Here is a 121,896-nt window from a genome sequence, read left to right on the forward strand (position 1 = left end):
GGTGGGAGATTCAAGACAGATTGCAAGGAAACCCTTCTTCACACAGCGCATAGTTAAACTATGGAATTCACTACCACAAGATGGCCACCAATTAGGATAGCTTTAAAAGGGTGGTGGTGGATAAATTCCTGGAGGAGAAGGCTATCAATGGCTACTAGCTCTGATGGTTGTGTGCTACCGCCAGTATTATAGCTTCATCCCACGTACCTGTTTCCCTCGAATTATCCCCTACAGTGCTAAGCTGTCATTGTTGTTGTTGCTAGCTAAATAACACCCCAGGCGACAGCACTCCTAAGATCCTTTGCATACCAGGAAAAGGGTTTAAGGGGGGAAATGTAAAAGAATCATAAAAAATCAACGGATGACCCAATCCGATTCAAATTTGGTATGCTTAAAACTCTCTTTAATATCTATTACTGTGCCAATTTTCATGTCTTTATCTTTAAAACTTACGCAGATGTAAGCATTTGTTTAATTTGAAGTTTAAAAGTATCAAATCCTGCTCCTGTGCCCCCAGTGGCCGCTTGGAAAACAACAAATGATTCGCTCCAAAACTAGTAGCAAAATAGGTCGGGTCTTTTGGCTTTATAGCACAATTAACGCTGGATGCATGGGAGTACTTCACAGTCAAAGCAGATTATAAACTGGAAAACTTCGGAGTCCTTTGCATGCAATTCACAGTGATTGCACAGTATAACGCTGGTGTGATAAAGCTTTCAGAGGCACCAAGTTGCTGGGGAACATGGGTGGGAGGGTGCCATTGCACCATGTCCTGCTTGTGAGTCCTTGGTTAACAGCTGGTTGGCTACTGTTGGAACAGAGTGAACTGGACTAGATGGACCTTTGGAGTGGTCCAGCATGGCTCTTCTTATGATCTTAAGAATTACAAGATTGCCTATCACATTTAGCTTGGCTCTCAGTCTCTCATTAAAGGGGTACTACCTTTCCCATCATGTTCCTATGACATCATGAGAATTGCCAAACTTGCCCTGCTTGCCCTTCAGGGGACAGGCTGAGGCTCTTCATAGTTAGTAAGTCAGTTGATAAGTAAAACAGACCGGGGGGGGGGGATCTACACTACTGCTTTTAAAGCACTTTAAAGCACTTTGAAAACGTTTTGAAACCTGTATATGCAGTGTGTCCTGGGCCCCAACAGTTGTCAAAACTGTTATAAAGCGCTTTAAAGTGCTTTAAAGCAGTAGTGTAGATCCCCCCCAGCTAGACACGCAAATACCCTGTGCCTGTTTGGTGCATTCTCTTCCCCTCCTTATTGTTTTATTATGATTTTATTAGAATGTAAGCCTATGCGGCAGGGTCTTGTTATTTACTGTTTTACTCTGTACAGCACCATGTACATTGATGGTGCTATATAAATAAATAATAATAATAATAATACCTGCAGATCTACTCACAAAGAGGCATCCTAGGTAGCCATTCCCCCCCCCCAAAAAAAATGCCTCTTGTCCATTATTTATTCCTGTGCTAGATCTGGGAATGCACAAAGAGCAGCACAGGAACAAAGAAAGGACAAATCAAAATTAAACGAGGCAAGGGGCAAACGGTGAAGACACAGCCTGAGACACATACAGACCCGCTGGGTGACTCTTCATCGCACGGGTGACTGTTTGTCATTACGTAATGGAGCTGCTGTGTTGATGTTTAGTGATATATTTTTTAAATATTGCACAGAGAGCACTCAGCAGGGATTCAGTTAAACATTCAAAGCATCAAAATTAAAGGAATTATTTAAAAATATTAAAATGGGAGTATTTTGATGGTCTTCCAAGGCCTTCAGGCTTATTAATAGAACATAGCCCGGGTGTGTGAAATAAAGAAAATCTTGGCCCATTTTCCAATTTACCACAAGAAACTTGGTAATTTCTCAGTAAGGAGACCACGAAGCAGAGGCTTACTCTAAAAAATATATATGGTATGGCGATATGCTTTCCCACATCTCGTCTCCCAACATGTTTCAGCAGCACCCTCTTGTGTTCAGCTGTGGAAAATGGGTTTCCTCTCTTCTTCAGTTGCCCCAACACCTCCTTCTGCTTGGACATGACTTTTCCTTAAGTACGCTAGTAGGAAAGGACACGAGAAAACCAAGATGAATACACTTGTCTCTGTAACATCTGAATGACCACACCCAAACTGAAATGTGGAACTTGAAGGCCGTCTGAGTTATGCCCAAATCTAATCTGCTTGTCAAGAAGGTATATTAGATGGGAGAGGCTCTTAGAGCACGGAGCAGCATCTTGCAAGGAGTTGCAGAGGTGTATGTAGGACAGGGAGTGAGCCTGAAAACTGGGACCCTGCATAGCTGCTTTTAAGGCTGGTAGTAACCATGCAGTATCAGTAAATTATTTTTTGTTGCTCGCTGTGATTGGGTTCTCTGCTAAGTAAGACCCTAATGATAGGTTAACTGAGAATGGGTTCACCCCACCCCACCTTAGACAGGCTACATCTCAAGACTAAAAAGAGCCCATGGTTGCAATATCAGGGTGATTGCAGGCAGAAACTTGTAGACATACCGCTGGGAGGATAACATGGAGAATGCAGATCCAATGCAGATATCAGCAGCCCAAAGTCAGTATAGCAGGAGACTGTGGGCTCTGAGTGAGTGGAATCACAATAGCAACTGAGAGGTTATGTTGGGAACTAGGAAATTTTGGTCTGGAACAACTGCCAGTGTTCAGAGCACTACACATGCAAATACCCACATAGGGAAAAGAGATAGGGAAGGGATTGAACCAATCATTTATATCTACCTTCCTCAAACTGGTGCTCTCCAGATGTTTTGGGCTACAACTCCCAGGATTCCCGACCATTGGTAAAACTTGCCTTGGCTGATGGGAGCTGAAGTCCAAAGGTTTGGAGGGCACCAGGTTGTGGAAAGCTGGTTTACATGTAATTCTATTTCCAGCTTTAGTGGGGAACCAGTTCTAGCAGCTTACCTTGCTTCCAGACTAGGTTTTTATTGTGCAAATACTCCCAGATTTAGATATGCCATCATACTTCCCTTCCCCCTATATATTATCTCTGTCAATTAGCAACATTGCAGGCTCATTAATATCCCCCCTCCCACCATGCCAACCACCTCCTTTACTGATGATTCCAAAATGGCTCCAAATTGACATAATTCCAGGCTATTAGTGATGCCAGCAACAATCTGATTGTTTCAATGCTTCAGCAAATTATACCACACATCGGGGCAGCTGCCAAGGTATGGGGGAAGGCATGTGTATGTCTGTGCATGCACTTCTGAGAAAGAACAAGAATGGACTGCAGTCTGGGAAGTGCTGGGATATAGATTTGATTGTTTCATTTCATGGGCACTTCTGCGGTGTTTCAAATTAATCCATGTCTGGCAATTAAGCCAATTCTTTGCAAATTGTAACAGACATATATTTCTCATAACTCCAAAGTGCTTGGAACCCTGAAGCAATACACCTCTCTCCCTTTCTCTTTCAGCAGCCCTGTTCAGAAGACACCTTAAACTATGGTGGTTAAGGCTTTTTTGTTTACAAAGAAGCCATAACCACCATGGTTTAAGGTGTCTTCTGAACTGGGCCAGTGTTTCCTTGTCATATTGCCCACGTCTTGCCATTTGTAGGGATTGTGGATCAATTAATCTGCACCTGGTGAGAGCCTGTCTTAAATTTGCATATTAAACTACAATGTGATAGTGATCTACACTAATGGGGGGCACCTCCAAGGTCTATGATAATCCATTGTATCTGGTTTTGATTATTCTTCCCAAGGACTTTTATTGCTGTTTTTCTTGTTTATCCAAGTGACTGAGAATTTCTGTTGCTTGCTTCCAGGAGAGCTGTGAATTCTACAAAACATGGCTTGTCTTCCACTTAGGCACAATATTTTATTTTGATTTTGTTTTCGCAGAGTGGATGCTTCCCTGTCAACCCTCTCCGGGTCCCTCTCATGTTAGGTTGTCACTTTCTCAATCCCCTCCATTAGTTCCTTTTCCCCATCTTTCTTTCCCTTTCTGAAGTCTCCAGCACTATAAGGGGATATTGCTAAGGAAGCCTGACCTTCACCAGGCAGTATCTATGGCCCACGCAGGCAGATACATACCCCAAAATGGAAGTTATGGGATGCCACTAGCTGGATCACTCAGGCCATAATAGAGCACAGCTTTCAGTGGGCTTCAACACTCAGCTCTGTGCTGGATTATATCTTCAGCCTTCAAGATGCTTTTGTTGTTTAAAGTGTGTTGGGATGGGAATGTTTTATGTAGCTGTGTGATACTGGGCATTTGGGAGAACGCATGAATGCCTAGCAGCTTCTTCACATGTTACTCTCTTGTTTGTGGTTAGATATTAATTGGTCCATACCATCTGCTCTCTAACCACTTACCTGCAGACATTACAAGCCTGTGGTTTCTCTCTCTTGAACGGCTTTTAGCCACAAGCAGCTTTGCAGGGCTGTAACAGATTTGAACCATATGTCTCATCACATACTATCACTTTTATTAAAATGGATTTTAAAAATAGATTTCTAATGTGGCCTTATTATATTCTATTGTTGAATTTTTATGTTAAGCTCCCCAGGCACCAATTGGCATAGGTGGGGGCTATATAAATAATATAACAATTATGATCATTACTACCAGAAACACTACAGAGAAATCTCAAGGTTCCTCTGGAAATAAGCAAGATTATTTCTACCATTAACATAATAGCAACACACCACAGGAGGATGCAAATGTCTCTGTGTGAGAAAGGGGAGTGTGCATAGGGGAGGCATATTTGCATGCTGGAGCCTGTGGGCATGCATGTGTAAAACTGTGTATGAACACACTGCTGAAAGCATCTGGTGGGTTATCTAGTGGAAAAGGTACTTCCATGTGTTGTCTATATTTTCCTATGTCCAGGCAAATACATGCTTGTGTGTGCAAACAAAGGTGTGTGCATGAATATCAGACAGAGCTGGTACCAAGAGGGAACCTCTAGAAATCTTTCCACTGTCCTGCCCCCTAGCCAAGCCCCAGCTTAGATTCTTTCTCCACACAAAGCACTGCAGCCCAGATAAGGACTTCTCCTGCTCTCTGCTGGTGAGACCATGATACTGACATTATATTGCCATTCCAGCCAGCCAGAGAATGGGAGCCAGAGCAGTAAGACCCATTGGCTCTGATGGATTTGACAGCCGAGATGCATCAAGTGTTTAACTTATCGCAGAGCCAAGGAGTCATGTATGGTGAACAGAATCCCTAAGCATATTAATGTGCAAGTAAATCTAAATGAAAACAATGGGACTTATTTCTGAGTAAACATGAGTAGGATTGGGTTGAGATTTGCAAGAGTCATTGATCTGAGCCTTTCACTCTTACGCCCCTGCACTAAGATTTGGGAGCAGGGGGTGGAAGGACACAACAAATACCACCTCACCAAACCATGGCTGGTGCTTGACAATTCATCCTTCCCACACCTTTGTAGTTGAAAAGCCTACCTAGGATTGGCCTTGATTCCAACCCAATGAGTTTATTTTGAATGCCTGAGGATGGAGCACTATAGTAAAATAACTAGTGAAGTTACAGTGAGCTGACAGGCAGGGATTAAGGTGTAGAGCGCCTCAATACAAGGTCATTTACAGCTGCTGGTCTACCTAAACCTGAGCTTCTGGTTCTGTAGGGCTGAATCCCATACAAATAGACATATGTAAGGCCAGTGAAATCAGTGGACTTAAATACACCCAACACTGCAAGCAGTAAGAAGGCCCCAGCAGTAAAAAGTTTATCCCCATATGCCCCTTAGCCCTTTATCTACATATTTATCCCTTTCCAAATGTCCTAGCAAAACTACATTATTATATTGTACTGCATGCTCACAGGGAGAAACACAACTGCTAGTGCAGAGAAGGGGTAGAAGAGTCATAGTATACAGATCAGTTTAAATACTGATCCAGCTGTTTAAGAAGCAGGTAATAAACATTCATCACACAAATGTACCTCATCTTATGTTGAGGTACAATTACTTTTTGTGGCAAAACCGCTCCTTTTTTAGACCTGATTTAAAACTGAATTTGGACATATAAAAGAAACCTACCTTTGTAGAGTTGTAGCAGGTGGCTGTATTGTTACCTTTAAATTGGGTATCAGTTCTACTTTTGCACTGTTAGCACAGCTGCATGGTGTGCGTCCAACTCACGGATTATTGGTGTGCCAATGTTGCCTGTGCAGGAACCAGCAACCCAATTAAATATGATGCTGACCATGTTTAATTCCACATCAGCAGGTTTCTTTTCAAAACATATCACTTTTAAATGGGACCTAAAGATCTTTCATACAGTGCTGAAATGCGTAACCAGCTTTTACATAAAATACTGAAGAGCGTCCCAAGATTTATTCCACATCAGGATTAGCTATAGCAACAAGAATAGTGACATTCCTATGCTTTTGTGCAGGACAGTTGGCAAGCCAGGTGGATAAAATAGAATTTTTTAAAAAGAATAATAATTCAGATATTTAAAATTTGTAATCACCTTTTTAAAAAACAACTGAACAGCAGCATGCTAGCTGTACAGTTAATCCCTAAACTGAGTCAATGCCTCTACAAGATATTAAAGGAGGTTTTTCCATGTACATAAAGAACCAATCTGATAATTTCTCAGATATGAATATTTAGTCACTCTACCTACCAAAGACATAAACATTTCATTTTCACCTTATGAATATAAACTGCTCTAGCCTACCCAGTAATTATGAGACCTTACTGTGCCCCATTAGTCATGGGTATTTCATTTCTGTTTTCTACTTTGTTTTTGTTAGGATGGTTCTGGGCCAAGGCAATATCAGGCAGAAAGGAGCAACACTGAAAAGAAGGGAAGACAAAATTGTCCACTGTGCATGTTTCTATATTCCTATATTTAACATCACAAACCGTCATGGCTACTGGTCATAAGAAAGACCCCATGTAGAAATGTTTTCAAGACAGGTAAACAAAGAAAACCCTGAAAAATATATACAAAATGAAAACAAATATATAGGCTATCAACAGTTGGTATTTGTGTTGTCTGTCAGGCAAAAACCACCCCATGGTTGAGTTTTCGTCAAAAAAAAAACCCCACTGGAGAAACACAAGCGGCTGCAGAGTTGACTAATTGCTCAGCTAGTTTTTTTTGTGTGTTGTCCAAACTGAACCAATGGAGTTTGCGACCTATTGAGTGAATTTTTTAACCTGGCTACAGAGTTCCGCGGCAAGAGTGGCCAAAACCAAGCTGGCTGCTTTGCTACAGCTGGCACAACTTGCAGGGGCTGCTGGGATAGCACCAGGAGGACTGAGGGAGGGCAAGGAGAGGGGAGAAGGCTGTGTCAATCAAATGCTGGGTTGACTGTGAATCCCCTCAATGTGAGCATCATGTCGTGTGGGGAGTACCTGCAACCATGAGTTGACTGCTCCACCCACCATTAACTAAAGTGTTGATCGAATGCAGCCTCCGTAGGTTATCCTGCCACCATATGCGATGGATCTTGTGAGTTATGTTCCTTTAAAAAAAGATTTGGTTGTATGGAACTAACTGCAGTAGCTTTTAATATAGTACCTAATTAAATCTCACCATTAGGAAATGCTGCCTCCAACTGCTACCATGGAAATAAATTCTCTTTACGTAAAAGAAACTCAGAAGCCTTGTTCCTGTAGCATAAGTATGGGATTGACATCACCATCAGAGACAACTTTTCAAAGTAAACAAAACTTAAGATGTTCGGTAGGGGAAAATATTTACAAAAGGCAATAAAAAGTCACTCTTCAAATAGATTGAGATTGCTCAAAGGTTCTTAAAGTAAATATGCTTGATTGCCATTCCTAATAGGTAAGAGAAGCTTCCCTAGCTAAACAGCTCTCAAAAGCTTTTCCTTCAGGCCAGATTTCCCTAAACTCCACCCAACCAATTTCTCACAAATAGGTGTTGTTTACTAGTCTTCCTCTGCCTCTAGCTCTTTTGGCTTCTAGGATGATTCTGATGCTACAGGGACTACTTGCTGTAGTTCTCTGGTCAAAAACAAAAGGAAGAGAACATCCAAGAAAGGAGAAATGTGTTCTCAGGATGCAAATAATTTATTTTCACAAAGCGTGTTGGACTTCATGAAAATAAATTATTTGCATCCTGAGAACACATTTCTCTTTTTTCAGTTCACTCTGGTCAGACATAAAATAGGGCCCTAAAAAGAATTACATATAACTTGGTTTCCTCACAAAATTATCAGATGAGGTATATTGCATTTCAAAGTACATATATAATTCAGAAAATTATTAAAATTTACTGTTTACTTTTGAATATTTTTAATTTTATGAGCAAACTAATGTATATAATACATTTAATGTTCCTAAAGTAATTAAGTTACTTTAGATCTGTAAAGAGCACTGTGAAAAAAATAAGTCCTGCATATTTTTCAATTCTCCGCCCCCAAATTTCCATGTCTTCAAAATTTCCAGAACTTTTGCATTTCTAAGTCCAATGTATTTGAAGAGCACCCGATGGCAGAAGGCTGGTATAGACCGGCAGCAGCTCTTGCAATATGTCTTACAGAAAGACTGAACGTGGGACATTTGGCATGCAAAGCACATGCTATACCACAGGGGGTCCAGTCTGTCCATAAAGGCAATATGGAAAGTTGAGTAGCAGTCACTCCAGAATATTTTGTCACAGCCAGGAGTCTCACATCACGTCCACCTAGCACCTCAGAGCCAGACGGCTACTGAGGGAGCCAAAACTGTTTTTGTTCTTGTTTTTACTTCAGCATTGCTGTTTTGCCCTGGCGTTATTTTGCTTATTAGCATGTAGGCTCTGGCTGTGGCCTACACAATACTGCTGCTTCTTGCTTAGTTTCCTGTGCAGCTCTGTGCTACAGAGCCAATCCTTATCTTTTTTGTTTACCCACTGAATTCACTACTCCTAATGAAAACCCCAAAGAGGCTTAGGCTTACATAAAGAAAAAAGAAAAGGTGGGGGGAGAAAAAAGTGGTTACATTTGGACCCCTTCTACTCCCTGACAGCAGCACCCACATTAAGATGCATAGAACCTAAAGCCAGCCAAGTTATTACAGCACACGAGGCAAAAAAAATCCCATAGGCATCTCTCCTCATCCTTGGCAGTAAAAATACTATATATGATACCTCAAAACTGCTGCCTGAGGCAACTGCCTCATTTTGCCAATGGTTGGATCAGCCCTGCCTTACACTTTGATTTGCTCTGGGATAGAAGACACACACAACTTCATACTCCCCAGTTCTTCTGAGCCTTGGTAGATGGATAGCCCAGGAGTAGGTAACCTTTTAGCGTTGCAGGCATATTTTGCCATTTGAGAAACTCCCCTGGAAACCATCACAAAATGGCACCCATGGGAGATACAGCAAAGGACAAGTAACCTGCCCAGGGGAACAGACTTTTCAATTTGGGGGGGGGGGGCATGGGGCTAAACTTGGGCAACGGGGCTGTGCTTACTTGTTTACATTTATGTATGCATATATTTATATTTCTGGAAACCATCCTTCATCAGTGGATCCTAGAGTGTTTAAAGCCACATTAAAATGGCAAGTACCAACAAAAATATTACATTTTGATTATATTATGATAGTTTACACACTACCCCACCATCCAAAGGCCCATACAACATCCCATCCAAGTTGAAGCCCAAGATAAAAATCAACAAACTCATTTTATGGATTTAAATAAATTTATTATAACTAACCAAAGGGTAGATAACTAAACAAAGCACCAAGCAGAAGAAGTACATTCAGGATATGCACTTCTAGGATTCTTCCACACTGAATGTATTTCTTCTGATTGGAGCTGCCTGGATGAACTCATTACCTATAATGTTCAGATCCATCTCCAAACTGATCTCTTTATGTCCATGTAGAACAGCCTTGTGATTGAGCCTGGCTTGCCCTATGCTTGACCGCAGAAAGGTCTTTATTCTACGAAGGCATGAGAACGACCTTTCTGATGAACATAATGAAACCGGTATTGTAAGGGTAGTTTTGATCAGCTTTGTCAATTCTGGTAGTAGGTGCCACATATATTTGTCCCACTCAGAAGATCAACCACATCCTGAAGAGCTGAAACTTTAACTTTCCTCTCCATTGCAATATCCAACAGCATATCACAATGAAGCTATAATCTAGAAGAATCCATGTCAGTTGTATAAAAACCTGCAATGGATGTGCTATCAATCTCTCCAAGACAAACTTCTCAATTTTGCTCATATGTTTGCACACATCTGAGGAAAAGCGATTGTGTAAACTACTGCTGACATTATCAATAACATCATAAAATATTTTCCTGTAGAATCCCACAGGAGACTCAAACTGGTGAGGCTCACACCCAGGATCAACGTGTTGTGGAGGCTTTCTGCGCCTAGGGAGAGTAGGGCTTCCTAAATCTAAGTCTTTTGCTGTCATTGTGGTCTTTGTCCAGAACTCTTCAAAGTTGTTCCTCAGCTGTTTTATATTCTCCTTGGCAGACACTAAAAGAAGTTCTGCTTGATGGAACTGTAGGTTACTTTTTTGAAGTGCTGTATTTAGTGTGTCCAAACAGCCAAACACAAGCATCAAGAGCAGCAGCATGAAGAAGGAAGCAAACCTCTGCAAGCTTTGCGCATATCCATCTGCTTTTGCCCCAGCATCTCCCTTTTCCTCAGATGCCACATCCTCAAAGAAATCAATGAGCTGTCTGTAATGAAGAGCAACTGACTCTAAGGAAGCTGCTCTAACAGTCCATCTTGTGGGGCAAAATTGGTTCAGATGTATGTTCTCCTTTCCCCCTTGAAAGTTTTTAAACCAGGCAAGACGTTTGGGTGAACTTCTGACAAAAGTAATAAGGTTAGCTACTTCACTCAAAAAGTTTCTACACATGGCAACATTTCCTGATACATCCTGCACCATTAATTTCACAGCATGGGCCACACAGTGCACAAACAATGCTCTTGGTTCTTCTTCCTTCACAAGAGCCTGCAGCCCACTAATGCGTACAGCTACATTTGATGCTCCATCATAGCATTGGCCACAATACCTATCAAGAGGAAGGTTAAAGCGGCAGACTACATCTTTCAAAATAGCAAAAAGCCTTTTAGAAATTATAGCATCAGTCTCATAAAAACCAAAAAAGAATTCTTCCACAGATTTCCTCTGTGACAACGCAAAAGGAAAATGAAACCTGCTCTTTTGTGGTGATATCTGTACTCTCATCCACAATTATACTGTAGTAAACAGCTGCTTCAATCTCTCTCACTAATGTACGTAGAACATTGTGAGTCATGATCTTAAGAAACTCATTCACAATAGCTGGTGAAATCCTTTTGTAATTTGTATGATCCAGCCATGATCTCAGCTGGGGAACATCATCAGCACAAAGCAGCAAGAGTTGACTAAGATTTGATCCTTCATCAACCTGGCCACAAACTACAAGGCCTTGGCAGGCAAGATATCTTACAGAGGATAAAATTTTCAGCATTACCTTTGTAGCTTCTTGCATTTGCTTCTGAGCAAGTGACATGAACATTTATGCCACCTTCAACAGCAGCCATAACTTGAACAGCTGCACAGTGAAAATTTGAGTTTTGATGGCTATGGAATCTTTCTAGAGCTTTCTTCCAATTTGAGAAGCCTTTCTTAACAAAAGCTTCATATGCATCCCTGTCTTTTGAGGTTTTGGGAAGAGGAGCACTCATTTCACTTGCTGTGCGACAGACGTTGCAATATGCTTTGCCCATTTCATAAGAGAGCCAATCAAAGGGTCTTTTCCAGTTCCAAGTGTCCTTGTACTAGTGTCCTGATGGCTTTCTTTTCACACCAGGAACACTGGTACCTGAGTGCATGTCTTCACAAGGTAATGCTTCCTCAACCTTGGTCCTGGAACTTATCTTCTGTATTAACTCCAGAGGAGCTGCCAGTGGAACTTTCACCACCAGTGCCAACCATAGCACGTATTTTTTTTCTTTTTCACAAGAAATTTCTCCATGATGGTGATTGTGGCCAGTAGTTCAACAAAGGAAACAGGATTCTGCAGGATAGAAAACATGTTATATATTCATTCATTCAGAATGAATATATAAATATTCCCTTTGCTTACTTCTCCACCACCCCAACATACACACTCAAATGGGTAGTTACACACACACACATTCTCCCACAAGGCTAAATATAAAATGGAGATGGGATGGAAATGTTTGTTTCCTTAAAACAGGGCCCAGGGAGAACAGAATTCCCCTTCTTTTTTGCAATAATATTGGAATTACTTCCAGTCAGAGCTGCAAGGTCTTTTCAGTGTCTTAAGACCAGAGAGGAAGGAACCAAGTACCGAATCTGTGCCTCAGGTGAACTGCTGAGCGATGGTACATAGCTGTTTTGTTGTTTGATTTTTTTATTTATTTGATATAAATTTAGAATGTTTTTAGGATGTTTTAAAGATGTTTTAATCATGTATGGTAGGTTTTTAATGTGTATTTTATATCATGTTTTTATACTGTTTGTTTTATACTTTGAATGGTTTTAGTTTTTGTGAACTGCCCAGGGAGCTTCGGCTATTGGGCGGTATAAAAATGCAATAAATAAATAAAATATACACCCTCCTTCCCCCACCCCGCTAAAAAAGGAGCACAATGAGGCAGTCCTCCGAATCTATGCAGTAATACTGTTGATGAAACCAGAAAGGTTTAAAACTGCCCCACCTACCAACCGGGATTTTTAAGAGTTGCATCTACTGCCAGTCCTACTTAGTTAGAGTAGACCCATTGAAATGAATCGGACAAGTTAAACTAGCACTGGATACTAACCTTGCAAACAGGAATTCCCTCGCTGCTGTTTCAACTTCTCCTGTGGGTGGGTCTCTCGCCGGAAAACGCTGATTCGCTGATTGCGTTTTGGCGCGCAGAACTAGAGAGGCATAGCGCGCGCTCATTGGCGGGCAGGCGTGTAAGGAAGGGGAGGAGCTGTATAGGAGGAGGAACGCGGAGGTGTATGTTGATTGTGTAGATTCAGCTCCCGCCAGGGACAGGACTAGAAAGACCGATTGGTAGAGGAAGGGATGGGCGGGGCTCCGCGCGAGGAGTAGGCGGACGAGCTCAGGCGCGAAGCACGGGGATTGGCTGCAGCGCGTCGGCTGCCGCGTGGCCATTGGCTGTGCTGCGGTTCTGTCGTTAAGCCGGTGGCGCGCGGAGGGGACCGGGGAAGTTTTAGACTGGGAGTAAGTAAACCAGTGGTGGCGGGGAAATAGACTATCATGGCGCGGGTGTCGGTCCTAGGAGTTTCGTTGCTGGAGAACCCGAGCCCCTTCGGCCACCCGCTCCGCTTCCAGGTGCAGTTCGAGTGCGGAGAGTCGTTGCCTCACGGTGAGTCTGGGGAGCTGGACCCACACGCGAACTTCTCTTCCCTACCTTCCCAGAGCCTCCCTTCGCCATGCCAGGAGAGCTCTAACCAGCCACCTCACTGCGCCAACTCGTAATAGCGCGTCCACAAAAAATGGCACGGTGCTGTCATCTTGCCAAACTAGAGCCTATGGACCGGGGGGGGGGTGTCGTTACCTCTTCAGACTTCCCTTTCTTGATCTTAATTTAACACCCCAAACTCAGGGCACAGATTCTTGGTCTGGTCTAAGCAGCTTTCCTAGCTCCTAGTCTTTATACGGAGCTTGGGGGTGGGTGGGTTGTGTCTGACTACCTCTGAGGAGGCCGTGGTTCAAATTCTCACTCCGCCCTGAAGCTTACTTCAAGCTAATCCCAACCTACTTCACAGGGTTGTTGTGAGGACAAAAATGGGTGAGGCAGAACTTTGTATAACTTCTTGAACTCTTCTTGGATGTGAGGAGGGGTAATTGGCAGAAAGCCCCAAGATAGGGCACTTCTTGGCCTCAGTGGCCAGGTTCAGACAACACGCTAAACCATGCTGCTTAACCACAAAATGGTTAAGGGAATGCATTAACCATTTTGTGGTTAAGCAGCATGGTTTAGCGTGTTGTCTGAACCAGGCCAGTGTCAGCAACTGTGCAAAGAAACGTGTACTTTCTTGATGAGGCCAGTAGAGCTCCATGGTGCCAGTTCTGGATCATCATGCTGTGTCTTCCCAAAGATAATCGTAAATGCCCCTTTCCTTCAAGAAATAGTTCCGATCTCCATTGCTGTTGCAAGAGATTATTTGCTTAACTTTGGTGGGGTGGAGGTATGTTAGCTATATTAACCAGTAGTAAGTTCGTAGTTGGTTAACAGCTATGCCTTCCTGGTGCAGGCATTGATTTCCAATGATACAGCAAACCAAATCAGCATTTCTGGCTATATGCTATGTAACTTGTGTGGGATGGGCTTGCATTTCAAAGCTGGCATTCTGAGTTCCTTCAAATCTCAGTTGGATGTTGTTTGAAGTTTGTTCTGGTGTTTAATAATTTTTCACTGGTCACTGCAGAGATCCAGTGAGTGAATACTTACACAACACTTGAAAAGGCAGAAATTTTGTTCCATTTCCTGCTTGATCATTTTGTAAGGCTCACAAATATTTTTGCCACTTGATTATGATAAGTAATTCCATGTTAATTCCTCCAATGTTGACCACAATAGTGGTCTCAATTCATACTAAGCAAAAAACACCTCTGTGCTATGGATTGCCAAAGCTATGTGCTTGTTACCCTGGAATGAACCCATCATTTCAAAATATTCCCCTACATATTCTCTTCTCTTCCATACACATTCTGATGAGGCTCAGCTTTTACCTCCTTAGCTTCAGGGGGTACAAATTCATAGGAGAATGAACTAGGAAATCATTTCATATAGGGCATGTGGTTGCTACTGTTGTGTTGTCAGTGCCAAGAACATACATGGTGCTTTATATAGTAACATAAAGAAAAAGATGAGCCCATCTTTTTCCTTGGTTCAGGGCTGTCTTGATGGAAAGCTGCTGCTCTTGTTTTTCTAAATACTTGTTATTATGAAGGCTTTCAAGGCATATTCCTCAACCTTAAATTTATGCTACTGATTTTCTTATGAACAGCAAGCACAAATGCAAATCAAGAGCTTACTAAATTATGCCTCTTTTCAGAGAGAGAAATTGTGGGACAGGCTTTTAAAATAGAGTAGCTTATACAAACAGCTTTCTTCATATGAACATGCTTGGAGAACATCATGGGCAGTGGAAACTGTCACAGGATGCTGGTGAGGATATTCCATCTCTGCTTCACATTGTACTGTGTCTTGATTCCAGTTTCACCTCATAACCATTGGGTGTGGTATTGGGTGTTGTTGGCAACATCTAGTGAAATCTCTGAAGCTGGGAGTCAAGCTGAGCACAGCAGGATTGGGGGTGGGGCATATTTTAATGTTATGACTATATTGGGGATGGTTTGGCTCCAGGCTCCTTCTCTAAACATTTATAAATTACACATGGCTTATACATGGCGCAGAATATAGGGTGTTGGTGCAGAGTTTTGGCTTTTATTGCTCTTTTTAAAAGCTCATGGCATATCTACAGATATTCTTAAGACTAGATTTTTGTTAGAGTTGAGACTGGTGAGAACTGGAGCTATAGAGGAGCAAGATCTACCCTTTGTCAACAGAGTGCTCTGAGTCTACTCTTTGTATGGCATCTGCAGCTTGGCTTCTGCTGCAAGTTCTATAAATTCAATTATTTATTTATTTATTTATTACATTTCTATACCGCCCAATAGCCGGAGCTCTCTGGGCGGTTCACAAAAACTAAAACCATTCAAAATATAAAACAACAGTATAAAACCATAATATAAAATACAATATAAAAGCTCAACCAGATAAAAACAAAACAGCAGCAATGCAAAATTAAAAATTTAAAACCATGTTATTTAAAATTTATAGATTGTTAAAATATTGGGAGAATAAAAAGGTCTTCACCTGGCGTCTAAAAGCATATAATGTAGGTGCCAAGCGAACCTCCTTAGGGAGCTCATTCCACAGCCGGGGTGCCACAGCAGAGAAGGCCCTCCTCCTGGTAGCCACCTGCCTCACCTCCTTTGGCAGGGGCTCACAGAGAAGGACCCCTGAAGATGACCTTAGGGTCCGGGCAGGTACATATGGGAGGAGGCGTTCCTTCAGATAACCTGGCCCCAAGCCGTTTAGGGCTTTAAATGTTAATACCAGCACTTTGAATCAGGCCCGGACCTGGACTGGCAGCCAATGAAGCTGGAAAAGGACTGGCGTAATGTGGTCTCATCGGCCAGTCCCTGTTAGTAAGCGTGCTGCCCTGTTTTGCACCAGTTGAAGTTTCCGGACCGTTTTCAAAGGCAGCCCCACGTATAACGCATTGCAGTAATCCAAATGAGAGGTTATCAGAGCATGGATAACTGTAGCTAAGCTATCTCTGTCCAGATAAGGGCGCAGCTGGTATATCAGCCTGAGCTGATAAAAGGTGCTCTTTGCCAAACCGTTTTTGGCATCTGTCTTTGCAAACCATTTACCTGCAAAGTAATAAAAGTTCATAGAAGTCAACTCATGAGAGTGAGCTGTAGCATCGTATCAACTTCCTTTTGAATGTAAGCCTATGCGGCAGGGTCTTGCTATTTACTGTTTTACTCTGTACAGCACCATGTACATTGATGGTGCTATATAAATAAATAATAATAATAATAATCTAACTCTAATTTCCCAACAGGAAAAAAATCCTTTCTACACAAAAAGCCAGGATGAGGTGGTTCTAATTAACAACTGTGAATTCCACACAACTTCCTATCTTTCCTTGTTGCTACTAGTCATTGCTCCCTTTTCAAGCAATGTGCTAATGTAGACAGATGTGTTAAAACAGGCTGTGGGTTCTTACCAATCAACCCTAGCAATCTTACCCTGGCCAGGGTTGCATATAAGGACAAGCAACAGTGAGCCCCTGCTCCAGCTTGTATTTTAAAAATGGTGGCCAGTGCCACAATGACAAGCCCTGTGGGGAAATTAACCTGGTTCATTACGTGTGAACCAGGTCAGCGTATTGGCTTCCTGCAGGCGTGGGGGAGTACTATCCCACAGTGATCTAAGATTGTGGTTTTCTACACTTTCTAATTTCACCCCTGTTGTCTTTATCTTTCAGACTTGGAATGGAAGATCATTTATGTGGGCTCTGCAGAAAGTGAGGAATATGACCAAATTCTTGACTCAGTGCTGGTGGGACCTGTTCCAGCTGGGAGACATATGTTTGTATTTGAAGTAAGCTTTCACCTACTTCTTTATAGCAAGGTTTTCAGTATCTGAAATTGGTCCCTCTTACATTCTTCTTCAGTTGTAACTTAGCCAATTCATCAGCCTTTTCACATATGTCATCTTTATCATCTTTATTGCTCTCCTCTGACCCTTCTATAGTGGTAATGCTATACACAGTATTCCAGCAGAGGATCAGCTGTTGTCATTTGAATCTTATTGTGTCTCCCATGTCTTGTCTGCAGTTACGCTGTTAACACAGCTCAGAATGAGATATTTTGAAGTGTTTTATTTTGTTCAAATTTCTAACTATACTAGAGGGCTTGGGTCAAATGACAAGAGGTAATTTTTTCTAGTAATTCATAAATGGAAAAGCGCAGAGACCTGGTTCGTAATATAGTATTGACACATAGTTTATTTAACCCAGGGGTTGTTGTGATGTGTGACCCAGCCGCATTAACAAACCATGGTTTGTTAACCACAGAAAGGGACGGTTTGTACATCACGATAAGCAACTTTATTCACCTGCAGGCTCTGAAACATGCAGTGGCCACCGTTTTGAATATGCAAACTGGCGGGTGAACCTGGGCATTGTGGGCTATTTAAGGATTAAACAAACCTCGGATAACTCTAGAACCACCAGGATTATGAAGGGGTGTGTTTGTGTGGCAGGGGTGGAACTGGCAGCAGGAAACAAGATTTATGACAGTAGGGGGAAAGGAAAAGTTCAGTATCACAAGCCAAAGTCCAGGAGTGAGTCCATAGCACAGCTGAAGCATTGTTGACACAAATGTAAAATCTACAATTAATACAGCAGATAATGGAGAAGCTGTGTGGCTGCACTTTGTGGGATTTATATCCCCTAGCAGCATGGATGGGAGCAATTTTGTTAAAATATGGGCTGAGATGGAGGCTGATGAAATTTAGGGGCCCAGTCCATTGGCTTCAAATGGACACTCTGCTGCATAACTTGCCTGCAGTTTGTGTTCAACTATAAGCTCATCCTTTGCTTTGACCCCAGTTTGTTAATTAAGTTCTATTATGAAACTTTTATACTCATGGTGGATTGATATGAGTATAATTGCCTGTATCTGTTGTTTGATTTCTTGAGGTTGCACTTGTTTTCGTTATGTCATAACATTAAGATAAATAAAAACATGGTGATGAACTCCAATCTGCTGGCATCTCATTTATCACTTTGTTTCTTCAGTGTAAACCTGTCACAGGTTCTGTATTCATTCAAAAATGAACGAGTGAACAAAGGGCTGTGGCTCAGTGGTAGAGTACATGCTTTACATGCACAAGGCCTCAGGTTCAATCCACAGCATCTCCAGCTTGGGATGGGAAAACTATTGTCTGAAATCCAGGAGAGCCGCTGACAGTCAGAGCTAGATGGACCAATGGGATAAGGCTTGGGATAAGGAAGTAAAGCAGGTGGCTACCAGGAGGAGGGCCTCCTCTGCTGTGGCACCCCGGCTGTGGAATGAGCTCGCTCAGGAGGTTCTCCTGGCATCTGCACTATATTCTTTCAGACGCCAGGTGAAGACCTTTTTATTCTCAGCATTTTAATAGTCTATAAATGTAATTTTCACTTCGCTATTTTAAATTTGTATTTCTGCACTGCTGCTGATTTTATCCTGGTTGTGCTTTTATATTATGTTTTTATACTGCTTGTTTTATACTTTGAATGGTTTTAATTTTTGTAAACCGCCCAGGGAGAAAATGCAATAAATAAATAAGGCAGATTCCTATGTTATAAGATCCAATGAAGTGCTGTGAATAGTGTGTTGAGCTTGGGTCAGGTAGACCCAGGCTCATATCCAGCTCTGCCTAGAAGGTGCTCAGGAGGAGTCAGTGGGTAACTATGAACTAGTCAATATGACCTAACATACATCACAGAATTGCTGTGAGGATCAAATGGGGGAAAGCTTGTGTGTGCTGGCCTGAATTCTTTGGAAGAAGGGCAGTATGCAAATATAATTAACCTTGTTCTGTTGTCCCTTTCCTCTGCAGGCCAATGCCCCCAACCCTGATCTCATCCCTGAGAGTGATGCTGTGGGAGTTACAGTGATACTCATTACCTGCACCTACTTGGGTCAGGAGTTCATCCGCATTGGGTACTACGTCAACAATGAATATATGGATCCGGAGTTAAGGGAGAACCCACCCCTCAAGCCAGATTTTTCCCAGGTGAGACACTGATAAGATAAGAGCAGGTGCAGCCTGTCATCCCCTTAGCCTTCAGGAGACTCATGTCCTTGCCTTGGGAATTTTAATTGGGGACTCCTAGTGTTTTATGAACTGTGCTTTAAGCTGTAGCTGAAATCAAAATATCTGGTTTATATGTACAGTGTCTACTTCCTTGAGGCAGGATAAGGAGAGAACGCCCTAAGGCAGTGTTTCTGAAAAACGGGGTGAGGTCAGGGGGAAGGTTTCAAATAACTTTCCTTTCCTTAATGGAAATAGCTTAATATACAGTTGAAGCTCAGTTTTGTGGAGAAACAATAGCATTCAGAAAATTCCTGAAAGATAATAGTGGGATTGCCAGCCCCTGTCCGTTATTTTATGACTCTCACAAGTTGTATATGAACTGAGGGGAGGGGAGAGTGCAGGTGCACAAGAGGAGAGTCAAGCAGGGAAGAAACAGCACAGACATTATCATTGCTGGGTAGTATATTCAGTGGGCTTCAACTTGGGTGCAGGAAAGATCTAGTAAAAGGTGTACAATTTCAAAAAGCTTAAGGAACACTTCTACAAAGAATGTGGCTCTATGCTCTTTTAGGGAAGGACGAGTATACACCATAGGAGCAGGGAAGAGATGGTCCACCTGCTTTTTATATTTAGGGAAACATTGCTATCTGTGGCTATTTTTTGTAGAAATATAGTAACTCCTTGTCCTTATTAAATATAGTACAAAATCCTGACAAGGTCTCCAAATAGCAGACAATGCAGAATCCTTGAGACCCAGCCACTATGCAGGAATAGGGAAAGGAGCAGTGGAGTGTACAGCCTTTGTGATACGGAATGGAGTTTTGATTTTCCAGGAGCTAAGGCACAACTTAAATACATTTTTGGAGAATAGAGGCTGGAGTGGTGATAATGGATGGTTACAACTGCATATAGACAACAAAGCCTTGTTTACAATTGCACCTTGATGTGAATAAATGATTGATTCAGCTGTTGCAGAGCGGACTGCAAAAGAGCTTTAAATATCGAAGGGTAGGTTAGCATGTTTAGTGAGGTGTCTACTCAACTCCATGTTGAGAGGCCATTGATGGTTTACTTCTGGATGGGTCCTGCTCTGCCAAAGGGGACTTATGGTTTAATGCAAATTGGAGTTGATGGGTTATAGCAGCAGACTTTTATAGCAGCTAGCTCCTTGTGTACTCAAAGACGTAGTCTGAGATTCAAAATGGCACTTAAGATTTGAACCAGTATGTGCAAGGTTAGCACATCTCATGATCAGGGATGACCCTGATGTAATAGAATAGGAAGGATTACCCAGAGGATCAATTTCCTCTTAGTTATCATAAAGTAGTGGGGTGTGTTTTTTTTTAAAAAAAAATCCATTGTCCCCATTTATGGGGATACTGCAGGAATTGAGTGGCTTTTAGCCTAAGAAGCTGATTCCAATATAAATCCATGTAACGTTAACTGCTCTTGTTACTTCCAGCTACAGAGGAATATCCTGGCCTCCAACCCCCGAGTCACTCGTTTCCACATCAATTGGGATGGTCCTAGAGACCAGATGGACAATATTGAAAATGTAGACCCAGAGCCCGATGGCTTCCTGTCTCCTAGCTGTGCCTACATCAAAGGGACGCTCCCTTCTATGGGTCTGCAGCCTGAGAATTCCATGGACTGTATGTGATCCAAGTACAAGAATCTAAGAAACCTTGCAAGGAGAAGGCCAACTGACACATTTTTGTGGGAAATTTGGGAAGGATTTGAGTATCTGCGGCCAGTGAGACATCTGAAATCCTAAATGGTGTGTCTATATAGACAGACATTTCAGACCTCTTTTCCCTTTGTATTTTGTGGCAGATTAGCCTTCCAGTCTATAGGTCTAGTTCTGCCGTAGTATTTCTTGGTTGAGACCTGGACTCTCCTGCCACTTGACAGTCATCTTGTCTAGGTGGCAGAGTAAAAAAGAATCCTCTGCCATATCTTCTGACATCTGAGTCCAGTAAGGGCTGCCTTGTTACTGGAAGCACCCATCTTCTGAGAGTCTAATGTAGTAGCCACCTTCATTTCAGGATACCCTCAACCTCTCTGCTCTTTCTATTCCAATAGAGAGATAAGCTTTGAGGAGCTGCTGCTGACAAAATGGCAAGGTGTTGCAGCCAGGTCTTGATTCCTCCCTCTTAGGAGTTGATGATCCTGTCCCAGTTTTACAATCCTTGTTCTGCTGTTGTGCTCAGCATGAAAGGTGCTGGAATATAAGTTAAAAGCAGTATAGGCTTCTTACTATGTGAGAGTCCTCTAACACTGCTTTTGAGAGCCCCCTCGTCTAGCTTGCACTAGCTGCCCGTCTTTCTACCACTATCCCAAAAGCTGCCCTCTCCATGGCTAGAGTCAATAGAAATAATATCAACTCTTTTAGGCAGTAGCTAAGTTTACAAATCTCTACAGATGCCCTTGGCTGTGGGAGTATTGAATATGCCTTTGTCATAAGGTCTGCACTTGAGGCTGTCTTAATACTGGTTAGTACATATTCTTTCCACCCCTACCAAGAGCCTGTAAAAGCTCTTTGCTCCCACTAGGATGGCTTTTCTGATAGAGCAGGATTTGCATGTGCATGATAGGGTGGTAGTTGTTTTTGGCCTGCTTCCAATCCTGCGTCCTTATTTTCAGAGATTATATGCCCTAGCACTTAGCCTGTCTATTTCTCTCCCTGGTATTGTAGAGATATATGCTGCATATAGGACTTTTAATCATTTTCACATTGTGGAATGGATGTTCAACCAATAAAACTTTTGGAAGAAGCTCTTTTGTGAATTCTGAGTAATAAATGTAGCTGCATACATGATGAAACATCTGCATAAATCTTGTGAATCGCAACATTTGGCAAGGTTAAAGGAGTGGTGTGGGTAGAACTTGCTTCTTTAAAGCAAGAATAGTGTAACATTTGAATCGCTGTGTACATTGTTACTCTAGATCTATGAGACGTAACCTGGTAAAGTAACATTGGTTTAGATCACGTAAAGCTTTCCCTTTGAGGAATGCAAGTTTCTATGGCAGCCTGATCCAAGCTATTCCTAGATTTCCAGGTGTTCGTCATGACTAGAGTATTGTTTTCCACCTGCAGTTTAGTATGGTATGGCTCAGATCAGACATAATAAATGCCAAGCCAAATTTTGTGTTGTGCAAAGTGGCCCTTTCTGCCCAAGGAACTTCAAAGCAATGAAAACCAACATTAAAATCTTAGTAGAAAATGAAAAACCAATCTTAAACCAAACAAAGAACAGCAGTACAAAGATGAAAAAAAGCATTACTCTAGAAGAAAAGCCCCCAAAATAGAATGCCTGAACCAATAAATGTTTTAATCACATACTTAGCAAAGAAGTTTCACTATGGAAAGCCATGTCCTGTGCACTACTAGATCTTACTTCCCACCCACCCAAGAAGTAACTAGAATAAAATGCTTCTTTCAAGATAGCTTGAAATATAAATATTCATTAAACTTGAGATACTTTTGTGTGTCATACAATAGTAGACTTGGAAGGGGCCTATAAGGCCATCGAGTCTAACTCCCTGCTCATAGGAATCCTCTTTAAAGCATCCATGACAGATGGCTGTCCAGCTGCCTCTTGAATGCCTCTAGCATGGGAGAGCCCACTACCTCCCTAGGTAATTGGTTCTATTGCCTTACTGTTCTAACAGTCAAGACATTTTTCCTGATGTCCATCCAGAATCTGGCTTCCTGTAACTTGAGCCCATTATTCCGTGTCCTGCATTCTGAAGAGAAGAGTCAAGAAGAGATCCTAGTCCTCGTCTGTGTGAAAACCTTTCAAGTATTTGAAGAGTGCTATCATGTCTCCCCTCAGTCTGCTCTTCTCAAGGCTAAACATGCCCAGTTCTTTCAGTCTCTCCTCACAAGGCTTTGTTTCCAGACCCCTGATCATCCTTGTTGCCCTCCTCTGAACCCCCTCCAACTTCTCTGCATCCTTCTTGAAAAGTGATGCCCAGAACTGGACACAATACTCAAGAGGAGACCTAAGCAGTGCCAAATAGAGGGGTTTATACCTCATGCGATTTGGAAGTTATGCTTCTATTAATGCATCCCAAAATAGCAATTGCTTTTTTTGCAGCCACATCACACTGTTGGCTCCTATTCAACTTGTGATCTATAACAATCCCAAGATCCTTCTCATTTGTAGTATCGCTAGCCAAGTATCCCCCATCTTGTAACTGTGTCAGGTATAACATACTTTTAATTTCCCTGACCTGAAGTCTGGAAACATCAAAGTAGCAAACATTCATACTCATGACTTCTCCTTAGGACATTTAAGGAGACTGAACTTAGAACTTAAGGTTGGTCCATGCATCCATTTCTCACCACTGAAAGTTTTCTACCTGATCATGCACACAATAATCATCTTTGTGAAAACCTGGCAGAAAATAATTGTCCCACTTCGTCTTTTTCTGCTTATCGCCATAATATCATTCCTTAGTTGTCCACCAGAATGTCCTCTTCTGTAGCCTGTGTATGTGAATTTGTCATATCTGATATTTGTGGGCCAAATGTAGTGAGAAAGGGACTGACTGCATAGACTTAGGTATTTCTCTCACATTTGCCACAATTGTTCAGGACTTCATAACCTCAAAATGTGAGCTACTCTTAGCTGATTTTCAAGCTTCAGCTAACCCAGAAAGCAACTTGCTCAACGATACTAGCTATAGGGAGCCCATTATACTTGTGCTTGGCGGCGTGTGGTGACTTCAGTTTGCTTTCAGGTGCAGTTCAAGGTGAGTACAATGTACAAAGCTCTGTAAATCTGGAGTCTAATTACTTTAGAACAGGTGTTTATGCTTCATAACAGCAAGGTTTTCTCTATGAAGGACAAAACTGGCTCAACCTCCTCACATATAATTATGGCCAAAAATGATATTTACTGGTGTATCTTGATAAGCCAGGGGCTGATGAACCAGCGTAACCCTTTAAGGTCCTTTCGAGGCATGAGATCCAAGAAAGAAAGCTGAAGTAGGGTGGGGGACTTGCACACGGATCTCCCCCTCAGTCAGTACACATGGATGTCCATGAAGCTTTTTCTGTGCGCTCATGCCGGTTAACATTCTTTCTGCCCAATGCAAATGGAGGAAAACAGTGAGAACGTGTTTTTTGCTAAAAGACCACAAATGACATCTTTCATCCTCCAAAAAAGTTACACTTCCACAACATTCCATATTGGGGCAGTTCCTATCTGAAAGAGGGGGTGCAGCCCCCATGAAGGGAACATAACTTCCTATTGAAGAATATATGAATTGGGGCAGATGAGGACTAACCTCTTACCTTAATTCCACCCCCACCCCCAGGTTTTCTTTAGCCTTCTACTAAACAATAAGGGTTGCTGATTTGCACTATTTGCAGCTCTAATATTCTATGCCAGCACAACTCAAATGCTGTGCTCAGTACTGGAATGGGGGGGGGGATGCAGAATGAGTGTGACTTTGCTAATAGTCTTGACAATGCAAACTGCCTGGACTTTCCTCATATTTGTGTTCTGATGGATAAGAACCCCAGCAAGGAAGACTCTTATCAAACCTTCTTTTCTTGTCAGAGAAAAAGCAAAGTATATTTAAAATCCTTTTCAAGGTCACCTTCTCTTGGCACAAGAGGATTTGGAAACTATAAATGAAATAAATAAATGAGCCACTCCAGTCATGGTGAGAAAGGGAAGACGTGAAGGGAAGCACTGAGAGTGCTTATGGAAAAGGATCTAATTTTTGCATTCTTATTCTCCAGTCTGCTAATGTCAGACTGGACATAATGTTTTTATGCCCCTTTGCATTAAAAAATGGGGTTGACTGTCCAGTAACAACAACACTGCTATAGCTCATCTTACATATAAGACTGCAAAAGTAAATTTCTCACATCAACTTTTACTAGTCCACACAAAACCTGCCTTAGTGATTTGTGGCCTAAAATAAATCAACTTTTGCAGAGCTTCCCTTTTTGGTAACCCCCAGGTGACCCTTATTTGCCACAGGCAACCAGCTGAGTGGCTATGTACATGGTTACTATAATCATTGCTTCCCATATGGATGATATTTTTCAGCTGTGACTCCCTTTCTGACCTGTGTAGGAGGGTTATGTGATCCCTCCTACACAGGGAGGGACTGAAGCACGGGGCTAGTTTGCTGTGGTGCTGTTAGACCTGATACTTGTGTACCTTTGTTGTCAATTCCCCAGGCTAGCCTGGTGAGTCTTTCTGTCCTAAGTAAACAGAAAAGGACTGTGGATCCCATACACAGAGCTTATGTAATAGTGCCCACATTGCTCTTGAACATCCCAGTTTTGTTGCATTCATTCAGACTAGGACCTTTTATGGGGCAGGGATGCTAACAGTCTTCCCTTCATATAGCCCTGATCTTTGCTGAGTTTTCTAATTCCTTTTGGAATTGTAATAATGCAGGAGTGTAAGCACATAACTCATTTCAGCTTTGGTTGCTTTTGCTAGTAAAAGGGAAGCTGGTTGGAATAGCCCTTACTGACATTTTCATATGCCTTAAGCTGCATCAGAATGTCTTTCTAGAGTTAAGCAGCAGGCATTAACAAGAGCTGTTCTGCTGTACTGTCCCAGTTTGAGGCTGGAAGTTTCCCTAAGTGCTCCAGACAGAGACTCCTCACTTCCTAGCACCCACTGCTTATGTAACATATGCACTACTTCAAAAATTCTGATATTTTACATCAACAGAAGGGAACCTTACAGCTGCACAATAGCTGTCTTTGTTGTATTTTGTTTAATCTCACCTCCACAGGGAAAGAAGACTGATGGCACCAATCCAATTTTCATAGTCTGTGGGCAGGAAGTACATCCTTCTCCCTTTAATCAGATGCTTATTTACTACATTGATGCACAGCCTCACTACTGCAATTTGCTTTGTCTATTCCTTGGCAGCACTTACTGCAGGAGCCACATTTTCTTCCAGATAAATTCTGTCTTGTATCTGGTATCATTTCACAAGGAGGAATCACCATGCTGGCTCAAAGCAGAGATCTAGCCAGAAATTCACCTTGGCAAGACTGGAGCCAAATGGTAACAAATAAACTTGGAACACAGTTCACTCACTAGAAGATTTTTGGCCTTAAGATTCTACTACAACTCATGCTTGAAATAGGTGGATCCAATGGGAAACTGGCAGAGTGAAGCAAAGGTTAACTTAGGCTACTGCTTCTACAACTTGTTGAGATCTCTGGAATATCAAAGTGATAAGGATTGAGTAAGTGTTGTGTATCTTGCAAAGCTGCAAAGGCACTCTGGGTGCATCTACACACTACAATCTGAAATCAGTTCAAATTGTGTAACCATTATGATTCCTTGAAAAGTATCTCGGGAATTGTACTTTGATGAGAGTGCTGGGAATCCCTTATTAGAGATCCCCAGACCCTATAGAACTAGAACTCCCAAGGTTCCTTGGTAGGAATCAATGATCACTAACAGCAATCCTAAGTGCAGAGATCCTCTAGGAGGCAGATCTGCTGAGATTACCCTTGTCTTTCACAACAGTACCTGGGGCAGACGTGAGCCACTTGATGTCTGTAGTGTGCCAGCTTGTGGAGAGGCCTCTGCCTTCAGGACAACAGGGTGGGATCTTGGATCCATACCTGTTGGTCAGGAGCCTGTGAAGAGAAAAGGTAAGGGAAATAGCATCTGTAGCACATTGTTGAGGTTGCTGGCATTCTTGGGCAGTGCGTGATTGAGATCTTGTGGTGGGAATGGGGCAACCTGTGTGTGCTCGTGCATCAGCCTTGTTCTCTGTCATAAGGGAAAGGATGTGCTGTCTACTGTGGCTCCTCTGGTTGTTCTCTTGTGATTTGTGGGAGACCCCTCTGGGTAAAGAGAACATTCATCACTTTGGGCTTCCAGCCTCTGCTTTGCAAGACCCAAATGGGAATGCACGGTTAGAAATACAATACAGGCAAAAGATGTTAGCAGAGTGGATAACATACACTTCTTCGAGAGAAAAGCCTGGATTTTGAGTGTAGAGTGCTCCCCTATGTTGTACAAAGTACACTTCATCCTAACCCCCTCCAGGTGATGGAACTTTCAGTTAGGAGTGCACTGCACATAGGTTTGGAAATGGTTTAACTTACAGTGCTTTAAATTTAAAAATTCCACTATTTAAAAGTTTGCAGCCCTGGCATTTTCTGGCTGCTTCACTACATCCATTTTCAAAATATAAGCCAAAGAATATAACATTAGAAATAGTCATGACACTAGAGAGCAAAGAAGAGGCTGAAGAAAATACTAATAGATAAAGCAAAATTTAAAAAATCTAAGACTATTCAAATTTTGAATTGTAATGTTGGATTAATTTTATTAATTTGCACTTGTAGCTTCAAATTTGAAATTAGCATTCCATTTGAAAAATGTTTATTCATAACTGCTTGAAATGCATTAATTTGGTAAAAACATGACTGGTTTTCAGTGCTCAGTTTTCAAATGTGTTGATTATTGACCTAATTTGAACTCTGTCTTGTGCTCAAAATCAGACTAATAATGAGCATGCTTATTCAGTCAAGATAGCTAAAATTAAATGTCAAGATTTATCTCTTTCATGCGGTGGAGGAAAGCGCTACTTTTGGGTATCTAGGGTGTGTGTGTGGGTGTGTGTGGCCATGATGAAATACAGTTGCATAGCACTGCTTTGTAAGGAAGTTGTATAACATGATTTATAACAAGTCTGGCCATTGGAGTTCACTTAAAAGCCAAGGTTCAGCCTTAGAACCTAGTTTCAATACCAGGATCATGACAGTCTGCTAGAACATGGGATGTACACTCCCATATCTACACGTGGACTAAGTATCACACTATTGGTGCTGGATCAAAGTGGGCACAGGCAGAGTGACCTACATTAGGAAGTATGACTTGGAATGGCCCCTATGGTGCAATTCTAAACACATTTACTAGGACATGGGAGGGAAACTTCTGGCCCATGGGCAAGATCCTGCCTGCAACGGTCCCCATCCAGCCTGTGATGGCTCCTTGGATTCCTCCAAGGAGCAGGTCTTGGCCTCCACTCTTCCCAACTCTGTCCAAGCCTGTTTGTGTGGCACCCATGGAGAATGGGAAATAGGTGATGTTGTTGTGACATCATCAGCCCAAGGAGGGCACGGTAGCAGGAAATTCAGGGCCCCCACTCCTGTACTAGAGACTAATCCCCATACGAAACACAGGTTTACTTCTGAGAAAACACGAGTAGGATTGCACTGTAAATTTTCTCCTTTTTTCTAGCTTAATTGGCTGCACATAAGGGATAATGTATGGACAATTTCTACAAAGGGTCCAGAAATCAAAGTAGATTTACAGAGACTTTTAGCTGCTGAAAAACAGGAGGAAGGGTAGGCTTGAGGTCAAGCAGAGAAGTGACGGTGTCCTTGTGAAATCCTGCCCCATAATAATAATCATATTCTCTGTTTCTTGTCCCAAACAGCATGTGACCCCTTCTTTTCTCATTCCTACTTTCCCCTGACCTTCTACTTACCGGAAAGAAGAAAATGTCCACCTAGGGGGTTGCTTTTCCTGGGAAAGGTGCAGTGTTGATGTCCATTGGTGGCCAGGTGTCCTACTTTACTGAGGACAGTCCTCTATTTTAGAGAGCTGGCAAGAGGGACAGCCCTCTCTTTGAAAAGTTGTCCAAGTCTACTTTCACATCAAAGAACCATAAGAGGGAGAGCAGCAGTGGCCTTGAGTTGTCCATCAACACTTAGTACCTAGACAGCAGACTGAGCAGGCGTACAGGTCACATCAGTCACCTCCACTGTACTGAGTTGAACTGTGTCTCTGTTAAAATTATAGGTATTATTTCTAAATGTGCATCTATACACAAATTTGCATATGCACATATTATGCAAATTGATTCCCCCTTGTCCTCTTTTGGGGTGATGCAATTCCTATTTTCGGCAATGTGTGAGTGGCCTAACTATTCCTATACCTAGTTGTCAAGCAAAGGTGCACAGAGTAATCCTTCATGCAGAGATCCACTAGGAGGCAGATCTGCTTGAGTTACCCTGGCCAAAAATCCGCTGCATCCAAATCCCCTCTGGCTCTGGAGGAGAAGGGCAGCAATGCTGTTAGTGCGGAGAAGACAATCACACCTGTGGTGTTTATGGAAATGATGCTGCCAGCAAGCAATCAGGAGCCCCCACCTTCAACACATTCACCAACACAGGCAGTCCGTGAGGCCCCACCATCCACCGTGCCCAGTGCACATACATCAATGTCAACGTTCATATACACAGAAGCTGCATAATGAGCAAAGGACTGAGACCCCTGATGCTGTTGTGGCACACTCTGGAAATGTAGCTTCACACTGTCCTGGAGCATTCCTGGTTTGAAACCACCATGGAGAAGACTTTTCCCCATCGTAACTAACACCCTAAACACACACACACAGAGCCCCCAAAGACCTGACAATTCAGCACAGCCCATAGATACATCCACACACCACTACAAAACCACACAAACTATGCAAAAGACTGTAACGTGTGAAAGAGCCCCTTTCTCTCTGGCAAACAAATAATCCAGAGCAGACAATGGAGCACAAATGTTTCCCTGTCATCTCCAGAAACAATTGGGCACACTCTGCTAGCCATCGCTGAGCAGAGGCCGCTAAGACAAACAGCTGACTCAGAGGGGATAGTGTGGCTGCCCTGTGAGGATGGGGAGAGGGTCTGCTAACCGGTGGGTGAAGGGTGGGCCCAGCAGAGCAAGCAAGGAGAAGAGGCAGGCAGACAAGGCAGGCAGGCTAGCTAGCAGAGGTAGAAAATCAGGCTAACCACAGTGAGGGGCACCAAGGGAAGTATAGGAAAGATGGACATGAAGCCTGGCAGAGAAGGTGTTTAGTTTGGGCCTGAAATGGAGAATCCCACTCAGATGGACAGCCCTGGCTAGCATGCTGCTGGGGAAGAGGCTCACTAGGGGCGGGATGCTGGTGGTGTACAGGGCCATGACCATGTAGCCAAATAATTCTTTGGCTCATGAGATGTGCTACTCAACAGCGCAAGGGTTTGAGTGGGCAGCTGCCACCCAATCCAGAGTTGCTGGTCAGGTGGACCAATCCTTGTGCTGTATGTCCTGTGACCTACCCCACTCTCCTACCCCATACCTGACTTTCTCATCTTGCCATGCATTGTGTAGAAAATATTCAGTTACTCCATTGACTCCTCCTGCTTGCAGCCCACCCCCAACCCCTTTTATGGGGCCTTCTTTTAAATATGGGAGTTGGGATCCAAGTCTGAGCCATGTCTTTCCATTCCTGATGTTCCCCTGAACCCTTCTTGGGCCCCAGCAGCTGTCACACCTCTAAGGCTGATTCTGAGACCATGTTCCCCACCTTGACTCTTATCAGAGGACTCACACTGCAAGTCCAATTAGCCCCAGCAAGTGTGGCCAATGGTCTAGGGATGATGGTCCAGGTTCTGGAGGGGCATGGCATGGGGAAGATTTGCCCAAGGTATCCCTTCCTAATTAATCTGGGACTGCAAATTAAACACACCGTTCAGTGATGCCAACTCAAATGTCAGTGGTCTTTATTAAGTAATATTCGGATGGATGTCAGAAAAGAAAACAGAGTAGTTGTCAAGCTCTCCCCACACCTGGGCTCCTATGCTTTGTACAATAGCCTTCCAGACACTGATGATACATTCTAAGGAGGGGAAGGCCTAGTGGCTGCTCCTGGCCAAGGAGACCGGTCGGGCGGAGAGCAGGTCAGCTGAGGTGGAGCCAAGGGGCCAACAACATCTAGTCTTCCTACACAAAAGCAACATGGCATCCATTGCTATTCCACCAGTCAATCACAAACCCAATAAAATTGTAAAAGCAACAGAACATCCATTGCTTTTCCTCCATGCAATCACAAACGCAAATAAATTGTAAGAAAAAAGAAAAAAGTCCAGTGTTATTTCCTTGCAACACCAGACCTACCTAACTATGCACACAAAAACATGCACTTGTCTTTTCTTTCTTTCTGAGCAAGAAGTCATGGTTATGGGGCAGTACCTTTTTTTCTGAGCAGGATACGCAGCGGACTTGGGAACAGGAAGCACAAATGAGTCTGATAAAAAGTTCCCAAGCCTGCTGCAATAATCTTGCTCAGACAACCCACAACCACCACACCACAAACACCAGATCTTGCTTTAAAAAAAGAGAGAAAATAAATTACTTACAGCCACCAGATCTTGCTAAAAAAATTTTTTTAAAAAAATGATGACCCTCAGCTACCAGATCTTGCTCAGAAAAAAACACCCACAGCTACCAGATGTTGCTCAGAGAAATTAAGAAATGACCTTCAGACCACAGATCCTGCTCAGAAAGAATAAGAAATAACCCAAAGCCATCAAATATTGCTCGCAAAAAATAAGAAATGATGCACATGTATCCAGGATTTAGGAGGGTCTTCTCTGCTGAAGCTCTGGAACTCCTTTTCAAGGGAGACCCATCTAGCCTCTTTTCTGATCTCTTTTCACCATCAAACAAATATTTTTATTTTATTTAAACAGGTACTTGGGCTGACAGATGTTTTTTTTTTTAAATTACATCTTAACATTTTTAACATAGCCATTGTTTGATGTATTATCACTGGTTTTATCTGCTTGTCTGTTTTAAAATCATCTCATTACAGGTCATTTTTTATTTAAAAAAATGTTTTGTTGCATTTCTGTTATTGAACAAACAAGCTGAATAATATATACTGCACTGGCAGCATTTTCATACTTTGGTTTGGATCCACTGGTGTCATTCTGCTGAAGGGACTGCTTATATCTGCCAAACCAGGAGGGGGCAGTTGCCCCTTCTTCTGCAGCCCTTCATACTCAAAACCTGCCCCGCTGCAGAGGGGATGAGAGAGGGAGAAAGTCCCAGTAGAGTTACTTTGGATGTAACCCTTCGTATTTGACTTGTATCACACGTGGTACAAAGAATGGCCCAACTGAATAGCATAATGTAATATCAATGGATTGAAACTGAGATTGTACACCCAATATATGTTATATTGTCTAAATGTCAAAGTTTAGACTAAAAATAAAAGTGAAAAAAGTAAACATACCAAATAACATTTTATTGGAATGGCAATGAAACATATTAATTTATATAGCACCAACCATGTGCATAGTACTTTACAGAGGATAATAGGTCAGTTCCCTGCCCCAAGGAGCTAACAATCTAAAATTCAACACAGGGAAAACAGAGGCATATTGTAAGCTGCCTTGCACAGGCAGTGCAGCCTGAAAGGCGGCTTAAAAATCTTTTAAATAATAAATAGGGAAGGGAAATGCAATTGTTTCAGTTACAAATGCTCAGCACGGCATAGGAATGAGGAGATTGTGCCAATGGGAAAATTGGGTTTTGAGAAGAATTTTGAAGTAAGTAAAAGAAGTGGCATTATGTACGTGTTCCCAGTGGGGTACATACTGACACACTGTGATAAGCTTTAGGCTGCAATCTTTATCACATCTAATAGATTGTAATTCTCTTCTAATCTAAGCAAGCATGCCTAGAATCGTACTCTAAGTCCCGCACATGAGTGTGAGCAATTTTGTAACCATTATTTCCGACATTTAGTTGATAGAGGTAGGAGAAAAGGAATAAGGCCTAATTCTGTCCCAAATATACAAGAAATAAACCTAGTTGCTGGGGGCAGCCAGAGGGAATCAGAAAAAAGCAAGGAAGCAAAGCAAAATCAAGATGTTGTTTTGAGAAAAAGTTAAGTAAAGTCTCAAGGGCTGGGCACATTTTCAAGGAGAAAAAACTATTAGCCATGGTGTTCAATGGATCTTTGGCTATTAGCTTTGGCTATTGGGCAGTTTAGAAATGAAATGAAATAAATAAATTTATAATTTACTGTCAGAGGCCTTCAAAAAGAATAGAACATTATTGTGTTTTGCATTATTTAGTGTGATCTTCCATCATCTTCCAACATCACTTCATATCTCTTCTGTTGTGGATTGAGGCTAGATCTGTGCTCAATATCCAGTGCCTTGCACCCTTGCAAGGCACTGGATATTGGTTGTAACTTCCAGAGACAACAAAGAGTTGTGTGGCACCTTACAGAGTAACACATTTATTACAACAAATAATAAATATGTAAGTATTTGAGGTGCCCCAAACAAGAATGTTGTTATTTTCTGGTTGTAGTAGCAGAAGTGGCGTTGGTGATGTTATAGACTTGTCTTGTGTTAACAATGGCCAAACATAAAATATTGTAAAAATGTGGAGTCTAAATTCTCCATAGTGTTTATGGAGCTCAGCAAAAACCTTTACAAAATGGGCTTGGGTAACACAAGGATCCATTATATCAAAAAGGGATCCTCATGATTTCATAGGATTTTTTAAAGAGGACACCCACAAACCACCACCCAGTCACATAGCACATCTGCCTCCATGGACTGTACCAGAAAAATCCTGGATCCACCACTCATGGGTGCAACTACAGCACAAAAACATGGATCCGAGGCAGGGATCCTTATGATTTTTACAGAGCAAATCCCCCAAAACACTAGCATATCACAGTGCACACCCGCCTCCACAGACTGAACCACAAAAATCATGGATCTGCCACTTGTGTGCTCCTCCACAATGCAAAAACATGGATTCGAGGCAGGGATCCTCATGATCTTTACATGAAAAATATCCCAAACCACAATCCAATCATCTGCCTCCATGGACTGTACCAGAAAAATCTAGGATATCCCACTTCTGGGCATGGCATAACTGATATGCAAGTGTCTTGGGGGATTTGCTCTGTAAAAAAATCACAAGGATCCCTGTTTTGACACTGTGGCAAATCTCACAAGTGCTTGATCCATGATTTTTCTGACTTAGTTTGTGGAGGCAGACGTGCTCTGTGACTGCATAGTGGTTTTGTGGGTGTCCTCTTTAAAAGTCACATGAAATCAAGAAGATCCCTTTTTGATTTCATGGATCCTTGTTTTACTTTCTTCCTGTAGAAAATAGTGACAATTGAAGACAAAATTTCATGACCTTAAGACTGTGGATCCTGGAGTGTAGTGGTTAGAGTAATGGACTGGACTTAGGAAATCCAAGTTTTCTAGTCCCCACTCAGCCATGAAGCTCACTGGCTAATTTGGGGCCAGAAGCTGATCCTCAGCCTAACCTACCTCACAGGAATGTTGTGAGGACAAAATGGAGAGGTCAAGAACCGTGTAAGCAGCCTTAGGTCCCATGCAAGAGGAAAAAAGGGTATGATATAAATGTAATAAAAAAGTAAAAATAAAATAAAAAACCCACTCAAAGAAGTGATTACTCCCAAGCAAGTATATAAGGTTGCAGCAACAGATCTGGATACTATCCAAAATTAAGTCCACTGAATTCAATGTAATTTGTTTACTCAAAGGTATGTTGCAGTCAAAGTACTCCCCAGTAATGGGAATAAAATTAGGTCTGATGAAAGGCATTAATTTAAATTGGTTTACGGGTGTCTGACTCTTCATAGCAGCTGATTTTTGCTCAGCTTGCAAAATTCTTGCATAACCTGGGGGGGGGAATGGTTAATGGCTCCACTTTAGTTCCTTAGAATTCCAAGGAAACCCCCCCCCCCCCCCCCCGTAGAAATGCTTCCGCCAGGGGGCATCTTGGAGATCTTGCAAGCCATCCCTGGGATGGGATATTCCAAAGAAAGATTTAAAAAAGGGGGAGCTTGGAGGTGAATTTTCAGCCAGAGGAACCAAAGATATTACAAGCTTGATATGTCACTGTGATACTTAAAAATAATGGCTTGATATGGAGTGAAGAGTTTTGAGGTTTTATACCCATGCTACATTCTTGACTTGAAATAGTCCTTTGCTCCCCTCCCGCTCCAGACTCTTTGCATTCAGATTGGCTTTGCATGTCAGTGGTGTAGGTGGCAATGGAGTTTAGGGGCTGTTGCGGTTTCTTAATTCTTGCTTGCTTAACAGATTTCCTTGTCAATAGATAACGATACAGGAAATTAATATGTTTAGTGGAGCTTTTAAGGGATTGGACCAAGAAAGTTAAAGGGAAGCAGCAAATGAAGCAGGATTTTAACTACTATTATAGCTGCTCTCTTGGAGCAACCATTTTGAAATACCTTTCATTTGGCTATTTTTATTTAGGGCTTTTTAAAAAATGTCCCATAGCAATAGCCAAGAACAATTACTTACTTCATAGTATTTGTCAGGCTCGTTCTACTGTGAGTATGGATGTGTGTCCATAAGAACATAAGAAGTGCCATGCTGGATCAGACCAGGGGTCCATCTAGTCCAGCACTCTGTTCACACAGCAGCCAACAAAGCAGGACATGGTGCAACAGCACCCTTCTAGCCATGTTCCCCAGCAACTGGTGCACACAGGCTTACTGCTTCAGATAGTGGAGGTAGCACATAACCACCAGGGCTAGTAGCCACTGATAGCCTTCTCCTCCAGGAATTTACCCAACCCCCTTTTAAAGCCATCCAAATTGGCGGCCATCACTATATCTTCTACCCTGAATCTCCCATTGACCAGCTTCATGGGATGACTTGAACTGGGTTCTAGTATTATAATAGAGGGAGAAAAATGTCTCACTATCTACTTTCTCTATACCATCAAAACTTTTATACACCTGTACCCTATACCTGCCTTTTTTCCTAAGCTAAATAGTCCCAATGTAATCCTGTTGTAAATAAAGTACACCTTCCAAGGAGCACTTGTTTTTGAACCTTTGCAATCATATTGCTGGGCATTTGTATCTCCCTTTAGTTGCATTTTTCTAAGCTAAACAGTCCCAGATAGTGTATCCTTTCCTTACAGAAGAGTTTCTCCAGGCTGTTTATTGTTTTGGCTGCCCTTTCCTGCATGTTTTCCAACTTGAGAATATCTTTTTTTTTTAAAGTGCAGTGAGCAAAATTCTTTATGTGCTGTGACATAAATCTTCAAATGCATCACAGCTGTAAATGCCCTCAGGTTATATCTGGTGGGGCAAAGAAAAAAAATGCTAATTTTCAATTCTTATTACTGCCATCCAATCTCCATCTATTAACCATTTATCAAATGTTCTTTAACCTGTGCTCTGTTATTGGATTGTGGTTTGGGGGATTTTCCCTATAAAAAATATGAGAATCCCTGCCTTGAATCTATGCTTTTGCACCATGGGGGCACTGTGGAGTGGCATACCCATTTCTTTTGTTCAGTCCACAAAAGCTGATGTGCTCTGTGATTTGTATGGGTTGCTCAGTAAAAATAATGTGAAATCAAGAGGATCCCTGTCTCTGATCCATGTTTTTGCACCGTGGCTGCACCCACAAGTGGTGAATCCATGATTTTCATGGTTCAAGCCATGGTGGTATATGTGGTTTGGATCAGATGCTCTTGATTTCATGGAGTTTTGGGGTACTTTTCTTGTGAAGATCATGTCCATGTTTTTGTGCTGCAGACACCCACGAGTGGTGCATCCCGGATTTTTCTGATACAAACAATGGAGGTAGATATGCTCTGTGATTGGATGGTGGTTTTGTGGGTGTTCTCTTTAAAAATCATATGAAATCATGAGGATCCTTTTCTGATTTCATGGACCTCTGTTTTACTTTCTTCCTACAAAATCCAGACTGTCACGAAATGCAATAATCCACAATACATCAGGCTTCAGTCTTATTACATAAGATCAGCTCGTTACATAAGCTCTGGGCTCTTCCCTCCCGCCCCCTCTAACTTTAGCAATATTTTTTCAAATCCTGCGGAAGTTTAGGCGAAAAAGAAACCGCTGAATTAACTTTGCGCAGCCTTTGTTTCACACCGTCTTCGTAGCTACGGAGGCACAAAAGTCCAGAGTAGATCATTTCCCTTTCACAACGGGTTTATGGGAAGGGTGAGAAGATGAGGGAACCCTGAGGGTTAATTAATAACAAACATTGATGAATGTAAACAAGGAAATGGCTGCAAGCAGTCAAAGGGTGGGAAAGTCCATATCAACGGAATTGCATGAACAAAGAAAGGGGCGGTCAAACCGTGTTACGCGTTAACTCATCTGCACACGCTCAATAGAATGCTCATTCTGCATTGGTTGTTAGGCCACCGCCAAGAAGCGGTCTTTATTCCATATTGGTCAATCGAGGACACTGGAAAAGCTTTGCGCAACAGCGAACCCCTGCGTCCGCAGCACAATGAAATCCATGGATTTGCTGCTACTCGGAATCCCCGCTAAAAGCACCCCAAACTTACGATCCGATTATCTGTCAATCGCAATGTGTGTCCCCCCCTTCTTCTTCTTCTTGCACGCCCCGCCCCTCCCCGCTTCTGCCGGAGATACATTTCGTCCCACCCCGAGCTCCACCCTTTACAATGGACATTCCTTGGAATACGGACAATCTCGCCATTCTAAATATAGAACCCTTCGCCCTCATCGCTAGGCCCGGCCAACAGGCGGGGCCACCCCAAAGTGGGTGGGACTGTAAATCTCCTGTTCACCAATCGCAGGAACCGGTAGAGACGTACTGCTTCAACCCGACACTTTTACACAAGAAGGAGGCGGGCGCCTACGAAGAACTCGTCACGGCTCGAGGGCCAATAACGGCCTGGGCTGCGCTAGTGGGGCCAATGAGGGAGCGATAGCCGCCTTGGCAGCCAATCACACGCGAAGTCGGGGCGGTGCCACTGCAGCTACTGCCGCCAGGGGAGAGGGGGCGGAGGCGACACCGGGTCTGGCAGGGGAGGGGGGGATTGGGCCTGGCTGGGCCCAGCCGGAGCCTCCTGCCGCCTGGACCGACCGAGCGGGGAGAGCGCCCTCTCCCCGCGGGCCCAGCCCAAGCCCAAGCCCGGCCCCGCCTGGCCATGGGCAACGCGGCCACGGCCAAGAAGGGCGGCGAGATTGAGAGTGGTGAGTGCCGGCCAGGGAGAGGCGAAAGCCGGCTCTGGCGAGCGGTGGGAGCGGCTGGGGAAGCGCGGGCTGGAGCGCCGCCGCTGTCAGGGAAGAGCCGGGCTCCGGGGCGCCTGCGAAGCAGGAAGTGGGGTGGCGGGGCCGCAGGCTCCGGGAGCAGCGGCAGCGCAGCGGCCAGGGTCCTAGGCCAGCCGTTCCCGAGAGTGGGGAAGCCGCGTGGAGCAGTGCGGGAGACTTGCCTGTGTGAGGTTTGGCCGGCGAGCCGCAGGCAGGGCGCCCGGCTGTGCGTGGCCTTAGCCTTGCCGCCTGCCTCTGGCGTTCCCAGCCAGACCCTTTGCCGAAGCCTGCCGCCCCATAAACTTGCCCTTTCCGTGGGAACGGCCTTGGCCTTCGCACCCTGTTCGTGGGCAATTGAGAGGCATCTGGCCGGCTGTTGTTGGAACACTGATGGATCTTCGGGGCAGATCTGGCAGAGGCCTCTGGTGTTTTTATGCCCCCTCCCCCCGGTTCCTCTGGGAACCTGCTGGTACAGCTTTTCCACATGGAGTCGCTCTCCTAAGCTTCTCAACAGAAGTCATTCTCCTATCAGCATTTCCTTCCCTTATCTAGAGCATTTCCTTTAACGCTTTGTCTGATGGCTCCACGTGTGTGTTTATTCATGGGCGAGGGGAGTGGTGAAATGAGATAACTTACGTGTGACTCTATGTATGCTCCTGAATTATTATTTTTCTTGGCTTTCTGGCTCTTCCTAATGCAGCCAGTTTATCTTAGCTAGTCATGCTGGTGCATTTAAAGCCCGCTCGCAGTGTTTATTTTGTCTATATTTGGTATGTTAGCTGTTCTGCCGTAATATATCAAACAGATGTAAATATAAAAAGGAGCATGGCCTCTCTAATCTGCAATTGTTTAGTTCACTATGTCTGGCACAGAATATATGCACTGATCCTAACGCTTTTTGCTATTACTTTTAGACAGGCATGACAGGTTCCTATTCATAGACAGCTGGCCCTGTTAAAACACAAATGAAAGCTACTTAAATCAGGAGAGAAAGATGGATGTATCCCCTGCGCCCCAACCCCAAAGGAAGCTGCAGACCGGAACTGCGAATTGAGTTGGTCAGCCAGGCAGGAAAGTGGCCTCAGATGGATATACTAGCAAGAAAGCAGGATGTTTGTATGTAGCTTAACTAGACGGAAGGCAGAGACTTCTGTTTGGATTGCCTTGCTGCAAGTGGAAGGCAGGATCGGGTAGCCATCAACAGCCTTGCAGGACAGACAGATGACTGATGCTGGAATGGGGCTTCCGGAGAACCATTTAAAACCTACTTTCTTTTCCCCCTCCTTTTGGTTCTTTCCTTTCTGTCTTCCTGGGGACTTGTGGCCTGTTGTTCAGTTAGGCTCGGGTTTGCCTGTCACACTTCATGCAAGCAGTGGGCAAGCAAACCATTGCTTTTTGTCTGCAGCAGATGAGGCTTTATTGTGCAATCGCCTGCCTCATTCATGGAATTTTTATGCAGGGTCCAGATGACATTGTGATCCATCTGCCTGGGTTTTCCCACTGCTGTATCAATATTTTTTGTTACCAGGAAAAAAAAGACATTAAGGAGGAAAAGACGCAATCACTGCACAATACCGTTTGATTGGTAGCACTGGGAGTCATCAGTATGGAAGCACACTAAGATGATTCTTTAGTACTGATGCACCTGATACTCTTCAGCATCTCTGAAGTCAGACTTGAGCAAGAATGCCTATTAAAAAAGGGAGAGGAACAAAGATACAGAGCAATAGTGAGAAATAATTTGTACATGATGGGACAGGAAGAGTGCAGTATAGCAGAAAGTTCAATTCAGGTCTCCTAGGTGCCAGTACTATGCTTTAAACATAGAATTGCCCATCACTCCTTAAGGCTCCCCCAAAGCAAGGAGAAGATCAGAAAAAAATGTATTGTTAGGGAATGTGTATGGAAACTGCAAAAGAAGAGCCAGGGCTTTGGCACATGGGATATTTGAGCAGGCTGAACCTCATCTGGAATAAGGGAAGCAACATGGGAGCCATGCCTGTGGCCTCTGCTTCTAGTGTATGTTGACTCAATCCTTGCTTCAGCTTGTTATCCCGAAATCCTTCCTAGAATTGTGCACATGATCCAGGAATGCCAACTTGTCCCTGATTAAATATTTTTTCCTAGCGTATTTTACTCTTGAGAACAATATCCTGTTGGTGCTACTCAGGCTGAAGCAATTGCTTTTCCAAAGAGATTCCTGTACAGCAGGGGTGTTGAACTTCAGGACTGTAAGCCACGTTTGGCCTGCCTGGGTTCTCCAAATAGCCGTATCACTTCCCCTCGCCCCACCCTTTTTCTTCAACCGCTGATCATTTAGTGGTTTCTAGCTTTTGTGCAATTTCCCACCATTCTAAAAGGCTGAAATCCTTCTCCTAAGGCTTAGTTACTGTTGGTAAAAGCTTTAAACGAAATATGCTGGTATTTTGTCCCCTCCTCTATTTTCCTGTGCCCTAACTCCCAAGAGCTTCTCTGAAACTGAACTTGACAATGGGGCTAAAAGAGGTTTGGCACGCCTGCTATATGGCAGGATTGTTTTGTGGCTTGTGGTTATGCTCCCTGAAGTACGAGAAGTGGACAGGGCATAGAGCAATTGCTACCCCTGCATCGCTTAAGGGCCTTGTGTTATTTATTATACAGGAATAGCCACAATATTTAATGCATTTATTCTTCTACTGTGTACAGCAATAGATCGGCTCCCTCACAGATTCTCAGTCCAATTTGACCCAATTTGTCGCTGTTAGCAAATCTTAGCAGCATGAGTCTAGAAAGCAGTGCTAGGCCTGTGCTTCTATTGCTGTTGCATAGAACTTCCTTGCAGATGTGCCATCTGATCTACAAATGATTGGTACTGATCATTTTCCTCTCAATTCTCTCACCATCCCTCTCAATTTTTGGCAGGATTAAAAGGAAAACAAAGCATAGCTTCAATTAAATTGAGTGTAGTTTTAATTTGATGGGTAATATATGTGATGCTTTTTCAGCACTTAAAGGAAGCACTGTTTCAATACTACTGTTATTAAATGGGACATCCCAGTGCCAGTGGTTCAGCTGAGATTTTACTGTGATCGTGTGGGGATCTGTTCTTGGCCTAATGCTTATTAATTTTTCATAATTTTAAAAACATATGCCCTGCTTTTAAAAATAATAATTCAAATCAGTTTACTCCAAAACATTAAAACAATAAAATATAAAAATACAAATAATATTGTGATAAAATTAAATGGTAGTAAAAGACAACTATATTGTATTACATGACAGCAGGAGCTCATATTCTGAGAACAGGAGCAATCAAATCAACTAATCCCAAAGGCCTTATTGAAGAGTTACGTTTTAATCCGGCACATAAAGGCTCCTCCCTGAGGAGGGTGTTCTATACAGTTGGTACCACAGGTGAAAAGGCCCTGCTTCTAGTAGATACCTAGTTAGAGGCAGTGGGTTGCTCAGAGAAGGGCTTTAGATGTAGAGTGGAACGCACAAGGTAATTATAGTAGCAAGTGGTCCTTAAGATACTCTGGTCCCAAACTATTGCTTGTTGTTATCCAGTTTTTCTCCGAGAAAATGTAGTATCATGCCTGAGAAAGTTGCAACTGGCACACACTAGTGGTATGGGAAGTAAATATAAGTGGGTTGCATAGAGAACCATGGTTTAGTAAATCAAACTTCGAAATGCATTTTAATCCACCCAAATGCAAGAGTGTACATTTTGGATATAATACAGATAACAATAAATGTAGTTAGAAAATATTCCTGCTGACGTTGTGATTGGATGTGTTACTTAAGAACAGGGTAATGTATGCATTTGTATTTTCAAACTCTTGCTCAACGATAACAGGTTCTGTATCAAAAAGTAGTTGAATTCTGCAGCCTTTATAAATTATGCAAATATATCTTTTGCTTATTTTATATACTTGATTCTATTCTTGGCTTCTGAGATTCCTTCCAGGTATTGCCGCCACACCTTCAAAGCTATCTTTGTAGCTTCAAGGGCTAGAAATCTGGTTTAAAAATGAAAGGTGATATTTTTCATGATACTGAACTCTGCATTCGATAATAAATTTCCGTGGTTTTAACCCGCCTCTGCCTAAGAGCACAGTAAACCAGGCATAAGATCATAAGAAAAGTCATGCTGGGTCAGACCAAAGATCCACCTAGTCCAGCATTCTGTTAACACTGTGGCCATCCACCTGCCTTCAGGAAACACACACAAGATATGAGTTCAACAGCACCCACCCACCGATGTCACCCAGCAACTGGTGCACATAGGCATACTGCCTCTGATACTGGAGGTAGCAAATAGCCATCAGGACTAGTAGCTGTTGATAGCCTTCCATTCCAGGAATTTGTCCAATTCCCTTTTAAAGCCATCCAAATTGACTTTACAAGCAGCAGTACTGTTTCCTCCCTCTGTTTTTATATTACACCACATTTCCCCCAGGTCTGCATAAGTACCTTTGAGTTGGTTCTTGTTTTCTGTTTCACTCTGTCCAATACCATGTACACTGATGGAACTATATTTGGGGGTGGGGTGGGGTGGGGTTAAAGGTTCCTCCAATTTGAGAATATCTAAGCCCAAATACGACTTGCCCATGATCTTACTTCTGAGTATAAAGTGAGGAATCCCACTTCTGAACTAGCAGAAATCTTGTCAATAAGGGCACAAACATCTACTGCAACTTCGCTTCTAGGAAGAGTACCATTTGGGTGAAGAATGAAAACCTACTGAGTCCCTTGAAAATGACAAAAAAAATTAAAATATGCCATGTTTTTGTGATGTTAGCATATAAAAATTAGGGAGAAATTTATTTATTTATTTATTTATTTATTTATTACATTTCTATACCGCCCAATAGCTGGAGCTCTCTGGGCAGTTATAAAGAGCAGTATATAAAGCCCCCAGCAGTTAACATTCAAATGGCTACAAAACACTATTAAAAATGGGGAACCAGTAAAGTAAGTCAATAAAGCAAATCCACAGCAGGTAGTAATTCTAGTAAATTGCAAAAGGACTCCCTGAAGTTGAAGACATTGAGAGTAGGGTGTGATTCCAAGTAAGACATTATCTCAGAAGATGTAGATGAGAAAACGAAAGAAACCAGAATAGGAGTCATAGCCAGTGTTACGTTTCTTACCACACATACTCTGTGTAAGTGAACATAGCTGTTTCAAACACGATAATGTGTACAGTGTGTGCTCCATGTATGCCCTTTAATCCATAATATAGAATGCCCTTAGGTGATAAGTTTTAGGATGCTGTTTTACAACACCTTTTTGTTGTAGATCAACAATAACTACTGTCCCTTTAGTTAGTATTCAGATTGTTAACATGAATTGGATCCTTGCTCCACCTGTAAGTAAGCACTGATCAGTGTAAAAACACTCTTCTAAACTTGCTAGCTAGAGATGGCTAGTTAAAGTGTGTTAAGCGTAACCTGCACATTTAATAAACTTGAGTATGAATGCTTAGTAGCCCTCAGTGAAGTCCTTTCTAGAATCCAGGGCTGGTGTCAGACCAGATTATTGTCCCTTTTTAGTGTGTGAATACTTGCTACTACTAAAACTTAGCATTTATATATTTGCTTCCTCCATGACTGAGTTTCTGTTGACCCCCAATATGGCCTCTTTGGTCTGTTCCCCTGGTATGGATCAATTCTGCTCATGGTCAGTGTGCAATGAGTGTTCCTACCAAACCTCCACAGTCCATAAAACATTCTAGGAATAATAAATAGCTCTCATCTGAGTCATTCTTGATTGTTAGTTGCTTCAAGTATTCTAGATCATCTTTTAAATGCTTTTAAAAATTCTTCTGGAAAAGAAACATGGACATTCCTGGAGTTGCCTTCTATGCCCCACCCTCTTTGCTGGTTTTGGAGCTGTAAACAGAACAAAAGAAACCTAACTTTAACAAAATGGAAGTTACAGGGCAGTTCTGGCTTGTTGGCTTTCTCAGATATTGCAAAATTCATCTCCTGTGAGTACTATACTTTGCCTTTGTTCCTGTGGGAGCCTTACTCTAGCAAACAGACCCCTGACAACTTCTGCATAACTGATTCACAATACCAACTAAAGCAAGAATTCCAAAATCCATATAATGTAATACCTTTATTAAGGCAAGTTAAAAAGTCACAAAAATGTGCAAGCTTTTGAGATCTCCAATTTCTTCATCAGGCAAAATGATAGGTTAGCATAAGGCCTGAGGGCCGAACCAGGTCCTAGAGGGGTTTCACAAGTGCCTCACATTGCCCTACCATATTTTAGACAAATTATTGGACCAACTTCAAAGTTCCAAGCTCTATAGGACAAAAGCAGCCCATTGCTGCTACTGTATTCCTTATAGCAGACATGACAGAGGTTGAACTGTTTTGATAAGTGGTTTGGGCAGGGAGCATGGGTAAAGCAAGTAATGCTTGTGTCCTACAGAAGCCACAAACACCAAGGCAAATCCAGGATTCTATTCTACTTAGTAATCTGCAGATATATTACCGCATTTCTTCGATTCTAAGACGCCATTGATTGTAAGACGCACACGAATTTCAGTACCACCAACAGAAAAAAGCTTTGATTCTAAGAAATAAACGCACCCGCAATTCTAAGACGCACCCCGTTTTTAGAGATGTTTATATGGGGGGAAAAGTGCATCTTAAAATTGAAGAAATACGGTAGTACAGATAAGTTACCCAAGTTGCAGCAACAATTTCTACCCCCCCCCCTTTTTAACGTGGTGTTCAGGTAGAATTGTTAGTCTGAGGATGAATGTATATTTCTTAGTGAATAATTGTGGGTGTGGCTCCTGAGCAACTGCTTAGTGTCTAATTTAGCCCTCCCACCCACATCTCTGATCTGGAATATTCATTTCCTGTGCAATCTATGCTGATTAGTTTTCAGGGTAGGCTGACCAGCAGGTTATTCAGATTTGTGACTGTAGGGGCGTAACTAAATTACATTTATTTTGCACAGTAATGTCTGGAACAAAAGAGGGCATATCACTCTACCCAATTATGTTTAAATGATGCAGAAGTTGTCTACATGAGTAAGAGTTTTGGACAAGCTGTTTGCGGTGGCCACCCTGCTCTTTCTAACTTGTAACATGTTCTATACCAGTAAATAGGTAAGGGAGAAAATGAGTGGGTTTGTAGGAATAGGGGAGCGGCCTGATCAAGCATTTCCTTCAACCATAATGCACACAAGAAGACTATCAAAGCCTCACCTGTAGAAGATTCTCTGGCAATTCTAGTAAGGAGAACAAACCCAGGAGTTTAAGCTTCCAATGGCCTAGCTACTCCTCGAGTACAGAATTGTGTTGTGAGCCACTCTGCTAGAAACATGCTTGTGCAGGGGTAATTTTTTTTTTAAAAAAAAAATACATTATATGACTTAAAACAATAGAAATAACTAAATCATTGAAGTGACTAATAATCTTATTGATCATTAGATAAGTCTTGCAGGCTAGGGTCTTTTTGCAACAGGTGCTGTTTCCAAGCATACTACATAGGTTTGATTTTTATTCTTTGTTAATAAGCTTGTACATGGAGGTTTGGAAAAGAAAGCTGCTGCAGCAGCAGCAAATACAATGTCTAGGCTGATTTGTTTTGTTTAGGTACTTTGCTTCTGCTTGTCTAGCTTAAAGGTGTCTTGCGCCACGAAATTTAAGAATAAATTGGACATGGCAGTAACCCAAACACCCTCCAAAAAATATAAGTTTTAAAAATGCTGCTTTTGAAAGCTCGTGAGAGAGGTCATGAAATACATTTCCCTAGAAATGGTGTTTCAAAAAGAGGGTGTCACCTCAGCAGACTTTGATCTGGTTGCTGTAATCCTGCTATAACAAGAGAACTTTAAACATACCTTTTAAGATTAACCCAAAACACGTGGGGAAAAACATATTGGTGGAGCTATGCCTTCAAATAATTTGGGCTCACATTTAGGGCTTTACAGATTAAAAAAAACATTTGATTAGTGCTCAGAATCAAACATAACCATTGCAAACATCTGAGAATAGAAGTAATATATTCTTTGCAAAGGAAGACCATTTAAAGCTTTGTTGCTGTATGTATTAATTTAATATATATTCTGACTTTCCATCAGGGAGCTCAATACAATGTACAACATGCCCTCACTCCCTTTTGTTCTCTCAACAATTCTGCAGAAGGTTAGGCTGAGAGATTGAATGACTAGCCCAGTCAGCTTAGTGAGCTTCATGGCTGACGGGATTTGAATTTGGGTTTTCCTAATTCCAGAATCTAACCATTATGCCACACTGGCTCTCAGGCCCATTGATGTTTTTGAGTTCTCTACAAAGGCAGCCCTAGCTCATTACAGTAATCTTTAGGCGCCAAATCCTCGAATTTACAGAAAATGGCGCAGCTGACACACCAAGCACATTGGAAAAAGACTCCTAGCGAGAAGTGCCACCTTACCGTCAATATAAGAAATGTGCCCTCTTTTCCTCATCCAAATGAAAAAGCCTATTGGGTGCATGAATGCATGCATGTGTAATGAGGCCACACATAATCTACAGGATATCAATGGAGACCAGTCAGCCTGTGAACTGAGGCACTCTGCTTACATTTCTTTAAAATATGTGGCAAAGGCAGGCTTGTAAGGATCAACCTGATCCCTTAATGGTTTGATCCTTTGTCCCTTTCTTTACAGTGTTAGTTTAGGGATCCTCAGTGGGGTGTGTTTTCCCTTTGCTGCTTGGAATCAGTCTCTTAGAATGTTGTCAAGTAGTTGCATGGATTGACCCTTCTGGGGAGCCGTACGCCAAGTGCAGAAGAGCCACGTTCCAGACTGGCAAGATGGAGGCTGGAGGTGAGGGGGAGTAACAGGCTGGATGGTCTTGTGAAGGTAGTTGGAGGGTGGGGAATACAGGCCTGAAATCTCTGATGCCAGCCCCCTGAGGCCAAAGGAAGGATATTGGGGCTTTATCTCGTGATGGGTAGTGCTGATCATAATATCAGGGAGGGAAATCTGACTGGGTCAGTAGAATTGAGAAGTACAGATCCTTTCCACTCTAAGGTGAGGTGGCTCCAGTCTGGGCCCAAGCCAAAGAACTTAGGAAGGTGAAGAATGGCTTTGAGAATATAGCTGCCATCTGGTTTCTGCAGCTGATAATGTAAGAAAAGGTAGGCTTTTTGATTTATAAAATGCTGTTCAGTCTACTTTAGACTAGTTATTCTTCCCTATCTTGTTCACCTCTGTGGGTTTGCACTTCTGGGAGGTCAAGACCAGCAGTGTTTCAGGTTTATGTTCCTTTAGACTAGAGATGGAATTTTATTTGGGTTGGAACAGTGTGTACAAGGCCGTAAAAATCCACAGCAGTGAAAATGGTGATTGTGGGTATGGTGCTCTTAAAATGAAACATGGTAAACGGATAGTAGCGGGGTGGGGGTGGGGTCACATTTTGAATTCCTGTGGTGGAGTTTTTATAAATATCATGGGGGGTTAATAGTCTGGAGGCTGTTGATTTAAACAATTTTAACAGTGATTGAAGAGAAGGGTGGTTGTTGAAACCTAAACTTCCTTATTTTGAAATGTCACAAAGTGGGAGATGCGTTGGAGTTTGACTGCTATTGATGAGTGCTTTCTAGGAATTCGAGTTGGGAACTGTTTTGAGCATGGAATGTTGTGACAGTTTTCCATGTGGCAAAAGCAGTGCTCTATTGTTATGAAGAGGTAGGTTGTAGAATTTGAACTCTGTCCAGAAGAAGTGTGTCGTGTTAAATGAGAATTTACTGAAAGGAAGGAGTGTTGTTAGCACACTGGATTTGGAATTTTGGGAAGACACGGAAGTTATGTGAATAGAGAAGGAGTAGAGCAATCAAGATACAACAGATGAAAATAAAGGGCAAAGATGCCACTAACCTTAAAAGGAGTATTTTTCATACATCTTGTTCTAGGTGCAGGGGTATCGAGCCTCTTTAAGCCCAAGGGCAGAATTCAGTTTTGGAAAAGCTCCCAGGCGGCCCTTTCCAGTGGTGGGTGGTGCCAAAATACTATAATATTTTATCTTAAAGCTCCTACTGACAGTAACTAGTAAAGGATGGATATAAATGTAACATAAATAATAAATTAAGTCTTAGAGGCGTTTCATCTTTTTAGAGTGGGGAAAGAATGTACAAAAGCTAGGAGATTGGGATAAGGGGAAAGGGTGCATGGCCATCTGGAGAACCCCAGAGGGCTGCATTGGGCCTGGAGACAGGCTGGATTTGGCTTATGGACCTGATGTTCAACACCCCCATTTTAGTGAGTTTTGTTTTGGGAAGTAGTCTTTAACCTGAGAGTAAGCCCTACTGTGCTGTGCAGCTTACTTCTAAGTTGACACACACACAGGATTGTGCTGTAAACGGCTAATTCTTTCATCCCGGGTTCTATATGGGTTTCTGTGTGTATAGAAAAAGCACACACAAAGCAGATGATAACTGTAAAGGTAGAATGCTTACAAAAAATCTGTGGTTTCCATAAGAACTTAATATTTTTGTTGCAGATTTTAATCTCAGCCTTTTTCTCTTTCCTAGTGCAATTATGTGAATGATTTCTTAGAATTCATGGCTAGGAGATAAACCAAAAGATCAAACAGGGATGTTTTTTCCATTCTGTACAGTGCCAGGGCCATACTGAAAATATTTTCTGTAACTGGAATCCCCATTTAACTCATTATTTTTCTTATACAGACATAACTAATAGAACATTCAAAATGCTCGAGTTGTGATATTGTGCTACTATAACTCAGTCCAAACTGAGAGCTTCGGCTATTGGGTGGTATAGAAATGCAATAAATAAATAAATATAACTTAATCTTTCCCTGTAATTCTGGGTGTAATGCTAGAATAAAGAGATACTTAGGAAAAATACTTCTTTTAAATATACAGTATTTAAATTGTGCAAATTTAATCCAACAAAGAGCTGTTAGAATTGGTGGAATAGGCGATGCTTTTGTGGAGTTTGGGTAACTTAAGTTGGGTACTTGCAAAGCATAGAAGAACTGTAGTAGGCTATATGTGACCCTTCTGTGTAACTGTCCATGTGATGCATTGCTTGCTTCTAAGGGCAGACTCCCTGGGGTCCACTTGAAATGAATAGGTAAGTTGTGCTACAGCTGTATGACTTGGGTCGGTGTCCCTTCAGCTTCCAATAGCCAATGTATGAATAGAACACTGAGTGGAAGGCTTTATGCAGCTTTTTACTCTTCAGAGCTTACTTTTATCCTTTTAATATAGGCTGAGAGGTGACAAGTTGAGAAGCATTATTTAATCCCATCTGTGCTCCTCCCAGGTCATGATCCGGCATCTGTGAAGTACTACAGATGAAGGGAAAAGATCAGAGGACACTTGGCTACAGATAACAGTTTGTAGGGGGTGGGGGTATGTGGCTTTAGAACCACAGTTTAACACCATTCTGTGTGGTCCAGCCACCAGAGGGAGATGTTACACATAGTTTGCAAAGATGCTATGCTACTGAAGATTGGTTGACCAGTTTCAGAATGTCTGACTTGACCATCTTTGTTACCAATTTTAATGAGAAAAACAATGGGGCATATATGCCTTTTCTGTCACTTATAACTGTAGGCCAACCACTTGTGCTCTTTGTTCAGTTTTTACTTAGTTTGGGGGATGGGCAGGTAGAGAGAAAATTAGTGATGACATTTCATGCAAATAAGGACGTATATCGTCTTTCTGCATTAATCATAAAAGACTTGAGTGAGCTCAGAGAATTTTACCAATGAGTGAAAATGTGTGGAAGTCTTAATGTTGGAGTTGTAATATGTGCTACTAAGTCAGAGAATATTCATGTTGGGAAAATCTCCTTTTACAAGACCTTGTAATGCATGGATATATCTTTACAACTAAACCTGTGGCTTTATAGGTATATATGGTGAGGGTGTAAAGTACATACAAGGGGACACAATTTCAGAAAGTGGAGCACCTGTTAGCAATGCATTATGTGCAGCCAGATGCTAAAATCTAGCAAATAGTCTGATCCTAACCATGTGTACTTGGAAGTAAGTCCCTCTAGGTGCAATGTGATCTACTTTCAAGTAGCGATAATGGCTGAACTTGTATGTAAACTTAACAAAGCTGTATTGAGTGGGGGCTGCCAAGAAGGATTCATCTCAGTCCAAACTGATTCTGTTGGAAGGTGTCGTGTTGGTGTCTTCATCTGCTTCTTACAATTCTGCTCACAGAGCAATTGATATGACTTGTCCACTTTGAGAGGGCAGTCAATTCCCAATTGATCCGTCACTGGAAATAATCATAGTGTCCTACTCTTCTTAAGCATCATAAGAAAAGAAAATGATATAATCTACTAACAAGAATTTTGTGATATTTTTAAGATGCAACTTATAACTTTTCCTTTTTGTACATCTTTATATTGTAGCAAGCCATGCAGTTTTATTATAAAAAGTTTTCCCTTTAGTTTGTGGTATATCTTGCTCATTGAAAGTGGGCAGTAATGGTGAATTTGGCTGCTCTTTGTCAAAAGCTACTTTAATTATTCATTATGTATTATTTATTCCTGCTTCGTCGGAGGCTGAAACTAGCTTGTCCAGCCTGAGTGTGGATATAGTGCGGGAAGATGTGTAAGCATCATTTTGGGTATTGGTTTGTGGGAGGAATAAACTGATATTCCTGTGGGGAAAAGCCATGTAATCAGATCATCATCCTTTGTGATTTCCTGTCAATATAGATGTTGTTTCAGAGTTTTCTGTATTTGTGTTAGGTGGAACTCCTGTTTTGCATGGAATACCACTTCATTGTATAGTTAAAGGAAACAGTGAAAACTTCAGCATTCTGACAAATTTTAAAACTCTTTGGTGATTTAGTCCATGTAAGGGCAGCTTGTCTGAGTAGTTTGGGCTTCTTACTAGCTTAGTTGTAGGCCTGCATGAAAGACACATACGATACTATTGTGTTAAGTTTGTAAGCTAAATGCAATGTGTTTTAATTTACAGTATTGCTCTCCTCATAAAAAGTAGTTCCAAGTGAACCACTATATGCTACCTCATAGCGGAAGACACATGCCTAGAGGAACGTGCCTCAGGAGTAAATGCCATCTGTTTTTGTTTGCTGTATTTTGACTTGGATGCACCATGCTCCTCCCTACCATAGCCCTTGCGGCCAAACTAGACGTGACACTAAACATGTAATTAGCAAGCATGGTAGCTTAAAAATAATAATAGCAGGTGCAGCCTCTCTTCCCCCCCCCACCCCCGGGCCGCATTTTTGACACAATTTTCAGGATTATGGCTGGGGAGGGAAAGTTGGATTCTCTATTCTCTGCATACTGCAGTCTTGATGAAAACTGCCACACACATACACATATGCCCTAGTCACACCAGCTAATATATTTTTAAAAAATAAAACCACAGCCCTGATGTGCTTTCTCATGATTATCTCATTTAGCATTACATGTAGTGACCCTTAGTTCCTTTTATGGTGGACCACTGCAGCGTTTGACAGAGCAAAGTAACTTTGGACAAGTATTTCTAATACAACTTCAGTTGTGGGTAATTGCTGACACTTAGTCTTGAAGTGCTTGCTGGATATTTTAAAAACAAGTTCCAGGAGTCTTATGAATTAGTTGAGAATTGTCGTCAGATGCTTGCTGAAAATACATGGTGCTGTAATTCTAATATCTTGTGCTAGTTTTTGCTGGTAGAGCGGTTTGTGTCTTATCATAAGCATGCATATGCTGATGCAGCAAGCATTGGGGTAAGGCTTGGTAAATACTTGCAACAGCCTTTACTTGGTAGTGGTTTGGAATTTTGATGAGGAAAACTATTTCTATACATTACTGAAATGCTTCAACATGTGTTGAAATGCTTCAACATCTTTGAAACTAAGACAACGCACCTACCCTTTTTCTCCCCTCCACTGTTAAAGTTTCCAGATGTACTTTAAGACTTAACATGTTTCTGAAAATGTGTGACTGGAGTTATGCAGGAAGCTTAACTGGAGGATCACAACACATTATTAAGGCGAAATCTCTACTGCAGTCTAGTTTAGTCGCTGGGGATGGGTAATGAGCTCAAGGGATATTGCTGACTTTCATATTTTAGTTAATATAAAAGGTGTAAACATGTTGATTCATTTATGCAGTTTCCAGTGGTAACCATAGGTGTGCCATTCTCAGGGCTATCAGTTTATGGAGGAGTCAATCTAGTAAGGTTTTGCAGATAATGACAATTGTAAAGCATGCCAAAGAGAAGTGTGCATATTATAGTTATTATTATATTGTATTTTATATTATATTTATCCTATGAGTGATAAAACTCCAGTAGCAAAGTTTCAGGGTGCAATCCTATGCATGTTTAGAGAGAAAACAGTCCTGTACTGGTTGGGGCATGCTGGCAGAGGTAGGACCTTTTCCCCCTCTAAAATTGCATAGAATTGCGCCCTTAATGGGCTAGCTAGATATGCACAATCAGTTTATATCATTTATTTATTTATTTATTTATTACATTTTTATACCTCCCAATAGCCGAAGCTCTCTGGGCGGTTCACAAAAATTAAAACCATAATAAAACAACCAACAGGTTAAAAACACAAATACAAAATACAGCTTAAAAAGCACAACCAGGATAAAACCACGCAGCAAAATTGATATAAGATTAAAATACAGAGTTAGAACAGTAAAATTTAAATTTAAGTTAAAATTAAGTGTTAAAATACTGAGAAAACAAAAAAAAGTCTTCAGCTGGCGACGAAAGGAGTACAGTGTAGGCGCCAGGCGGACCTCTCTGGGGAGCTCATTCCACAGCGGGGGTGCCACAGCGGAGAAAGCCCTCCTCCTAGTAGCTACCTGCCTCACTTCCTTTGGCAGGGGCTCACGGAGAAGGGCACCTGTAGATGATCTTAAGGTCCGGGCAGGTACATATGAGAGGAGGCGATCCTTCAAATAACCTGGCCCCAAACTGTTTAGGGCTTTGAATGTCAATATCAGCACTTTGAATCGGGCCCGGACCTGGACTGGCAGCCATTGAAGTTGTAAAAGGACTGGTGTGATGTGATCTCACCGGCCAGTCCCTGTTAGTAAACAGGCTGCCCTGTTTTGTACCAGCTGAAGTTTCCAGACCGTTTTCAAAGGCAGCCCCACGTATAGCATATTGCTGTAATCCAAACGAGAGGTTATCCTATAACTGTAGCTAGGCTATCTCTGCCCAGATAAGGGCGTAGTTGGTATATCAGCCTAAGCTGATAAAAGGTGCTCTTTGCCACTGAGTTCACCTGTGCCTCAAGTGACAGTTCTGGATCCAAGAGCACCCCCAAACTATGGACCCAATCCTTTAGGGAGAGTGCAACCCAGGACAGGGCAAACATCACCTTTAATTACTGCCATATATCATCTTTAATTACTGCCATCCCTGAATTGGAGAAAAAGATTGGCCAGTAGTAAGACCTTCCCTTTGATGTCCCTTAAAAAAACCCTCTTAAAGATGCCTTTTTTCTGTTTCTTTTAATTCAGTTCTATGCTGCTGTTTAACTGGGTTGTTTTCAATGTTTGCTATGATTTATATTTTGTGAACCTTTTTTAGTTAAGGAGTAGGATAAAATATTATAAATAATAGAGCCTGCTGTGTTTCCATTGAAAAGCCTTCCTTAGCACTCCATTTGTCATTTCTACATAGGAATGCCATGTCTCTAACCACTTTCATTCTTGGGAAGTATTCCAGGTTGCATAGAACTGCAGCAAGTCATGCTCAGCTGGATGAATCGTTTAGCCAGTTGGGATGACCCAACTTCCCAGGAAATCTGCTTAACTGATACCTGCTCTCACTATCTGACAGATGAAATTGGAGTCATAGTAAGCTGGTGAACTCTTGTCAGAAGAAACTGCTGGTAGAGTGTTGCATCAAAAACTGTTTGAATTGTCCATAACTTCTGGATATTCACTTTCCCATCAGAAAGGGGACAAGCAGGGGAAGGACTTCTGTGTTTGGCTTTTAAGTTCTGAGATCCAATTCTAAAGAGAGGCAGTGTTGTGACAGCCCAATAAGTGTATTAGACAGAGGATAAAGTGAAGTACATTTTATTATCCAGGTACATAATGAGAAAATGGGTACCATTACCTATCATATCTGTACAGATGAAAGATATACAATGATGAGATGAATTTGGAAATGATATTCAAGTTTTAAACTACTTAAGACATTTCCCATTTTAAAGTAACAAAGCTGTTGGCTGTGCAATTTGATTTCACCTGCTCCTTGGGGTGCCATGCCCCAGGACAACTTAACTCCTGTATTCAGGGTATATCAAGTAGTTGTACAGGCTCAGTGTCCTGGAATTTGCTTGCCATAGCAATGGACTATTTGTGACTAGCTCTTAGCAACTGGACTTGTCTGTGTGTAATGTGGAAGCTTTTCTTCCAATGGAAATAGCCGGCAAGCAACTGGGACTGCAACGGGGGTAAAAGGTTAAAATTCCCCTGCCTTTCTGCTGGGATCCCAATCTGAATTGCTGCTCCCCCCACCCCCAATTTTCTAATTGGTAATTGTGTGAATGGCATCTTATCTAGTTTGGCCCTAATTTTAATTATTTAATTGCACACCTGTCTTTGCCAGCAATTGTATGTTATCTTTAGGCTCCCTAATCTGTGTATTTATCTTTACCAAAATATATGTAATTAAGAAGGCATTAATTATCTGTTAGTTGGTAGCTGATGGTCTTCTGCAATAGTTTTGCCAAATCTGGGGAGGATGGCCCTAGTAATTAAGGCTTGGCTCCTTTCTTTCCACACAAAATTGTATATGGTTGCGACTATGATCAGAGTTTGGATATAGCAATATTGGATAAGGGTATTATGGATATATATCTTGTGTGGGGGGGGGCGGTTTCTCTTTGTATTTACTTGTACAGCGCACTGGGTCTCAGTTCAAAGTGATCTCTCAACCAGCCCTTACATTTAAATTTTCTCACTTTGTTTAGACTCATGCATGTTCACTTCAGGAGTAACCAGCTAGGTCAGAGGCATGAAAAGTAGAAGAACTTGCTGAGGAGGCAGAGTGCTTCAAGGATGATCTGCCCTATCTATGTTCCTTTCCTTCTCTTATACAACCATTGCTTTCTGCTGCTCTGGCTGGTTGCATTTATTCCAGCATGCTCATTAAAAATATTTTAAGCTTTTGTGCTGAATCCACCAGAGATTTACCTCCTGAGATGACAAAAAAATTCACCTGATCAAATGAAGCATCACCTGCATAGTTTTAACCCTCTGTGTGTCTTTAGAGGTGAGAATCTGCTCCTTTGAATGCCACAAATTAAGGCTCCTTGTGAGTTAGAAAACCTGGCAACTTTTCTTTGTCTACCCCGTCTGAACACTCGATTTCTATTCTTGCCTGCAAGTCAAGTCCAGGAAGGGAATTGGTTGCTCCATTGCTTCTCCACATAACATCTTCTGCGTTGACCTGGATTGATTTACTTGACTTGCAATAATGTAAAGAAGAGTCACAAATCCGCATGTTTGGCTTCCAGAAACAGCTATGGCAATATTTTACTGGGAACAGATCTGACTAACATGCAGCCAAAGATTAATTGCCTGAGTTGATAATTGGGAACTTTTGTCTTTCAGTTAGGGCTAGAAAAGCTCACTTGGGTGTCCAAAAACTGCCTACAAACACATAGGAATTTAAAGTATTTTCCAGCTAGTCGTACTGGGTCAGTCATTGGTAAATAAGCAGTATATTGCAGCAGTGCAATCTGACTGCTATCGGAGGAAGTGAGTGTATTCTTGTCTTACGATCTGAATGGAGATACTGTGTTGGACTGTCAGTGGGGAGACATGAATATTGCTGAACTGAAATGCTGAGAAGCAACGGGATCCTCTTTGCATCCTAAGAATTCAGGCTTTAGGTCTTAAAGCATCTCCATTGACAGCCCACAGCCTGACTATTCCCTGTGCTGAAATGGCTGGAGAGCATGCAGTTTCTTCATGGACAATTGCGCTGGCTGTTTGTGCAGATGCAAAATTGGGAGCCTGTTCCTTTAAGCGCTTTGTTCAAACCTGGCATCGCGCCCAGCCTTGTCTCTTCTTCCCACTTCAAGGCTGTTCCTTTGGGGCTCTTCCTGAAACAATACTGCAAGCTACTCTGCCACTGTGCTTGCTCTCCTTGTTCAGAAGTGCAGTCTTGCCCTGCAGACTTCCTTTGAATGGCCAGCCAGCTCTGCTCTGGGGGATGACAGAGAGTTGCAAACTTGGAAGAAGTGGCAATGCAGCCTGAGTCTGGATCTGCCCGGAAAGTGTAGGAAACAGAGCTGCCATCTGGAAATGGTGATATGGATACCGAATCCAGCAGTCCTCAAAGGATGTGGGAAGGCGACTCTGAGTTCAACTTCCAGTTTTGGACACAGCTTTTTCTATGGATGCACTTGTTTGGCCGGTTGGTCAGTTACATCTTGCATAGCTTTGGGGGGCTAAAGCAATAACTCTTTCCTGTTCCTTCGAGTTTGGTTCTCCAGATGGCCACTGTGACATCTGATTCTTCCCCTGATCCTAGATCTCTTGGCAAGCGATCCTCTGAGGAAGACATCTGCCTCATACCTCCTTCCCTTCTCTGCGTACTCTCCCCCAATCTCCATTTTTCTCTGTCGTTGGTAGCTTCATATCAGAATGGCTTCTTAACCTTGAGATACGGACAAAGCAAGAGACCGGTTTCTTTTCTGCTAGTCACTGGCTCCCTCTGGACTGTGCAGTAACACGTACATTTTTATTTTTATTTTTGCTTCATTTACAGGATATGAGCTCTTTGGAGCTGCTTAGAAATAGATTCCACCAGTTAGGCTTACGGTGACTGCCATTGTGCTAATGAATATTTATGTTTGAATGTGGTGTTGGCATTTAGAAAGGGAGAGTTCCATCTCCAAACTATAAGGGTATCCAAAGGGACATTGGCTTGAACAAGCTCTTACTTTGCACTTGCGTCGTATGGATTGCACCCTGTCTTATCCCATCTGCAGCATAAGCTGTCCTGAACTACCACTCCTGCCTGTTGAAGGATCATCTTGTATTGGGAAATAGGAGGGCTTCCCTACCTGATGAGATCCTTATTTGCCCTATCTTTAGCCCTAACGGTGAAAGAGATTCGAAGAATCTCTGAGCTATTTTAAGCCTGATTGCATGGCCCTCACTACTGTTGATTTGGCAGGCCTCTGTATTAATCAAATCTGCCCGCTGTTCACCCTCTGACCAGCTGTGTAAGTGACCAAGCTCCCTGTATTTGTTTCTGAAAGCAGTGAGGGAATATGGAATGGACTGTCTTGAAGCCTTCCTGGACATAGTGGGGGTTGGGAAATCCTGGTATGCACATGGATGGCTGCCTGGAGAGCTGCATGCCGGTTGCTGTGAAGTGACATGAGCGCTTTGGTCCAGGGAGGTGGGTTTGATGGAAATTCTCTCCCGGTTAGAAGTCGAGAGCTATCGGCTCAGGCCAAATGCCTGCCTCAATCAGCTGGAGGGGAATGTAAAGAGCTCTGCTGAAGCTGAGACTGTGTCTGCTCTCCAGTTGCTGCCTTTACCCTTCTCTTCCTGTTACGGGACAGGAAAAACATTGTGCCTGCCCTACCTGTTGGCAAATAGCAATGCCTGAAGAGAGTGCTCTCCTAGACCCTGACTGAGCTGCTGGATTGTGTTTGCTGCGAGAGGAGAGCTGGGGAGGACAACGGAATTGGTGATTAAAATTAAAGGGAAACATGAACCATGGAGCTGAGGTGAATTCTCGAAACTCCAGCAAGAACAAAGGGTGTAAGATGTCAGCGCTGCAGAAACTGGAGAGTCTGGCGGGGCGGATCTTTTACTGGGGGGCACGGAGTGATGCGGGTGCGCCTGACTGCGGAGTGGCTGCCTATGAATCGGAGCACACTGCTGCCTGGAATGAGCAGAGTGAGTTGACAACCGAGTGTGGTTTCCAGGGGTGCGGGGACAAACGTGGGATCCCCTCAGGCTCTGCTTCCACAGTGACCCTGTAGCGAGATGCTGCTGCTATTCTCACCCAGTGGCACATGCGTGTATTTGTGGCTGTGTGTGTCCCGATACTGAAGCCGGACTCTGATCTTTTCCAAAGAAGCCCACAAATGGGTATTCCATGGTTCTGACAGCCATTTTGGCTGTGACTGCTGTCCACCCCATTTCCCATACTAAGCTGCCTGGCTTTGAAGTCCAGGCGGGTCACTTTCAGTGATACACTGGCTTTCTTGTGTGTGGTATTGATTTTGCCCTTTCAGTGGGTTTAGTGAGCCCATTAATGCAAACCCACTAAACCAGTTGTTCTTCACTCCTGGCCCCCAAGCAATTGAAACTTGACTGTTACAAAATCATCTTTACAGGCTCTAACTGTGCAAGTCTCTATTACAGGAGTAGTAACCTGGTGCCCATCAGGTGTTTTGTATTTCAATTGTCATAAGCCCAACCAGTATGGCCAATGGTCAGGGATTTTGGGAGTTGTAATCCAAAATATCTGGAGGGCATCGAATTGCCTACCACTGGTCTGTTACATACAGGGAGAAGGTGTGATCCAGATTGAAATGATGACTTGTCTAAAATGTGATAAGAGACAAGCCCAAAATATATTGTACACGCAAGCCAACAGCCATTTTACAACAGGTACAGCCATTTTGGAAGGGGGCAGTTGAGAGCAGAAAAATGATGAGGAAGGGGGCACTTTTCCAACCCACTGTTTCCCTGCTCTAAGTTATGCCCTGCTCAGGAGGGAAGCCTTGAAGGGGCTGGTGGGGGGAGCGGAGTTCTGAAAGTGGGAAATGGTGAGTGGAAAAAGTGTTCCCCCTCCCTGACACTTTTCTACTCCCAACTGCCCCCCAACCTGAATAGCTTTCACTGTTCTAAAACAGCTCTTGGGTTTTATTTATATGAGTTTTGAGTGTTCTGTATAGTTTGGACTATAGAAATAGATACCTAAAATAAAGTTAGTTGGAGTATTCCTGGATGTTTCCCCACATTTTGGGGATAATTTTAACTTTGGGGGCGAGTGTTGGCAGAGGAGCCATTATTAAGACACAAATTCTCCTCCCACATATGTATTGCAAACCTTTGTTCCCAATTTGAGTGCCTTTCCTCTGGCCTTTCCTTGGTTGGCATGTAATCACTTCATCTTGTTTCACTTTAAATGCCTGACCATGCTTTTCGATATAGGAAATTTCAGTCCTAGTCTGACAGAACATTGTGGGCCGGTTGGCATGACCCTAGAGTGATTAATAAACCACAAGGGCTTCTTAATATCTTGCCTGTCGCTTGCCATCCCGATTAATGTAATTATCCTCACTGGGTGTGGCTTTTTGTGATGTCCAAACCTGGCAGAGGTGGCTTGCTGAGGTGATTAACAAACATCCCAGAACCCAAGGGCTGTTATAGGGTTGTATGGTGGTTTGTTGACCACACCAGCAAGGCACCTTTGCTTGGTTTAGATGACACAAGAAACTGCAGCAGGGGGCTTGAATTAACAACCTGGTTCTGGGCAGGTGCTTAAATAAGCCACCTTGGGCTGTGATAATCATGTGAACTAGGTCTGTGAGTGAGGCAAGGACTAATCGTTGTGGGTTTTTCTCTTTACTGCCAGCACCAACCCAGGCTATGGCTTTGATTCTTGACTTGGTATGAAGTCATAATCTATATATCCCTATGACTGGCAGAATCTTGGTTCCCAGAGCAATCTACCTCAGGTGACTTGAGTGGAAATATAAAGTAGGCCTTTCATTGTCTGGACTATATATTACTGCCTCCTTTAAGCAGGAGGGAGTGAATTCAATCTGTTCTTGGATCCTCAAGTATGTTTAAACAAAGCTGTCACAATAATGTTTTGGCACTGCCGCTTGGTCTAAAATAGAAGCTTGTAGAACATCTGATGCCAGATTCTTCTTTGGCCCCTTTAATCTTTTGGCACTGGCACCTCTTCTGTGCTGCATCTGAGACTGCTGCACATGAAGGGTTCAGAGCCAGCAGCAATGCTGGGCTGAAAGGGAGTAGGTTCTAGTAGTCAGAGGAGCTAGGCGGTGAGATCTCCTGCATTCACTTTTTAGCTCTGGTCTAGGTGATTAGATCAAAAGAGGTGGCTTCCAGGTGTGGCACTCTAAAGCAATTTCCCTTCCATTTCTCATTTATAAAAGAAGGATGACAGTTCCCTAGAGAATCAAAATTAAGGTTAACATTTGAGAGTATTTGACTGCAGATGAAAGGTGGCTGGTTAGTTTTCTCCATAGTTTCATTGGCACTAACCAATTAGGCAACTCAACACTGTGATTAAATTTTTCTGGGTCTGCCAGTTCATCCATCTCAGGATTTCATGTCTTTTCTCTTGAAAAAAGCATGCTAGTTAAATCAGGCTGTGTAAGCACTGCAGAAATATCCTTTCGAACAAGGGGTTCCCCAGATTCCCCTCCTCTCTTCTCCAGTTGTTGGCTGTATTTACGTGCATACCCTGCCTTATCCAAACCCAGGCTTCAGTGTGGCTGCCTTTCACTGAAGTTATGTTGGCCTAAGCAAGAATAAACAAGTGTGGTACTTGCAAACCACCTGGCGCCCACCCACTGTGGAAGAAGGAATAGCATATCTGCATCTGTCAGTGGATTTCCAGGCCTTAAGCATCAGCCCCCTTAGGGCCAGACTGGCTCAGTAAGTTCATTTAAGCAAAGAATGATGTTGAATTATTGGCGCTCTTGGCCTAAACATAACTGATTGCCTAAGCTGGTCATTCCGGCAAGCAAGTGCTAACTGGGCCAGTTGCTTGTCCGGGTCTCCTAAATCTTGCCAACGCCTCCCCATGTCAGTTATACAGAATAGATGTCACAGGCATGACAGTCCAGCAACCTGCCTGATAATTTGTTGTCTCAATTTCCAGGGATTTCTGGGTGGAGTCTTTTAACCCTTCCTTAAAAGCAAGAGTCAGGTGCACAGGTAAAACCTGCTCAGAAGGCTCATGCAACAGTTAGTAGAGCTGTGCATCGGAATTTCCTGCATGATCTGTAATCCATCTATGCATTAAACAATGTGAATTGTGTTCCAAAGCACAAGCACGTGCAAGTGTTTTCTGTTTTTTTTCATACACTTCAGATCCTACTCCTTGACACTGCTGAGCCACAGGTTGACTTAAGAGTATTGATTTCTTCCTCTGTGTTTCAGTAGATTCCAGGACAATTCACCTTTGCCCTTCCGAAGTCTTATTGTATATTAATGTGTTGGCACTGTTTTAGTTTTTTAATGTTCAGTTAGATCTCCTGTGCTTGGCCAGCTTACTTTATTATTTCAATTGTGTATATTGCCTTTCTGCTAATGGCACTTAAAGTGGCTAAAAAGTACATGAAACTAGTACATAAAAATTCAAACATTAAAGAACAGATAAAAACCGATCAAAATGTCAGTCAGGCAGTTTAAACAGTAAAAAGACACATTTATTCCAGTAGGCCAAAGCCCTATTTCTGAGGGATAGGGATGGGAAGTTCCAAAGGCGAGGTACAGCCACCGAAATCAGTCTCCAGATGACTGATCAGCTGCAAAGAATAGACTGTGCAACTCCCATGTAATTATTGGAGAATGTATATTTGGGAAGGTAATAGCAGGTACCTGTAGCCTGTGAAGACCAAACACATGTTCCTTCACACCAGCACTCCCAGCATGGATGTGTAGCTGAATTCAGTCTGGAATTCCTTACCTGTGTAGGCAGGTGTTTCTGATTGAGAATAACAACCCTGAGTCAACATCTTCTGAAATAGCCTATTTATGGATGAAAAGGCAAAGCTATCCCAAGAACCACTGCAAGGCAACAAGAAACATTTGCTACATTGGTGGGCTCAACTCATGGCTGATCGTATCTTATCTACCGGTCTGACCAACATTTAGTTTTTGTGGCAAGCTTCTGCAGGGCATATGAACCATGAATTGGAGGCAAGTATGTTTGCGTTTTCCTATGCTTGATCAAGGCAGTACTGAGATGGAAAGAAGAACCGTGGCATTGAACCATGGATGTCCAGACATTGTCACAAGAGTAATGTAAATACTGTGTCACTTTGATAGCTGGATTGTGCAGGCTTTCTCCAAAACATTCCTTGTGATACATGTCACACACACAAAACCTGTAACATTTTGTGAATTTGGTGTTTGTTTGTTTGTTTTTTAAAAAAACCCTCTCTGCTGGATGGGCACTGCCCCGATAAATAAGAAACAGTTTGAAACAAGCCCCAGTTGTACTGTTCCACCATTAGGCTCCATTGCCTCTTTGTGAGATAGCTGCATCGCTGGAGATCAGCAGAACTTTGGCCATCCAGCACCCATCCACTCTCTGCCCTGTACCTTAGCATACAGCTCTATATTTTTTAAAGCAAAGCAAAAAAGCAGTAAAGTTCCATTCCTCTCTTTTTTTCTGTTGTGGCCTGGTTGATGAGGACTGCATATTATGCCATTGACCGAGTTTGTGAATCTTGCGCTACAGGAAAAATGTGGTTGGTACATTTGGATAAGTCTTTGGAGGAAGAAGGCCTTGGAGGATATAGGGAAGCTGGATGGTTCTTAGAGCCCACCCACCCCCTTTCCCACCATCTCATGCTGTATCAAATGCACAGTACTAAGTAGTAGAAGGGCACCTCTGCTTTGAACCTTAAGTGGGTCTGGCACTCTTGGCTTCGCAATAGTTGATGGGCAAGTACTAATCAATACCCAAAGAGGGAGGCGCTTTTTGAATTCCTGCTTGCCAGCTAAATTTGGTTCTTGGCCTGAATCCGCTTTAGATTCCTATTGAGCGCAGCAGTGTTGTGGACATGACTGTTAAATCTATTCCAAGGGAAATTGATTAGGGTCATTGTGTCCTGGGCCTCTGGCAAAGCTGCTTTGCCCTTCATTTTCCACACCACTGCTTCATCATGGCTGAAGGGTTTAAAAACCAGTGTGCAACCACTGAGCCTATCAGTTGGGGTCGGAGGGTGGGCCTCTTGCAGAAGATGACTGGTCTGTATTAAAGCTACCCTGTAGCTTTTCAAGATTCAAGAGAGACGAGTTCTCAGCCCATTTCTCTGAGTGGCTTGTTAACTCATTCTGTCTGTACGTGTGGATTCATAACTGCTAGATAGAATTCAGCAAAAGTCCCTCTCGCTCCTTCCTGCTTCGAGACCATTTGGTTTGGTTTTGTTCTTGTAATATACTGTAAGTTACGAACTCCTGGATCTAAAATGTCTTCATTCTGTTGGGTGTGTAACTTAGTGGAGGATGTTCTCAATGTGTTACTCTTCTCTCTTGCCACTTCTCTTTAGTTTTGATGCCATGCTTCAGGGCCTTCTCACCACAGCAGTAGAGGGGCGTTTCACTTGCTTATTAATGGCCACCATCGTAAGTCTGTATATGCCACTGCTTGCAATTTTTGCCTATCTACTTGGGAACTTAGAGTACTTCTCTTCAAATTACTGAAAAAACGAAGCACCTTGAAAAAGCAGCAAGCACAAGAGAGGAAGGGGGATGGGGCAGGGAACAGCGGCAGGTCGAAAGCCAACATCTACCATTCTGTTTTTTAGCCTGTGAGAAACGGTGGGCTGTGCATATTTTTATTTTAAAATGGCATTGACAGACTTGTGTTTTGGGGGTGGGGGTGTCATTCTATAGCCTTTAGGCTGTTATGGGAAAGGCCCTGCATGGCTGTTCTCCTATCCTCCATGCACACTTCGCTTTCTTGTGTGTCCAATTTAATAGGACACTTCCTGCTTTGTCAAACCAGTTTGCCATGAGTAGGTAATGGCTTGGGGTGGGGGGAGGAAAATTTGGGGGAAATGTTTTTTCCTCCACATGGACTGTTTTTGTTAGAAAAATTAAACTGTTTGGGATTATGAAATATTTTAGAATTTAACTTATTTTTAATTTAATGTATTCTAAGATTCTGAGCATTCTTCATTAAAATTATTCTTCATTAAAATTATTGATGTAGCAAACTGTGGTTTGACAAAGCAGGACATGTCCTATTGAACAAGCAGCATCAGAGGAGGAGGGAATCAGGGCTGGTCTGATGTTTTGCTGTCTGAGGTGAAGAACAAGATGAATCCCCCTCCTATTCCATGTACAAAAGCTGACCAGACTGGCAGTTGCCTATGGAGCCTAGGCAGGATGAGCTGCTTAGCACACAGAGCTTTCCTCCAACACCTTACTGTCACCTCCCAGTATCTCCCACCCTCCGTGACCCCCTCACTCTGCCTGATGGTAGGGCTGACCCTAAAAGAAAGTGTTTATGTACATGGCCTGTTCCCACTCCCTTGAACCATGGTTTGGAGATCAGAGAGTGTGATTCCTGCAAATAGCGTCTGTGAGACAGAAATACACTCATTCTCTCTTGTGGCTTCTTTATGATTCTCTGGTGACTTTTCTGGCAATATTAGTCTGTGTAGCATTGCCAGCCCATCTGTTTACCTCAGTGGTTGATTTTAAGTTCATGAGTTCAAGATCTTTGTGTACTGATCTTTGGTTTCTCCTATTGGTATTCATTATTTCTTAGTTCATGGCACTGTGGTTCAACTCATGCCTTTTTTCTGGTGTACAGCTACTTTATGTATGTATGTGTCTTGTACATCTGTCAGTATTAAACTGGCATGGAAACTGGCTATGGCACACAATAAAGTATGTAGGTTGGGAGTGACTTGCTACTTTCTGTTCAGTCTCCAAGTTTGTCTGAACCTAATGCATCGTAGGGGCATTTCAGACCTCCCTACCAAACCTTTATGCCCGTTCCTTATACAAAGTTCCAACTGCATTGAATGAACTTGCGGTAATGCTTGACTATGCAAACTATTTTATTTAAAAAAAATGTCCTGCCTTTCTGTTAATATTGTCATCCAAGGTGACTTATAGCAAGTAATTAAAAACAATGAGTTACAATAAATACAAAATAAAACACAAGAAGCAAGAGTAGTAGCCAATAAGCTACTAATAAATTCTACACAAGAGGTATTGGAAAACTAAATGCCTCTGAAAGTTTTGCTGGATGAAGATGGTTTTAGTTGGTGTCAGAAAGAAAACTATGTAAGAGTGTGATGAATATGCCTGAGAAGAGTATTCCAAAGTCTAGGTGCCACCACAGAAAAGTCTTTGACCCCCTGGTGGCTGCCCACTTCAACTCTGATTATGGGGTCACCAAGAGCAGGCCCTCAGCAGAAGATCTTAACACATGGTAAAGTTCATATGGAGCAAGTGGTAATTTAGAACTTAAAATGTCAAAATCGGCACTTTGAATTGCACTTGGAAGCAAAGTGATAGTCTGTTTATTCTTCAATCATTGGCAAAATAGGGTCAACTCTACAGAAAGTGTTTAATATTCTGCCACAGTGTTCTGAACCAGCTGAAGTTTCTGAATGCTGTTCTTAGGCAACCCTTCATAATGGTTTGAACATTACCCAAGCATGAAAATTGGGTTGATTTTCTTAAGAAGGGTTGTAGCTAGCACATGAACTGAACTCTGTCAAAGGTACTTGAATCACAAATGCCGCTTGCACATCTGGTGGATCTAGTAGCATCCCCAATCTATGAATCTAGCTTTTTAGGGGTGATGCTCCAAAACAGCTCAATACTAACTCCCTGATCAATCTACCAATAGATTCTGTATTTTCTAGATTGGGCTTCAGTTTATTGGTCCCTATTGATCCCATCTCTGTGCCTAGGCACTTATTCAAAACATCCACTGTTTTAGCAAGAATTGATGAAAAGAAATAGAACTGGGTGTCGTCAGCATTTTGTTGGTACCTTACTCCAAATCCCAAGATGATCACCAATAGTGTCATGTAGATGTTAAATGCATGGGAGGTGAGATGGATCCTGCAACATCCCAAAATGTAAATTCCATAGGGCAGAATAGAAATACCCCAGCCCTATCTTGTGAAATAGACCTGTGAAATAGAAATGGAACCACTGGAGCATGGCACCTCTGATTTCCATGTCCAACAAGTGAGCCAGAAGGGTGCCAAGCCAGTGAGACATCCAGTGAGACATCACAAGGTCCCCTGTGTGTCTATCTGTCTTATGTGTTCTCTCCCTTAGTGTAAGTCATTTACTAGGGCAACCAAGGCAGCCTCAGTAGCAAAACTGGGCTAGAAACCAGATTGATATGAGTTATCTAGATCCCTGTCAATAAGGAATATCTGATGTTGGACATCCACCACCAGATTGAGCACCTCGCCAAGTACAATTATTCAAATCCAGGACTCTGTTGGACAGAAAACCTGGCAAGGGAAGTGAAGCTCCTATATACAGCAAGTCCGCCTCCCTGACAATTGAGTCTGAGCTGATGGTGCACTCAAAGGGATCACTGAGACAGATTTATTTGAGGAAAGTACATTGGGAAGGCTTTGATTCTTTGACATGGTGGGAGTGTCCATATCACTCCCAGAGGACTTCTGTGCTACTCCAGCAGATCAGTAAGCCTCTAAACCAGAATCAGTGTGGTATAGTGGTTGGAGTCTTGGACTAAGACTGGGTCGACCCAGGTTCTTGCCCAGCCATGAAGCATAGTGGGCTACTCACCCTTTCTGCCTAACTTACCTCACAGTGTGGTGGTTGAGGATAAAATGGGAGAGGGGGAGACACATATGCCACCTTGAGCTACCTGGAAGAAACATGGGTTATAAATAAACTATATATATATATATAGTTTATTTATAACCCACCCCTATATATAACCTCCCCCTATATATAAACTATAAGGGGGAGGTTAGAAATCCTTGAATCCTAAACGATCAGGACTATTTTAGCCTATTTTAGCCGGGGATGGGTATTATCACAATTTAACTAATTAGCCTGCTCTTGAGCAAGGGAAGCTCTCAGAGTGTCTTACAGAACAATAGAAGCAAGACAGGCCGTGCCCTCAGGCTTAAAGACTAAAAAGGACATGCCATAGAAAGAAAAAAGGGGCAGGAGGAGAAGGAAAACAAGAAAACTTAGCAGTTCTTAATGTTATACGTTTCTTATAACAACCAACTGTGATGGAAATGGGCTGAGGATGAGTTTAGAACAAAACAAAACCCCACAGGCCTTGGCCAACCTTTAAAAAATAGCATGTTGACCGGACCTTCCTCAAAATGGCTGTAACGCAACCAGAAGTTGTTGGTCTTACAGGGTGGGGCTTTGGCATTCTGGGGCCTAATTGGAAACTACTGTGTTCTTGCCATTCCCACCACATACTAACACCTCCAGAGTAGATGGCCCTACTGGCCTTCTTCACAGGGCAGTTGGTTCTAGTGGCCTCTGTAAGTGGGGAGGAGGGACCAGCTGGTTCAAGGAGCAGCAGGTGGAGATGGCAGTCCCTTGCTGTCTGCTCTTGCTTCTGTTTACATTGTAAACAGTATCCAGTGGAGCGCGCCTGTAACATTTGCCCAAACCCATTGCATGCTGTATTCATAACACCTGGAGAAGAATTGCATTTTCTAGGAGAAAAGAATAACTATGAGTGTTGGCAAAACCCAGTATCTCTTGAACAGAAACACAACCTCAGTGGAAGGTTTCTGACCTGTATGTGACATGGGTAGCAACTGCACACTTGTTGCGTTAAAACCCTGTTATTTTGGAAAGGACCGAGGAGGAAGACAAGGAAGAATTGTGTACATGCAGCTGGTTATGGTCACTACTAAAGCAATGGTTGTGAACTGTAGTGAATGTACTATATGCCCCCATCCCCAGCACAGAATGTGATCTGTTTCCATGAAATGCTGACTGATGGCAATTCTGGAAGTGAGCCAAGAAATGGTGACCCTTTATCAATGCTGAATAGTGTTGTCTATATTAATACACCTGCTCAAGAGTCATACATTCTGAAAAGGCAAGAGATGCCATTGGCAAGGGAAAAACAATATGCAACCCTAAGGGAGAAAAGAGGAAGTACTGTTAGGAGAGAAGGGGTTCAGTAGCTACCTCCGCTGTGAAAAGCCGTGTGAGGCAATGTGAGATTCTGCAGACAGGGTAAGACTCTAGAATTTGGAGATGTTCAGTGTCTGGAGCTAGAGTATAAAGTCTTAGAGAAATAGCTGAAGCTCATCATGCCCCTGGACTGCTTCCCAATAGTGTGGTATCCACCTTAACACTATTGGACTCAACATCTAAGGCTCTTGGAGGAACATGAAGAATATGAGAAGCCTTATGGTAATGATGGGTCTACTCAAAACTAAAGCCTGGATACAGAATCACTAGTTGCTTTCACTGGGATGAAGTTTGCATTTGGGATTCCTAGCTAACACAGTCCATTTTTTGTGGCAGCTGATATGGAAGTACTCTTAGAAAGGTGATGGTCTATGTGGTTTATACTTCAGATCAGATTTAATGAGACAAGAGTATTCTGATAGTTTGAGACTCGTTATCATGGAACATTTCTAAAGAAATTGGGAGGACCATAGGAGCACTGCAAATAAATTAAGAGGAACCGCATGATGCTATAACATACATAATGAAATAGAACTCTATTAATATAAGGAAAACGGACAGTATTACAGAATGAGGTGGCCTAGAATTCTTGGGAGATGAATAATGTTAGAAGACAGATGGGACAAAATGAACTGTTGGATTGTATTGGTGTTGGGCCAATTTGTATTGCCTTCATAGTGTGTAGGAAGCTAGGAATGGTCTCCATGTGGTGGATACTCCTTGCTGACACTGTAGCACAGCCTTCCCCAACCTGGTGTCCTTCAGAGGTGTTGGACTGCAACTCCCAACATCCCCTAGCCAGCCATGCTGCCTGGGGATGCTGGGAGTTCTAGTCCAACACCTCTGGAGGACATCCACTGGGCAATTCTTTCACTGGTATGAAATGTTCCAACAACCCAGTTGCCACCAGGAATAGGCTGCACTAGCATAGAAACTCCAGCTGGAAGTACAAAAGCACTACCAGTATTCAATGGGATATATAAATACGGTTCGTACTTGTTCTGGACAAATGTCTGCTTCAGAAAGTTGAGGAAACAATGAGGGACAGGCTATTTTTAGATCAGAATCTGACTAACAGGAAGGAAATGTTTGAGACTGTGAAAACAGTTGGCCATGTAAGAGAAAGTAACCATGAACTGTTGGAAGTCCATGATTCTAAAATAGGAAGAGGAAGGGCAGCAAAATAGCAATGCATGTTAATAGCTAAAAACTTCAAAAAGCTTGAGAACTGGTTTCCAAAATGGTTGGAACAGTTTTTTTTTATTTTTTTGTTTTTAAGGAGGAGAATCCATGATAGCAATCAAAGTCTAAAATTCTTTCTCGAAAGGATTAGGGCAGGAAATAGGACCTCCAAAACAAAGTTGAAAGAAAATCAGGCTACCTTAAAAATGGCCACCAAATAATAGTACAATGGGGACATCCTGCATTGCTTCTGAAAATCTGCCCACATCACAAAACTGGCAGACCCTGAGAGAAAGGAAGTTCCATCGTGGAAAATGCAGCTGGCTGGAGCACCTGTATGCTCTGTGTGAACCGTTATACGTAGGCGTCAGGAAAACATGATGTAGTCAGTTTGGGAACCTCTCCGGTGCCAGCCAGAGATTTTCCTGCCTGAGGAGGAGCCCAGATGTGCCCCCTCCCATCCAGCCTACACTTTTTTTGCTGCAACATTCAGACATTGCCTTCATTTATCTTCCTCGCCTCCTGCCCAAGTGCTACCTGAAGCAGGTTTCTTCACCCTTCTGCATGGCAGAGCCATCCCTGAAACTCTCGTTTAGAATTTAGGTAGCATGGCAAGTAGAGCTCAAACTGTGACAAGCCCAAATATGTAAAAATCTATGCTTCTGCATAGAAAGCTAAAGGAAGCCAGTGCTGGCCTTGAAACACTATAGTTGTTGGCTTTGGAGGGTGTCCTTTTTCCCCTCAAGAAGGGTGCATCCTGCTTTGCAAAAGCTGCAGTCTTTGTACTATCTTCACAGATATATTTTACCATGTGTGATGCAGGTGGGGCTCTCAGCGACAGCATTCTTACCTTACCATACCATGGTGGTGGGTGTAGCACTAGCAGCAGCAGCAAAAAAACAACAACCCAAAAGTGATCTATCCAGCACATTACCTAATGAGGATCAGAGCAAGTACAAATTTGTGCTAATGTGAATTAGTGCAAATAGAATTAAATTCTGATTTTAAAAATCTGGTTCTGGTGGAATGAAAGATGCCTGACAATCCATAGTCTGCAATGGATTCAAGTGAGTTTGGATTTCTATGATTCCAGTCTGCAGATTCCCCATCCAGTCTGCGTACTGACTTTTTCTGAGTCACATAGGTTCCTTGAACTTGCAGACCAGCTTTTCATTTTTGGGAGGAATTGCACTAATTTGTATTAGTGCATGTGCACATTACCTAATGTGGATCGGTGCAAGTACACATTAGCGCTAATGTGAATTAGTGCAAATAGAATGAAATTCTGATTTTAAAAATCTGATTCTGTCAATGAGCAGATGACAACCCATAAAGCACAGATAGAATGGATTTAACAAAACCTGTACATCCCTAATCTGGAGTAATGCTGGCTTCCTGTAAATGGACAGGCAGATGTATAGACTTTTGCCTATTTGGGCCTGTTTGAGTCCTACATGCCATCTTCCCTCCTCCCTGCCCCCCAGACAACGTGCTTCCTGAAGCAAGTTGCTTCACCATAGAGTGATATTGTGGCAGGGTAGCTGGCATTTTGGGGCAGCAGCAAGGTAACTGGTATACTCTCCTGTGGGCTTGGGCCATTGGCAACTACCTGATGCTCCCAGCCTCTGACACGGCCTGGGTGTTGGTGTTGATGTCATAAGACTGGAAGGATGTTTGCCATGTCTGAAGTGGGGTAGTGACCTTCCCATTGAATGGATTTGATGTGCTTTGGCTGCTGCAGGAGCTAGGGAATCAAGGGAATAATCCAGGGGTAGGAAATCTGGTACTCTTCATATGCTTTGGACTACAACTCCCATAAGCCCCAGCCAGCATAACTAATGGTCAGGGATTCTGGAATTTATAGTCCAAAACATCTGGAGGGCACCAGGTTGTTTACAACTGAAATAATCCCATCTCCACTTCTTGAACATGCTAACCATCATTCCATCAGGTTTGTCTACCTTCAGATTCACTTGGGTTATTTGCTCATATGCCTTCGGGACTTTGCACCTTCTGACAGTGCCTTCCTCCCACATGCTACCGGATACAAATAGTGGATGCTCTTCTAGCAAAGACTGTCACATAATTCTGACTTGCTAGCTGATGCTCAAAAAGTAGCAGAAGAAAAAAAACCGCTTTTGATCCATTCCTGCTCAAGAGAATTTGAGATGGTAGACTGATGCTTTTGCATCCTTTGAAGGGAAATTATATTTTCCTCTGCCAACGGGTGTAGCAGTTATTCCTCCTAATATGATGATTGTGTTCTTCTCTTGAGAAATGTGGCTGGCAATGTGGCAAAGGGAGCAATGTGAAGCCTTAAGCCTCCCCTGACATTTCATCATGTCCAAACACACTTGGATCTCTCATCACATCCATCCCAGTTTCATACAGAATTCTCTGCTTTAGTGTACTTTTTTGCTTCCATGTCATCCCAAGATGAGGTGGTAGGTTGTGCTGAAGTTGGGTTGGACACTTCTTATCCCCCCAAAAGGTGTGTGCAATTTCTTCATACTTGTGCACTGCCCTGTAGGTTCTGCTACGGTCTGACTACTGTTTTGCCAGCACCTACTGAGAGTGCTGGGCCATGCTGAGAAGCTGCACGTGCTGAAGCCTGTACTAAATTGGCAGTTGCCTCTGCCTGTCATGGTGTATCTGTCATGCCTTGTTATCCCATTGGGCTTCACCTGCAGGAGGTGTAAACAAGCAGCTTTTCTCATCCCTGGGCATGTTCTTTTGGATTGGGAACTGAACCTGTATGCATTATCTTAAGTCTGTGTTACCCTGCTTTTTTAATGGCACGAGACAGGAAAATTTCTAACCTTTGCAAGCATAGGCTTGAACTAGCTTTCCTTTTGTTGGAGATCTGCTCTGCTTTTCAAGAGGTGCCTCCTCTTTAATCCTTGGAGGCTTCCTCTTGTCTGAGCAATTTCATGCCATCTTTCACTATAGATCTATGTGTCCGTCTATAGCATGTGTGTCTGTCTGTCTATATTGGGGTGGGCATTTACACATCACCAAGAAAGAGGACAGAAGAGGACACAGATTTGCATAAACTGTGAGCTAAGATTTATATATTGATGCAAATTTAGAAATTATTATTATAACTTTAATAGAAATACCATACATTTCACCATAATGGGGAAGACTGTGACCAGAGTGCCTGCTCAATTTTCTATCCAGGTGCTAACTGTCGATGGACGACTTCAAGACCCCCTCCCTGCCTTCTCTTCTTATGGTTGTTTGTCTTTAAACCGAACTTGGCCTAGACGGTTTCAAGGCATCCTTTACAGACTGTCCTCTTCGAAGCAGGACTGGTAAACCGTAACAAGGAGCCCGTGCAGGCTGGGCTCCTTGCGTTTTTCATTCTGGTGGGGCAAACAGTTTCTCTCTGCCCCAGCTTGAGGCTTGTCTTTCCCTTTTTGCGCTGTCTTTCCCTCCCTCTTTTGCTTCAGAGGAAAAGAAGGGAGGAATATGGGCACTTCTTGGAATCAAGCAAACACCGCTTGCCTAATACTGTAGGCTGGCCTTGGCTTAGACAAGCTTTTGCTGGGAGTCGGGGAAGGTCCCCCACAGGCCTTCGTGATAGGCCTGTGAATGAGCTGGGCTGCCTTCGGTGACTGGCAGTATCTTCCTCCCTCTCCCCCCCCACCTCCCCAGCATTTCTCTTTGCATTGCCATCATGTGATTCCTTGCCCCATCACCCCTCCCCCCTCCCAGCATGTGGATGGCAGGCATTGTTTCGTAACCGGCTGCCCCACTTACAGAACAGTTGTTTCCTGGACTTCAGAGAAGTGTGACGCTACTGAGGGGAGATGGTTTGCACAGCATCTGGAGTGGATCTCTCTACCTAATCTCTGGATAGAAACCCGCGTTGCCTTGGTATAGCTCAGCCCTTCTTGGAATTTGGTACATGGTGGATCTTCAAGGCAGAGTCTGCTGCTGTGTCTAAGGGAGCGGTTGGTTCCGTCGTCGGGGGCTTTTTTAGCGCTATGGTGGATCACTGTCGTTGGGTCTAACGTGGTCCATACCGATGCAGTCGAAGGAAAGGGAGAGAAGGCGAAACAGGCGTACCCTGGAGCTGCGCTCAGCCCTGTGCTGGCTGGGGACTCTCTTTCGCTTCCAGGACAAGTTGAGCTCCAGGCGGGGCCCGTGTTTGCTTTTCCCACCAGGGGCAAAGTCCCCCATGAGCAGTCGGTTCAGTCCGTCCCCACCACCCGTTATGACCTCTTAACTGTATACTTGCAGCTACAGAAACAGCGGGGTCACCCGGTGGACCCCTGGGGTTGAGGGCCACCGAATGGATGGTAAGGAACAATGGGATCCTAGAAGGGGGTGAAAGGGCTTCTGGTTTCTTTCCTTTTCTCTTTCCCCTCCCTGACATTAGACAGGTCTATTTCTTGCAAGGATTGTATGTTGAGAGTGGGAGGGCACACAGGCATTTACTGATCCCACCTATGGTGCTGAATCTGGCACAGGAAATTCTTTGAGCTGCTAGGTCTACATCCCTCACATGCAGCTTTCCAGCAGATCGGCTGCTCCAGATGACTGTATGCTCCCATTTAAAAGGCTAGCCTTGGGGGAGACATCCCTGCTGAATTGTATTTCCACTAACTTTGGAATTTATCCCCTTTTCTTTCTCATCAAAGAATCTTCAGCGATGAACAAAAGATGCTTAGAGCTGTTGCTTTCTCTTGGAGAGTCCTGTAGCTGCTTCTGTTTCACTAACACAGTGTAGTTCTGGCTACCGCCTTTTTCTGCTTCTCTGGCAATGCTAATTGCTTTTTAGATGCTAGTATGAAGGGAGAACCTGCCAGTTCATAGCAAATAGTACACTCAGACCCTCAAAAAAAAAAAGAGAGAGATGTTGGCCTTGTAAGAGAGGGGAGGTTCAGCTAGGGGAGATCTGAGCATCTACGTGGCTGTAAGCATAAACCTTGCTGGCAAGCCGTATAAAGCAAATTCTGGTAACTTTCACAGAATCCATTATAGCCAATTGCAGTCAAGTAAAATAGGAGCATCGGAGGTTGGCTTATATTGTGTCAGGCCAATGTTCCATCTACCTCAGTATTGTCAACACTGACTGGCAGCGGCTCCCCGGGGTTTCACGCAGGAATTTTCTTGAATTGGGTGTTTGCTGTAATGAAGCAGACTCCGTTGTTTTCTGGAATTCCTCCAATATTTTGTCAGTATCCCAAAAAGTCATAGGCACTTCCCCCCACCCCATGGCTAATAGCAGTGTATGGAGTAGTCGGTTGGGGTGGATTTTCATGGGGATTGCAGTGGGGAGGGAAGGTTTAAACCTCCCCTCCCTGCTCCTGCTGTTAATGCTAGCTGCCTTTCTAATGATGCACTTAGTGTCATGTGTAGTTTGGCCCTCAGTGATAAATATGGTTGAAACATTTCCCCCTGGAAATCCATATCTGCCGGTTTTCACCATATCTGCCAGCTTTTTGTATAAGTCCTTTTCTGTTGCTCATGCCTACATGGAAGTTGCACCTTCTGACCTAGTAACTTAATCCCAATAATGTTAGAGTAGCCTGTGTGTATCCAGTAGTGAGGAAAATGCAATATGTGTGTCCTTTAGAGGCATTGTCTTCTCAATGATTCAGCTTTGGCTTAAGATAAGCCATGCATTGCATGCTGATTCCCCCACCCCATCCCAAGTATTCCAGCCTTCCTATTTCAGTTTCCAGTAAAGAATAGATCCAGTGTTCTGTATCGGTTAGAGTGTTGAATTTAGACTGGGGAGACCGAGGTTCAAACCCCATTCACCCATGAAGCTCACTGAGTGACCTTAGGACAGATGTTATCTTTCAGCCTAACCTACGTCACAAGGTAGTTGTGAGTAAAACACAGGGGATATCAAATCATGTAGGGCAGGGGGTGGGCAACATGCAGGCCACATATAGAATCCATGTCTGGTTTTGTGTGTGCCCTGCCAAATTTGCTGCTTTGGAGAAAATGGCCCTCTCAGATGTGTGATTCCGCTTGTGAACAAGGTTTGTGCTCCCCATGCAATGGGTGGTATGGGTTCCAGGAGGGCAGTGCAGGACCCCAAGCCCTGGAACGTGCCCATCGCTGATGTAGGTTGTCGTGAGCTTCTTAGAGGATGGGTGAGATATAAATGCAATCAAGAATTAAAACCTAAAACCTCCACACCCTCGAAATATTGCAGCTGAAATGAAGTCTGCACATGAAGTAAAGGTTCATATTCTTTCATGAGTTGGTTCCAATTGCAGATGCTGGTTTTCCAGTCATTGAATAACTTTCAGAGGTAATGAAGAGATGGTGCTCTAGATGTCTAGACTTCTTGCACTTCGTCTAGAATTTAAATTTCCCTGTTTGCTTTGAGATCTTTTGCTGACTAACTTTCAGAGGCCTATATTAGAGATATTGCAGTGGCCTCTGATAATGACATCCATTGTACAGCTTTTGCAAAAGACAGGAGAATGCAGAGAGAACGAAGTCTGGGCTTTGCTTGCTTTAGGTCAGGGCTCTTAGAATGCTTAAAGATCCCTCTGAGATCACACAATAGTTATGCACAAAGCCATGATTTGCCTCTCAAGAGACTTGTTAGCTCAAATGATGATGCCTTTTTGTTGTTGTTTTTGAAACCTTGTGAGGAGGGAAGTCCCCTGTGTTGGAGAATAACTTGATTTAACTCTCCAGTTGCTGACAAATTGAGGAGTCTCCCCACCAGGTTATGAACATGGTCTAAGCCGGGGTCTCCAAAATGGTGTTCATGGGCACCAGTACTCCCATAAACACTTCTCTTGGCACTCGTCAGGCTCCCTGTACCTCCTGATTTTTATTTTAAAATTTGTTTTAATTTTTTTAAATTTTTTTTTTGGAAAAAATCAGGGAGGCTGGTATGCTGCAAAGTGAAGGGCTGCCCTCCAACATCATCTTTATTTGGGGTTCAAAACAGTGTTTGTGTTTTAGAACTTAGATCCTTCTGCCTAAGGTTTGGGGGCAAATTACTTTTCATCTCACTAGTTTCCCTTCTGGGAAGTGCGTGTTTTATGACTGGCCATTCCCACCATTTTATGAAAGGGGAAGCCCCTCCCCGTAAGGCAGGCATTCTGTAAAGTTACCCAAAACACTCAGATTTCCATATGTGCCCACAGACTCAAAAAGCTTCGGAACCTCTGGACTCATCTGTGGGTCCATGGCAACGAGGGACGATCCACCTGTTTGCATGTAGCAGCCAATTTACGATGGGTGGGGCAGAGGAAGACATTCATGACCAACTTGCATCCTGAATATCCTGTGTGCAAATTGTTTGACTGGACGGGCGGAAAGTCTGGATGTACGGAAAGCTCTTGGGAAGTGGTGGCCAGGAAGATGGAAGTGGCCACACAGTGGGAGAGTGGTGCCAGAGGCAGTGTGCTTTTGGCAATTGATTTGCTTCTTACTGCTGGATTGCAGTGGAGGGAAAAGAGTACATCTGTGGTGTGATGAACAAAGTGTTTAGTACAGCTTTTCCCCACCTGGGGGCCATGCTGAGGATAATGGGAGTTGTAGTCTGACACATTTGGAGGACACTGGGTTGGGGAAGGCTGGCTTGGTCAATTCTCGTTAAAGTAGCAGTACAAAATAAAACACTAGATGGAGAACATTGCCATCTCAAAAGAAAAAGGAAAGATGCAGATTGGAAGCTGTCTGCATTGGATTGTTATTTGTACCAAACTGCCCACAATTTCAAACACTTTGCATTTCTAAAATGTGAGGCAGCTTGTACACCTCTTCATGGAGCTCATTCCAAATCATCTGCACTACTACTGAACATGCCTTGCTCCTTCCAACAGCAGTTTAAACTTCCTGAATGATGGGGATCTTGAGCCAGGTCCTACTTGAAGATCATAATAGAGGGCAGGATGTGTGTGTGAGAGAGAGGGGGGGGAGGGAGGGAGGGAGAGAGAGAAAGGGAGGAACATGGGGATCTGTCTTATTCCAAATTGGACCATTGGTCCATCAAGCTCAGTACCATACATTGATTGCCAGCTGCTCTCCAGGGTTTCAGATTGGGTTGTGTGTGTGTGTCTTTTTCGGCCCTATCTAGAGATACTGTGGATTGAGTTTGGGATTTTTTGCATGTGGAATATATGCTCTCCTATTAGAGCTCCAGTCCATCCTCTTCTAGGAGAGGAAAGAATAATAATATTTCCCCCCGGGCAGAATGGCTAGTAAACTAGGGATTGCTCACCTTCCCTTCTCATATGTAGCACAGTCCATGTCCTTGAGTAATCTAGGCTTTGTTTTTATTTTATACAGAATTTACTGTCTGCCATGGTACACAATGGTGTCCCACTAGCAATTTTTTGCAGCTCATGACAACTTCTGCTCTTCCACAAAATGCTTCTGTAAAGAACACTTCCACTAGCATAGACATAGAATAGCAGAGTTGGAAGGGGCCTACAAGGCCATCGAGTCCAACCCCCTGCTCGTACTTTTGTGTTCCCTTTTCTGTCAAGTATTTTATCAAGGACCATGACCTTTCCTAAGCTACAGAGTAAGATTAAGTTCAAAAGGAAATAAATGGAACTTGGAGGTTGGATTTTTCTCCTACCCCCACCTCAAGTAAACTCTTACCAAAGGGGTTGCAAAGAAATGCAACTTGTCCACCACATGATGCTTCGTGTTTGGTATGTTCTTGAGAATTGTATGCCAATTATATTGCATGTGGATTATTGGTGACCTTTCAGCTGCTGTGGCTTTCTCAGGGTGCTCTTCAGTGTTGAGCACGATGCTCTCTCTTGGTGAAAAACTGTGGCTTTGTTCATCTCCGAGGGGAAGAGAGAGAAGAGGCGAGATGGTGTGCAACTGATCAGACCAGCTTCTGCACGGTGAATGAGTACATAAGTCTGATGGGGAGCATCCTTGAAATGAAAAGGTCGCATGGAGCTCAGTGCCCTAAAAGTGATTGCCTGCCTTGTTGCTTGGCGGTCCTCTGTTCGGTTTATCTGCCGGTAGTCATGTTTGGATACAGTGTGAGAGGAAGGAGATACCAGAGGCTTTGAAAGATTACTATGGTTGCATCTCTATTAGCCCCCTATCCTCCGGTGTTTATCTTGGCATAGGTCAGTGTGTAAGGGCTCTTGTGCAATTGGACACAGTCGATTAGTTCCATAAGCTGGATTCATGGAGTCTGACCACACCGACATGAATAGAAAGTGCCTTCATAGGTTTCCTTTTTTAAGGGGTGCTTTCGACTCAGACTGGGGTAATGGAGACCTATTTTTGTGGAAAGCACTGCTTTATCAAAATGAGGCACACTGTATATTTCCGCTCTTTTCCTTGTAGCTTCCACTCAGTCAACAGCTTAACAGAATGGTTTCTGCCGTAGCGTAGCCCGCAATTCCAGCTGTGTCAGTGTTTAAAAATGTGGGGCGGAGCGGGGGTGGGTGGGAGTATCTTTAGGTACTGAAATGGCTGGTGGGTCCTGCCCATGGCCCAGCCATCTCTGTATACTGTCTCTAGCAACTCTTAGTTTAAGGAATTTATTCCAAGAATGGAGCAAGAGCCCTCCAGTGGTCAGATGGAGGATATTTTCATGCGTAAAAATCTCTGGAAGAAATCTGTTCAAACCCTAAAATATAGCTGCTAGAAGCACTAGGGGCATTTGCTTTCTCTTGCAGCTCATTTGCATACTACTTCTCATAGTTAAAGGAGTGCCATTGTTTTATTCTAGGCGCTGTGCTTAAAACAACACCGAGCTATTTCAGAAAGTCAAGCACAAAACACAGTGTTTTTGAGCTTTTCAGGCAAGAACCCGTTGTTAACCCCAACTATCTGCATGGGACCCACTTTTCTTTTTTTACTATATATCTTTTTTCTGATACATCCTCCCACCTCCTGTCCTCTCCAAGTTTGATCTCCACAATCTCTCTGCTTCCCCCCTCCCATCTTCGCTTGAAAAAAAATGTTAAACACTAGAAAAGAAAATCGGTCTTTTGTCGCTGGTGTATCCCAACTGGATCTGGCCCAGTTTTAGATCCCAACCCAGCAGTTGAAGACTCATGGCTTTAAGTCAGGGGTGGGCAGGCTTCAGGCTCCGAAGTCTGATTTATTTTTAATTAAAACTCGGGTAAGAACCACCATTTGGAGCTAGATGCAAAATAATAGCTTGGATGGGCAGGCATTCACTAAGAATTAAGTAACAGGTTGCATTTGAGTACATGCTCATTCCAGGAAGCTCACATGACCTTTCACACATAAACCCATTCCTGATTTCCCCCAAATTATTCTTTTTCAGCAACCTATTATAGGATGTGGGGGAAGCTTTTTAATTTTTGCTATTGTTAGACAATTGGAATTGAGAAACCTCGCAGATCTACTGCAAACAATTTAAAGATCTACCAGTAGTTCCCGATCTACCTTCTGCCCACTCCTGCTTTAAGTGAGTGTTAAAATTCATAGGATTACAGAATTGGAAGGCACTGATGGGCCACCCAGGTCAATCCACTGCTGCAAAGCAGGGCCCATCTATCCACCTGCCCCTTGACATGCAATCCAGCCCATGAAATGGGAGCCTATAATCATTATCTCTAATATGGGACTTGGGTAATTGAGTTCTAATCAGTTTGGGAGCAAAATGAGGCCACCCAAAAACAAGGTAATGGTTTCTGCATGCTCAGGGGACTCTTTCGCTATGCAGAAGAACATAAGTTTGTGATTTTTTTTAAAAAAAAAACCCCAACCTTCCTAAACTGCAAAATGGCTTTGTGAGCCTTCCAGGATCTACAGAATGTTAAGGGCCTAGAGAAAAGAAAATACTGGAGTAACACATCTCATTGTCAAAGAAATTTCCTGGTTGACAGTGAACAGAAAAGATAAGAATTTTGCTGCTAGCTTTTGGGGTTTGGGGATGGGATGGGTGGGTTGCTGCCTGATCACAGCAACGCTAAAAACCTAGTTGCCATCATATTTTCTATGGGCACCTCTTAGTTCCATCTTGGGAAAGGATTAAAGGGGTCTAAACATACCAGGAGTCAGGCAGGCTGTGTGAATCTAGCAATGAAGAACATGGCTGAGGTTGTTGATCTATGGAATGTTGATGGTGTCAGCTGAAGATGGGGAGCAAAGGGTGAAATAGGCCATGGGGATAAAATACCCCCTGCCCAAGCTGTATACAATAAAACTCTTGGGTTTATAACTGTCCATTTAGCATTCTATGGAGTAATGGGAGAATGTTACTGGCAGGTTGGAAAACAAAATTATGTCAGAGCTCCAAGCTGTCCTCCAAATCTCCTGTTGCAGGCTGGCTGGAGCCCTAAACAGGAGCTCTCCTGCAACAGTTCTCACTTGTTCTTTATAGAATGCTATTGCTGTCCATGGCACTAATGGAATGTAAGTACAAAACATAGACCCCTAGCTCAAGGAGCTTACATATGTCTTGAATATGGTGGAGGAAAGGAAGGAAGGGGAGTGAAGAGAGGGACAAGGGATGAATGTGAATGAATTAATTCATACTTGGGCTTTCCCAGTGATCTCCAAATTTGCTGTTAGGCTTAACAAGGCACAGAGTATGATTGCGCCTACTTCGCAGAGGTTATAACTGGTGCCCAACAGGATAAGTGATGATCCCAAGATCGTGCGAAGAATCTGTGCCACAGCAGTAGGGTTGAATCCTAGCGCCTGGAAAGGAACTCTCTAGGCCATTTTGAATTTAGAATAGTTTTCTCGGTATGCTCAAGCAACGGAATTAAATGAATACTAAGAAGAGTGGCAAGAGATGAGGGATGTGGCAAAGGGATGAACTTAAGGTCAAACTCATTCCTTCTCCCCGCCCTCCAAGCAGCGAGATTTTTAAAAATGCAGTTCCTTTGGGGCCAGCTTGCTCCTAGCCCTTCGGATCAGTGAGAGTATTTCAGAAAGGAGACCTGAATCTGAAAAGTCTGGAGCAAAACAGTCTTAACTCTGGGTAAATGTTAGCCACAATTTAATGGCACTTTATTTTGGGCTGTAAAAGAGGGGGAGAGCTACTGCTAGTCAGCGCAGATGGTACTGAGCTAGATGGACCATTGGTCTAACTTGGATGGTATAAGGCTGCTTCCTCCACTGCTTAGAGAATATTTGTACGATGCATGTACCAGCACAGAAGATTGTAATTGCACAGCAGCCAAATAATTGTTTAAAACAAACCATGGAACAAAAGTTCACAAAATCGTGAGGCATTGATGGGGAAGATGAAGGCAGTAATGATAGAGTTTGTTAGATTTGGGGGAAAGGGGCTAGCAGAACACTCTGGCACTGGGGATGTAGCTTAGGGGAGTGCACACATACACACACACTAAAACGTCTTTTAAAAAATTGCAAAATAGTGTGAGCATTTCTTCAAAGGCTCTCTTCAGGCTGGGTGATTTGGAAACACCGCGGAATGGCAGATGAAATTCAAAGTGAGCAAGTGCATAGTGTTCCACATTAGGACAAAAAACTCCTAACTCTACGCATACACTGATGGGATCTAAATTAGCTGTCACTACTGAGAGCGGGGATTTGGGGTCATCGTAGAAAGCACACTGACGTCAGCTCAGTGTGCTGCCGCAGTGGAAAAAAGCAAATCTGATACTGGGAATTACTATGAAAGGGACTGAAAATGAAACTGTGAGGATGCCATTATAAATCTCTGGTGTGCCTACACTTAGAGTAGCATATGCAATTCTAGTGGCCTGATTTTGAAACGGATCTCATGCGAAGGGAGAAAGTACAGAGATGGGTGGCTGAAATGCTTAGGCGGACGGAGCTTCCTTTGAAGAAAGGCACAGGGCTTGCTCTTACTTAGGTAGTTTATAAAATTATTATGGTGTGAAGGCAGAGGAAAGAGCCAATTTGTCTCTCAAAACATTAGAACTTGAGGCCATCCAATCATCTGACAGGCAGTAAGTATAGGACAAATGAAAGTAAGTACAGTTTCATGTCATCCACAGTCAACTTAAGGAATTCGTTGCCGCAGGGAGTTTGGATGGCCACTGATACAATGGCTTTAAACTGAAATTAGATGCATCCATGGGAGATCAACCTCTCGATGGCTATAAGTGGTCATGATGCACAGAGACATATACCTCTGCTTCCGCTAGAGATGGTCAACGGAGGATGGAGGCTGTGTTTCATATCTGGTTGTGAATTTTCCAGGGATATCTGGCCAAACACTATTGGAGGCAAAATACCGAACTAGATGGCCTTGTAGTCTGATCCTTAGATACTTACGTTCCAAACTATATCTATTAAGAGGGGGGCACAAGCAGTGACATTCCACACAGCCATTGCAGTAGCCATGCACAATGCCATCTGGGGTAAGAACCTCACTTTCTCAGGGACAAATATATTAATGCTTTATTACAGGGGTAGGGAACCCAGTGCCCTCCAGATGTTTTGGACTACAACTCCCATCAACCACAGCTAGCATGGCCAATATTTGGTAATTATGGGAGTTGTAGCCCAAAAGATCTGGAGGGCACCAATTTGCCTATTCCTGCTTTGATTGCAGTTGTCTTCCATCCTTTCCGAAGAACTCAGGCCAAAATCTTGGTTATTGCAATTTGTCCTCCCAGCAGTCCTGTGAACTAAATTAGGTTCAGAGGTGTATCTTCACCATACCACACCCCGGTTTAGCTTTGTGGTTGACCATGGATCTTCCTGTTCCAAGTTCAGCATTATGTACTATGCCACACAGACTCGCCTAATGTAGCTTGAAAGCTAGGGCAACATTTTATTTATTTATTTATTTATTTATTTATTACATTTTTATACCGCCCAATAGCTGAAGCTCTCTGGGCGGTTCACAAAACTTGATATCTGCACCACAAAAGGGCAGCCTTGATGGGAGGTGTGAGTACATGTGGATTGTGGAGAAAGTCCTTTTGATGATACTAAAGGCTCCATCACACTGGGGGTTAACACACTCCCTACCTTTGCTTCTCCGCCCGTGTTTTCATTCCTCCGTTACTTACTCTTTCAGAAGAGGAAGTACACAACGAGCACGAGGCCCATAGAGTCTGCTGTGCTAATGGCCCCGCTTCTTTCGCACACAGCAAGAGAGAGCAGCAATTCAGAGTTTAAAAAAACATTGGACTTAAAGGGGTTTTTTTGTTGCGCAAGGAAGGCCAGAAGGGACGCAGGAGGCAGACGACGTCATGTGAGGGTCCTGAGCAAACTCTGTGAGTGCCCAGTAATGAGCGTGCAATAAAACGCTCATCGGATGGAGCTTTAAATGGCTCTTGGCCTGTGAGGGATGTCTGTTGGCACAGGTCCAAGGCAGTGTCTTCAGGTAAGGTCCCCTTGCAAACTGGGAGAACTAGGTTAGAGATGAACTGCTAGCCACTGAGGACCTTATCCAGCCCCTAGGGCAATCTTATTCTGCCTCTGGTGGCCCATCTTAATTTTAGTCAAAGTTTTGCCCACAGCTTCCTTTGTAAGGAAAATGAACGTAGATATTCAACACTTCAGGCCTGCATCCATCTCTCTGTGTGTTTTTATACACAAGTACACCTCTCTGCATGCAGTGCTATATCAAAGGTTTTATGCTCCTTCACTTGGAAGCCTTTACCACAAGGTAGTAAGAGTTTCATTATGGAGCCAGAACAAAAGGGAGGGGTCACTTTATGCAGCAAAATAAACTCCCAGCCCTTTAACCGCCTCAGTCTGGAGAACAGCATAGTTGCTGATCTAGACCATGCGAGAGACCTACCCTGATCTAGATCACCTGAGAGAGTTGATGATGAGACTTCAGTTGGAGGCTCTTGGGTGTGATGCAAGAGTAGCTGCTTACCCGAGGTGGGCATCTGATTTGATCCCAGGGCTCAGCCTGGCCTTCATGCCTGTGCTGCCCTATCATTGTCTGCGGTCCTTCCTAGCTTATGCAAGAGGTTAGTGTTCTGGAGGTGGGGTGGGGTGGGGTGGGGTGGGGTGGGGGGAGAGCTTGCTGATCTTCTTGGAGGGCCACACGGAGTCTCCGCATAATGCTGAGGTGGCCTCAGGAAGGGGCACAGGGCTGCCGGATTTCCCTTATGCGGCATCAGACCTCTCCCTGAGGGGTGGGGAGGAGGCTGGGCTCTGTGCAGGAAGGTGTAAGCTGTAAGTAATATGGATGAAGCCGGAGACAAAGGGAAAGTAGGTCAGACAGGCTGAGCTGCAGCTCCCCGTCTGCTTGCGTGCGTGTCTCGGGGAAATCCAGCAGCTCTGTGCTGCAGTGGGAAGGCACTGGGCGGGAGGAGTGTTGTGAGAACATCCCTCCGCCGTGCCTGGCAGTCTTCCCTTTCTAAGGCACCTAGGAAGGAAGAGGCTGGTGACTTAGGGCTGGATTCCTGCAAAAGTGCTTGTTTAAGGGGCTGCTCAGTTTCCCTCTCTTTGGGATTTCATGCTGGAAGAAACTGCAGCTCCGTGATTGCCGGGAAGAATCGAAGCCGCCTTTTCTTGTGGTCTCAGAGGCAGTCTGGACCCCACGGCCTTAGCCAGCTGAGGAGAACTGCAAGGGGGCTAGGAGCCAAGCCCCCAGGAATCTGCTTCCAAGCGATGTTTCTGTAGCTGGTCGCGAATTCCTCCACCCCCACCCCCACAGATTTAGCATGGCTGAGAAATGCTTGTTTGGCCTGTTTGCTTTAAGTGAACATATGCTAGGTTTGGGTCTAGATGGCTGAGGGATTGATAGAGGGACCCTGGGGCCTTTGCTTCTAAGGTTATTGCGGAGAAACCAGGCAACCCTTTAGAAAGTAGGTGTGTGTGTAATGTTTGGGGCCCCTCTCAGCTCAGCATGGAGTACCAATCTGGGAATGTGTAGTCAGCTCTCTCCCACTAATCAAGCAACGCTCTTAGTTTTGTGCTCTAGTATTTGCTACCCATTTTAGAAGGTTTTCATATCAACAGGGATCCGTTGCTCAAAGGGAGAAGCAGGGAGGAAGAATTTGGTGCCCAGTCTCCATCCTGAGCACATACATATACACAGTCTGGAATAGAGCCCTTGCCTTCTAAAGCCCAGCTATGGCGATATTTCCAGAAACTGCCTCTTGTTGCCAGAGCCCCATAAACCTGGTTTATTTGACATCAAAACCAAAACGGTTGTAACCAGTGCCATTGTCTTCAGTCGAAGGACTTTCAGACTGAAACTCTGTCAGGCCATTGGGTTCAATTGCTTGGTTCAATCGCTTTTCTGTGCGCCTTCTAGAATCCTCGTTGTAATACTGCTCGGTGCCATCCCACTCTTGTGACTTCTGCAAATCAGATTTTGTGACATGCAGTGTGTATGTGTGGGAGGAATTGTCTGCCTGTCTTGTATACATTGAGCATGGTGGAGCATCAGGGAGTTGCTCTTAGACACACATAAGACTGAACCCCTTTAGGGAAGAGGTGGGCAACCAGCAGATCTGGGAACCAGTTTGCCCACCCACTCCAGAAACCCACCACGGGCCACGCATACCCCACCACCGAAAGTCCCACTGCTGCTGTTAATTCGGCTGCAGCAAAAGCATTGCCAGCAGAGTACAAATTTGCATTAAAACAAGGTGCTCTCTCTGTGTGACCGTTCTCCACCCCTGCTTTAATACAACTTGTAGCCCTCCAGATGTTTTGGCCTACACTTCCCATCAGCTCTAGCCAACACAGCCAGTGGTGAGGGATGATGAGAGTTGTAGGCCAAAGCATCTGGAGGTCCACAAGTTGCCCATTACTGTTATACAGTGAAAAAGCAGCTTTTTTGTTGTTGCAATTATTGAAGTTCAATGGCAATTTGGCAGTGGTGACTGGGAGAGAGGCACAAAAAAAGACGGGGGCTGCATGCAGCCCATATCCCATGCGTTGTCCACCATTGGCTAGGATTGGTTCCAGCCTTGAGTACATCATAGTGCACTGAGCGTGGTATGCAGTGACCAGCCCACTGGCTGCTGTTGTCAACATAGTGATAATCAGTGGGTTGATTTTGTATTCAGGGTGACCTTGGGGGACCTTTAAACATTGCTCCAGCTGCTTTTCATGAGTCGCTCAGCCTTAAAAGAGCCTCTGAGTCTCAAATGATTCCACTCTTTCCAACATCTAGTAACTAAAGGTGTTGGCTGAGATCCAAAACGGTCAGTGCATGCCCAGATTTTTCTCAGAACTTAATTCTTGGAAGATGCCCCACAACTCCCATGTTCCAAAAATAAGTTTGGGGATCTGGCATGAAGAACCTTCTTAAAGGGGAAATGCTGCCTTTGTGTGCATCTTCCCATCTTAAAAGGCTATTGGGTCCAGCCCCTGAAGTGTGTTTTGAACTCTAGGGAGCACCTTCTGAGAAGGAAAACAAGAGGGGAAGTGTGTGTGTGTGTGTGCAAACAAGACGTGCACGCTCCCCTGGATCTTGGCTTGAATTTGTTCATGTTGTTTACACACTTTGCCCTCAATCTCTCCCCATCTCAGTCCTCAGCAGCCTTGTAATCAGGAGCATGGCTACAGGGGAGCGAGGGGAGGAATGGGTTCTCTGCCTCCCTTCTTACGTTTTTAGAAAGTGCTTGCTCTCCATGAAGTGGCGGTGCTCCCAATGTGGACTGAAGTTATATGTGGCATGCAGGGATTGTGCACACGTTGCCCCCCAAACGTAGCAGCACCCTGACAGGCCTAAAGTGGAGTCGCTATGATCTACAGCAGGGTTGATTAGTTGCTTTACCCTCCAGGCCTGATCTGGAGCCTCATGGCTGAACCCAAAAGAGGAATTTGTGGCTGGGTTCACACAACATGCTAACCCAGCATGGGTTATCATGTTGTCTGAATGCAGTGCATTTTCTGCAGTGTTGCCTGAACACAGTGCGTTTTCCACTGGGTGGCTTATTAACCATGCAGTGTGGTTTATTTTTCTTGGGCAAGACACCTTGAGAACCTATGGCTTGTTGTTGGGTTGTTCAGAGGGATTAACAAGCCACGTGGTTAACGAACAACCATGTGTTCAAACAACACGATAACCCAACCTGCCAAAAAAGAATTGTGTTCAGACAACATGATAATCAACCTTGGGGAAAACATGCTGTGTTCAGACAACATGATAATCCACAGTTCAACAACAACTCATACTGGGTGAGTTAGTGTGTTGTGTGTATCCAACTATGTCTGCTCTCTACCCTCCAGGAAATTGTGACTTCCCGCAACCATACTTGTAAGAAGGTCTTGACTGCCCTTCCTGGCCTCTCCGCTGGGGCAGTACCCCTCCATTCCTAGCCATTTATCAAACATGCCATTCAAATAAATGCAAGTTGGCAGGGTTAAAAGGGACTCTTGCTTCCCAGTGAAGCTTCTCTGACTCTGAAAAAGTGTTCAGCGGTTCGGGTCTTCAGGCATCAGTCTCTTTTGTTAATGCAGTTTCCCTGCCTCTGCTTGCTTACAGTGAAGGAGTTTCTTGCCAAAGCCAAAGAAGAGTTCCTCAAGAAATGGGAGAACCCAGCTCAGGTATGGTAGTGCTCTCACCTTGATATTTTGCCCGCCATCCTTCATCGACCTGGAGCCTTGGTACTCTTGTTCTAAGCTCTTAGGCCCAATTTGATTGCAACACTGGGTGTGTAAACACACACAGCAACTATGTGGGTGGGTCTCCATGCAGCTGGCGTTGCATTTAAATTAGGTTCCCAGGGATCCATGGCCTAACTGCAGGTTGTGTTGTGTTACACACACCTTGATTTACTTGGATGTGTGGAAAGTCGTATGGGTATGTTTTCTTGTTTCTGTTTTTTAAACATGAGCAGTATCACTGTTAAATGAGGCCTCAGAGGGATCTTGTCAAACCTTTCACCTCAGTTGATGGTAGTTACACCAAAGGCAAAGGTCTTGATGCTAGAATGCCCTGCAGAGGAAGTTGGGACTCTGGAACAGATGTCTCGTTCTCCTGTTTATTCTATGGTTGCTCCTCTTGATTGAACTAGAGGTGCAAGAGAAAGTGAGATGTCCCAGCTGGAAACATAGAATGGCTTGACTGAAGGATAGCCAGCTTTGGGCTAGGTCCCCGCTTGCTTGTACAGTTCTAGGATTGTTTGCAAGAACCACCCATGTGCCAGTGCCCAGGATGCTTGTATGACGGGGAGCAAATAGTAAAGAGCTATCCCGGTTACTCAAACTAGTGAACCGTGCCATATCTTGGCGGGAAGAATCAATAGCCCTTATGCCATCCTTCATACTCCTAGGTGTTTAGCAGGCCATGTTACACATAGGAAAGTGCAGTGTGTGTATTTTCCCCACCCTAAAATATCTGAATAAGGTAGACAGTATTTTCTTCCCTGAAATATCTGGTGAGTGCCTGGCTGTTTCACTAACCAGTCCAGTACTTTGACTTTTTAGCAAATCACTCCCACAAGATGGTTGCCGAAATAGCAGCTCCATGGCAGTAGAATCGCTGGGTAAATTGGCCCTCAAATTTGGATGCTACAGTTGTTTGGGGCCTGCCCCATTTGCTGTCCCTCACCTGCAGCATCATGCAAAAAGGGCCCATTACACGTTGTCACAGTTTTTCAATTAATGTGATTTTGGAGCTATTACTCTTTTGCCAGGCTCTCAAGCTTGACCCATTGTTGCTAGTTTCCAGTTTATTGCAATGCGGTGAGTGTTGATATTGTATGTCATGGATGGGGAACTTCTGGCCCATGAGCCAAACTCATAAACAAATATCCCTTTTTGTGGGTCGAATTGGTTTCTCTTGCTACCAGGCGTTTGGAAGGCTGCATGTCTTTCTCTCTCTAAAAATTCTTGTCTTTTGCACCCTCTGGTGGTGAAATCTTAACTGTGTCCCAAACTCCAAGAATGCTGTAGATGACAGCTGCACATTTCAGCATGAAGACTTGGCACTCCACAGGGATGTTCTTCGAGAACAATTGCTTCTTTAATACAGCACAGCCAAACATGATGTTTCCTGAGCAGGGTGATCTTCCAGATGAAACTAGTAGCTCAGCAACTTTAGCGAAAGCAACCACTTACAGATCCTCAAACTTTGATTATTTTTTTTTAATTACTTTTCTATACCGCCCAATAGCCGGAGATGGCTTGGAATCTAGTCTACAGGGCATTTCTTCCTCTGCTTCCTTTCTCCTTTTGCAGAACACGTCCAGCCTGGAACACTTCGACCGGCTCAAGACCCTGGGTACAGGCTCTTTCGGGCGGGTGATGCTTGTGAAGCACAAGGATTCCGGGAATTACTTTGCCATGAAAATCCTTGACAAGCAGAAAGTGAGTCTGGACCTGCCAGTGAACTCTGTGTGTGTGTGTGTGTGTGTGTGTGTGTGTGTGTGTGTGTGCACCTGCATTCCAGGCGTTGTGGAGAAAAGTGTGCCTGACTGGTGGGCTGACCCTCTGTTTTGCAGGTTGTGAAGCTGAAGCAGATCGAGCACACCCTCAATGAAAAGCGCATACTCCAGGCTGTGAACTTCCCATTCCTTGTCAGACTAGAGTATTCTTTCAAGGTAGGTGGTGTCAAGTGTTACATCTGTCTCTCCCCACGCCCGGATTTCTGATCTTCTGAAGAGATCAAAAGCATGGCCCCTGGCCTGCGTATGGACACACACAGTGTCACATCTGAGGTCCTGTGTAGTGGGAGAAAGCAAGTTCCTTCACAGAGTGTCCTTCACTTGATTCTTTGACCACCACACGCCACGAGCATCCCCCTGGTGTTGCTTACTGTGCATCACGTAGGAGAGAAAAGGTACAACTGACAGCCTACCCATTCCAAGTCCTGGCCATGCTTGTGGTGGCACCGTGAACCCTCGCTTGCAAGCAATTACTTGTTGGGGAGAAGAGATTCCATCACACCACCAGGGAGATGTTTGCAAAGAGTAGTATCCACCACGAACAACCCCTGCTGGGCACATACTCCTTCTCTTTACCAAGTTAACAGAGAGGTTTCCTGGCTAATTTTCAATCTGCCAGGGTTTTTGGCTAGCTGAGCACCCTTAATGTCAGGCATACCTAACTAGTTAGATGTCTTCCCCTGGGTAGCTGCTGCCTCTGTGGGTAGAGCGTGCCTGCCTTTCGGAGCAGCCTGGGTGGGTGGGTCGTCTGCGCCAGAACTGAAGAATACACAATGTAGCCTGTGTCTGTCTTCCCTGCAATAGAGCCTGGAACCTCTGCTTTTTTGGCCCGCCTCTTTTTCCAGTTATGTGTGCACACATGTAGAAGGGTGCAGCTGTCTCTGTACACACAAATATGAGAGCCAAAGAAGGTGTCTTTTTGGTGTGGGTGTGGGGGAAGAACTCTCGTGTGGAAGGGCCCATCCTGGAAAGAAGCTCTTTCTGCTTGAACTGCCAGCAGGTGTGTTTCATGAATAGAATCCACACTACAGTGAAAAGTGGCATGAAAGCACGTTCTGGCAGTTGTACAACTTCTTGCAAGTATGTGAGTGGGCAACATAAGAATAGAGAAACTCTAATAAGGCCACTATGTGACTGCTGTAGTGAGCTTGTAAGTATGGGCTATGATTATAAGGACACAATTGTGCTACTGCCAAGACTTGGCCATTTATATAAGCTCTAGATCAGGGTTTCTGGAGGCTTTAGTTAACCTCAGTTACAGGGAAAACATGTAAAAAGCCATTAGGTCCTGCCTATGCCACAAAGGGTAAAACAATTACACACACACACTGCTTTGGGGGAAATGTGCATATTTTTGTAGCCTTTGAAGCTGTAACCTGAGCCCACATCATACCTGTTTTAGAGCTTGCCCAGAGGGGATCTGTACTGTCCACCAATTTCCCCTGCCCTCCCTCCCATCCTCCTTTTCCTTCCACTATGGCAATCCTTGACATCATCATCATCATTATTATTATTATTATTATTATTATTATTATTATTTCTATACCGCTCCATAGCCAAAGCTCTCTGGGCGGTTTACAAAAGATTAAAACATTAAGCATTAAAATTGATAAAATTTAAAATCATAAACATGGAAAACAGACAGCATACAAAGATAACATACATTTAAAAACAACTTCGAACTCTAAGCCAAACCTAAAGATAGATCTGGGATTGATTAAAAACTCAATGAATGCTGCTAAATGCCTGGGAGAAGAGAAAAGTCTTGACCTGGCGCTGAAAAGATTATAATGTTGGCGCCAGGCTGGCCTCATCGGGGAGATCATTCCATAAGACCACCACTGAGAAGGCCCTCTCCCTTGTTGTCAACAGATTGTAAACACAATCAGAATAAAATGTGAAAAGAAATGCGTGCTACCTTGCATAGTTTATTTCTATTACAGACCCCGGAGAGGAGAAATGTATCTTATTCCTAAATACATGTTTACTCCTTAGTAAGTCACAGTGATTGATGTTCATGGGATTTACTTCGAAGTATGTATGCTTAGGATTGTAACTTTAGTGTTAGGCGCCTGACAAGATGCATAATTAATCCCGTTGGTAGTAAGAGTGACGATGGCACTGGTACTAGAAGGTGCAGCCCACCTTAGAATTGCCTTCTTAGGTTCCGTTTTAAGGCTACTATAGCTTTGTTATGGCAGGAAGAAGCCTTGTACAGAACACAGAACTGAAAACAAGAGCCTTTCTTCTATTTTGTGTCAAGCGAGCTTTGCGCAAAATATGCTGTTCAAATCAGTAGGCACTACATGTGCACGTGCATTTTTTTTTTTTAAAAAAAGAACTTTAATTTATTGGGGAGGCAAGGGGCAAGTCAATGGTGTAAATGAGGTATAAACAATGGAAGAAACAGGAAGATTGGGGAGAGGTGGGCAGCTGGCCATGGGAGAGGAACAAAGTAACTCTGAAACAGTGGAACTGGCTCCTTAGCCACCTCTGTTCCATAGGCACCATTTAAATGTTTTGTAGTCTTTCCCCTGAAATTAGAAGAGCAAAATACTTAATTGTTTTAAAGGAAATTTGCAGGATATTGAATTTTGTGCACGATACAGGTTTCTGGTTTCTTTTTCTAGCACCTACCTGTGGATGTGTAGAATGCACTTGCACAGGCTTGAGCATTACAGCAGACTGCAGCAGCAGTATAAGCCTTTTGTAAATCATAGAATCATAGAATAGCAGAGTTGGAAGGGGCCTACAAGGCCATCGAGTCCAACCCCCTGCTCAATGCAGGAATCCACCCTAAAGCATCCCTGACAGATGGTTGTCCAGCTGCCCCATGAAGGCCTCTAGTGTGGGAGAGCCCACACCCTCCCTAGGTAACTGATTCCACCGTCGCACTGCTCTAACAGTCAGGAAGTTTTTCCTGATGTCCAGCCGGAATCTGGCTTCCTTTAACTTGAGCCCGTTATTCCGTGTCCTGCACTCTGGGAGGATCGAGAAGAGATCCTGGCCCTCCTCTGTGTGACAACCTTTTAAGTATTTGAAGAGTGCTATCATGTCTCCCCTCAATCTTCTCTTCTCCAGGCTAAACATGCCCAGTTCTTTCAGTCTCTCTTCATAGGGCTTTGTTTCTAGACCTCTGATCATCCTGGTTGCCCTCTTCTGAACACGCTCCAGCTTGTCTGCGTCCTTCTTGAATTGTGGAGCCCAGAACTGGACGCAATACTCTAGATGAGGCCTAACCAGGGCCGATCAATCAATGGGAGAGCTGTGGCCTGGGACCTGCAGGGATGGAGGTGGGAGCAAAGCAAGACTGGCTAGGGCTCTTAGTTGTTTCTGCACTTGATTACAGGATAACTCGAATCTGTACATGGTGATGGAATACATCCCAGGTGGCGAGATGTTCTCCCACCTACGACGGATTGGCAGGTTCAGGTGAGTGTACTCTCCCATCACTGGAAGGGCCGGGTGGTGCTCTGTTGGTTATGGGAACGAAGGAACTGGATGTGGTTTTTCCGGTGCTTGTTTCCCAGCAGAGGGGAGGGATTGCTGGTTTCTCTTATCCTGCGCTTAAGGCAAGGGTGGGCAACAACTTGTGGCCCCCCAGATGTTTGGCCACGATGTCTCACTGCTGGGTGTGCTGGCTAGGGCTGATGGGAGTTGCAGACCAAAACAGCTGGAGAGTCACAAGTTGCCTGCTCCTGCTTAAGGTCAAGTGGGGATAACCTTCCAATTTCAGCATGCCTTACTCACTTCTGGTACAGTTTGGGGAAGAATCTAAGGAGAGGATGGAGGATGCATTTACTTTGACATTAATATGTGCTCCTGAGTAGGAAGGCAGTGACTCTCGGGAACAGCTCTGTGCTTTCAGAGTGTGTGACAATGATCTGAATTCCTGATGCTTCTCATTAATATTCGTGGATAGTCATCCAGGCATGATGGGACCACAGTTGCTGGGTGCTTTTCATCAAGGGACAGTTGTTTGAGAGACTGGTGCTTTCGGTATAGATTAGAGAGTGTCAGAATAAGGAAAGAGCTTCTGTGTGTGTTTAGCCCAGAGTTGGCCTCCATAAGAAGTTTGATTTAAGTTCTAGCTGAAGACTGAAGGTCCTATTGAACACATGTGGAAGACTGACTCACTGGGACTGGATCATGGGGAGGAGTGAAGGTGAAGGTCTAACTGATGTTGGTTGAAGGTAGCTTATGAAAATGCCTCCCCCAACCCCCGTTTTGTTTTTCTGCAGTGAACCTCATGCCCGGTTCTATGCGGCTCAGATTGTGCTGACTTTTGAGTACCTGCACTCACTAGATCTCATCTATCGCGACTTGAAGCCTGAGAACCTCCTCATCGACCAGCAGGGCTACATTGAGGTATTGCTGCTTCCATCTATTCCGTGAGCTCCTGCTGTCCAGCACTGTTGGAGTTCCTGCCCTTTCCAGCTTGTCCAGGCATACAGTTTCTTTCCCCAAACATCTGAAACGATTAACATGTTTAGGAATGACCAACTTTTGCCAAGTATAATTAATCGCTTATGAAAACGATGGAACTGCCAAAAACAATTGAGAGGGCATTTCGTTCTATCATTTGTGTTCAATTAAAAGGAAATGCAGCACTTCAACAAAAGTCCAAGAAAACAAAACAAAAACCATTCCTGTGCCTGTTTAACCAAATGTGTTCCAAAGAACCAGATGTTACACTTTTTCCAGTCCCTGGAAAATATAGATGTTCAGAAAACATAGCAGCTATTGGCATTTGCTCTTAGAAAGAGAGATTTCCCTTTGAAAAGCAAACCCACCCGAAACATCACCTCCGCCCATGCTGGGCTTGTGGTTAGTGTGCTTCTCCACCACTTGATTTGTACCAAACCTCATCCGTTCCCCTTTTATCTCCAGGTGACAGATTTTGGCTTTGCCAAACGAGTGAAAGGCCGAACATGGACTCTCTGTGGGACTCCAGAATATCTGGCTCCTGAAATCATTCTGAGCAAGGTGAGTTACCTGTACCCAGGGACAATGTCTAATGCCTTGATCAGCCACGGAGGAGGCCTATCTTGCGCGATGCCCTGCCATTTCTTATACCCCACAGCTAAGTGCCACTCATCCTTGGCGTTTGTGATCTGAGCCTGTTTTCCTGTTGCAGGGATATAACAAAGCTGTGGACTGGTGGGCCCTGGGTGTCCTCATCTACGAGATGGCAGCTGGCTACCCTCCATTCTTCGCAGACCAGCCCATTCAGATCTATGAGAAAATTGTCTCTGGGAAGGTAATATATATTTCAGCAGAGAGGCTTGCATGCGGTACAGGATATTACACCCAAATATGATAAGATAGATAGTGATCATCTTGTGCATGGAGAAGAATGCAGCCCTTGAGTTGAGGGGCACCGGAGAAGCTGCCAATCCCTGCCTCTCTTTCAATTTTGTTGTCGAGTGCAGCCATTCCTAATGTGCAGTGAGGCATGGGCAAGCCCTTTACCTGCCAGGTGAATGCTGGAGTAGATAATATTAAAGCTAGTCCTCACTGAGGAGAATAAATGACTAGAAAGCAATTTCTACAGGCTAAGTGGAATAGAGACTTCCTGAGAGTAGAGTTCCAGCATGGATTCACATGGAATGCTGGGCCTGTGTTTGTTTTACCCTATGCTTAAGTGGTTCCTGGAAGTCATAGGATAGTATTAGGCCAAATGACTCAGTTGGGTCTTTAAACGATCTGAGAAAAGCAAGGTGGAGATGGCCTGCTGAGGATTAAAGGGTAAGTAGGGTAAAATCAGGGAAAGGGGCAGGTGTGCAGCTGATTGTCACTGCAACGGTAAAGCTAAATTGTAATGTGTCCCTTTAGGCCACAGGGCAGCATCAGATAGGGTCTCTCTACCAAAATTAGTGAATCCCCCTGCAGTTCTTAAAGAAAAAAGTGGATGTCAGAAGAACATCCTCTGCCACCCACCCCATAAACAACAAATGAGCAAAAGTACTGGGGATCAAGAGTTGTACGTGCGTGTTGTCATCCCTTGAAAGCAAGAGGGCAAGTAGGTGAGTGCTAGCTTTCAGCTAGCCAGGACTGGGACTTACCAGGTTTCTCAGACGATGCTTTCTGAGTCTAGACTTCTTTCTCTTCTTCCGCCCCATCCACTTTCCCTATGAATTTTCAAAGGACCATACTTATAGACTTCGATATTTCACATGAAACAACTGGTACTAGATACTATTTGGGTCAGGATATTAAGCCAGGAGCAGCACTGATCCTACATTTTTTTCAACAGCTCTTAAACTTAGTGGGTCAGGTCATTTGATCAAAATAAGCCACTATGGCCTGTTGTGAGCTATGGTGTGTGTTGGGCATGATTTGCATGATCACTGTCGAACTGCAGCTTATCTTATCATCTGAATCCAGGCAGCATGGCCCTACAACAACCCATTGGTTATTATATGCAATCAAACAACTGGTGAAGCCAGTTTGCATGATTGAACAGCCCACTGTGGCTCATTTATTCTTTTACGCCAGGGTGGGCTCGGCCACCCATTTTGAATATTCAAGGCATAGCTTGTCATGTTGTCCAAATCCAAGTGCCAGGGGTAGTGTGTGGTTTAAACAACCCTCGCATAACCCATGGTCTGTTTTAGGGTTATGAGAGGGTTGTTTAACACTCGCATAACCCACCACCACCACACAACAAGCTGCAGCTTAAATATTCGTAAACTGCTTGGCACGTGTCATAACCCACTGTGACTTAAAGAAGCATGGTGGGCAACAGTGACAGTACGAACCAGGTCAGAGTAGATTGCCTTCTGTTACGTTAAGTATATCATTCTGCCTGGGTTCGTATAATCACGGAGGGAAAATAAATCACCACGGCTTATTTTCCCACTCTGTGTGAGCTGGTAGCAAGCCACCTAATTAGCATAATTACCCGTGCTGAGTGTGGGTTTTCATGATGTCTGAACTCAGCAAGGGTGGGTGGCTGACGTTTACAAACCACCCTGAAAAGCATGGCTTTTTCTAGGGCTGTTCTCAGGTTTCAGGGGGGGTTGTAAACCACCCCAGCCAGCTACCCTTGCTAGGCGCGTACGTCACGACAATGCTGCCCCTGCCGAGGGTAATTGTGCTAATTAGGTGGCTTGCAATCGGCACATGTGGGGAGAGAAAATAAACCACCGTGATTGGGCACCTGCCGAGGGCCACACCCCAGCGGAGGCTCACTGACAAAAGTCCTTGGAGTTGTTCCTCCTCTTCACCATGGCCCGGACAACAATGGTGGTGAGTTTGAGGCGGAGCAGATGCCGCTGCCTATTTGCTCACTGGCTCTCTGCCTATTGAGCAAGAAAGTGGCAACAATGATGGGAAAGAGGATGAGGAGCAATGTCAGCTGGTGACCATGGTGGTGAGAAGGCAGGTTCACTGAAGCAAGGGGCCCATGGAGGGTTCTTGCCCAAGTGCTCTCAAAAACCTGAAGACAACACTGTGATAATGGCTCAACCTAGTCAGTGTGTTGTAGTGGTTAGAGAGTTGGCTTAGTACTGGGAAGACCCAGGTACAAATTCCCGTGCAGCTATGAAGCATACTGCATGACCTTGGCCCTTTCTACACCTAAGGATTATCCCAGGAAAATGGAGGGATCGTCCCTGCCTGCTCCCGGGATCCCCTGTGTGTCATTTGGATGCACAGGAAGGATCCCAGGACAATCCCATGTAGAAACGGCCCTTGGATCAGTCACTCTAGGCTCATCTACACCAAGCAGGATATTGCACTATGAAAGTGGTATGAAAGCGGTATATAAAAGGCAGGAGCCACACTACTGCTTTATAGCGGTATTGAAGTGCACTGCAGGGTCTACACTACTGCTTTATAGTGGTACTGAAGCGCACTGACAACTGCTGGGGCCCATGGCACATCTACACCAAGCAGGATATAACACTATGAAAGTGGTATATGGTATGTGTCCATGGGCCCCAACAGTTGTCAGTGCAGTTCAATACCTCTATAAAGCAGTAGTGTGGCTCCTGCCTTTAATATATCGCTTTCATAGTAGAATATCCTGCTTGGTGTAGATGAGCCCTCTGTCTCAGCCTAACCTGTCTCACAGGGTTGATGTGAGAATAAATGGGGGGGGGGAGCATGTATGTTTTTCCCCCTCTTTAATAAAAGTTCTACTAGTTTATTGACTAAGGCTAGAAAGCAGGTCATGATCTTGAGGGTTATATTATTTATAAACCCTTTTGTTCACTATACCAGTGAACTAGCAGAGTTGCAGCGGTTCTTAACTATGAAAGTCAGCAAAGACCAAATTAACTTCAAGACAGAGTCTATTTTGTTTGGTACAAAAATAAAGTATTTTACTGATAGAAAATAACACAGTTTATGGCAATACAAATTTACACCAACATACTCACACACTTGGTCATACACGTTACAGCAGGGCTCACATCAGCAGAGAGGGAATATTTTAATCTGGTTACAAAGCTCCAAAACTCTCTTTATATACACTTCCCTGAACAAATGATGAAACCACTAATCGGCAATGGCAAGACAATTAGACTTTTGCATCATCCCAATAATTCAATAAAGTCCACCTGCAAACTTGACCTTTAAGCTGATTGACTGATGCTGAGTCTTCAGTTTCTTCCAGGTTTTGCAGGCTTGTACAAAGATATGGAAATCACAAAAAACCAGTCCTAATTCAGGCCTCCAACACATGATCCTATTTGGTGCATTTCCTACCACGGTCAAGTTCAATACATGATTACAACTTGGGGGCCCATTCTGCTGCAGCAGACCGACCATGTCTGTTGCCTTGAGTTCCTTGTTTAAAATATATTAATATTTTAAATAATTCCTAAAGGATCATAGCGAAAAGTTTAGGATTTGAGTCAGTTTCGCTTCTCAGAAAGAAAGTGATCTGGTTTCACACCTCTGTGAGGAGGCTTTGGCCCCCAGCTTAGGGAAGCCGACCATGAAATTATGATTGAAGATTAAAAATGGGCAGTCATGATGGCAGTGCAGCACAGATCCCCCAGCAGAATGAGTGATGATTAGCCATTGGGAGGAGTTGGATCTTCCTGTAAGGGAATATTACATGCCCTCCTTAAAAAAGAAATAGAATGTGGCTATATGTTGCTCATTACTAGATTAATTGAAAAGAATTCACCGACTTAGTGATCCTAAAGATCATATTTGATCTTGGTGGATTGGTCTTGTTATGTAAAATTCTCAGTTTAAGATAAACTGATCGAATGAATATACACAAATACAAGGCACATCTGCACTACAAATTCAAAGCACTTCAAATACTTTACACTACAAATTCAAATTGGTTTATCATTTCCCACCATCTCTCCAAAGAAATGTCTGGGTTTTCCTTGGGGGATCTCCATCGCCTCACAGAACTGCAATGCCTAATATTATTTAGCTGGCAACCATGGCAGTTAAGCCTCTTTAAAAACTCTGAAGTAGACCTGCACGCAGCCTAATGCTACATTTCTAATCTAGTTTGTGATTTGCCTTAATCTGTTAAAATCATCTGTAGGAATCTACAGCCTGTTAACCTTCCAATTTATTTTTTTACGAAAGATTCGTTACAGCTAGTATCTTTGCCAGTGTTTTTTTTCTTAGAAAAAGATCTCTTTGGGATCCTTAGGCTCAGAAGTCCGGATCCCAGCCTTTTAAAACTACTAGTCAACCTGAATTTACCTTTAGATGAAAGGTGGTATCCAGAAGCAAGCACAAACAGCACCAGAGTTATTTTTTTTTTTTAAAGAATCTCCTTACTCCCTGCTTCTCTTGCCAAATTGCTTTTTAACTTCCTTCTTGGTACTTAAAAAGTGTGTGAGTGTGTGTGTGTGTGTGTGTGTGTGTGTGTGTTTCAGCAGCTCCTCAAACTGAGCACACGTTGTGCCTTTTTTACACCTTAGTTGGCCGCAAGGCAAAACCTTCCATGAACAGAGAAGCCAACTTCTGCAAGTTCACCAGGTGTAGAATAAATTATGCCGGTTACATGCGTTATGGAAATGTATAATTTATTTGTTCTGATCAATCACTTAAATTTGATTCGAGATAGTTTTTCAGTATAATATAACGGGAATCAGCATGTTGCCACTTGTTAACAATGCCACTCCTGCTGTGCTGGAGATTCTGTCTTGATTAAAATAGAACAGGTTAGTGGGATTTCTTTTTACTAGAATCCAAGATTAATCAGCCAGAGCCAGGTGAAAGAGTTAAAGAATTCTGAGTCCTGGGATTTTTTTGTTTGAGTACCAGAATTGAACAGAGCTACAGTCCTCCTACATAAAAGTGAGCTCCTGTTTGCCCCTCCAACTTTATTTACATAATATGGGGCAGGGGCGGGGAGTCACATGGTTGCCGTTGTTAAACAATTGGGAGTGAGAAATCCTTGCCAATTTATTTATTTATTTATTACATTTTTATACCGCCCAATAGCCAAAGCTCTCTGGGTGGTTCACAAAAATTAAAACCATGAGGAACATGATAAAACAACCAATATTCTACAAACCCAAATACAAATACAACATAAAAAACACAACCAGGATAAAACCACACAGCGGAAATTGATATAGGATTAAAATACAGAATTAAAACAGCAAAATTTAAATTTAAGTTAAATTAGGTGTTAAAATACTGAGAAAATAAAAAGGTCTTCAGCTGGCGACGAAAAGAATACAGTGTAGGCACCAGGCAGACCTCTCTGGGGAGCTTGTTCCACAGCCGGGGTGCCACAACAGAGAAGGCCCTCTTCCTAGTAGCCACCTGCCTTACTTCCTTTGGCAGGGGCTCATGGAGAGGGGATCCATCCCTGTGGATGATCTTAATGTCCGGGCAGGTACATATGGGAGGAGGCGTTCCTTCAAATAACCTGGCCCCAAGCCTTTTAGGGCTTTTTATGTTAGTACCAGCACTTTGAATTGGGCCCAGGCCTGGACTGGCAGCCAATGAAGTTGTAAAAGGACTGGCGTGATGTGGTCTCACTGGCCAGTCCCTGTTAGTAAATGGGCTGCCCTGTTTTGTACCAGCTGAAGTTTCTGGACCGTTTTCAAAGGCAGCCCCACGTATAACGCATTGCAGTAATCCAAACGAGAGGTTATCAAAGCATGGATAACTGTAGTTAGGCTATCTCCGTCCAGATAAGGGCGTAGTTGGTATATCAGCCTAAGCTGATAAAATCTACTGTGAATCAGCTAGAGATTTACCTGTAGATTCCTACACTGAATGGTAGTTGGAAGCAGAGGAATGGAACCCTTAAGATAGATCGTTAGGTTGTACGATTTTGAGGTGAAGTGTTTGAATAAGAGAGAGGATATTGTCTTCTGTTGGTCACTAAAAGTCTTCCTTGGGCCCCTCTTATGTTTAGAGTGTTTAGTAAAAATCATTCGTACCTTTCTGTCTTTGAATCTACAAGAGCCCGAAGTTCTTATAAGAATAAAATCTGCAACGTTGAGGAATCTGCAAGATGCGCTTGATAACCGACCTGAGATTAGGGATGTGAAGGCCTGGAAAAACCCAGAAAAAAAACTTCCCCTCCATTTTTTCCCAAAGCCTTTTTTGGTTTTTTTTCCAAAAAATTGGAAAAATTGAACAAATGAGGAATAAATGGATTATGGAATGTTTTATTTTAGCATGATGAATAAAATGTTTAAGACAGAAATAATTTTCTTTGTTACTAATGTTGATGGTTTCTTCTGTTGTTTTTTAATTGTTTTTCGCCCTCATAAATTGGCAAAACCAAAGAGGTTCCTTATAGTTCAGGTGTTCCGTATGGTTCAGGAGCTTGTAGCTCCATTTGTTACAAAAAATAAAATAAAAAAGTAAATTCAATTTGGAATAATTGTTTGAATACACTGTATTTTTAATATACCAAATGTGATAATTTTATTGCAAATTTTATTTCTTTCAATCTGTAAAAAGTGCTAATATTGCATTTTTTTCAATTTCCCTGAAAATTTCCATTACCCCCCCCCCAAAAAAACAACAACAACAACATTGTGGTGTGAGTGTGAACCATTTCCCCTCCATGGCTTCAAAATTTCTGGAAATTTTACATCTGATCCCAGTTTTGTGGTAAATATTGCAATTGCAGACATGCATTGAATTAGTCTTATTGGCTACAGCGCATAATGGATCTCACTACTTGCCTACTTCTGTGGCTGTCAGATTTCTCCTGAAGACGGAACAATTAACCTGTTGTTGACTTCTGCACCCAGGTTCGTTTCCCATCTCACTTCAGCTCAGACCTGAAAGACCTGTTGCGTAACCTGCTCCAGGTAGACCTCACCAAACGCTTTGGCAACCTTAAAAACGGAGTCAACGACATCAAGAACCACAAGTGGTTTGCTACCACTGATTGGATTGCTATCTACCAGCGGAAGGTAAGCAGCAGTGCAGCAGGGTACATGGCTGACTGTAGCAGCCCACACACTTCCTTCCAAAGCAGAGATTTGCACTTACTATATTGCCAGAAAAGTAACGTCAAATGCCTGCTGGGCTTTGTGCTACTATGCACACACATGCAAGCACGCACACATCAGCTTCTTGAACCACGAAGTACTCCGCAACATAAATGCATACGTTGCACGTCACAAAGGGCGGTGTAAACAATGCCCTCACCAGACAGACTGTGCATAAAGTAAGTATTACTGGTTCCGCAGATGCTGTAGAGCAGCCTTCTCCAACCTGATGTCTTCCAGAGGTGTTGGACTACAACTCCCAGCATTCCTGACCATTGGCCATGCTAGCTATGGCTGATGGGAGAAGTCCAAAATATCTGGAGGGTACCAGGTTGGGGCAGATTGCCGTCATTAGCAATGTCTGATCTTGGAGCTGATCTCATGGTGCTCAGTTAGTCCTGGGATAAAGCCCACTGCTGCCTCTGTGCTGATAATTAGTGGCTATTAGATAGATTAGACTTGTCCTTCATGAATTCGAACATTTCAGACATGCAGCTACATTTATTAATGGCATCAGGGTGCTAAAACCTCCTCAGGTAGTACGTTGCATCCCATGGTTTAAGCCAAGCTAGTCAAACGTGTAAACGCAACTGCAAGTAGAACATGACAAGACGGGAGAGATCAGGAATAATTTTACATGGAAACAGGATGCTGCTGCAGGACTGGAATACGTAATGTACTGGATTGATCATTCTTGTGATCAATTTAATTCTGCAAACAACAACACACACACACACCCAAAACGCAGTCCAATAGTTTGGCTGATTTCCAAACATCCTGGGAATGGAGGAGGCTGAAGTCTGGGCTTCTGAACCGGGAACAGCAAGTGACAGGCCCAGTTGAATGCATCTGTGCTTAGGGAGGAAGTAGCCAAGCTTCACAGAAGGAGGAAGTTGGGTTCCTGCTCCCGTTGGGGCTGGGCCTGATCCAGAGCCAAACTAGACATCCAAGTGTTTTTCTTACTGGTTACCAGTCTACCAGCAAAGCACAAATGGGGAAAAATCTACGTGTTATACTAAAATGTGTGCCTGTGGTTGAGTAGTGAAACCCACCCCGGCCCCGTTCAGACAACACGCTAAACCATGCTGCTTAACCACAAAATGGTTAATGGAATGTATTAATGCATTCTGTTAACCATTTTGTGGTTAAGCAGCATGGTTTAGCGTGTTGTCTGAACGGGGCCACTGTCTCTTGCCTTACCTTTCCGCACTCTACTGCTTTAAGCCCTTTCTCCCCCAGTCTCTTTCTATGCTGGAAGTGAGCTGGCCTAGGAGGACATAGCTTAAAGCAGCTGAGGTAGGAAGGGGAATGGGCAGGTTTTGCTCTCCTTCTTCACAAATTCATTTTGATCTAATTAGGATATGGTAATCTTTATTGTATATAACCAATCCTGCTTTATAGGTAGATGACCAAGCATGTGTTTATTAAGCATGTGCATGTCTAGTTAGCCTTTAGTTAGTTCCCTTGAGGGTGGGAGTTACTGAGCGGGATGGACTGAGCTGCATCTATCACATTTATTATTTACTTATTTATTACATTTTTATACCGCCCAATAGCCGAAGCTCTCTGGGCAGTTCGCAAAAATTAAAACCATAATAAAACAATCAACAGGTTAAAAACACAAATACAAAATACAGTATCAAAAGCACCACTAGGATTAAACCATGCAGCAAAATTGATATATGATTAAAATACAGAGTTAGAACTGTAAAATTTAAATTTAAGATGCAGGGATCTTGACATGCTTGCTGTCAAGATCCCTGCATCTCCTACCTGCCTTCCCCCCGCCCCACACTTTCAGTTGGAAGGCGTTTAGATGGATAACCAAGCAGCAAGCCCACTTTCACAGTTTATGGTGTAACTGATCTTCTGCTGCAAACCTATGAAGCCATGACCTGCATTAACCCCTCACTTTGTCCCCTCTCCTCTCCAGGTGGAAGCTCCCTTTATACCAAAGTGCAAAGGCCCCGGCGACACAAGTAACTTTGACGACTATGAGGAAGAGGAGATCCGGGTGTCCATCACTGAGAAGTGCGCCAAGGAGTTTTCAGAATTTTAGGGCCAGCCCCACCCCACCCTTGCTTTGCGTGCCCAGGAAAAGGAAGGGCTGGATTTGATCAGCCCCAAGGGCCACAGTTCCTTGCCTATATGTTAATTTGGGGAGGTGGGAGAGTGTTGGGGTTCACCTGGATCTGTTTGGGCAGAAGAGAGCAAAAGGGGGAGTTCATTTTGAAGCTGGGGAAAAGGCAGTAGTCCGAGTGCCATCTCTCCACCTCCCACCGCAAGCTACAAGGTGGCTCCCAGCCACTCTCAGGCAGGTTTTAAACAAATTCCCTTCCTCCTCACACTGACTCCAACCCGTACACAAACCCTAATCGGACAGTCCCTGGTTTATTGGTGGCTTTTTTTTTTCTTTTTTGGAGGGGAAAGGGCATATTTTGCAATTTATCACCACCTATAAAGGTTTGGTTCATGGGGCATTGCAAAGAATTCTGGAAGCAGGGAGAGCAAGAAGTAAACACATCCACACAGCACTTTGGTGTTTAGACCAGCACTGAATGGGTTAATGGCCCAACCTTCTCACCTCCCCCAGTGGGACAGCGCCTGTCCTTTTATCAATACCCCCCTCCAGGCTCCTTTTATTAACTTTAAAGAAAAAGTTTAAAGAAATAGTTGACTGGCTTAAAAGAAAAGGTTTTTAACAGTCTAGGTGGGGCAGTGCTTTTATATGCTCTGTTTCCAGCACAGTTAAATGAAATTCAGCAGGAATTTTAACTCTGTAAAAACAGCTGAGTTTTAGCATGAAGAATTTGTGTTTGTTTTTTTGTGGATAGAAAGACACTTTATTTCCAATCTTTGTCCCCTGTTTTTTGGGAAAGAGGGATAATATGTACACCTGCAGGAGGGGGGGCAGTGACTGGTTGCCAGCTGGGGCAAGAGTCATAAGAGAAAGAACCCTGTCTGAATTTGTCCGTCTTAAATGTGCATACATCTTTTCTCTTGCCTTTCACCCTCCCGGGTCATCCAAAACGCCTCTTAAGATCAGCTTCTGCTTCAGGCAACCCTTGAAGTATTTGCTTGAATGGAAGAGAAACAAGCAAGAATCTAATCCACCCTGTGAAACATCGAAATCCAGCCAGTTGCCACTGTTCAAAGAGGCTTTTACCTCTTGGTGGTAGCAATCACGATGGGGCAAAGTACATGTAGAATGGAGGGTTGCTAGTGAGGTGCATTGGCTGCATATGATCCAGCCCAAATCTCAACGTCTGTTTTTGTAACACAAGGGTGTTTCCAGCCCATTGACGGAAACTCCACTACCGCAGTCCTTATGGGCTCCATCCACCTGCTCTGTGTTTATGCTAAAATGTCAAGGAGTGGCTGGAAATCCAGTCCCGGTGTAAAGGGGGTGAGGTTTAGAAACGGAAGTGCTGGACAGACCCATCTACTCGGGCAAGTCAGTGCAGTGCTGACGAGATGGCCCATTTCAATCTACAGTTCTGGTTGGAAATGAGAGGTGGCATCTGCTCAGTCTTTTCTCTGAGACATGGATGCAGAGGGAGCTGTGACTCCAAAGGGCGCTGAGGGGAGGGCGGCTTGTTTTGCCTCCCCTAAATTGTTCTGACTCTTCCCCTCTCCTTTCCAGTGCAATGCCTCTTTGTGTTCCGTCTTCACCTACACCCCCACTCCCACTCCAAACACACCCTTTCTATACTCACCAGTTTAGTTTCTTCTGTTCTCTTTCCATGGCTGGGGAGCAGAGCAGGCTTCTTTAGACTGATAGATGAATTATATAACACGTACAGAAGTGCTGTCAGGAGCAGACAAGCTTTGCTTGCCCCTCCAAGTCCTCATCATTCTCTTCCCACCAAAAGACTCATCAGCCCCCTCCATGTTGGGTTGGGAAGAGGGGGAGTAAAATACCTACCCACTCCCTGCCTTGTGTGTGGGGGGGAAACAAACACTTCTATGTAATCCAACAAAACTTGTTTCACTGAGAAAACAAACAAACCCTACTTCCTCTTTAACAGTGTGCTTTGTTGTAAACATATTTGAAACTATTACCAATAAAGTTTTGTTTAAAAAAAAAAAGAAGAATTTCAATTCAATTCCTGAAAAACAGCGAAAGGTGGGTAAGGATGGTGGGGAGGAGAAGGAAAGGGGAGGTAGGGGAGGATGAAATGGACAAGAAGTTAGAACAATTAAATAGAGGGCGGTAGTTGGGCTTTCAAAATGGCAAACGCTAAAGGATGGCATTGGATGGCAAGAACTGGTCGAATGTAATTTCGTAGGAGGCAGTATGTGTACTCACCTGATGCAGTTGCATTAATCATGGACACAACCGGTCCAAAAGTGGGATTCTTCACACAAAGTTTGTAAACTGATTGACATGGCTGATCAGGGTGCTGGAAGTTTTGTTCAACTTCAAGCATGTCAGTCAAGGAAACACATTAACTATTTTAAAATTACTGACCAATCAGTTTTACAATAACAATATAAATGATAAGCTATCTAATCTTTTGGGAGTGGGGGGTGGGGGTTCTGTTAGCATTTTAAAGATAGAAAGGTAAGATGATCAAATAGCTGTGGCAGTGGGATCATTGTTTAAAGTTTATATTAGCAGTCCAGAATTGCCAATTTCCCTAGGCTTGTATGTTAATATATTTTCCGTGTCCTCTAGCATGTTTTCTATAGAAAACAACTACTCTGCTTATTTCAAAAGAACACATTATTTGTCTGTATAGGAAATAAAGGTATTGTCATGTGTCCAGTTACATAAAAATGTATTAGGGTGTTGTGCAATATCTCCTAATGCAAAATGAGTCCAGTTAAGACCATCGAGGGCTGGGAAGACAAAATAGAAACCACTTTCAATACAAAAGAGATACTCAGGTTGCTTTAATGGCTCAACCATTTATAGCACAGGCTATGATAGATCTCCTAGTTATCTAAGCGCACAATTGTATCCGTGTTTAGACAGAAAAAAAGTCCTTCAACTTCCTGCATGCCCCAGCCAGCCATGTTGGCTGAGGATGCTGAGAGAAGTAGGAGTTTTCTGTGTAAACATGCAGAGGATTGGGCCCTTAGTCACCAAAGATACAACTGCATTATAGATAATTTGAACATCAGCATTTGGCCTTTGGGGACTTCACTTCTGGCCACAACAGACCCCAACTTCAGCGAGGGATATGGCAACTATAGCAGGCTAAGATGTCACAATATTTTTCCTAAATCTAAAGTTTGGTTGGCTTGAAAAAGTTTGTTCTTTTAATGTCTACAAAGAATTAATTGGTTTATGGCCCTAACTAGTGAGGTTTTGGAGCATTTTGTCATGCTGTTTCTTACAACATACACACTTCTAGTGTTACTGCAGTTGGCTTCAGCAACCGCTATCTTCAAACAAAGAGATAGAATGAGGTGCACTGGAAAGCTGGGGTGAACTGGGAGTGAGTGGAAATTCTGTGAGTATCAAGGACTAAACAGCTAAGAAATAACTCAAAATTTTGAAGCATGTTGGCTGCTTATCCAGTTCACATAAAAATAAGGCTTCTCAGAGAGCAGGGCAAGACTTGAGGTTGGCATCCTTAGGTTAGAGATTGCTCAGATTGCGGTTTTTAGGGCTAGAAACTGCAAACAAAAGCAGGTATGCTGAAGTTACCTCATAGGTCCACCCACCACTACTGGCTGCTCTGTAAGCATATTGTACACAAGATACTATAAAGCTGAAGAATGTTTAAAGGAGAGGAGCACTAATCTGAATCATGCAGACGCTGCCAGGTTAATGCATCTTGTCCCTTTTCCTGTTGCTTAAGACAGGCGGTGCTGCATTAAATAAGGAACTATGTCACAACAGTTTAGGTATCTTCAGGATTTAAATGTTGCATCTGTAATTCTGTAGCAGGATCTTGGGGGGGTGTCTGCAGACTTTGATTTGCACAAGGTGCACTTTTGCATAGATTGACTACATTAGGATGGATTTGGGAACTGCCTTTCAAGGGTGGAAGAGCCCTGCTCACGGAAGATGTCTCTGCCCAATTCTTGGAGATCTTCTCCCCCATCCCACTTACTCCATTCAGAAGGTTCCCCCTGACCCTCTGTGTAGCATTTTCAGGGCCTGGAAGGGCTGCTGTGTAGTAAGAGTGGTAGAAAAGTCTGATGCTGATAGTTCAGTTGCATGTGCCTAAATTGATTCCAACCCATAAAGCTTATGTGGATGCGCCTATAGGTTTCAGAGTTCCATACCGGAGGAGAGAGAAATGCTACACTCTGCCCAGCCTTCTCTGTATTCAGGATGTTTGGGAATCTTTTATTTGCTTGCTAACAAATACTGGGATACTTGAACTTTGTGTTTTAAGCAAAACTTCAAATGAGGAACGTAGATTGCACAAGCAATTTTGTTACTCTTTCAAAGCAGTTCTTGATATCATGGGAGTACACATGCTCTGGTTTGAAAGGGGTCATTAGTTTAACCTAGTGGGAGTTTTAAAGTAAAACGTTTGGCCTGGTGGGTTTTAAAAACAAAACAAATATCTAGAGTCTGTAATTTATTTCCACCTTTGAAAGGAGGACAGCTAAAAAGAAAAGGAAAGATGGCTGGAAGGCAGTTCACTCCTGACCACTTCCTGTCACTGACTCAGCTTGTGAGCATGGACATATTACTTCCCTTTCCTCTGTTTCCCATCATTAATGCGAGGGTGTGTGTGGATAAAAGCCAGTGCTGCCCAAAGCCCCATCATCACTAAATCCTGTATCTTTGTTATAGTTGTGAAATTATTAATCAAGGTAGACTGCAAATTCTTTCATACGGTTGTATGGTGTTGAAAATGTTCTACTGAGTGAGAACTTGGCCTAAGAAGGCACACAATCCTGCCATCATGATTTAATTGCATTATTATATGGGAACTGGGAATATAGCTTGCAGAATCCACCCACTTGATTTTAATATTTTATTATCAACCATCAACAATTCATAATGGTGTAAACACAGCAGTAGCCTGACCAGTAACAATTGCCAGTAGTGCTATGTTAAAATTATCATAGTTCCCGATTTGCCAGAATCAACTAGTAGGGCTTTCTGTAGGCTTTCCTGAGTGTTACTGAGTTCAAACAACTGCTGTCCTTCTTTCTGTCCCTAATGTGAAACAGATTACTACTATTACTGGCAAAATGCCACTCAGTACAAGTGGGTGTTTGCTTTTTATTGCAATGGTCTCTGCTGAAGTTCACTGGATTTCTGTACTTTGCATCCCTCTTTGAAAACCAAGACGGTGCCTATTTACATAGCCATGCCCCCTTTATCTACATTCTGGTTTATGGTCATGCTAGAGCAACCTCCCCTACCCTGATGCCCTCGAGATGTATTGGACTACAACTCCCATCACCCCCAGCCAGCATGGCCATCTGGAGGGCACTAGGTTGGGAGAAGCTGTGCTCGAGTGGTGGAAAGTTGCAAATCAGCACCCTGCATCTATACTTGTTCGTGGCATGTTACAGCAATTTCCTTGCTCTGTAAGAATCAACTACCAATACTTTAGAGTGAACATAATAAGGAAGAATAACAAGCAGGTTACACAGATGCATAAGAACACTGAAGCCATCAAGACATAAACGCACAAGTTATGATGATCTTCAGTGCTGATCTCTACACATAGATGATGGCTAGTACACTGTGGGCCTGTTCAGACCACACGCTAAGCCATGGTTAAGTCACTAACCCTTTTGCAGGAAATTGTGAGTGTATTTAAACTGTGGTTATGTAGCCACCATGGTTAGGAATGATGTACACAACATGCTAAGTCATGGTTCACACGATACGCTAAACTATAATGTTTAGCTCAAAATGCTTAACCACCGTGGCTTAGCGTGTCATCTGAATAGGTTCTGTATTTACAGGCCTTGGGCCTGTTCTACTGTTGGGCACAGTTGCCTCCAGCAACTATTCTTGGATGTCCTGAAAGGGCACCACATTGATAATAAATTATTATTTATTTATTACATTTATATACCGCCCCATAGCTGAAGCTCTCTGGGCGGTTTACAAAGATTAAAACACTGAACAGTTAAGAAAACAAATATACAAAATTTAAAATCCATAAAAACATCAAACAGATAACATACAAAATTTAAACACAGAAAATAAACAAAGACAATGTCTGTTTAAATGGATATTGATCTGGGGTCATTTAGAAAGCTCAACATGTGCTGTTAAATGCCTGGGAGAACCTGGCACCGAAAAGATAACAATGTTGGCGTCAGGCGATCCTCATCGGGGAGATTGGTCCATAGCGGGGGCAGGGGGTCACCACTGAAAAGGCCTTCGCCCTTGTTACCATCCTCCAAGCTTCCTTTGGAGTAGGCACCCGGAAGAGGACCTTAGATGTTGAGCATAGTGCACGGGCAGGTTCATGTCAGGAGAGGCATTCCGTCAATTATTGTGGTCCTAAGCCATGTAAGGCTTTATAGGTTAAAACCAGCACCTTGAATCAGGCTCAGAAACATACAGGCAGCTAATGCAAACAGGCCAGAATTAGTCTTATATGCTCAAACCTTTTGGTTCCTGTTATCAATCTGGCTGCTGCAGGGAGTTTGGGTATTTTGGGGGTGCCATTTTTCTGCTTTGGGTGCCAAAATAACTAGGCTGCCCTTAATTCTATGCCCTTGACTGGGTGTGTGGTTGCTGTACTTCCTCAAGTAGCAAAATGTTTCAGGCCAACCCTGAGTATGCTTCTGTGATATCCACCTTCTGAGGATGAAGAGACATATGTGAAACTATTAGCCAGGAAAGACTTCCAGTGAATAAATACGTAAAGAACACCTCATTTCCTCTCAAGGAACTAATTATTTAGCAAGCTCTTTGCTAGTTAGTGGGGTAGATATGTGTCTGATGCAAGAAGCAGCAGTAATGGTTTTTATTATTATGGACAGCTATGATTTCACTTCCATACTCTGGGTGTGTAGGGCACTCTGTGTGTGTTTGTGTGTAAAACCCAACAATTAATTCCATACCCAAATTGAATCAGGCGGGAGCTTTGGGGATTTTTTGTTTGTTTGTTTATCTTACTTACAAAGCCAGCAGCAGCTTCTATTTTGTTACCTTATCGAATCATGCACCTGGGCCTCTGCCAAAAAGAAGAGTAATCAAAGTGCAACATATTCAGCAACCTGAGGGCCTCCCATCTAACATTTCTAGAAAGTGAGGGCCAGATCTATAGGAGGGCACATTAGGCAGTATGAGTTTTAAGGCAGAATATCTTCCTGGGAAGAGAAGCCAGTTCAGTATGTTAACTAAAACGTGTAGTGCAGCCTCATGCTAGGTCTGTTTACCTGGAAGCAAGTCCCTCTTACTTTCAGCAGTGCTGGCTTCTATCTATGTAGCCAGACAGAATGGAAATGTGAATGGTGTAGCCACAAAAGCAAATGCCACGGGAAGAGGAGTGCTGTTGGTGTCTGGGAAGGGGCACATTTTTCTCTCTCTTTTCAGTAACCTATATTCTTTTTTAAAGAGCACAACACTCCGCTGCTATTTCAGTGCTCACATTTTTCTGTTGTAGGTAACAGAGACCAGCGTACAAGGGCGGGCGGAACAAACGGCCGGGGAGCATGGGGTGGGGGTGGGGAGTATGGATCGGCACTTCTCTGGTTCCGAGAGGCATAACTGGATTACCGAATTGGCTCAGGGGGGAGGGGCAAAGGAAGACGGGCGTGGGAAGAGAAAGAAAGGCAAGGATTACAGGAAAACACTGGGAGGAAAACTTCTATTTCACTTTCTCATTGATATCCACGGTGCAAACTCCTGCTGCTATAAATGGATCAGACTTGCTGTTCCCCCCCCTTCCTGCTGCCGGCTTCTGACGGAGGCGGCCAGAGAGCGCCCTTTTCTATTCGGCGCGGCCGCTAAGGGGACACAGAATTTTCCTGCTCCACCTTAAGCCGCCAAGTGTAGGGAGGCTACGGGAGGCAACAGCGCCTCCTTAAGCGGCTGCGGGTCCCGCTCGGGCGGTGGTGGAGGCGGCGGCGCGTGCGGCTGGGGGAAGGGGAGGGAGGAGCTCGCGCTGCCCGGACCAGCCCGCGCGCCGCCGCCGCCGCCGCCGCTTCCAGCAGTAGGAGCGCCTGCCGGGCGGAGGGTCCAGTTCGCGCCGCGCGGGCAAGAGCTGAGGCCAAGGCGGCGCGGCGCACGGGGCCAGCGAAGCCCCGGGGGAGGCGGCAACACCATGGCCGGGCCCCCGCCGCCGCCCCCGGGCCAGGAGGCACCGCGCTACCAAGAGTGGATTTTGGACACCATCGACTCGCTGCGCTCGCGCAAGGCGCGCCCGGACCTGGAGCGCATCTGCCGCATGGTGCGCCGGCGGCACGGCCCGGAGCCGGAGCGCACCCGCGCCGAGCTGGAAAAGCTCATCCAGCAGCGCGCCGTGCTCCGCGTCAGCTACAAGGGAAGCATCTCCTACCGCAACGCTGCGCGGGTCCAACCGCCTCGGCGAGGCGGAGCGCCCGCCGCCAGCCCGGCGGCCCCGCAGCGGCCGGCCCGCACTTCCCCGCCCAGCGCGCCCGCCGCCACCGCGACGCCCCGGTCCTCCCAGCGTGCAGCGCCTCGCGCAGAGCCAGCCGCGCCGCCGCCGCCGCCTCCTCCGCCGCCACCGCCGCCTCCGCCTCCTCGTCGGACCGGACGGGAGCGACCGCCGCCTCCCCCAGCCCAGGAGGAGCCCTCCCCCGTTAGCCTGCGAGAGATCGTGCGCTACTTGGGCGGCGACGGCGCCGCGCCGGGGGGCGGCCGGGTGACTCGAGGCCGAGCACAGGGGCTGCTCCAAGAGGAGAGGCTGGAGAGAACCCGCTTGGGTGGCGGCGGCGGCGGCGGCAGCGGCAGCAGCAGCAACAGCGTCGCCTTGCCCAGGGCGGAGAGAGGCGCGCAGGCCCGGGCCCCTAACGCCAGGGCGTACAGGAACAAGGTGAGGGGCCGCTGAGGCGCGCTCGGGGGGGGATGGGCTGGGGGTGGGGGCGGCGGCGGCGGTGGCCGTGTCTGGTGCGGGGCGAAGGGGACGCACCGGCTGAGCCGAACAGGTGAGGCTCCCCCGGACGGAAACGGACCGACGGGAGTGCGCGCGCAGGGGGTGCCCGAGCGCTGGGGGGGAGGGGCGGGCGCCAGCGCGGAGCCGCTTTTGAGGAGGGCAGACGGCGCCCAGCCCCCCAAATGTTGTCAGCGGGCGCTCGTGCAGGTGTGCGTGTGTCTGGGAGGAAGAGTTATGGGCAGCACCCAATCAAATCGCTCTGGCACAGGAGGGGGCGCTAGGATTGGTGCCTGCGTTTAAACGGGGCAATATTCTCCGAAGTATGCTGGGAAGGTGAAGTAAGAAGACCGCCGCTGCATGGCCAAACTCCTCCTAGCCCTGGGGGAACTTGAGGGCCCAAGATGGGGGAGCGGAGGGAGGCTCTCCAACGTGCCGGGGGGGGGGGGGGGAGAAGCGCCTTGCGAGAGCTCCGCACACCTGCGTGTGCCCCCCCCCCCCGCTCCCGGAGAACATGAGTTTGTCGTTGGAGCACGTTGGGCCCAGAACAGCGCCCCCTCCTCCCGCTCCTCTCCCCCCACGTCGTACCAGCCTCCATATAAACACAGAACAAAGAGTCAGTTTGTGTTTGACCTAAAGGGTTCTGTAACCTCCAATAAGGTCGAGAGGTGGTGGGAGCAGTAAGTGAGTGAATGAAAATGTGATAGGCTGGGGGGCACAAAGGGGGAAATCATGTGGTGCTGGTCAGGAGGGCGACCCGCTCTGGAATGTAACCCAATCCAGTGAGGATCCCAGCAACAAACAAGGGTACAATATAATTACAGTATAGTAAAAAAAAAAATCTTGGGGAGGGAATGGGGGAGGGCTTTTATTTAGGCAACTTTTTTTGTGAGCGTGATGGCAATGCTTGGACTTCTATCAACCTCAGCAGATTTGCCTGACAAAGCCAGGTAGAGAGATGGTGCAGGTGAGGTCTAATAGTTCTTAATTTTCCCTGGATTAGACAGTTCCTGCCCCTGTTTCAGAGAGCTTTTGAGCATATTATGGTTCTAGTTGGAGGCCTTAACTGTGACCAGAAAAGCCTCTGATCCCTACACAGACTCACAGCATCGCCTGTCCCAAAATAATTTAAATTGGGCCAGATTTAAGGGAACCCCAGACAGGAGGGGCAGCTCTGCCTGAGCTTACATTGTAACTTGGAAGCAGATTGGGCTGGAAAAAGAGAGTTGTCCTCAAAGGTGACTAATGCTATGGGGCTTATTCCCAGGTAACCATGTACAGGATTGCAGCCTAAGTCAACAATATGAGAGAGGGGGTTAGGACATCAACATAGGAGACAGGAGAAACCTAAAGCTGAAGAGTTAGTGGCAGGAGTGATAAATTGGGGCTGTGGAAGCAGGGCCTGGATTTTTTTCTTCCCTAACTCTTTTTGGTGTTTCTAGAAGGCAGGTGAGGAGGTCAAAGGTGAAGAAGAGGAGGAGGAAGAGGAAGAAGAAGAGGATGAAGTCTCCACTATGTCTGAAGGTTCAGAAGTGGCACAAGATTACGAGGCCAGCAACTACAGCAGACCTGGCGTAGGCCAAGTGAATGGGGACTGTAAGGACAGCAAGCATGGTGGGAAAGAGGTCCCACTCAGCAGTGCCCTCCCCAGAGACCTGCGCTCCCTTGAGGAGCAGTCCTTGAGTAAAGGATCAGAGCGTCCCCACCATGAAGGAAATGAGCAATGTCATACAAAGGCCTCTTGGCCTGGAGAAAGTGCCTGTCACCATCTGGGGGGCAGCAAAAAAGATGCCAGCACCTATCAGCAGCCAGACAGAGCAGGTACGATGAGGTGGGCAGACAGAAGGGAGGGAGGGAGGGGCTGGGAGATGGGCTGGCCAATCTCAGCTTTCCTGGAACACTGCAGAGAACAAGGCAAAAGATCCTGGTTTTGGGAGAGGGGAAGACACCATTTGAGATGGTAATAACTCAATTAGTTGGGTAGGTGGTGTGTGTTTTCTTTCCCCCTGAATAAGAAATGGGGTGGGGGTGAGTTCTGTCCAGGGGTGATCATCTCATCCATTTCTCTAGCTAGGAGCCCAAGGCTTAGGAGTAATATGGGGGCATTGAGTGGGAGGAATAAATTAGGATTATGGTTAGATGGCATTGCTAGAGCTGGACTCCAGATGTATATGGCATGGAAACTGGCTTGGCTTGTGGTATTCTTCCCTGCCTCAGAAGGGCCCCAGCCCCAGAAAGTCCTCATATACCTTCACCCATGAGCTTCTTAAAGCTCCATTACCTTGAGAGAGAACCAGACCTATCCCCATTTTTCTCTCCCTCTTCTCTCTCCCAGTGTCACCAGCTGTTGCAGGTGCTGAGCCCTCTGTGCCCTCATCTCCTGGGAGACCTGGCATCCAGGCAGATGGGAGACCATTCAGCTGCACGTAAGTTTTGAGCAGGCACCAAGGACCCTTCCTTAATGACTGCCAACGATCCTCTTAAGGATCCTCCACCACTACCTCCTGCTTTTGGAATCTAGAAGAAGAGCAGGCAGACTTCCTTCGGGGGTGAGTACGGGTTGGTGGCATCCAGAGGAGCTTGCAGAATTAGCTGATCACTCACCCTGCCCTGCACTTCTGGAAAAGTAGCTGCCACCACACACCAACTGGTTCTTGATAGCAGCAGTCCCATGCCTTTTCATGTTCCATGCCCTTGGGATGGAGGCTGCTCTCAAGTGTGAATGGGCCATAGACAGACCTTGTGTGGTGGCAGCATGGTGAAGAGGGTAAGGTAGTCCTGCAAGTCTCTGCAGCAGCTTCCTCTGGTGTTGGCTGCCGAAGTGAGTCTACTCCCTTCTTTTAGATTCCAAAATGGGGTTGAACTACTTGCACATCCTCATTAGGACTGATATGCACATTACCTTCTGAAAGTGATGCCATTTTGCTTTCTCCCAATGGGGGCATTGCTGGGATAGATTTACTACTAGCTTGCTTCAGTTATCCAGGCTCTGGTATCCTCTAGGTTACTTGCTGTTAGGCAAGTACTTGCTAGGTTAGACTACTTTAATGCACTATATATGGGGCTGCCTTTGAAGACTGTTAAACTGCACTTAGTTCAAAATCTGGCTGCCAAATTACTAACTGGAATTGAGTGATGCGATTGTATTACTGGCTCCCAGTCTGTTTCTGGGCCCTATTCAAAGAGCTGTTTTTTTACTTTTAAAGCCCTTCCCAGCTTAGGATCAGGTATTAGAAGGATTGTTCATCCCTTATGTACCTACCCATACATTATGATCAGTGCCACTACTATCTTAGGTGAGGTAGGTGACTCCCAGAAAGAGAGGGCCTTCCCAGTGGTGGCATTCCAGTTATGGAATGTTCTCCCCAGAGAGGTTTGCCTGACACCTACTTCATTGTTCTTCTGGCTTCAGGTAAGGAACATGCCATTCCCCCCCCCCCCCAGTTTTTTTAGTTACATTTTAATCCTGTTATTTTATGCTGTTTTTATGGTTTTGTTTAGTTTATTACATCTTTTGTATTTACACCTTAATTATGACATTCTTCTTGTAATCTGCTGTCTGAATGTAATTGAAGGGTAATGTTTTTATTTCAATTATATTTCTAGAGTAGATTATAGTTCATACATATAATAAATTCATAACTGCAGGCTGGCCATTGCCCTGTAGTGGAAAAAATCAAGGTCGTCTCCCGTCCCTTATTGGATCCATGCACACACTCTCATATTCGAGTTCTGGTGAGGAGTACCTAGCTCTTCCTCATGGAGTGAAAGGCCAAGAGATGTCAATGAGCCTGAATTCTCTTTCGCTTTCTCCACCTAGCTCAGTGAAGGAGAAGCCTTCTGACCCAGTGGAATGGACTGTGAGTGATGTTGTGGATTATTTCACAGAAGCTGGATTTGCTGAACAAGCAACTGCCTTCCAAGAGCAGGTGAGAACCTGGGAATACTGGGGGGAAGTTGTGGGGATTTATGTGCACGCTAAAGTTTCAGTACAATACAATGCCCTGAACAGCTTGGGCCCTATGTCCTATAGAGCAAGAATTGGCAGTATGTGTGCACTTTAGTTCCCATGTACTTCAGGGCTATTTGTTTAAAAGTTAAAACATGTCAAGATGGGGTACATACAAAGGTACATCGAAACCTCAGTTGCACATGATGAAACCCTCTTCCTCCTGCCGTTATTTTGTAAATGATAGAAATGCTTACCAGGGATCTCAGCTCTGATTCCAGCATCACTCTTACCCACCACTGACACACCAGTGCTTCAGGCAAGTTATTGCCTTTGACACTGAACATTTCATTCTGCATTTTCAGCACCTTATTTTTTTTTCATTTTTAAAAAAGGATAATTCATTTTTAAAAGATTGTAACAGAGGTTTGATTGGCTGGGCCTGGGCCATTACAATCAGCACTGGGCACCTGCAGACATGAGCTCATAGCATGAGAGGGGCCTGGTGGTACATGTGGCCAGAATGTGGCAAAGTGTGCTTCCAGAGCACAGCAGTTGCAGGTTTTTAATGTATATTTGTATGCAGTCTGCAGGGTTTTTGTTCTCCCTCATTGTCCTCCCAGCAAGGCGGTTCATGGCCCTTGCTCATGGCCTGGAATTTGGCTCCTCCAGGCCTCTCTCCTTAACCAAGGCTCTGTGCTTGACCCCATTGGACCTGTTGATGACCTGAAGCCAGGAAAACCTTGGCAGAGGCCAAACTCAGGTTTCAGCCTCACTTTCCAGTGAGCTGCACCTAGAATTGAACATCTTGTTGGATGGATGCTGCCCATGGGATCAGTCGGCTCCGTCTACCTTAGAGCCATCCTTCCATATGTCCCATTGTAACCTTTCAGCTCAACAGAGAGTGTTGTCTTAGTATTTCCTGTTTACTGCATTCAGACAGGAAAGTCTTAAATCTTTTACGGCTATTTCAAAAATACTAAATTCTCTCTACTTCTGAGCATTTTTGGAGACAGAGGTCGTATTTTGGTCTAACTAGAGATGTGAAGGCTTGGAAAACCCCAGAAAAAAAGTGTTTTCCCTTTTTTTTCTGAAGCCTCTTTTGTTTTGTTTTTCTGAAAAATTGAAAAAAATGAAGAAAAATGTATTACAAAATGTTTTATTTTAGCATGATGAATAAGATGTTTAAGACAAGGTGTTCATATATTTCTGCAAATGATTTCTAAAAACTATGTACAGTATCAGATTATTACAATTTCTGTGCACCGAGGACAAGCAAGTCCTTGCTTGCAAACTGAGATTAGAACTCTCAAATGCTTGAGCAAGATGCATTTCTGCCCCTAGGGGGCACTGCCATTGAAGCAGAGACTGAAACTGATAGTGATAACTATAGCTTAGAAAAGGAGTCTGATTAAATTTCATGCATATTCATTGAATCTTGGTCCCCCCCTTTTCTCAGTTCTTTTTATGGGAATGCGTGCTTTATGTCTGCTTGACACTATGGAGGACTGGCAGAGACATAAATATTTTTCTTTGTTACTAATGTTGATGGTTTCTTCTGGGCAGGGGGTGGGGGGTTAGTTGTTGTTTTTGCCTGCTCCTCATAAACTGGCAAAACCAAAGAGGTTCCTTATAGTTTAGGAGCTCCATTTGTTACCAAAAAAAGTAAAAATTTAAAAAATTCAATTCAATTTGTAATAATTGCTTGAATATATTGTACTTTTGATATACCAAATGTGATAATTTTATGCCAAACCAACTTGTACATAATTACATTTTAAGTTCCTAAAGTAACAAAATGACTTTCAATCTGTAAAAAGTGCTAATATTGCATTTTTTTCAATTTTTCCAAAAATTTCTGTTTTTTCCCTAAAAAAAAACTAGGGGGGAAACTGTTTTTTTTCCAGAAATTTTACATCTCTAGGTCAAACATTTAGTTGCTGGGCATTATGCCAATGGAGTTACCTTAGTTCTTTTCAGTTTTTACTTATGTCATAGACACTTAAAACATTATCAACTGAGTTTTTGAGCAGGTTAAAAATGTGAGTAACATCAAGGGGTAGTTGTACCCATGTCTCCAGCTCATGGGAGGACATTTTTTTCTTAATGCCACTGCTGGAGTCTACCAGACTTGAATTTCTGCTACTGCTTTCTCGAAAAGGGAAAACCTCTTCCTAACGAGAAACCCATATGCCAGCCTTCCCTAACCTGATGCCTTCCAGCTGTTCTGGATGATATCTCCCAGCATTCCTGACCATTGACCATGCTGGTTGGGGCTGATGAAAGCTGTAGTCTAAAATATCGAGGTTGGGGAAGGCTGCCATGTACTCCAAACCCCCTCCTGATGTGTTGCCTCTATGTTGCTCCCCCGTAGGAGATCGATGGGAAATCCCTGCTGCTGATGCAGCGTACGGATGTGCTGACCGGCCTATCTATCCGCCTGGGACCTGCCCTCAAGATCTACGAGTATCACATCAAGGTGCTGCAGCAGTGCCACTTCGAAGAGGATGAGGGTGACTCCTTCATGGGCTGAGCAGAATGGGCACACCTTGTGAAAATGGGGGGGGGGGGGGAGAGAGAATGGGGACTCTGCCATCCGCTACTGTCTCAGATATTTCGGCCTTCCTCTGCCTCCGTGAAAAAAACAAGACAACAGCTGTGCGGGAATGGCAAGGGCTGTGACCAGATCTTGTGAGAGGAGGGAGGCAGAAATGATGATCCCAGCTTTGTGGCTTCTCTATCCCCCGATGGTCCGGAGGTATTAAAAATCGGGCTGGGGGGACGGGGACTGTAAAACCTCTTTCTTCTCCCATCCTGTCTGTGTTGCCTACCCCAAGCTTTTCACTCGCCATAGTGCATTGTTTGTTTTTGGGGAAGAGTGGAGGGAGATGTGGTTTTGCTCCTCTTCCCAGCCTCAGTTTAATTGAGATAATTTGTGCTTCAGCATCCCATCCCCGCCCCGCCCCCCAACTCCCACAGTAGCACTTGATGGCCCCAACTGCTCCCTCCCTTGTGGCTGTGATTGGCAAGACAAAGATAAGAGCCTGTTGGAGGTGTCAAGAGGTTTTAATCAAATATCTTCTTACTCTCTTTTCTGTTTGGGTAGGCTTTTCTTCCGATTTTCATGGTCGTTGCCCAGAGTCAACTGCTTTTTATTATTATTATTATTATTATTTTTCTTTCCCATTTTTTAAAAATATAAATATTTAAACTGAAAAAAAAACCCGATTGGTTTAGTATTCCCCAACCTGTTAGCCATCTAGAAGGGGCAATGGAACAGCTAAAGTGAATGTGTGTTCAAGGGATGAAAGTGTGTGTAAGAGAGGTTGAAGTCCTAAGTTCTGTTTTGTGCTCTAGGGGGATGTATCACCTGGGGGTGTTGCTAATCAAACGCTGGAAAGGAGGGACCCGGGAAGAGGTAGAAGGCATCCTGACAAACCCACAGTGGGAGTAGACCAGCGGTATTGTGGTTCAACTTTCAGTATAGTAATTAACTAGGGTAAAAGTGCAGAGTAAATATTGCACAATCACCAACAAATCTAACATGAAAGAACTTAGAAAGGGGCTCTTTGTGGTGGCACAAGATATATAAAAGTATGGATATATTCAATATTGGTGGCTCAGCTAGTGCTGTTAGATAAGAGCTATAAATTATATCTGCAGTATAAATGTATTGGAGACAGAAAAACGGGTAGGAGAGGAACTGATCAAGAGTCTTGTTCTTTGTTAACCTAGGAACGGGCCTCCTTAATGTTAAAGCAGGCCAAGCCAATGAAGGTAGAATGTAACAAGAGGAGGTAGTGGTGATGCAGTGACCACAGTAACAGTTAGTTCTTTGCACATGTGCAAGATCAAATGAAGGGGGACGACCTACCTAGGGTAGGGCACACAAAATCTGAGCATTTGGGGTGATTTTTGAGAAAACTGTACATAATTTGAATGACTTGTTTGCATAGGAGACATCTGTTCCATAAATTAATTGTCATGGTTTCCTGAAAAGAACTATAGAAACTGGAAAAGTGCTGAGAATTCTTTATCATAGGATTTTAGAACATATATTAGAACTTCATTTCCTAGTTCCTTATTTGGGAGCCATGCCAGATCAGGTTTGAAACTGGTTTAAATTTGCAATGTAGACAGGCCATTCAAGTGGTGCAATCTGCCCTGATTAGTTGGGCCCCAGAAACAAAACGAAACAAAAAAACTATATGTGGCTAGAGAGAGACACCCTCATATGCATGCGGAAGACACAGTTGGACAGGAGCACATTTAATTTATGTTATCAATTTTTTCTTTGGAACCATGAGGGCTAGAAACTATTATTTGAACTTTGAAAGCAGAGGTTCTCAATGTTGTAGCACAAAAGTGCCTCAGGGGCTTACATACCGGCTGCATGTTGCCCCCTATTGCACTAAGACCCTATTTTGTTCAGAGCTGGGAATAAAAATCAAGTTTTTTTGGGTTCTGACATGTATTCTCTTTGTTGGCAACCAGCTGTCCAAAAACGGTGGTAGGAAGTGATATTCTGCAGGAACCAGAGCGGGTGACTCAATAGCGGGAGTGACTCTTAGAATGGAGCAGTCAAATTGGGTAGCTCTTTTGATTCCATGTCGTTGACCTCAAGCAGGACAGGAGAAGGAAGGGGTATTAATCTGCAGTGGAAAGGGATAGGTTAGAATGGACAACACTAAGGCCCCGTTCAGACAACACGCTAAACCGTGCAGCTTAACTACAAAATGGTAAACAGAATGCATTCTATTAACCATTTTGTGGTTAAGCAGCATGGTTTAGCGTGTTGTCTGAACGGGGCCTAAATGAGGCTTTCCCAGTGCAGTGCTTTGAAGGTTCCTCTGTAAGGCTTGGTTGGGAGAGCGTTGTGCTGTATGTCTTAAGGCGCAATCCTATGTATGTTTAGAGGGGGGA

The 121,896-nt window shown here is 43.9% G+C and overlaps 3 protein-coding genes across 5 annotated transcripts; all 3 read left to right on the forward strand.

Annotated features, from left to right (window-relative positions):
- The first annotated feature begins 13,237 nt into the window (after positions 1-13,237).
- ASF1B (anti-silencing function 1B histone chaperone) lies at positions 13,238-22,133 on the forward strand. The gene is made up of 4 exons (XM_063123262.1): positions 13,238-13,346; positions 17,050-17,165; positions 19,170-19,346; positions 20,830-22,133. The coding sequence occupies exons 1-4, from the start codon at positions 13,238-13,240 to the stop codon at positions 21,025-21,027; spliced, it is 600 nt and encodes a 199-aa protein (XP_062979332.1). The 3' UTR covers positions 21,028-22,133.
- Positions 22,134-38,047: 15,914 nt separating this feature from the next.
- On the forward strand, positions 38,048-106,125 carry PRKACA (protein kinase cAMP-activated catalytic subunit alpha). 3 transcript variants are annotated; one of them, XM_063120501.1, is made up of 10 exons: positions 38,048-38,210; positions 87,676-87,737; positions 89,373-89,501; positions 89,636-89,734; positions 92,928-93,010; positions 93,820-93,946; positions 94,469-94,564; positions 94,716-94,838; positions 101,785-101,949; positions 103,961-106,125. In XM_063120501.1, exons 1-10 carry the CDS (start codon positions 38,165-38,167, stop codon positions 104,084-104,086), a joined length of 1,056 nt encoding a protein of 351 aa, XP_062976571.1. In that variant the 5' UTR covers positions 38,048-38,164; the 3' UTR covers positions 104,087-106,125. The 3 variants fall into 3 exon arrangements, with proteins under 3 accessions (XP_062976571.1, XP_062976570.1, XP_062976572.1); XM_063120500.1 differs by lacking the exon at positions 38,048-38,210 and adding an exon at positions 57,831-58,145; XM_063120502.1 differs by lacking the exon at positions 38,048-38,210 and adding an exon at positions 73,527-73,633.
- A 6,004-nt stretch (positions 106,126-112,129) lies between these two features.
- SAMD1 (sterile alpha motif domain containing 1) lies at positions 112,130-121,636 on the forward strand. The gene is made up of 5 exons (XM_063120504.1): positions 112,130-112,967; positions 114,467-114,845; positions 115,360-115,450; positions 116,845-116,953; positions 119,348-121,636. Exons 1-5 carry the CDS (start codon positions 112,236-112,238, stop codon positions 119,504-119,506), a joined length of 1,470 nt encoding a protein of 489 aa, XP_062976574.1. The 5' UTR covers positions 112,130-112,235; the 3' UTR covers positions 119,507-121,636.
- Positions 121,637-121,896: the final 260 nt, after the last annotated feature.

The sequence above is a fragment of the Elgaria multicarinata genome, chromosome 3, assembly GCF_023053635.1.
Source record: "Elgaria multicarinata webbii isolate HBS135686 ecotype San Diego chromosome 3, rElgMul1.1.pri, whole genome shotgun sequence".
NCBI lineage: Eukaryota > Metazoa > Chordata > Lepidosauria > Squamata > Anguidae > Elgaria > Elgaria multicarinata.

What these genes read in the sequence shown, in the direction of transcription:
- ASF1B (XM_063123262.1), top strand. Translation starts at nt 13,238, where the DNA reads ATGGCGCGGGTGTCGGTCCTAGGAGTTTCGTTGCTGGAGAACCCGAGC. An exon ending in CGGAGAGTCGTTGCCTCACG is followed by an intron (nt 13,347 to 17,049) that starts GTGAGTCTGGGG and finishes TTTATCTTTCAG; the next exon opens with ACTTGGAATGGAAGATCATT. An exon ending in TCAAGCCAGATTTTTCCCAG is followed by an intron (nt 19,347 to 20,829) that starts GTGAGACACTGA and finishes TGTTACTTCCAG; the next exon opens with CTACAGAGGAATATCCTGGC.
- PRKACA (XM_063120500.1), top strand. Translation starts at nt 57,956, where the DNA reads ATGAACCATGGAGCTGAGGTGAATTCTCGAAACTCCAGCAAGAACAAA. An exon ending in ACCAGCAGGGCTACATTGAG is followed by an intron (nt 93,947 to 94,468) that starts GTATTGCTGCTT and finishes TTTTATCTCCAG; the next exon opens with GTGACAGATTTTGGCTTTGC. An exon ending in TTGCTATCTACCAGCGGAAG is followed by an intron (nt 101,950 to 103,960) that starts GTAAGCAGCAGT and finishes TCTCCTCTCCAG; the next exon opens with GTGGAAGCTCCCTTTATACC.
- SAMD1 (XM_063120504.1), top strand. Translation starts at nt 112,236, where the DNA reads ATGGCCGGGCCCCCGCCGCCGCCCCCGGGCCAGGAGGCACCGCGCTAC. An exon ending in GGGAGACCATTCAGCTGCAC is followed by an intron (nt 115,451 to 116,844) that starts GTAAGTTTTGAG and finishes TTCTCCACCTAG; the next exon opens with CTCAGTGAAGGAGAAGCCTT. An exon ending in CAACTGCCTTCCAAGAGCAG is followed by an intron (nt 116,954 to 119,347) that starts GTGAGAACCTGG and finishes GCTCCCCCGTAG; the next exon opens with GAGATCGATGGGAAATCCCT.